General features: G+C 31.1%; 2 protein-coding genes across 2 annotated transcripts; both read left to right on the top strand.

Annotated features, from left to right (window-relative positions):
* The first annotated feature begins 73977 nt into the window (after nt 1-73977).
* LOC129294941 (tyrosine-sulfated glycopeptide receptor 1-like) lies at nt 73978-74481 on the top strand. The gene has a single exon (XM_054933410.1). The coding sequence runs from the start codon at nt 73978-73980 to the stop codon at nt 74479-74481; it is 504 nt and encodes a 167-aa protein (XP_054789385.1).
* LOC129294940 (receptor kinase-like protein Xa21) lies at nt 74023-127588 on the top strand (the record flags this gene model as incomplete). Its single annotated transcript, XM_054933408.1, has 10 exons — nt 74023-74718; nt 82520-82663; nt 85925-85996; nt 95055-95126; nt 97774-98064; nt 104560-104703; nt 105097-105240; nt 125656-125727; nt 126433-126705; nt 127031-127588. Coding segments are annotated over exons 1-10 (1798 nt in total), but the record flags the coding sequence as incomplete, so codon positions are not given.
* Nucleotides 127589-144179: the final 16591 nt, after the last annotated feature.

Below are 144179 nucleotides of genomic sequence, written 5' to 3'. Positions count from 1 at the left end.
GTAATAATTACTAAGGTTAGTATGTGCATGAATTTTTATTCGACCATTAGATCTTTTTGAAATTTGATACACTTGTAGTACTTTTTGAATGTGACATGTGGGATTTAGAATCACTCTGAAGATCAGAGTGACAAAATGGTGCACTTTAGAAGTTGTTCTGAAGGTGCCGTCATGACAATAAAAATGCCAAACTTGTAATATGTCCAAATTTTAATCTGACCGTTGGATCTTTTTAAAATTTAGAACACTATTAGTATTCTTTAAAAATGACAAGTGATCTTTGAAATTACTTTAATTAGAGGCTAGACGGTGAATCAAAACCTCCTTACATTTTTGAATGGAGGGCTATCATGACAACATATTAATTGCCCTTGTTTGCCTAATTTACTTACATGCACTATATAGTAATCCTTCAAAATTTTCTAAGAGGTTTTAAATGTTTTTTTGCTATTGTATAGATTGTTTGGCAATTTAAATGGTTTGTTTCCTAAGTTGGTTTTAGGATCAACTCCTTAACCACACTTAGAATATTTGGTTGTGGTGTGTTTTTGTTAACACTCAGGACAAGTGTTACATTTGGTATCAGTTTTAGTTTTACAATTCCTCTTTCCTAGTTGACACCCTAAATACATTACTTTTAGGCTTTTTCTCTTATGCCACTAACCTAGATTGACATTGTTTTTTCTTTCTCTAGCTTGTTCCTTTAGGAGGGGAGAAAGGTCTATATGCGTGTGGCCATACACCTTTCAATTTTGATATAGCTCGAAGAGGAAGAAGTAGATCAAGGAATGAGGAACAATTACTACTTCCACTACTACATCGCAGGGAAGGATGCAGTTATGGCTAGGCTGCTTGAAGTGATAGTGGATATGCCATAAAATCTCAGAGGTTATGCTTTTCTAAATTAGTATGTTGACTTAAGTGCTAGGCAGGGAGTTTCTAGTGCTGTGGGAGCTCATGGACCAGTTGTTGATAATTGAGAGGATGACATATCTAGACCTTGGAAGGAATTCTCTTGCTCCAATCCGACCACATATGATGGTAGTATGCTTAGTGGGAAAGCTAAGGAGTGGTCGGATTGGATGTAGTAACTATTTTCTATAGTGAGGTATACATCTGAACAGAGGGTTATCTTGGCTATAATGCAACTTGTTATTGAAGCCAAGCATTGGTAGGATTTTGTTAAGCCCACGGATGGTAAATCTATGACTTGGGCCAAATTCAAGGAAAGATTTTATGATTTTTACTTTCCACCAGCTTTTAGAGACAAGAAAAAGGCAGAGTTTCATACATTTCAGTAGGGGACTTAGATGAGGAGACTTTTATGAGAAAATTCAATAAGCTATCTAAGTTTTCAACATATCTAAATGCTTTTAATAATAGCAAATGGAAAGCGAAGAGGTTATTAGAAAAGATAAGGCCAGAATACTGCCAACAGTTGTCTTTGTTAGGTAAGGCAACATATGATGAGATGTGAAATCATTTATGGATTACTGCTCACCGAGGTTGAGACATAGAGAGTAGCTAGAGTAGGGATACAAGAGGCCAGTTTTCTTCTAGGTTGGCTCCTATTGGTGGTGTATCCAAGAGAGTGGGTTTTAGACCTAGTTCTTCTTCTGGTGGCTCTTTTAGAGCTGAGTCTTCTTTTGCTTTTAGTAATAAGAATTTTAATAAGGGTTTAAGATCTTAGGGTAATCAAGGTGGTAATATGAGGTTTGGGGGTTCTTGTTTCTCTGGGAATGCTCTAACACTTTCTTCATAAGCCAATCAGGCTTCAAATCTAAGTATAACAAGGTCACATTGTGATAAATGTGGTAGGGTTCATTTTGGTCGCTATTTTGCTTGCTTGAAATGTGGAAAGTTAGGCCATTTGATCTGTGATTGCCCTGATTTACATGAGAGCTCGAATTGGGGGAATGTAATTCTTGATAAGTGTATATGATATCTTAGGAGGAGGCTAGGAAGTCATCAAATTTGATCACTGGTATAGTTTCAATCTGTATGGCCTTGATTTGGAAGCTTTGTTTGATTGTGGTATGACACATTCTTTAATTTTTGTGGAATTTTTAGATAGAATAGGTATGCTTGTTGACTAATTGCCCTATGATATAGAAGTTTCCTCTACTTTTAACTTGGTTGGTCGATCTAGCATGGTGTGTAGGACTAAGATGACTTTTAATGGGCGATCGATTTAGGTGAATGTGATCAAATTGCTTATGTAAGGGATTTATTTAATTCTCAGTATGGACTAGCTAACAGCTTATGGTGCTGTCTTGGATTGTATGGCTAAGACTGTGACTTTAGTAAAAGTGCCAAAGGTGATTGAGGAATACCCTGATCATTCTTGTTTTCTTTCTTTATTCTTGAATAGCCGTTAGATAAGGGATTTATTAGGCCTAGTGTTTCTCCTTAGGGATCCCATATCTTATTTGTGAATAAGAAGGATGTTAGTTTGAGATTGTGTATTGATCACAGGCAGTTGAATAAGGTTATGGTGAAGAATAAGTACCCACTGCCTCGCATAAGGATAATTATTTGGTGCATGATCTCAAGTTGGCTGTGGTGGTCTTTGCATTGAAGATCTGGCATCATTATCTTTATAGAATAGAGTTTAAGGTCTTAAGTGACCATAAAAATCTCAAGTACCTAGTCGATAAAAAAGAGTTGAACATGAGACAGAGATGATGAATGGAGTCTCTCATGGATTATAATTTTGAATTTAAGTATCATCCAAGAAAAGCAAATGTGGTTCGAGAGCATAGATTGATAAAGTCTTTGGTTGAGACTTCTCTGGGTATAACTGAGTTCTCCTTAAATGGTCTTAAGACTATGGTTATTTCCAATGAATTTTGGAAAGAGATATAGGATGCTCAGCTTCAAGATTTGCTTTTATTAAAAATAAGTCAAGACATTGAGAATGGTGAGATAATGGACTATTGGTTTAATGATGATAGGTATGTAGTTTTTAAGGATAGGGTGTATGTTCCTAATAATGAGTCTATTCAAAAGCAATTGTTGCATGAGGCATATCGTAATAGCTACACCCTTCATCCCTATGCTACTAAGATGTATCATGACATGCAGTGCCATTAGTAGTGGCCAGGCATGAAAAAGGATGTCATAAAGTATGTTAGTAAGTGTTTGACCTATCAAAAGGTCAAGATAGAGCATCAGAAGCCATTGGGGTTGTTACAGCCTTTAGAGATTCCCAAATAGAAATAGAACAGTATTTTAATAGATTTTGTATCTAGTCTGTCGAGAATCCAAGTTAGTTTTGACTCTATCTGAGTGATTATAGATCATTTGACTAAATTGGCATACGTCTTACCAGTCAAGACCACCTATATGGTTAAAAATTATGCCAAGATCTATATCAAGGAGATTATGTGACTACACAGGGTATTAAGGGATATTGTTTCAAATCGTGATCCTTGGTTTACAATGAATTTATGGTAGGCTGTACAAAAGGCTATGGGCATAGATCTGAAGTTCAATATGTCTTAGCATCCACAGACAAATGGATAAATTAAGCAAATGATCTAGACATTTGAGGACATATTTAGATAATGTACCTTAGAGCTTTAGGGAAGCTGGGATAAGCATTTGCCTTTAGTAAAATTTGCTTACAATAATAGTTATCACACCAGTACTTAGATGGCTCTATATGAGGCACTGTATGGTAGACAGTGCATATCACCTTTTTGTTGGTATGAGTTGAGTGAGAGGACACAGATAGGGCCAAATGTGGTAAATGAGACTATAGAGAAAATCAAATTTATCCAATAAAAGCTTCTTACGGTGCATAGTAGATAGAAAAGTTATGTAGATAATCATCGTAAGGACAACTATATTAGACTGACTAAAGACAAAAAAAGGATTTTAAAGGAGACAGACAAGAAAGGGGGTAGAGACCGCTCAATAAATGAAATAAAATACCTAACTAAAGGTTTTGTTTTCCTTTGAGTTATTTGAGAGTTATCCAACTTGAGTTATGAGGTTGCGAATACGAGTGCTATCTTTTGAGGTTGGAGATCATTTGTTTCTCAAGGTTTCCCTGTTGATGGGTATTGGACATTTAATTTGGGCTGGAAAGTTATCTCCTCAATATATGGGTCCTCTTGAGATTTTGAAGAAAGTCAAGTCAGTGGCTTATCAGTTAGTATTACTACCTCAATTAGCGAGTCTACGCAATGTGTTTCATGTGTCACAGCTAAAGAAATACTAGCCAAACCCGTTGCATGTGATAGAACATGAGGAGGTTGAAATTCAGGAGAATTTAACCTATCGGACTAAACCAAATCATACTATGGATGCTAAAGATAAGCAACTTAGGAATAAGACAATCCAGTTGGTAAAAGTGATCTGAAAAGGGATGACTTTAGGAAACACAACCTGGGAGACTGAGGATCAAATGAGGAAGGCGTATTGATTTAGTTGTTTCCCTAGGTATGTTTCTCTCTTTAGTTTTGTATTGATTTAGATTTTGGGGACAAAATTCTTTTTAAATGAGGGAAGAATGTAATACCCCAAAAATTTTAAAACTTGAATTTAACTTAAAATAAAATATCTATAATTAAATTAAAATGAAGAATAATTTGATAGAGGTTCAGAGTTTAAAATTGTTACTAAGAAAAAGTTTAGTCTTATTTTATTTTTAACTATGAAAAATTATCAAAGTTCACCCAGGCTTTTGTGCTATAATAAAAAATGTTGGGCTCTTCCTTGTAATTTTTCCTAAATTGCTAAGTTTAGTTTTTTTAAGGAGGAAAATATACCCAAAAATGAAAACAAGGAAAAGAAACAAAACACAAGAGACGAACGAGAGAGTGAGAGGAAGAAGAGAGGAGGAAGAGAGGGAGTTAGGTTAGGATCTGGGAGACTTTATGGCTATTATGAGCACAGCTACATGATAGGTGAACTCCCTACTTCAATCATTTTTCTTCCTCCTTGGTTTTCTTGAGTTTTTGGAAAAAGTAAATTTTAAATGTTTATCCCTAAGGCTTTATTCTTGTAAGCTTTGGTTTCCTTGGGTCTTAGGGAGGTTGTTTTATATTTTTATATGGTACTCTAATATTTTAAGTGGACAATTAGATGAAAAAGAGAGTTTTAGGGCAAAAATTAAACCATAAGGTATTGGATTTTGCTCTTTAATGGTTTAATCCGATTGATTTAGTTATAATTGTGCTATATGAATCCACTAAAATTTAAATTAAGCTTTAGTTTTCATTATAAGGGCTAATTATGAAAGTTAGTAACATTAAGTGAGGGTTTTTGGTTGGTTAAAAATTATGTAGTTTGGAAATTAGCCTAGTGGTAGCTAATAAATGGTTTTGGTGGTTAAGTGATACTATGTGAATGGTTAGTTTAATATATAGACCATTGAAATAGATTATAGCTCATTGATCCAAGTTGTGTAGTATGAGTTATAGTCTTCTTTTATGCTATTTTTCATGATAAGTAATGTGGATCACTTATATGTTATAGGGATTATTAGTGGAATTTGTTTGGAGTCTTATTCTTGGTATAAGGGGAAACTCTTTTGGCATAAAAGATTGAGGTAACAGGGAAATTTATATTTTTTATTACTTTGCTTAGCTATTTTTGAATAAATATTACTAGCTATCATGAATTACATGTTTTAAATGATTAAATGCAATTAATTGTGTTTTATAAGGACCTATGGGGTATTACTTGGATAATAGTGCGTATATATTTTCTATTTGTTTAACAATAATGTTTTTATGGAAACGAGGTTGTCTACATGCATTGTAATTATAGAGAATAAAAGTTGCACTTAAGGAAGTGTAATTAGGTTAGGTACCTTAGATAGGCTAAGGAACCGCTTAAGGGAGGAGTGATATTTGTTATACTACCTTAGAGTGTTGAAATAGTTAACACTCAGGAAAGGTAGATAAGAGTAAAAGGTTATGATCTCGATAGGAATTCACTAATTGGAAGGTGTGGACTTGTGATATTCTATGGCACACTGCCAGTACTTAGTGTTGCCTTTCGTATTGTGGGCTTAGTGCATAAAAGTGGCTAGTGGATTAAGTGTTTAACACCTCTCAATGGGGGAGGAAATTCGACATATAAAGTGTGAGGTTGAGTGCATAAGCTAAGGTAGCCCTTACATAGAGAGTAAGTCAAGCTGGCTCTGGGAGGGAGTTAGCTTCGACTGATCCAGATTCATGTTGAAGGAGCACAGGTGGTTAGGTGGATTCGATCATGCCTTAAATTATGTTTTGTGCCTGTGGATGCACAAGTGGGTATAAGGTTTACTTACGAGCTAAAGAGTACTAAGGGGTATTTTGTCAGTCAGGAAAGGTCATACTAGCTTATGTCATGCATTCATACATTTTAAATGACTAAATTATATGTTATGTTTAATCTATTATTCATTTATTCAACTATGGCTTGTAGATTTCTCTGTTACTAGGACTATGGTTGTCTCACCCTTTTCTTTTCAATATTTTCAAGTCCAGCCAAATGATCCAATGGTAGACGAGGAAAGGAACAGAGTTAGGAGTTGTTTGTGGATTGTAAAGAACTACAACCCCTTTCTTTTAAGCAAATCTATTGCAATGTATTTAGGATTAGGGTGCCAATAGGATGTGTTTATATATATATATCTGTGTGGGCAAATATGTGTGGAATATGTGCTTGTATATGAATTTTTATTGCTTGTAGACTTGTGGATCAGAAACTTGGTTATGGTGTGTGGTTTTGATGGATTCATTTACTAGACCAAGTTTCTACTACAAGCAAATGTTTATGTTGATATGTATATGAATATATGTGATTTTACAAGCAAATGCAAAGTGGTTGCATTGTGAATTTTGTACTATGACAAACATACACCTTGGATAAAGAGAGTAGGTGCATGGGCCCTATGGGGATTGATCTACTTCATATTTTACATGTTATACACTTGGTTTTTAGCACCAAATAGTGCATATTAGGGTTTATTTCCTAATTTTTGGCTGTGTTTCACATATTGACTTCATAGACCCTAATAATGCTATTTGATGGTTATTTCGAGACTTGAAGGTGCTTAATTGGATATTTGGGCTTAAATTCTCATTTCCTTCCTTTCTATCTCTGTTTTTTTAGAATTTATTTAGTCTTGTGTTTTTTTTTTAGATTTTTAAGAGGGCAATTTTGGAATCAAAGATCAAAGGCTAGTCAACATGCTTGGAGAAATTCAAGAGATAGCAAATAAATAAAGATGAAGAATTTAGGGGCTATTGGGCATAAATTCTAAAATTGTTTGAGGGATGATATGGGACCATTATTCAAAATTAATTAAGGAGAATTAATTAAATAAAAAAATTCAAAGGAGCATGGGAAGCATTGAGGGACACATCATCAAGTGAAGAAGAGGCATGGGAGGTGTGACATGATCAGATCTAATAGGAGGACATGTAGCAACTGATTGGGAGCCTAAGGAGGAGTCACATTTCCCACACATGTTCACATGTCCCTTGCCACATTTTCAACCTCATTTTTATTCCTATTTTATCTTATTTTCGTCCATTTTTCCAACTCATTTCAGATCTGGACCTTCCTTATTTTTATCACCATCCACTTTAGTCTTATCACTACTCACATTTTCCACACATACTTAATCCTTCATTTTTCATTTGAGCTTCATTATTCTTCACCTTCACTTATTAGATTTTTCTAGATTTTTCTCTCTTCTTCTTCATTCATTTTAGTCCAGCACTATTCATTCATTTTTGAGATTTCATTTCTTCATCTTCCATCATCAACACTTCATCTAGATCATCATTCCTTCTCTACTCAGATTTTTGTCCACTTTCTTCTCTATTCCAGCTTACATTTTCATCCATCTCTTGTCCAAAATTCCAGATTGCAACTTCTTCATCTTCATTCATCCATGGAAGCTTCTCAAGCTCAAGAACTCAACCAAGTGATGGAGAGGAGCATGAGTGCATGATCATTTAGAGCTCCAAAAAAGATGAACTTGTGATTTGAGATTTTCATGTTTGTTTTCCTCACTTGTATTTTCAATTCTACAATTTCTTCTACTCTTATGGATTTGAATTTCAATAGCTGTTATGTTAGTGATTTTTTATTCCATTTCCTTTTTAGATTGAAGTTGTGGCTAGTGAATTGAGATTTAATATTGTGTTTCAGTTCTAGAATTTATGAATTCATTTGAATGTTCTTGATATGTTCAGATTTCTTTATTTCAAGCTAGATCCATGTATGTTTATATGAATTTGGTTTGAGAGGTTTTTCCACTACTTGATTTAGTCTGAATTTAATGGCTATGAACAAGGCTGAATTACATTATTAATTGCACTCCACTTGGCTTAGATTCATAGTCATCATTAGATGCAATGTTTCACAACACTTTAAAGGTTTTAGAGTGTTCTTCATTAAGCTAATTGTCATTACATATGTGGTTGCAATTCTGGAATTCAAGGATTATCACAAGGGATTCTAACTTGAGTTCATCATCTCATTCATTTACATCAACACATTTAAATCAGAAAGTACAAACATTTAATTCTTGCATTTTAGACATAGCTGAAACATATCACCATTCCTTTAATTTGTAGGCAATTGAACCATAGTTTGTGTGCATTGCTCTCTTAGGAGATGACCTAGAATGCTCATACCTACATTCTAGTTTTATTTGATGGCCTAAAGCGACTTAGGTCCCACCAGGGATCTCTAAGCAAGTGAAAATGTTTAGAATGTATATTTATATAAGTATATGGTGTTTGGATTAGTTTTGACCACTCTTATATATGTGATTTGTGTATTTTAGGGGCTTAAGGTCCATTTTAGAAAATGGCACCTGGGTGGTCAAATTTTAGTATAAGGGGTTTTTCTATCATTTGAATTTTCTATTTGGTACTCCTAGTCCTATTTGATGTGTCCAAAGTGTTCCCACAAGTTTGTGACCCTTATGATGAGATTTGAACAATTTTGAAAATGGTTTTTACTAAAAAGCTACACTTTTGCATTTGGGTGTCCAAATTTCAATCCGACCATTGGATTTTCCTGAAATTTGGTTTACAAGTAAAAATTTTTATAATCTTCAAGTGGGTTTTAGAATCACTTTGATCAAAGTTCAAATGGAGAAACATCACACTCTAGAAGTTGGTCCAAAGATGATGTCATGATAGTAATATAATGCTTTCATAACATCAACAATTGCTGAGGTTAGGACCATTAGGTCTTTTTAAAATGTTGTAAACTTGTCTTACTCTTTAAATATGACATGTGGGCTCTAGAATTGCTCTGATCAGAGGTTGAATGACAAAATGGTGCACTCCAAAAATTGGTCCAAAGGTGTTGTCATGACAGTAAAAATGCCAAATATAACATCTCCAAATTTTAATCCGACCGTTGGATCTTTTGAAAATTTGAAACACTATTAGTACTCTTGAAAAGTGATATGAGAGCTTTGAAATCACTTTAATTAGAGCTAGATGGTGAATCAGCACCCTTGAAATTTTGCCTCAAAGGGCTGTTATGACAGCATATTAATTACCCCTGTTTGCCTAATTTGCTTTTGTGTACTATATAGTAATCCTTCAAACTTTTTTAAGAGATTTTAAATGTTTGTTTTGCTATTGTATAGTTTGTTTGGCAATTTACATGGTTTGTTTCTTAAGTTAGTTTTAGGATCAACTCCTTAACCACACTTAGATGATTTAGCCATGGTGTGTTTTTGTTAACACTCGGGGCAAGTGTTACACAGTACATCTAAAAATATATCAATTTAATTATAATAGTAAGTTTCTATCATTTGGGTCTCTTGGTTTGTTTTCTAATAGAGAACTACAACTTGAGCCTACTTTGGGCTTCACAACATAGGGTATATCTAGTTCAATTAGTGGGCATTCTAGTTGATCAAATCTTCAATTTGAACTTATATGCATATCAACATTTACAAATCATGAGGATCAAATGGAAAATATTTATTTATTGGAAGCTTTGCAACCAAACCAAACATAAACTTAAAATGAAATTCCTAGTAGTGTCGCTTGAGCATACTTTTAGAGCTAAACACTATGATGGACTCAAACCTTATCAAAGATTGCCCAAAAACCTCCGCGTAAAGCTTAGGCACATTTTTTTATATTCTATTCTCATGGGTATTAGCACTCTTAAGGTGTTATCCAAATAAGATTGTAATTAATCTCATTATTAATTGCAAATTAAAAGCTATTAAACCATTTGATATGGATTATTGATGGGCCTTGAGAGAGAGATAGCTCTGTGTGATACTTATATATATATATATATCCCTAGTGTAAGTGTTCAATAATTGGTACAATAGTATAGATTCTTTTGTTTTTTTTTTGTTAGATTTTGAATATGCTATAAATTCTCCGACAATTATTATAAATTCCATTTTATAATTAGATTAAAATTAAGTGTTGTTTTACTTAAAAATTAGTCAAAGTTAAATTAAGAATGACCAATTATTTATTTTTAGGCACAAGGAAATATCTATAGAAAATGACTTGGAAAAAAAAGGACAAATATATTAAAATCTAGACCAATCATTAAATCATTAAATCAATTGAGCCATATTATTTTACAATCTAGTGGTCAAATAATAATCAAACTATACTAGTAAATTTTATATTCTTAATTTTTTTATACATTAACACTACTACAAAACTTTTAATATAGGACTCCTTATATAAGATGGTTGAATACAAAACTGTCCTATATAAGCAAGTAATGGCAAGGCACGTGGTATGTTGACTGGCATATAGGAGGGTTGTTAATAAAATTGTCCTATATAATTTAATAATATAGGATGGTTCATCCTAAAACTGCCCTATATTTGTTTTTTAATTAAAAAATTGATTTTTTTCAAAATGTGAACAAATAAAGGGCGGTTTTTCGTAAGGAACCGTCCTCTATATCATCACATTATACGAACTGTCCTATATTACTTTTTATCCTTAAAACCCATTAGTTTTTGAATAGAATCAGAGCCAAAATAGAAATGAAATCTTAAAACCTCTCACACGCTCATCTTTTTAAACCCAGAACCTCATCTTATTCTATGAAATCCCAAAACACAAAACCCAAATCTTATTTCTTTATTTTTTGATGAAATTCCAAACCCAAAACCTACTTGCGAACGCTGTTATTGCTTCTTCAACTTCACAACAGCATTGGGCATTTAGAGTTGTTCACAGTTGTAAGCTTCTTTCTATGTCTCTTGTTTGATGTTTCCTTGTATTTGTGCATTTTCTATGTCTCTATGTGTTCAAATTAAAGGAGATGAGATTTAGAGGAGATTAGAGTTTAGATTTATTGTTTCAACATTATGCACATGAGATGTTCAATAAAATGTTTGAAAGGAGAGAAGGATTAGGAAATAGAAAATTTAATAATTAAAAGTATATGGATGAGCTTATTTTGATGCTGACCTAAACATTCATACAATTAGACAAGTTGTTTAATAACTTTGGATTTTAGATTGTTTAATAGCAAAGTTGTATTTTACTAATATCACTACAATCATATATATATATATATATTTTGTTCCGTACTCTAGTTTTATTGCATTTCCATATAGTGTAGCACCTTATATACATCTACTTCCTGTCACAAAACATTAGTACTTAGTTTATAACTAGTTTGTCACTTGCGATGAGATTTGTTATGTTCGATGGTTTGTTTATGCTACAGAAATATGCATAAATTCTTTGACATATTTCAAGACATTTCTCATTTTTATATATGGATATTACAATTGAGTGAAATTCACAATCTAAAAATTTATCCTTTAGATTGACAACTTGTATAGCAATTCGAGAATTAGGTTTATACATCCCTTCAAGTTTAGTTTTGAACTAGACTCTCTTGAAGTTGATAAAACCTAACTCAACCCTTTTAGATTTATGAAAATTAAACTAAACACCTCTCATATTTTAAGTTTTCATATCTCTGTATTATGCTCACTTATCACATAATGAGCTTGTAATATATACTATATTTCCTCTTAGTTATAATATTAACCTCTAAGGAACCAAGAATTTTTAATACATTCGCTTTTGACCTATGGTTGGTTTTCCCAATTTAATCTTCTCAAACTACTCATCTTAATATTCTTTTATTCATATAGTGTCATTTACTATCGATCTTTTACTGGTTAACATAACCAACTCTTTAATGATTCTGTAAGCTATTAGCTTAAATGAGCTTTAATTTAATTAAAATTAATTTTAAAAATTTTAAAAATAATTAATTTCATTAGTGTTAACTAATTTTTATAATATATGCACAAGATTTTCATTCTCTTCCATTCATATCATGCATTAACAATCAAAGTAGAAAATATTCTCATCAACATATATATGACATCATATATTTACATTAAAACATGATCGGTCACTTAGATTCATATAACATGGTTATTGTTGTTGTTATTAGTGATTGAGTTGGGTTAAAATTAGATTGTATAGAGATGAATTTAAGTATGAAGAGAGGGCTGCGTACCTAGGAAAGTTTCAATTTTAAGCTGTTATAGTGCTGAATTTTTATTTAAGAGTGCTAACAACTAGTTAGTACTCTAAAATGAAAATTGTGACTTATTAGACAACTAAAAGAACTTCAAGTCAAAATATAATTAAATTTATTTTTAATAGTAGGGATTTTTTAATTAAGGATCCCCAGTATTTTTAATCAAGTGGCTTATGAGTAATGCATTGATGAGTTAATAGTTAATTAGTTTATTATCTTGCACTTACAATGATTAAGCCACTCATCACATTTCCCTTAACATTTTTTGATAGATGTGAGATTATGGATAAAGAATGGATGTCTACAGATAGACAATCGAGGGAATATATTGCGGGGTGAGCCACTATATTAAAGTTGGTGTTGAATATAAGGGAAACACTAAGAGCATTATGTGCCCTTATCTAAGATGTATTTGTTGCCCACATTCTTTGACATAATGATTCACTTGACTGTTCACTTAGTTAGGGAGGTTGAAAAGTATGGCCCGGCTTATTTAAGGTAGATTTACCCTATTGAGCATATATGAAGGTTTTAAAGGATATGTGAAAAATTAAAGTTGACATGAGGGTTGTATTATTGAAAGGCACATAAGTAAAAAGGCAATTGAATTTTGTTAAGAGTAGTTAAAAGATGAAAAAAATGTTAGGCTTCTAGTGGATAGGCATGTGGGAAAGGAAGATGGGGAAGGGATAAGTAGAAAGCAATTAATCACTATATCACAAAACCATTAGGAGAAAACATACCTCTTTGTATTGCATAACTCGAATGGCATTCTCGAGTATGTTGACAAGCACAATGCTAGACTTAGGAAGGACAATCTTGAAAGAAATGACACTGTAATTGTAAAACTTCATAACAAGCATTTCGAACATTGGTTGAAGGTGCGCATTGCTGCTAAGTATAATGATGACAAAAATTCAATACCAAAAAGGGTTAAATGCTTTTCTAGGGGTCCAAACATATAAGTCCTTTCTTATACTAGTTATGTAATCAATAGGCTTACATTTTACACTAAAGAACAGGATGAAAGAAGCACAATGCAAAATAGTAGTGTAATTGTGATTGGTGAAGCAATGTGTGTATCTAGTACTAAAGACAAAAATCCCATGTATGCATGAATATCATACTCTAAAGTTATTGAGCACATAGAGGAGTTGGACTATAGCAAGTTTAAGATTTTGATTTTTAATTGTAAGTGGATTGATAATGAGAGTGGCTTTCACATGGACGATAATTCAGGGTTCATATAGGTGAATTTAAATATGCTGGGCTACAAGACCGAGCCTTTTATTTTTGCATCACAAGCTAGGCAAGTGTTTTATGTCATTGATCTTGTTTTACTGGGTTGGTCGATTGTGTTATTATCAAATAAAGAATTTAGAGAGGCCATGAATTCATTAGATACTACAATTGAGGATGAACTATTTAAAAGGATGGTACTTGAATGTAATGTCATCAAACATGGCACCAACTATGTTAGAAGTGATAGCAAAGATGGTATTTGGATTTCAAAAAGGGGAAAAAGAATAAAAGACAAGATTGCAAAATTAAACCAAGATGCCAAGTTGAAAAAGGTTTAGAAGGCGACAAGGAAAAAAAAAAGACTAACTTAAATATGTGTTAGTTATTTATGCTATTTATGTTTCAATCAATTAATTTTGTTTGTGACTTAGTTTGTGTGCTTTAGTTATCTATTTGTGTTTCAATCAATTAATTTTGTTTGTGACTTAGCTTGTATGCTTTAATTATTTATGCTATTTGTGTTTCAATCAATTAATTTTGTTTTTGACTTAGCTTGTATGCTTTAGTTATTTATGCTATTTGTGTTTCAATCAATTAATTTTGTTTCTTACTTGTATGATAGGTAAATGGCTTTGAAAAATAGCTCTAAAGAGATGTAAAGTCACTTCTGTTACCACAACTCTTGTAGACCCTACTCTTGCTATCACTACTCTAGTTGACATAGCTTTTACTGCCACTACTCTAGTTGACACTGTAACATCTCAAATTTTTAATCGTGCATTAATGATTGAATAAGAATGAATTAGTGATTTAATGTGGGATTAGGGTTCTGAGTGGTGAAGTGTTATATTGACTCATTAGCATGTTATGTGAACAGATATGAGTAGAAAAACAGAGCATGTGAGCATAGTAAGGATTTTCCTCATTGTGCCACGTGCCGTGGTGCGGGATAGATGCATTGCAGCACGTGGAGTAGAAATTAGATTAATAGGGATGTGTCTGCTTGTTGAAACAAAAAGGGAGAGCATGAGAGAAGAGGTTTGGCATGGAGAAGAGTGGGAGATGTGCTAGGGAAAGCATAATCTGGAGCAAGGACGATGTTTCTGACCTGTTACTTATCAAGTAAGTCACATACAATCTTAACCTTTGATTCTACCCTATTTTCTCTTAGTTTTAGCTAGTAAGAAATTGAATTCAGGAGTTTTAAGCAGTTGATTTCTCACCCTCTAGTAATAGAAGAGGTTTTTTAGAACTAAATTAATGCTTTATGACTAGTTTGAGTTGAAACGATAAAGCTTTGAAACTATAGGCAAGATTTACCCTAATTTAGAGAGAGAATAGTGAGAGAAAATTGGCAAAAAGATGTTAAAGCTTAAGATGAGGGGTAATTAGTGGTAATATGTGTAATTGAGTATGAAATGTAGATTTAATAGCAATTAGGTGTGTTATTGTGATAATTGGCACTTTTTGTCAATAGTGAAATTGACTCGGAATGCCAATTCTATATAGGTTCTAGTATGTGATACATGAATTATGAGAAAGGAGCTTGAATAAGGTTGTTAGAACACGGGTAACCCTTTCTATTAAATAGAAGGGTTGAGGTAGCCAGATAGTTTATTATGTTTATTAATTATTACAATTGTGTAAAAGTAAATACAAAATGAGAAATAGTTGTTTATGAGTTTTTATGCATGATTTGTGTTGAAAATGGTTTTAACATGAACATTGGTTTGTGAAATGGTATTTGAAAGTTTATTGATTTCAATTGAAATATATCTATATGATATGATGATATATGTTGTAGAAATGCGAAGAAAGTAGTGGAAATTATGAAAGAGCATGATCATAGGGGGTAGAAGTTTACCCAAGATATGTGGGGATGTGTGTGTGTGGAGATATCTAAGTGAAAAATCTATATGGTTAGGTTGGCACCATGAGACATCCAGTACAGCATTATACGGGCTGGTACCATGGGTAATCCGATATAGCATATTATGAGACTATTACTATAGGACATCCAGGCTGTCTGGCAACTCCTTAATAGCCGATAGGGTACGGTTAGGAGTCAGTGACACCTCTATCACAAGTGTATGAAGAGGGAAACCATAGTCTATAGGTGGGTTAAATTACCTTTAGCCTGGTGTTTCTACCACCGAAAGTGTGCTCAAGTTGACAACTGGTTGATCTAGGAGAGCCTATGGTTTCATGTCGAGGAGCATTGAAGGTTCGGTGGCTAGATGATCATGCTAATGTGTATTTGTGTGGAATTCCTTTGAAATAATGTTATGTTTTCATACTTATATGTGTGTGTGTGTGTGTGTGTGTGTGGTATTACCTTAGTTTTAATACTTTGGCATAGTTATATTGTAGTAATAGGCATTAAATGAGCTATATCAATTATTGAGATTTTTATCGCACTCGTGGTTATTTATATTTTTTAGGTTCTAGCACTAATGGTTCAAAGGGAAAGGATATACACTGAGTTAGTATCTCTCGCCTAAGCCTTTATAAGAATTGGTGTAATGTATTTGTTGCAAGTAGTTGTAAATATGTATAAATTGCCTCAAGACTAGAGCATGTGCATATTATGGTATTTGATGATTTTGAGCTCCCTAGCCCTTATATATGTATAAATGATGAAATGATTGGATGGGCTAGCGGAGGAATATATATATGTGTGAATTTGAGATGTGTGAAGAATGTTTGAGATGATTTGGCCATTTATGAGATAAAGAAGTGAAATGGTGATTTTAGCCCAAAGCATGAGATGGGAAGTTTACAAGCCAATTGTGTGTATGTGTAATATATTGTGCATGCGTATGGTCAATTAAGTGTGTATTGTCCATTTAGATATGGTCAAGGTCTAAAAAGTGGCTAATGACAATAGGTTTCGAATTGAGACACTTGAGTGGCAAGATTTTGGTAGAAAATGGTCAAAATACACTTTGGTGTCTAATTTTTGATAGAAATATCAAATTAAGTTGAAAATATCATTAGTTAGATTTTGAAACAAGCTTTATGTGGACACTTGAACCACTCCAATCGAACATCATATGTGGAAATGGTGAGCATCTGAATTTTATATCATAAACTACCATTTGACAGCAAATTTAAGCGTGTGCGTGGCATACGGGTATGACACGATACAAAGTGAGCGATTGTAGCCTTTTTGCCACATGTTGTGGCACATGTGGCAGGAGTTGAGATGCACGGTGCAAGAATTCACTTGTCTTCCTATTTTGCACATGTTTTCCTGATCCTTGATGCACATTGTACTGCTGCTTTCACTATGCATAACATTTTATGATTTAAGTGATTTATAAAATGATTTCTGGAAATCTTTTCTTGGGATCCAAAGGCTTTCAATGTTTTCAAACTAAATAAATTTGAAGTGATTAGATTAATTGTAGTGGAGCATATGTTAATGTCGGTAAAGGGCATTACATTATTAGTTGGTATCAGTTTCTCGAGTTTAGAGATTTAGTCTTTCTACTTGTCTGTGCATTCAATATAGAATTTGGCAACTCATATATCATTCATTGTACCTATTCTTTCCCTTTTGCTTAACCTTTATGTTCCTTTCATTATTAGGCAGGGAGAAAATGAGAAGAAGAAGTACTCGAGCTACATGTAGCACTCGAGTGTCTAGGCATCTGGTTGAGGATGAACCTGTGCCTGAGGTTCAATCGGATATGCCTCAACAAGCTAATAGAAGAGATGGCTTATTAGAAGAGTTGAGAGATATGATAATCGATATCCAGCAAACCGTGAGAGATCATGATGTAAACAAAAGAGAGAGAAGCTTAAGAGAGGCCAGTATTAGAAGAAGCTCATGGTAGACCTAAGCCACCTCAAGCTACGAGTAGTAGACAGACTGTAGGATTTGCTATAGATTTGTCTATTGACCAAGCTTGGAAGACATATATGAGGTTTAGTCCTCCCATATTTGATGGTAGTATGAGAGAAAGAGAAGCCAAGCAATGGATGGAACGACTCGAGACAATATTTGAGGTGGTGACCTATACTTTAGAGCAGAGAGTGACCTTAACTACGGTTCAGTTAGTCGAAGTAGCTAAGAGATGGTGGGATTCAATAAGGCCATCTGGTGGTGTGAGGTACTCTTAGGAAGAATACAAGAAGTTATTCTTTGAGTACTACTTCCCAACATCTTTTCATACTGAGAAAGAGCAAGAATTCTACGCATTTAGGCAAGGGGACTTAGATGAAGAGGAATTTGTAAAGCATGAGGTGGCGATTGGTCCTCAGGAATCACCACCTTTGTCTTTATTTTTTAAAAAAATATATTACATTTATTCTACCTCTTTATTCGTGCACGTAATGTTCACCGTGTTTTCTCCTTCATTATAAAAATCTCCTGGCTTCATCTATTACTTCTAAACCAACTCTCAGCTCATGTACCCAGCTCACAGCTCGTGGTTCCTCTTAGCTTGCCATACATTTAAACCCTCAGCTCGTTTAAGCTACCCACTCAAGTTGTGGTTGCAGCTCATTGAAGCTCTGAGCTCGTTGAAGCTCTTCTTCCAGCTCGTCAACTCTGAGTAACTCTTATCCCTACTAATATTTACTCTTGCTTTCTCTTGAAGGTCCCCACCATTATCACTTTCAGATATAATCCCTATAACTCTCTTTTAAAAAATTCCTCATTTTTGTGGTCCCTCATTTCAGCTCGTGTTCCCCATTTTCACTTCATGATCTTTAGCTCGTGCGTGGTCACAACATTATTGTTTCCTTAATATGGACAAATTGTGCTTCATAATGTTTCTTCAACTCCAGATACATTTTGAATTTTTAATATCATATTTTTTTATTTTAAGTTTATTATCAGTTATGAGTTTAAATCTAACATTAATTTTAGAAAATTATATTTTCCATCTTGAAATTTTTTTGATTTGTCCTGAATGATATATAAGAAAAAAATATTTTTTGGTGAAAGGGGGAAAAATAATTAATTAATTAACGTTGATTTATTTTAGAATTATGTTTACATTTTTTGATTTAATTACTATAAATTATTAATTTTTTATTGGTTAGAATATGTTGAATTAATTATTTTAGTTATCTATAAGTGTTGAATAGAGGGTTTAATACTCGAGAAACTTTTATTTTAAGCTATTATTCTACTAAAATTTTTGAAAATATTGAATTAATATATAAATGTTGAATAGAGGGTTTGAGACCCAAAAAATTTTCATTTTTGACAAAATATGTGAACAAATCATACCTGACACTTTCCTCTAGTTGCTCAAATGAGAATAATCTTTTCCCACTTATCAGTTCTAGCATCAAAACTCCAAAACTATAAATATCTATTTTTATTGACATGTGATTGTCTTTTAGATATTCTGGAGCCATATATCCCTTGTACATGATTCACAAGTTCTAGTATCAAAACCATGCACATTGAAATTCAAGTAGATGTATTCTCTTTCAAGGATAGTAAAAGCAAAAATGATGAGAAATAGAGATAAAATCAAATGATATGCCGTTTACTTTTCTCTCAAAATTTAAAAACATACGGAGTGCTAGCTATTGTAGTAGTATGGACAAAGGTTTGATCTCCCTCAAATATGTGGCTAATGCTAAAGTCAGAAATCTTGGGCACCCATTTATGATCAAGCAAGATATTTCTGGCTTTACGTCATGATGGATGATGAAGTTTTGGGGGTTAATGTGAAGATAGCTCATACCCCTTGCAATAACTATGATTATGTTAAAGGTTAGACTCTAATCAAGCTCTTGGTCTCTCCTATTAGGACCTACAGAGTGCATTACTTCTAGTTTAAAAAATGACATGAGATTGGTTACTATGTGAAGACGAGGCAGGTAAGCACTTACGGAGTAAAAGGTTGAGACTCCTGTTGGGAATGTACTCATAAACAAGTAAGAATTTTTTCTTATTAGCACAATAACCAAACAATTTCACCATATTAGGGTGCTTCAAGCTATTCAACAACTATATCTCCTTTATCAGTTGTTCCTCATATTGTTGTGACATATTTAATGGCATCTTCATTGCAATCTCTCTCCCATCATCCAACTTCCCCTATTATATAGCATAAAAACCAAAGGTTTAATTTAAGTCTTTTTTAAAATACAACATTTGTGAGATGTTTTTAAAGTTTTAAAAAATAAAGTTTGGCATCACAAACAAATACAATAAATTTAGAAATTAATTTCCACCATTATGTGATGTTCCCGCTAGCTTTTGTCTTTCTTCATTGACATTTTAAATCAACATGTGCGTGCTTTAATTACTTTCTAATTTGAGTTGAAAAATTGAAATTCCCATAAAAATTAGAAAATTGCTTAAAGATCTTACCTTGTAGACAAGTCCAGATCTTCCTTGGTCGGGCTTATTTTGAGAGGCAAATCTATTGGTAGCTTGATGTAAGGTTTTATAGGAAAACCTCTAACAATTCTGGGCATCTATTTTTTCTTTAGAGCTTCATCTATTGGTCCTTCTGAAAAAAAAAATTCAATGATAGGGTAGAAGACAAAGAATTTATTAGAGTCAAACTATCTCAAAACTAGAGAATAAATTTATAAAAAGAAGGAATGGTAAAAGCAAGTTCGGCTTGCCATGCCCATCTTGGGCAAGAACACTAATTGTATTACTATAGGAGATAGTCTTCTTCTATTATCTAATTGAATTTAAAGAACTACGTGCTATAAGGTGCAAAAAATAGGACTAAGACTAGTCATTAAACTAGTCCAAGCATTCAAGGATCATTGGTTCAATTGGAGTCACCCGGAGCCATCGATCATGATTAAAATAACTTAAATTAATTAAAATGGAAAAAATATTCATTTTTACCATGAAAAATGTAATATTTAAACAAAAACCATTAATTTTAGCATGAATAGTCCAACAATATTCAAAGAATAACTCAGCATAATGCAAATATTAAAACCACCAAGAGACACGTAATTCTCAACTAAGTAGTTCAAATACTCTTAAAAGAATCAAACAACTCAATCTAGATACTTTAATAATGAGATACTGTATTCAATGAAGAACACAAAAAAGAAAAAGAATTAATAAAGACATAAAAAAAATTCTTTGGTTCATAAGGGCCATTACAAATAAAAGTAGCAACAAGCATTTTTTTATGAAACACTTCCCATAATAACACAAATTACTAAATATGAAATATATAGAAAAAATAATTCTAAAAATTTCACTCAACCAAAGGGGTTCCTCATAGCATAGCTTGTCTTGGACACCAGCTGGAAAATTCAGCTCATGCTTGTAATATCCCAAATTTTTAATCCTGCGTTAATGACTAATTACAAAACGAATTAGTAACTTAATGTGAGATTAGCATTTTAGGTGGTGAAGTATTATATTGACTCCTTGGGATGTTATATGAACATATATGGGAGGAAGAATGAGGTCTCATGGAAAAGTGTGTGAGTGTAGTGAGGATTTCCCTCACTGTGCCACACGTCGTGGTGGAGAGCATCCCAGCAAAAAATGGATGCGCCGTGAAATGGTGTAGAATTCCAATTAATAGGAACATGGAACAACTCGTGAAATATAGGAAGGATAGAGTTAGATGGGTCAGACATGGAGAAGGAACCATTCTCTGCTAAGGCAAGTGATTCCGGGAGAATGGATGGCATTTTCGATCTATTACTTATCAGATAAGTCTTGTATTGCTTTAATCTTTGATTCTACCTTATTTTCTCTTAATTTTAACTATTGAAAAATTGAATTTGAAAGTTTAAGGAGATGATTTCTTACACTATAATAATAGAAAGATCCTCTAAGACTAAACTATTACTTTGTGATTGGTTTGAGTCAAAATGATAAAGTTTCGAAGCTATAGACATAATTTGCCCTAATTTAGGGAGAGAGTAATGAGAGAAATTTTAATTGTGGGGAAGTTAACACATGATGTGAGTGGTAATTGGTCATAGTACGTGTCAACAAGTGTGAATTGTGGAAGTGATGACTATTAGTTGTTTAATTGTGTTATAACTGGCACTTTTGTCAACAATAAGATTGACTTTGGTTTGCCAATTTTGTATAGCTTCTAGCATGTGACATGTAAATAACAAAAAGGAGCTTGAATAAGGTTGTTGGAAGATGAGTAACCCATTCTAGTAAATAGAACAACAACATAGTTTATTATGTTTATTAACTATTATAACTGCGTAGTAGAAAATATGAAAAATAAATTTATTGTTTTATGAGTTTTATGTATGATTGATACTGTAAATGGTTTTATTGATTTTGATTGATATATATATATATATATGTTTTGTATAAAAATGTATGATGTAGAAATGTGATAGAAAGCATGATCATAGGGGGTATGAGTTCACCCAGGATGTGTGGGGATGTGTGGGTGTGGAGTTGTGATTGAAAAATCCATATGGTCAGGCTGGCACCATGGGATATCTAGTGCAGCATTATATGGGCTATTACCATAGGTAATTCAGTACAGCATATTATGGGACTATTACCATGAAATATTCTAGTAGTCTGGCAACTCCCTAATGCCCCTTAGGGTACAGTTAGAAGTTAACGATGCCTCTATTACCAGTGTGTGAAATGAGGGAAACCATAGTCTATAGGTGGGTTAGATTACATTTGGTAGTTCTACATAGAAAGTATGCTCAGGTTAATAAGTGATTGATCCAATGGGGCCTTTGGTTTTATGTCAGAGAGCTTTGGAGGATCATTGGATAGATGATCATTCTAATATGTAGAAGTGTGTGAAAATGATTTATATGTAAAAGTGATGATTTAAATGATTTTATGATACATATATATACTATACATTAGTTTTTATTACTTTGACAAGGTTGTTTTGTTAATAGACATTAAATGAACTATATTGGTTACTAAGATTTTTATCTCACCTGTGGTTATTTATATTTTTTAAGTTCTATAGTAGTAGTGCAAAGGCAAAAGATATAAGCTAAGTTGACATCTCTCCTAAAGTCTTTTTGTAAGAATTGGTATAATGAATTTGAATATTATTAGTTATGAACTTATATATAAGTATATGTGCATAAGGTTGTGAATATTGTGTTTTATTGGATTTGCTTCCCTAGCTCAGTGTATATGTGTTGATAATGAAATGTTGTTATGGGCTAGTGGATATGTTCGTGGATATGTTTTTGCGTGTATTATAAAGTTTGGCCTTATATAGAAATGAATGTAAAGAAAATGAGCTTTTGCCCAAATGTGTGATATGGGCAATTTACAGGCCAAATATGTGTATGTGTATTATATTTTTGATATGATTGGTCAATCAGGTATGGATTGTCCTATTGGACACGGTCAATGCCTTAAAAGTGGCTAATGACATATGGTTTCATTTGGACATGCTAAAGTGGTAAATTTTGACTTAAAATGGTTAAAATGCACTTGGGTGTCCAATTTTCAAATAAAATATCCAATTTAAATGAAACCAGTGTTATTGGTTAGATTTTAAAAAAGCTTCGTGTGGGTGCTTAAACGACCCTAATAGGACACGAGATGCGAAGATGGCGCACATATGAATTTTGCACTAGAAATTTCTATATGACAACAGAATCAGTTGTGTGCGCCATGATGCATGCATCCACATGTGGTGGCGTATAGCACAGAGGGTCACACTAGGGTCTCTGTGCCACATGTTGTGGCACATGTGGCAAATTTCATGGTGCATTGTCCCAGTTTTGACTTGATTGAGTTAAATTACGCATCTTTTCTTGTGAATTTGGAGATGCTTCTACTTTATACTATTTTCCAACTTGAATATATTATTATTAAATAATTTTGGAAATTCCTTTCTTTAGGATCCCAAAACTTTCAAATTAAATGATTTAATTTTATTAGTAATATACGTGGAGGGTTGTATAATAATATTTGTGAAGGCATTACATATAGTTGGTATCAATTTCTCAAATGTTGAGATCTGGCCCTTTTTCTTCTTTATTACATTCATTTTCATCCGTTGCAACTTATATCTCTTGTTCATTACACTATTCTTTCCCTTTTGCTTACCTTTGTTTTCCTTTAAACCTTAAGAGGGGAGAAAATGAGAGGAAGAGGTACTTGAGCTTCGTATAGTACTTGAGTGTCAAGGCATTCAATTGAAGATGAGCCTGTGCTTGAGGTTCAACAAGATGTGCCCCAACGAGCTGATAGAACAGATGGCTTGTTAGAAGAGCTGAGAGATATGATGATTAATATTTAAAAATAGTGAGAGATCATGATGTATTGTTGAGGGGCAGAGATTAGGCTGGTGAAAGAGATGCTTAGGATAGACCAGTGTAAGAGAAGGCTCACAACAAACCTAAGCCGCCTCAAGTTTCAAGTTGTATGAAAACTATGGGGTTGTTACTAATCCATCTATTGACCGAGCCTGAAAAAAATTTTATGAGGTTTAATCTGCCTATATTTGATGGCAGTATGAAAGAAGGAGAAGCCAAATAGTAAATTGAATGTATAGAGACCATATTCAAGGTATTGACCAGTACTTCAGAACATAAGGTGACTTTGGCTATGGTTTAGTTGGTAGGAGGGGCTAAGAGATGGTGGGACTCAGTTAGACCATCTAGTGGTGTAAGGTATTCCTGGGAGGAATTCAAGAGGGTGTACTTTGATTACTACTTCCTAACATCCTTTCGTACCGAGAAAGTAGGAGTTTTACTTGTTTAAGCAAGGGGACTTGGATGAAGTAGAGTTTATCAAGAGGTTCAATGACTTGTTAGCCTATTCCACATACCTACAGCACCACAATGACATGAAGTGAAAGGCAGAGCGGTTATTGGAGAAGATGTATCTAGAGCACCGGCAATAAATTCTCTGTTTGACATTACTACTTATGAAGACATATGTCATAAGTTGACAACAGTTGCTAGAAGAGGCAGGTAAGCTGAGGCTGAGAAGAAGAGAGATAGTATGGGAAGATTTACTCCTTCTTTGGGTCCATCAGGTGGCATTTTGAAGAAGTCCATTTATAGCTAGAGCAGTTTTAGAGCTTCTAGAAAGAGGAGCTTTACTAGAGGCTCTCAAACTCAGACTATTCAGAGAGGTTCAGTACAAAGGAGTACTAAGGTTAGAATTAGGCCTTCGCAATCTTCAAGAGAAGCTTTAAATGCACCAGCTCCTACCTTTAGCACTGAAAGGTAACCTCAATGTAGTATATACGGTAGATTTCATGCAAGTAAGTTGGTCCTGCTTTAAGTACGAGAGGCCAGGCCATATCGCCAAATACTGTCTAAGGGAGGAATTGAGGTGACAGAGCAGTGGTTAACTGTTCCGAGATGACTATTTGTTGTGACACAAGAAGAGGCTAGAGCATCTCCGAATCTAATTAACGATATAATTTCTATGTGTGGTAATAGAATAGAAGCATTGTTTGACTCTAGAGCAACACACTCTTTAATCTTAAAGAATGTGTAGATAAGGTAAAATTAGAGCTGAAAGGGTTACTGTGTTGATTAAGTCACAACGCCTTTAGGGTCCTCGAGTATTACTAGTAAAGCATGTTAGAAAGTTGAAATTTTATTTGAAGATTGGGTATCTGTGATTGATTTGATTTGCATTCCCATGAAATAGATTGATGTAATAGTTGGTATGGATTGGTTAGCAGCTAATAATGCTACGCTAGACTGTGCTAGAAAGTTAGTGTCTTTGCTAGTGTTGATGGCAGGAACCAGTTCTAATGAGCAGGCCAAATTCCTGTCAGTTGTGTAAGCCAAGAAATTGATTAGATAAGAGTGTTGTGCTTACATAGTGATTTATGCAACAAGTAGTGTGTTTGATAAGGGTATTGAGAAGAATGGAGTGGTAAACAAATTTCTTGAGGTATTTTCAAAAGAGATGTCTGGATTACCTCCGGAAAGGAAAGTTGAATTTTCAATAGATTTGGTTTGTAGAATTGAACCAAATTTTAAAGCCCCATATTGAATGTCACCCTCAGAGTTGAAAGAGTTGAAGAAGCAAATTGAAGATTTACTTAACAAGGGTTTAATCAGATTGAGCGTATCACCTTAAGGATCGCTAGTATGGTTTGTGAGAAAGAAGGATGGCAGTTTGCGACTGTGCATTGATTACCAACCGTTGAATAAAGTGACAGTAAAGAATAAGTACCCTTTACCCAAAATCGATGATCTGTTAGATCATTGGCTAGAGCCTTGATCTTTTCCAAGATTGATTTAAGGTCAGGATATCATCAATTGAGAGTTTGTGAGAAGGATGTACCCAAGATGGCCTTTCATATGTGTTATGGGCAGTACAAGTTCCTTATTATGTTGTTTGATCTGACTAATGCACTTGCGATTTTCATGGATTACGTGAACTGTATTTTAAACCATATTTAACTAAGTTGTTGTGGTTTTTCATTGATGACATTTTGGTATATTTAGAAGATGATGAACAATATGCCAAGCATCTCAAGATTATCCTTTAGATTCTAAAAGAGAACAAGTTATATGCCAAGCTTTGAAAGTATGAGTTTTGACTGAGAAAAGTCAGATTTCTAGGCTGTGGTATCAATAAATGGGATTTCTGTCAATCCTCATAAAGTTGATGCTATATTGAAATGGGAGCGATCTAACTCATTTACGAAGATCAAAATTTTTCTAAGATTAGTTGGATATTACTAAAGGTTTATCTAATGTTTCTCTTAGATTGCTTCTCTGTTGATGAAGTTGACCTAAAAATCAACCTTTTGTCTAGGATGATAAATGTGAGACTGTATTTTAGAAGTTGAAGGAGAAATTGACTACTGTGCCTATATTGATAATTCCCAATCCACGGCTACCTTATGAGGTATACACAGATACTTCTCTAAGAGGTTTAAGTTGTGTGCTAATGCAAGACGGATGAGTAGTAGCCTATGCATCAAGATAGTTGAGGCCACATGAAGAGAATTATACAACTCATGATTTAGAACTTGTAGCAGTGGCTTTTGTACTGAAAATTTAGCATAATTAGTGTTTAGCATGTTCAATGACCACAAGAGCTTAAAGTATTTGATAAATTAGAAAGAGTTGAACATGAGACAAAGAAGGTAGATGAAATTGCTTAAGGATTATAACTTTGAGTTAAAATACCATCTATGAAAAGCTAATGTGGTAGCTGATATACTGAGTAGGAAGATGCTACATATAGCTAGTCTGATAGTCCAAGGCACCATTTAATGGAATTTTTTATCGATCTTCAACAAGATGCACTATTGAAATCCTTAGTTGGTACCTATACTACTGTGATTAGTAGTGATTTATGAAAAGTGTTGAGAATGATGCAACTGGAAGATTAGTATCTTCTTAGGATTCGAGAAGAAGTTGAATTGAATCTGTCAAGAGACTTCAGTTTTTATGATAATGGATTCATGATATACCGAGATAGAATTTATGTGCCCAATGATACCAACCTGAGAAAGGTGATTCTGAGTGAAGCACATTGCAGTAAGTACATTATTCACTTAGGACATACGAAAATGTACCAAGATGTGAAGCATTATTAGTAGGGGCCATGAATGAAAAGAGATGTGACAAAGTTTGTAGGAAGGAGTTTAACCTGTCAAAAGGTAAATATCGAACATTAAAAGCTGGCTGGAACATTACAACTATTAGAGATACTAAGTAAAAATGAGATAGCATTTTCGTGGATTTCATCTCTAAATTGCCCAAAACTCAATTAGGGCCCGATGTTATCTGGGTGATTGTTGATTGATTGATAAAGTCATCTTACTTCTTAGCCATTAGGATTAGTGATTTTCTAGAGAAGTTGGTAGAGATTTATATCCATAAAGTTGTGTGATTATATGGAGTGCTAAAGGATATAATCTTTAATCAAGATCCAAGATTCACATCCAAGTTCTAGGAAGCATTACGGAAGGCTATAGGTACTACTTTAAAGTTTATTATTCCTTACCGTCCTCAAACCGATAGGCAGACTGAGCAAACCATTCAAACTTTAAAGGATATGCTATGATCTTGTATGTTGGAGCTGCGTGGTAGCTATAACAACTATCTACCATTAGCTGAGTTTATGTATAATAACAATTACCATTCCAGCATTCAAATGGCACTATGTAAATCTTTGTATGGAAGGAAATGTATATCACCATTATATTAGACCGAGCTAAGTGAAAGAAGTATTGTGGCTATTGATATTGTAGATTAGACTACACAAAAGATTGAGTTGATATGGCAAAAGCTATTCATAGCTCAAAGCAGACAAAAGAGTTATACCAATTGATGAAAGAAGCCGTTAAAGTTTCTAATAGGAAATCATGTGTTTTTGAAAGTTACGCTCGTAATGGGAATCAGGAGATTGATTAGAGATAAGAAATTGACTTTAGATTCATGAAGAAAATTAGGCCAGTTACCTATTAGATTACCTTACCTTTCACATGTCTCAACTCAAAAAGTACTAACCGGATCCTTCTCATGTGATTGAGCCTGGAGAGGTAGAGTTATAAGAGAATATGACCTATCAAGAAGAACCAAAACGAATACTAGATGTGAAGGATAAGAAGTTAAGAAATAATATTATTCGACTAGTAAAAGTGCTCTGGAAGGGTATGACTCATAGTGATGCGATCTGGGAGATAGAAGCTAAAGTGAGGTAGCAGTACCCACAATTGTTCCCTTAGGTATGCATGTGAGTGTAGTTATTTCAATTTTGGGGATAAAATTCTTAAAAGGAGTGGAGAACTGTAATATCCTAAATTTCTAATCCTACGTTAATGACTAATTATAGAATGAATTAGTAACTTAATGTGAGATTAGTATTCTAAGTAGTGAAGTATTATATTGACTCCTTGAGATGTTATATGAATAGATATAAGGGGAGGAATGAGGTCTCATGGCAGAGCGTGTGAGTGCAGTGAGGATTTCCCTTACTATGTCACATGCCGTGGCAAAAAATGGATACACCGTGGTGCATGGTGTAGATTTTGATTAATTAGAATGTGGAGCAACTCATGAAATAAAAGGAGAGGTAGAGTTAGAGGGACAGATGTGGAGAAGGAACCATTCTCTGCTAGGGCAAGTGATTCCAGGAGAAACAATGACTTTTTCGACCTATTACTTATTGGGTAAGTCTCGTAATGCTTTAACCTCTGATTTTACCTTGTTTTCTCTTAGTTTTAACTACTAAAAAATTGAATTTGGAAGTTTTAAGGAGATGATTTCTTACCCTATAGTAATAGAAAGATTCTCTGGGACTAAACTAGTACTTTGTGACTAGTTTGAGTCAGAATGATAAAGCTTTAAAGCTATAGGCACAATTTGCCCTAATTTAAAGAGAGTAGTGAGAGAAAGTTTAATTGTGAGGAAGTTAAAGCATGAAATGAGTAGTAATTGGTCATAGTACGCGTCATCAAGTATGAATTATGGAAGTGATAGTGATTAGATGTTTAATTGTGGTAATTGGCACTTTTGCCAATAGTAAGATTGACTTTGGTTTACCAATTTTGTGTACTTTCTAGCGTGTGACGCATAAATAATGAAAAGGATCTTAAATAAGGTTGTTAGAGATGGGTAACTCGTTTTACTAAACAGAAAGGTTGAGATAACCATATAGTTTACTGTGTTTATTAACTATTATAATGGCGTAGTAGTAAATATAAATTGGTAAATTTGTTGCTTTATAAGTTTTATGTATGATTTGACACTGTAAATAGTTTTATTGGTTTTGATTGATATGTGTGTGTGTGTTTTGTATAAAAATTTATGATGTGGAAATGTGAAAGAAAGCATGATCATATGGGGTAGGAGTTCACCAGGATATGTGGGGATGTGTGGGTGTGAAGTTGTGATTGAAAAATTCATATGGTCAGGCTAGCACTATGGGACATCTGGTGCAGTATTATATGGGCTGTTACTATGGAACACTCTAGCAGTCTGGCAACTCCTTAGTGCCCATTAGGGTGCAATTAAGAGTCAACGATGCCTCTATCACAAGTCTGTGAAATGAGGGAAACCATAGTTCGTAGGTGGGTTAGATTACATTTGGCTGAGTGTTTCTACAACTAAAAGTGTGCTTAGGTTAATAAGTGATTGGTCTAATAGAGCCTTTAGCTTTATGATAGGGAGCTGTGGACAATTATTGGATAGATGATCATGCTAATATGTAGAAGTGTGTGAAAATGATTTACATGTGAAAGTGATGATTTAAGCCATGTTTTGATACATATATATACTATACTTTAGTTTTTATTACTTTGACAAGGTTGTTTGTGTTAATAGACATTAAACGAACTATATTGGTTATTGAGATTTTTATCTCACCTGTGGTTATTTATATTTTTTAGGTTCTATAGTGGTGGTGTAAAGGGAATAGATATAGGCTGAGTTGATATCTCTCGCTAAAGCCTTTTTGTAAGAATTAGTGTAATAAATTTGAATATTATTAATTATGAATTTGTGTATAAGTTGCCATAAGAATTAATTGCATGCGCATAAGGTTGTGAATATTGTGTTTTAGTGGATTTAGTTCCTTAACCCTATGTATATGTGTAGATGATGAAATGTTGTTATGGGCTAGTAGATATGTTTGTGGATATGTTTATACATGTATTGTGAAGTTTGGCCTTGTATAGAAATGAATGTGAAGAAAATGTACTTTTGCACAAATGTGTGATATAGGCAATTTACAGGCCAAATATGTGTATGTGTGTTATATTATTGATATGATTGGTCAATCAGGTATGGATTGTCCTTTTAGACGTGGGCAATGCCTTAAAAGTGGCTAATGGTAAATAGTTTCATTTGGAGATGCTCAAGTGGTAAATTTTGACTTAAGATGGTCAAAATGCACTTGGGTGTCTAATTTTCAAATAAAATATTGGATTTAAATGAAACTAGTGTCATTGGTTAGATCTTAAAACAAGCTTCATGTGGGTGCTTAAACCAGCCCAAGCATGTGGCATGAGCCGTAGAGCACTGTCTTAGTTTTAACTTGATTAGGTTAAACTGCACATGTTTTCTTATAAATCTAGAGATGCTTCTACCATGTACTATTTTCCAACTTGAATATATTATTAAATGATTTTGGAAATGTCTTTCTTTAGGATCCTAAAACTTTCAAATTAAATTATTTGATTTCATTAGTAATCTGAGCAGAAGGTTGTATGATAATGTCAGTGAGAGCATTACAATGACCAGCCTTGCCTATGCAAAAACTATCTAGGCTAATACGTACAGGTTAAAATAGGATAGGCTAGCCAATCCATTTTTTGTAGTGTAGTACAAAATCAGTAATAAACAAATATTACACTTTCATAGCTGCTATTTGAATATAAATCACACATAATACCAACAATAAATACTGATAACAAACTATTAAAAAGTTTAAACTTCACCTAATTATAAACCTATATCTACAATGATCCATAAAGTAATACATATCAAGTGCTTAATAGTAAGGATAAAAAGTTCTTTCAAAACTAGTGTCTTATAATAAGAACGGAGAAAGTATTGGGATAAAGGAAGGAGTGAAAGGACACACCTAAAAAGATCATTCACAACTGCTTTGGTGAACAGTCTCGACAGGGTCCATCGTCATTGCACATAGAGAAGAAGAGGAGGTTCAGCAGCTTCAGTCTTTAGACTCGATTCCTTTGGTCTTCCAGAACTGGAAGAACTCTGTTTTTCCTTTGGTGTAAGAATTGATAGGAGAGACCGTGTTGAATTATAATGACGATGGTCTTTTTAGCTTGACTTGGTAAAAACAACGTGATCAAGTCAACTTTATCAGCTGTTTTTTCTTTTGTTTTTTTTTGTCCTAAAAAGTCAACTTTGATAACTGATCTAACTTGCAATTTAAATTGGATCGAAAGCTCTTTGCAATGTCCTTACTAGTCAATGTTTAATTGCAATGATGTAATCACTTTTGTGTATTTCATGCAATTACATTAATTAAATACGTTGATTAGATTTCTTGAATTAAATTTTATTGATGAAAAATATATATTTTGAAGTTATAAATGTTGAAAAGTCATGCACTAAATTCTTGCAAGATTTTCTACAAAATAAAACTAAGCCCAACAGAATAATATTCAGGATAAATTTGACTACTGCTTTATTTCTAAAGTGGAACTAGTATGTATACATAATGACAGATGCTAATATAACAAAATCAGCGTCTAATATTAAATGACTCTCAATATCAAAATATTAAAATATTTACTGCATATCAAAATAGAGTGAAAACACACCTCACTAACTTTATTCTTTGATGCACTAGTGTCATTTACAACATATAAATGTTTGATAATAGAAAGAGGTGCATGCCTTAATCTATGATGCCAAAACATTTCATTGTCAGAAGTATTAGTCAGACTACTATTCATTGCAATGTTTACATCTTGTTGGTGATTATCTAAAGATAGAATGTATAACCCATCAATGAGTCTACCAATCGCTTTCATCCTACAACCTTATGGGTCTTGCAGGAGATAAAAATTAGGAAAAAAGCAGCCATGCAATGTTGCTCTTTAGAGGCATAGAAATCAAGTTAAAACAAATATGAGGAGCATAAAGAACATCTCTAAGAATAAGACCTTTAACAAGTTTAACATCTCCTATGTGAGTGATGGAAACATGTTGACCATCAGGAATTCTAATGTTCTTAATAGGTCAATTGCATTCCTTATAATTGTCTAAATATCTCAAATCACTAACCATATGAGTAGTAGCTCCTAAATCTAAGATCCAATGAGCTTTAAAAAAATGAATAAAATTAATCAAACCTATGCCAGTCAAGGCACAAACTGTAGGTTTTGTATCCCTTTCAAGAAGTTTCAAAATTTATTGATATTGCTCCTGTGTGAATGTGGGTACAACATTACTTCCAGCCTCATCTTGCATTGGTGAAGAATCATTCCTAATCTAATTGGCATGTTGTTCTAGAGGCTTCTTACCTTTTCCTTTCTAATTTAAGGGATATCCCACTATCTCAAAACAATTGTCCTTCACATGGCCCTTCTTGTTGCAATGAGTGAATTCCAGATTAGGATTGCCCCTTCCTCAGCCTCTTCCATGACCTTACCTCCGGCCTTCTCCTCTGCCCAATGCCATTGCATTCCCTTCAAGAAGAGACAATTTATGTCCCATTATTATGAATCTTTAGGCTTCATCTTTAGCTATCATGTTATAGGCTTAGTTCACCGTAGGTAGGGGACTTGTCAAGAGTATTTGGCTTCTAGTAGGTCTATAGGATTCATTGACCTAAGAAGAAACTGAAGTAATTTTTGTTATTGAATCAAATCAGCATATACTTTGAAAGTGTCACATTATGAGATGGAGTCACAACCAGTATAGCTTGCTCTTCCTATAATTCCTTTAATTTTATGTAATAACTTGACACAGACAGTGAATCTTAGGTCAAGAAACTTATCTCATGATGTAATGTGAAGATCCGTGAACTCGTTGCCTTATCAAATTTCTCTTTCAAGTCATTCCATACCTAGTAGGCACTATGAGAAAAGGTCATTCCATAGGATAACTCCATCGAGATTGAACTGAGTAGCCATGATAGAACCACTGCATTACATCTCTCCCACTGCCTATAGAGAGCCAAAATTTGTGACTCCTTAGTGCGTGATCTATTAACAAATCCTAGTTTATACTTAACGAGAAGTGCGATATGCATAACACGGCTCCATATGTTATAATTTTCACTTCTAGTCAATAGATGTGGTAAAAGGCTATTGCTTGGGTATCGGATGGGTGGAGATATAACGGGTGAGTGAAGTCAATGATTGCCGCTGGTGAGTTTATAGCCTTCTTGTCGTTTTCTATCGGCAATAAAATTCTTGCATGGATAGGAGGAGTGTTCTTGGACTAGGGTTTACTATTACAAGAAGAAGCCATCGATTTTCTTAAAAGCCATTTGAGAGAGGTGCTTTGGTTCAATAATTGAGATCTAAATTCTTTATTAGACTAACTCCTAAAAATGCATCGTTTTGTGCTTCTTGAGATGAGATATGAAATTTTCATCAAATGAAACCTTAAAAATGCACTGTCTTGTGCTTGCTCATATGCTTGATTCTTGATTTTCAAGCCTTGTTTATGTGAGCATCCTTGTAAAGGAGGCCCAAAACCAAGTAGGCTCTAGATACCATGTTGAAAAGTCTTGCACTAAATTCTTGCAGGATTTTCTACAAAAGAAAGCTAAGCCCAACAGAATAATATTCAGGATAAATTTACTACTACTTTATTGCTAAAGTGGAACCAGTATTTATACACAATGACAGATGCCAATATAACAATATCGGCGTCCAATATTAAATGACTCTTAATATCAAAATATTAAAATATTAACTACATATCCTATTTATATCCTATTTTTCTACAATAAAGTTATATAATTGCATGATCACGGATTTATAAACCCATTTGCCCAAATAGCTCGAACAAATTAAATCATGCTCTTGTGTTTTTCATAACCTTGCTCATCTTTAAAGTTGAAACCCACAATAAGCAGTCAATTCTCAATTTTCTTATAATGAAGGCCGAAGCCTATTGAGCAAAATATGTATAATCATTAAAACCTCAAGCATGAAATAAATTATAATATGTATATAACTAATACACCATAAAAGGAAGTGTGTTTGTTGATGTCCTAGTTTAGAGTGCTCGTCCACATGACTGAGGACAACAGGTTATTATTACACTCTTCATTATTTCATTTCTTCTCTTTTTGTTAATTTTACTCTTGTTTGTGCTTTGATCGCTTTATAAATAATGTAGCATCATATAAATTTTATATTTTATGTTGAAAAGATTTTGTTAAATAATCATTACATGATTTTTTTTAATCCAATCCCTATTAAAGTAATTTTAATTGAATTGAGATGGTCATAAAACTATAACATTGTTGACTAGCTATCTTACAATATTTTTCTCCATACCTTCATGACCACATGAAGCCCATCAAAATACATATCTGTGTATGTGTGTGTGTCTCTCAACACAGTCAGAAAACATTCTCTATAATAGGATATTTTAAAGTGGTTATTATAAATTTTTTTAAATAAACTGGATTTTAGTTTGGTCATTGTTGACCAACTTTGTGTTTTTTTTTTTTTGTTAGTTCTAGTGAGCTAGGTGGAACTGCTGAAGTTACATTTAAAATATGTTTTAATATGGCATTTGTTGCTTTGCCTACTTAGCCACTAGCAAATAATGGTACTATTTAAAACTTGTGTGTGGGTATCTTCATCTCCTAATCCATACCTAATCTTTGACCATTTTGTCAAATTCACCCTTACCGAGTTGTCAAATTCGTCTTTAATTGACACCATACATGAACATTATATAATTGAATCACAACAACCTAATATAAATTGCTATTGACATACAAAAACGTAGAGGATATTCAATGTCTCGAGTAAGTTCATGAGCTATTCCCTCCATTTTTTATTATTAGAGAAACTACTACTTTTTACTTCCATTTTTTATAAGCAAATTTACTTATTCCAATAATCATTTTAAAAGTGAGGAAAACAAGTCGAGCCTATGGGCTAGCCTATTTAACTCACCAATTTCAATGGGTTGGGTTGAAGGAATTAGCCTACTTTTTAAAATGGGCTGGGCTAGCTCAACCTACAAAATTGGCGAGTTAAACGGGTTAGCCTAGGGGCGAGCTGGCCCATAGGCTAGCCTATTTTATTAACAAATTAATTTATTTTTCAATTGTAATATATCTTTTTATAAATTTATAGCAATGATAATATTTTTTAAAACTACAATTGATGACTCTCAAATATGTTCTTTACATTTAAAAGATAACGTTAATCTTTCTTAGAATTTACAAATGAATTTTTTTTAGTTTGTAAATTGATAATTTATTAGTTTTTATATAAATGTTTTGAATATGTATTATTTGTTAATCTCATAAGATCTATTAATTGAAATCACAAATAACAATTCATTGAAAAACTAATATGAGTTTATATTCAAATTTTCTTTCTCAATGAAATAGATAATACACCTAGGTGAGAAGATGATTAATAGTAAAAATCCAATAATTTTTTTTATATTTTGGCTTATAATTCTATTTAATTCTTAATCCATAAAAAGCAAATATAACTAATATCAAAATTACATTTCAAATTTTTGTGGTACAAAAATATTTTTAATTCTAGTTATTTTTCTTTTATCAGTTTCATATTCATTTCTATTATTCAAACTTACTTTTAATGGGACATCTAAGTAAAAATATGGTTTGGATTCTAATTTTTTTTAAGTACTTTGATTTTTCAAGAATTCACAATAGACCATTTAGATTTAGATAGGTATTGGAAAAAAATAAAGCTTATCATGTGGAGTTTATCTAATAAGATTTAGATAGGGGTGATTTGATTGTTATATATATAATACGTTGATTATAAATTTTAAATTATTTTAAAAAAATAATGTTGCATTTTGTGGGCTGGCTAGCCTGCCAGTATGTGGGTTGGATTAGGTTTTTCCAATCCATTTGTCTTGGTAGGTCGGCTCAACCCAACTTGCTAAAACTCTAACCGTGCAGGCTGATCCGCAACCCATTTGCATAGTTCTTTATGTACGGTTATGTTGATTAACACAGGGCATTTTAGTTCATTTTTTATTTTTATAAATAATTATTACACTTAATCGACTTTCTTAAACTTTGTGATATAATTTTTTTCTCTTATATATAAAAATGGAGGGAGTACATGTCTAATACAGCTAAATTACATAGTGTTTTATTAATTAAATTTAAATTTGAATTATTCAATTTTCTAAACCAATCCTATCTGTCTATTTTTTAAAATTTTGATTTCCTCTTCATACATAATACATAATGAAAATGCAGCTTCTTTCTCATACAAAAAGTCTCATTTTTCACTACAAGCTTAATTTAATAGGTCCACGTTTAATAAAACATTAATTTTTTGTTACATAGAGACTTGCATTTTTTTTATGTAAATATAAACTTGAATTAAACACTTAGATAGCTGAGCATCATAAATGAAACTGTCCCTAAAATATATCTCCTTTCAAATTAAAGTAATAGAAGATATAATGGGGATATTGAAAAAAATTTAAATATATATATATATATATATACTGGGGAACAGAATTATATATTCGCTCAAGATAGTAACTTGAATAATGGCTACTTAATGGCATCAGAGGTGTGCATTTCAGGTTTCTTTTTTAAAAAAAAATTGTAGAAGTTTTTGCTATAAAAAATTATAATAAATGTCGCGACTTTCACTCATGATCAATTTTAGGGAACTAAAGAGGATAAAAATCATGACTTTGGGGTCAATTTTTTCAAAAAACAAAAAATAAAGAAATTTTCTTTTTTTTTTTTTCCTTGCCTCAAATTTTACCCAGTGTGAATCCTAATCTTACTCGATCACTTTAATCTAAACCTTTATGCCCACTGTGTCTTCCAAGTTCTTTACCCCGCTGCCATCCATAACTCTAGCCACCAAAGCTTTGCCCACATGTCTTTCCTTGGCATGAATCACACTTGCCATTCATCATCCTCTCTACAACAAAGTTCTCTTAAGATCACTTGAATTAGCTTGTCTTAATTTTAATGTCATGGTTGTTTTGTTATGCTTCTACACCTCTCATGCAACCTTTTTATTGCTGTTTGGTTATATAGTTGTAGGAAAGAGGGCTCTCAATTTTTCCTTTTGATAAACTTCACACCCTAAATTTCAAATCAAGCTTTCCTCCTCTCTCCCTTTCCCTTGTGATGCTAAAATCCACTACTGTCGTCCATCTTAGCTCATTGCCATACCTCTATTAATCTTCAAAGATGCATCATTGCTTTAAATTCCTTAATGATCTAGTTCTGCAACATGAGTCCGACGTGAATTCTGTGAGATCTAGAACACTAGCTCAACACCACATAGATTCCATGTCATCCAACCATCATCCATGTCTTCTTTCCTTTGCATTTGCTACTATGTTGAAAATTTGTGCCACCATCTACTACTTGACGTATCTAGTCTTCCCCAGACTCTACCTTCCATGATTGAATACTATTGTAGGAAAGACTTTTAACAACGGTTATTTTAAACTTTTTATGTCAGTTATTAGAGGGAAGTAAAAAATTATCTTTTCACACCGATTATTTAACCTATGTGGAAAAGACTTTCCATGTCAATTTTTTGCATAATCGACGTGAAATGTCTCTAAATAAAAATATTTTTTTAAAAAATAAACTTTTAACAACAGTTATTTAGAAAACCATTATGAAAAAACTTTTCACATAGTTATCTACAAATAACCATTGTGAAGAGTAACTCCGCAACGGTTATTTGCAAATAACCCTTATTAAAAGTACTTTTTAGAAAAGATTTATTTTTTTCTATGCATCCAGAATTTAAAACCTTTAAATATACATAATTAATACAACATTAATGGCAATGTTAACTAAGCATTTAAACAATTTAAATACCCAAATTCATTTGTACAAATACCCAACTATCATAAAATATAAATTTGAAAATTAAAATAAAGATTTGGAGGCACAAATTCATCTATTGAAATACCTAACTATACAAATATTCAATTAAATCAACCATCTATAATACTAATATATAATAAAAATTGACAAAAATAAATAAAAATAAAGACTTATGGTGGAGTTTGCAATGACTATCTAATGAAAGAGGAAGATGAAAGAAGATGAGAATCACCTACACTTGTAAGTTGAAATGGCAAGGTGAGGAGAAAGGTGGAAGCCTTAAGTGAGAAAGAAAGAATAGAGAAGAGAAGAGTTCACTCACAGATCTGAAAACGTTGATAAAAAATGTATCTAAAGAGACATCCAACCAAATAATAGAGGAGGAGGAAGATGGAAAAACCTAAACAGAAAATGTATTAGAAGAAGATCATCAACAATGGAAGAAGGAAGGAAAGAAAATGTAGAAAAGGACCTCCATAACGAAACCCACTAACCTCTAAAATACTCAAAACAATGAACAATAGTGAACAAAGAATAGTGGATGGTGGACGGTGGCAAATTGACAAAGAATGGTATGAGCCAACGGCAACAATGGTGAAAGGTTGGATCTTTTCAATAGTGTATGGGTATAAGAGAGCTGTTTTCTGAGAAAAGATAAGAGTAAAAGAGGTTGAAACCTAAAATAAGGTGTTAAATCAGTTAAAAAGATATAAAAAAGAAACAATGTCAATTATTAAAACAACCGATGTTGTTTGAACTTTTTACATTGGTTTTTATAAAAAACTAATGTAAAAAATTATAATTTTTTATTTTATTTATTTTATTTTTTTTTGAAAATTTTTTTCATGTTAGTTATCCAATGAACTGACGTGAAAAGGTCAATTTTTTTTTAACATTGGTTATTAAAACAACCGATGTTTTTTAACTTTTTATGTCGGTTTTTATAGAAAACTGATGTAAGAAGTTATAATTTTTTTTTTGAAAAATATTTTCATGTCGATTATCCAAAGAACAGACATGAAAAGTTTAAATTTTTTTATTTTATGAAGTTTTCTTTGTTTTTAAAAGTTTTCTAGATCAGTTTTCTATATAACCAATGTGAAATTTTTTTTTACATCGGTTCTTTATCTAATCGATGTTAAAACTCTTGTAGATAATTACATTTATACCACCACCTTTTTTTACAATAGTTTTTTATAAAACTGACATTAATTTGTATAATCCAACTTTGTCATTTAATTATTTCTTTGTTAAAAAAATTGTAATGCATTTTTAATCCAACGAATCTCGTTCCCAATAAATTAGTTAACTATCTTCTAATAAACACCATCTTTCTATATTTACCCTTATTGAAAAGAGTGTTTTACTTAAAAATAAATATAAATTTTTTTATTAAAAATGATGATTTATTTATTAAGGACATTTTTGAAAAAAAAATCAATTACACCTTAAAATACTAAAAATGCCTTATATTTTTAAATATTTAACCCTTTAAAAAATGTCTAACAGATAGATTACTTCGCATTAGGTATTTCTTTATTACCTTTCTTATTCCTCTTACGCATGAAATTAATTAGCTTTCTTGAACTAGGTGAATCTTCTTATCACAACTTGTAGGAAAGTTTAGGTTCTAAAACTTGGATTAATGAGACACAGCTTTAAAGAAATTAATCTCAAAAAATAGACAAAGAAGTGAGATAAAGATGATAAGGAATGTTCACTGATAAGGGAAAAAATAAAAGTTTAAAGATGATGGTGGAAAATGGCTGTTGGATATATGAATGGATTAAAAGAATATATATATATATATGGAATATTTTTATATATTAATATGCCTCTTTTTGTGGGACAATTTCTCTTGTTTAATTATTTTTAGCATATTTTATTCCTCTCTTATTGGCTGTAGATGGCTCTCGTATCTCGCAGTGACCACATGTTAGTTCAATGTATTATTATTTTCAATACTTATCATTGATATATATCACTACTACACAGAAGGCAATATTCAACGGTTATGAACTGTTGAGTAAGTAGGTGCTGAATATTTTTTAAGCCTTTATTTAACGGTTAAAAACCATTAAATTTCATCATTTATTCAATGGTTTTTTAATAAAATCATTGCATATATGCTTGTCTGGTAAGACATATTCAATGGTTTTTATGTAATAACTATTGAATATGAATGATAGATACAACAATTGTATGAAACAACCATTGAATATATCATACATATTCAATAGTTATTGAATTATAACCATTGAATATGTGATGTTTCTGGTGCAAAATTAGGGAGAGAAGATGGAAAATATTCAACAATTTTTGAAATTAAACCATTGAATATTGATCATTTATTCAACGGTTATGTTAATAACCATTGAATATATTGAGGATTTTTTTCTTTCCACCTCCTACATTTCTAAGTTACCAGCTACATTAAACATTTATAAATACAATATCTAGTACACCCAGAATAGAATTTCAATAGCCAATAATATAGTATTATCTTATACATGAAATTTACGTTATGCATTACTACACAAGCTATATACAATTTGAACTAGCTTAAACTAAACCAATAAGTGGCCAAAATAAAGCTCCAAATCTCAAAAAATTGGCCAAGTAAGTTTAGCTATATGTATCTCAGCTTTAAATATATACCAATATCATCTATGTCTTTATTGTTGCTAGTTGTTATAGCTAAACCACGTTTGGAAAATGCTACATGCCAACTCTTTAAGGAGTTCTTCCATTTGAGCCTTAGTAAATACATCACAGTATGCGTCCATATAGTACTAATTGTAAAAACAACAAATTAAAGTCATGTTAATTGATAAAAATATTATATAATGATGAGAAGGTAGACAACATATATACATTATCTGGAAGAGTCTCGATAGGAGCATGTTGAATTATATCTTTCATGTATTTCATGACAGCGTACCCCCAATCCCTAGCTTTGTCGTGTTGTTCCAGGCACTATGATCACACATTAGATAAAAAATCAAATTAGTTAATGACATAGTATGACTTATATTTAGATTTTAAACACAATTAATGATAAATACATAAACCTTGATAACTGTCCATAATGTTACTTTATCAAGGCGACTGCTACCCATTGTTAGTTGTCAAGATTATTGATTGACCTTAGTGTGGTACATGACAATGGCTCTAACATGCAACAAAAAAGTTGATATGAGAAATATTCATACAGAAAGAATGAATTACATACATATATGCACAAACTTATTGAACTTACTGATTAATCATCTCTACTATATGTGGCCTATTGGTGGGATTGCCACCACTAATAAGGTCGAGATACCATACTCTCCCTATAGTTGGATTGATCACAAGTATCATCCAATGCCCCCTATGATAATGATTACAATTAGAAAGTGTCACAATTTAATTTTGAAGTGAAGTATCGTAAAGCGATTTACCCTTCACAATAAGGTGCTATAAATATTTTGTTCTTATTGGCACCACATTGCTCAAAGTATTTAGAAAGCTTCTGAGCTATTTCTAATCCTTTCTTAGGACTCATTGTCTCATGGCCATAAAGAGAGACTAAATAGGGACTGACGAGTATAATCATTTCCACTACATCTCTTCCGGCAAGCATGGTAGTTTACAAGTTTCTTAAATGTCAAAGTAAGTTAAATAATAAATGATTAAAATATAGACAGAAAAATATTTAATGTAAGGTTTTAGAAACATACCTCATATATAAGTTACACAAGGTAGTAGTAGCCTGTGCATGGTTGAACAAGTCAATCAACACCTTATCACTGACTTGGTCGACAGACTCTGGATCTCCATACATTGATGCAGGGAAAGGGAGCATCACTCCTTCTTGCATCTCTGCATAAGTCCTAAGCAACTTTTAGTGTTTGTCAGGTGTGACTAGTTGATGCAAAGGTGTTGATTAAGAGGCTTTAGGCATATAGGCTTGAGGGAGAGCCTTCGATGCATTTTTAGGAAACGTGATGGACTCCTTGGATTTGTTGACAAAGTTCTTATCATTTCCCCTCTTTTGCTTTTTATTTGCCAACGCTTTCATAGCCTCAAGTGCTTTCTTAGCCTCTGATGCCTTGTTTCCCACAGGCTTATGAACAGGCTAGTTTTTCACATATATGTGGTTAGAGATCAACTATAAATAAATGCAGGAGGAAAGTTAAATATCAATTATGAGTTTAACTGCTATACCTTTAGAGACGGTGTTGAAATACGTATGAGATGAACCAGCCATGCTACAAAGCTTCCAATTGCATCTACTACTATCCTTATATCTTTAGTAGGGTAAGGTAGATTATAGTTAGGTTTCTTAATTGTCTTTAAAGAAACCTTGACTGTCCCATCAAGCATGATTTGGCTAGCAATGTTGTACAAACATCCCAAAGCAACCAAACTGCCATCTTCTCCCAAATAATCAATATCGGCCTCACCCTTAAAAAAGAGAAAATCATTATATAATATGAATAATATTAAAATGAATAAGGCTAGGAAAATGAATAATATTATCTTAGGTAGGAGCTGAGATAGGACTGTGCAACTATCATTCACACTAAGGCTAGCATCGCTGAGTAGAAGACCTAACTTGTGCCAATTCAGTAGCATGCCAATGAGTCTAGACTATTCTTGTATCTTCTATCATTGTGTCTATGTTTGTTGCTTCTGTTCTGCTAACTCTTGCCTCAGTTCTTGAACCTTAGTAGAAGAAGCAGTCTTTTTACTATGCTTATACCCCTATCCTAAGTATTCTTTTTTTATGATGCCGAAGCCGACACCCTGAACATAACCAGGATGGTTAATATTCCTTAACTTCTTCTCCAAGGTATCCTCATCAATAGTAAGAGTGCTTGCTGATGCCTTTTGATTCAAGCTCTCCTGTGACGCAATAAAAATAAAGTAAATAACTAAAACTAAAAAAATAATAACATTATGTTATTAACACTTACTACTGTGTCAACAATCGTCTTTGTTTTTGGATTGTCAATATTGCCATCTTTGTTCTTTCGAGCCTCGACCCAAATCTTTCCACGAGATATAAAACCCTTCGACACCTACTCTTTTTCAATTAAGGCCTTTTCAATGCCCGCATACCCCTTGCACCCAGCCTTATAAGTATATTCATTCTTCTTTGCCAACTCTTTGTTTTTGGCACTTAATGCCTTTAAGAAAACAAACCATAACAAATAAGTTGAAATAAATGCCATCAAAAGCAATAATATTTCAATAGAATAACAAAAATAATACCTTGAATTCTGGACTACGACATGAATCAACAAAAGCCACTAGTGTAAAAATCCTTATCTAAACCGATTAAAATTAGTCATTTAAATTGATTGTGATAAGTGATGGATATCTAAACCGGTTACACAACTGGTTTAGAAATTGCTCATTCTAAACCAGTTTAGATAAAATGTAAATAAAAATATTTCAATTTTTTTTATATTTAAAAAAACACTTCTAAATCAGTTATGACGTCATACCCACTTTAGATATCACAATATCTAAAGCAGGTATGATGTCATAACCAGTTTAGATCTTATTGATATCTAAACCAATTGTAACACTAACTGGTTTAGATATCAATAATATCTAAACTGGTTGTTATCCTAATCGATTTAGATATTGTGATATCTAAACTGGGTATGACAATAACCAGTTCAAATACATTCTTTTGTAAAAAAGATCATTTGATTTTTTTACTTAACCATGATAGGATGCAAACCTATAAATTAAAAGCAATATAACATCCAGCCAGCCAAAATACAATCCAATTCAATTAAATTAATGTAAAAATATTTACAATTTCATTTAATATTCAATATTTACATAAGTTCAATAATTTTTCCTAATTCAACTACATATATCCTAAACTTACTCATTCAGTGGATTGTTGCTGTGAAGCTCTAACATAATAATCCCTAATGTCTTCTAATTTCTTAGATCTCTGATTGTGAAAATGGAGATGAATCATTGAACATCTGAGAAAATTAAGGATAATGAATTTAAGTTAGCAATTCTAAGTAAACAAAAGATATATTAGACCTCTAAAATTAGATTTACCTCTTCAATAAACTCTGTTAAGCTGGCCGTGATGATGTTGTACACATATCTCAACACATAAAAGCCATACAAGTTAGTAGGGGGTTGACGGCGGCTCTGTAAAATAACACAGCATTGTCAAAATTAAATTCAAAGAAAGCTCAATGTAAGATCTTTGACATCACGTGGGGCCTTGCCCAATCGAACTTGCTAGCCAATCCTCTTAGCCCTATCATCAACATCACATAGTTAGTAAGTTAATCACATAAAATAATGTATTACAGAAACACACTTACATAGTTCACAAGACTTTTTCATTTCTAGATTGAGTTTACAATGTAAAGAACATAAAAAGAGGATAGAATTGCTCTTCATTGAAAACACTGTCAATTGCTAATGTGTACTACAAAAAATAAAGTGATTTAAGCAAATACTCAATATTATTACAAATAAATTCAAACATGATTACTTACAGATGAAGAAACAAGGAAAAGTAATACTCCTTGCTGCCTTCACTGAGCCTCTAATTCATGTATTCCTCCTTTGTCTCTTTAATGGTCTCCTTATCATTAGTGTAATATGAGCAAAGAAATCTGTATTCTTTATAGTTGGCTAACTTCCTATCTAATAGGTAGGAGGGAAGCCAACTATATATTCTTTGGCCCTTCTATATAGAGAAATGGGCTAAATAATAAGTTTTAAAAAATTTCAGCAGGGTCTTCCCTAAAAGTTGGACTTCCCAATAATTTTACAATTGAAAATACACTAGCACAGTTTAACAGATCATATTCTAGCCAACAACAATGCTTAACCTAAGTTAACAATCCAAATAGAAACTTCTACTACTATAAAAAAACACTTTTTACAAAGTAGCTTTAATATTTGATCTTGACAAATCAAAATAATTAAGTAACCAAACACAGCCTTTGAATCACCAACAATAATATCTTTAAAAAAAATCTCTAATCTCAACTCGTTCATTATAGGAAATAAGTGTCTTCCATAATTATAAACTACTCAACATAAACTTCCAAAATTTCAACCAATCATAAAATAGCTTTAAAATCAAGTCCCTTGCAATTCTCAAGTTAAAATTTCACTAAATAGCATTCCAATCAACCATGCTTCTTACCATAATTAATAAAATTTCAAAAAAAATTCATAATCAAGTAGAACTCTCCTAAAGAGAATTTCATCAAACACCTAATGGCCATTAACCTTTAAACTAAAACTAACTCCTTCTTCAACAATTCTATTTCCCAAAATTTTACAATATAACTATTTGTATGAATTAGCCTTTAAATATACTCTCTAGCAGGAAAATCAATCTCTAACATAAAGAAAACTCAATTTTTATCTCCATAATAGTAAACAAGGAAAGGGAAAAAATCACACAGCATCTAACAAAAAATTATCTCAACCATTAAACACATATGCACGCACGCACAGAACCACAAGAGGAAGCACACTTGAAACTCCTACCTCAGATCACCATTAATGCAGAAGAAGAGAAGAAAAAGGGCTCATGGCACAGAAGTATTGCAGAGGAAAATCTGAACCACTTGAAGCAAAGATTGATAGGAGATGAAACTGGCAAGGGAAGGAGGGAGAACTTTGATGTTCTTAGCACTCACAATCAGACAAGAAAAGAGCTTTACAAGAGATGAAACTTCAGCCAAACATAGCATAGGGGAAAAATAAAAGAAACAGCAGTAAAGGGATTGATGAAGACGCAGAGGTTATGGTTTGAAGCTCTCTCTCACCCTCTCTTTGCTCTGGATTTTCCAAAGCCACCTAATAGAGAAGAAAGGAGAAGGGGGAAAAACTTATGCGTGCGTGCGTGCCTTATGTCTGAAAACAAGTTTAAAAATTATAAATACATATCTAAACGGGCTATATGTCCTAACCAATTTAGATATCAATTATTAAAAAAATTTAAAATGTAAAATGCATATCTAAACTAGTTCTATGTTAAAACCAGTTTTGATGTCGTCTATTAAAAAAAATTTAAAATGTAAAACACATATCTAAACTAGTTCTATGTTATAACTGGTTTAGATATCAATTATTAAAAGAAAAATTTAAAATGTGATCCATATATGTAAATCGGTTCTACGTTATAACCAGTTTAGATATTTATTTCTAAACCAGTTCCTTTCTTAATCAGTTTAGAAATTATCCTAACATCTTTCTTATTTATGAGAATGCCACTACCCCCTATTTCTAAATTGTTGGCACATTAACTAGTTTAAATATGTGGGTTTAAAATTCATATTTTGCTATAGTGAGCTTTCTATTCATCTAAATTTACAATTGACCTAATAAGGGGAGGAATTATATCTTCGATACCCTCTACGTCAGGGTTTTGCAAGAATTTATGAGAGATGAAGCTTTTAAAAGATCATAAGGCTGCCCTAACCTTTTACAAGACATACTTCTTGTGCCTCTCCTTGATTTCAAATCCTAACTGCAAAACAAACAAGTCAACTTATGAGAAGAACATATATCACAAATAAGTTTAAAGTAATGATCAAAGTGATAATATCTTACTATTATAGTATTCCATACTACATCCCTCATTGCGAGAGTTATATTCCTCCATGATTTTAAATTGATAGGCATATAGGACTTCGCCGCCACCCCAATATAACTACTGAAGTTATTATTGTCAATAACTTGATTTTTGTTATTCCACTTAACAATAAACTTCTTGCCTTCATTTCTTGCTTTTGTAATCTGCTCTATCACAACTAATCCCTCCTTTAATTGTTCTTCCTCCTTATTAGTCACATTTTGTCTGTTAGGACTACTGATTTAGAGCTAGTATTTGGATTATCAACTTCAGTAGCCAATCAAGATTAAATAAAACAATAATAATTCAAACAAGAGAAATATCATAATAAGATTAAATAAAAAATATCAAAATAAAACCAAAAGGCAATAATGAAACAAGGGTTTTGTGAAGCTATTTACTTATTCATTTCATTCCTTTCCTTTTTCTTATTCTAACTACTTTTTTTAACTAATTTTTTCTTAACTTTAACAGTTTTCTTCTTCAATTGAATTGATTTCCCCCTCTTAGAAATCCAAATCCCCTCATTGTGATCATATCTTATATAGAAAGCATCATCTTCAATGCTATCTAAACCATCATCATTTTCAAATGATGTCCTATGAAATGGATCAACCTCAACTTCATCATTTCTTATATTTTGCTCATTTTCATCACTTTTTATAGCTTCCATCTTTTCAACTTCCTTGTTACTCCACAAAACAATAGATGATTCCTTATCAGCAGGATCATGGACATAAAAAACATATTTGGATTAAGATGGATAAATGAAAGGATCTTCTTTAGACCCTTCCTTCTTCAAATTTACTCTAATCAATGTAAAGTCATCGACATCTAACCCATTCTTATTTTCAACCTACTTATAACTAAAGACTGAAACTCAAAAACTAATATATTCTAACTCCTAAATGTGCTTAATTAGCCTAACGTAACACATTTTTATGTAGATTGGTTTTCTATCTTTCGCACTAGAAATATGCATGCCATCAAATATGGTGGATACACTACTATTTTGCATTGTGCTTTGGTTATCATGTTCCTTCATATAGAACTTGTACCCATTAATGATATAGCTCGTGTAAGAGAGGACATATTTGTTTGATCCTAGTGACAGCCATCTCAATCTTTTAGGAATTGAATTAGGATTGCCATTATACTTCCCTTCGATGTGCTTTTTCAACTAGTGTATAAATTGTTTATTGTGTAATTTTAAGGGTTCTACCGCTAAAGCTTTGTTTAGTGAATCTTTGCATATTTATCAATGTCTAGAGACTTGTATAGCATAAAAAGATGTACTTTTTCCCATTGGCCACCTGAAATAGTAACAACTTTTCTTCATGTTGTCTTTTTTGTAATTCTTCACCAACAACCCTTAAATTCGTTAAGTATTGACTTCAGAAGTGAATAGCTTCTTCACTAATATACCATTCAATAATGCAACCTTCTAGTTGACTCCATCGTTTAACATAACTTTTCAATACTTTCATGTGATGCTCAAATTGATACATCAACCTCAAATAAGTAGAATCACATAATTGTACCTTTCTAATCAAATGAATTGTTAGGTAGACCATTATATTAAAGAATGTAGGAGGGAAAAACATCTCCATTTCACACAAAGTTTGCACAATTTGATTTTACAACCTCAGTAACTTGTCAGGGTTAATTACTTTACTAAGAGACATTTAAAGAAGTAGCATAGCTTTGTGATTATAGCTCTGATATTATCAAGTAAAATACCACATATAGCCACTGAAATAAAATTCTCTATCAAAACATGATAATCATGAGTCTTTAAACCTTCAGCTTTAGATCCTTCATTGAAATAAGATTCCTAACATTTGAAAAGTATCCATCTGGAACCTTGACTGTAGAAGAAACTCAAAAACTTTTCTTTTCCTTTCTAGATAGTGTGTGAGCTACAGCATGAAGAACTGTACAAGTTCTCTTCTCCTATGGTGCCAATTATTCTCTTATCCCCATCACAACTGTAACATCCTAAAAATTTTAAGACTCAAATTTTATTAAAAAAATAAAATATCTATAATTAAATTAAAATTAAGAATAATTTAATAAAGATCCAGAGTTCAAATTTTACAAAGTAATTTTTTTTTATTTTTTTAATATGAGAAAAATTACCAAAGCTAACCCAAGCATTTGTACTATAATAAAAAAAATGTTGGGCCCTTCCTTGTAATTTTCCCAAAGTGTTTGGATCAAGAAAATGAGAGAGAGAGAGAGAGAGGAAGAAGAGAGAAGGAAGATAGGGAGTTAGACTTGGATCTAGGAGGCTTTGTGACCATTGCGAACTCGGCTACATAATAGGTAAACTCCCTATTTCAATCCTCTTCCTTCCCTCTTAGTTTTCTTGAGTTTTCGGAAGAGGAAAATTCTTGGTTTTGATCCCAAAGGCTTTGTTCTTGTAAGCTTTGATTTCCTTGGGTCCTACAGAAGTTGTTTTGAGTTTCTTTATGGTGCTTTAATATTTTGAGTAGGCAATTAGATGAAAAGAGGTGTTTTGGGCATAAATTCAAACCTTAAGAGATTGGATTTCACTCCTCAATGGTTTAAGCCTATTGATTTAGTTATAATTGTGCTATTTGAATTCAATAAGATTTAAATTAAACCTTGATTTTCATTATAAGGGCTAATGGTGAAAGTTGGCGATACCAAGTAAAGGTTTTTAATTGATTAAAAATTATATGAATTGAAAATTTGCCTAGTGGTGGCTAATAAATGGTTTTGGTGGTTAAATGATTGAAATGATTTGTTTCCTAACTTAGTTTTAGGATCAACTCCTTAACCACACTTAGTTTATTGAATTGTGTGATTTTTAGATAACACTTGGGGCAAGTGTTACAACAACCATATCAAACCTCATATTGATACTATCCTTAGTCTTTCCTGAAATATTAAGCAAAGTTCTAACAAGACTATTGCATACATTTTTCTCAATATGCATCAAATCAAGGAAGTGTCTCACATTTAATGTCTTCTAATATGACAACTCAAAGAATATTGACATTTTCTTCCACCCGTTTGTTCCAACATACTTCGCAAACAGTTTACTAACTTCAATATCAATGTCTTTTACCTTTCAAATAGTTCCTCACTAGTTAACAGCTTTACTAGCCTTCTTTCTTTTGATTTTCCATTAAATGACTTTTTCTAATGACAGTACTAATTCTTATCACCTAATCATCTGTGATGCCCAAGGTACACATTTTTCATACCATGTTGCAACCTCACCGAATGTGTGCCTTCTTCACAAATAAGACATCTAAGTTGTCCCTTAATATTATATCTTAACAAATTACCATACGGTAAAAAGTCATTAATTGTACCAAAAAGCATGGCTCTCAAATTGAATATCTCTTCTCTGTAGGCATCATATACCTCAACACCTGTCTCCTACAATAGTTTCAAGTCTTTAATCAATGGTTCCAAATAAACATCTATGTCATTACCAGGTTGCTTAAGCCCCAAGAAATAAGGACAACATAATATACTTTCGCTTCATGCAAAGCCAAGGAGGTATGGTATAAATGACCATCATCACAGGTATGTACTGTGGGTACTACTTTGCATTCCATGTGAGTTTATCCCATCGATAGATAATGTGAAGCGTAGATTCCTATCTTCTTTTCCAAACTTAAGGTACTTCCGGTCAAACCTTATCAATTCAGAAGAATCAACTGGATACCAAACCTTGTCATCTTTAATTCTCCCACGTGCATGCCATGTTAGATTCCTTGCCTCTTGATGTATGCTATACATGCGTCTGAATCTTGGAATAATAGGAAAATACCATATAGCCTTCTCTGGACTCTTCCCATTCTGCTTATAGCATGACGTGTCACACTTAAGATAGTGAGTTAGCTCTCTATATTCACACTTATAAGTCAAGCCAACTATGCATAACACCTTTATATCATACGGCCAATCTGAGAGCATGTTATTCTTTAGTAGCATTAGTCTGATCAAAGAAAGCAAGCTTGAAAAGCTTGTATCACTCTACCCACCTATAGCTTTCAAATTGTACAATTCCAACATAGCGGATAATAGATTGAACTTAGTACAACCCTCGTACAAAGGTGTCTCTGCATCAGTTTTCAACTTCTCCAACTTCTCTAGAAAATTCTTGAGTTCCCTTTCCATCTCACTGGCTAATTCTTCAAAACAACAGTCAGCTTCATATGCACTTGTGTCAAAATTCAGTGATGATGAACAACTTTCTATATGCCCCCAACTACTATTATTTACATCTCTAGGTATCTCTCCATGCTTTACCCAATACTTATAACTTTGATCAATTCCATACTTAAACAAGTGGAGTTTGCATGTTTCAAGAGAAACTGACTTCACATTACCACAGCTTAAATAAGGGAAAACAATTCGCTCACTATCTTTTGCATTATTTATTGCAAACTTAACGAAGTTTGCCACCCCATCCCAATATTCTTTGGATAGACGGTTTGCAGACATCCACTCCTTATCCATAATTAATATCCTTGTTTAAGCAAGATAATAATAAAGATAGAAAAGTATTCAGTGAGTACAAGTTGATTATTTTATAAATTTAGACAAATTCAGCAACATAACAGCTTAAATTTGATAGTCTTCGAGCCTTATTCTCTATTTATACTAATTTAATCAAACAAAATGCTAAACTACTTCAAAGAAAGCTCAAACTTGTTCTACATAATTGCAAAATAAAAATTTAAAAAAATTTCGATAGCATAACGGCATGAAATTGAGTACTTCCCTAGCTTAATGCCATCTTTTCACAAATCCAATGTTAAAATAAAAATCATTTCAAACCAACATACATATAGATCAATCTCACAACAAACTACTACTACAACTAAAAGGTTAAGGAACCATGTAACACAATAACCATAGTCTATAAAGAAACAAGTTCAGTTTGAGGCTTGATAGGAAGAAAAAAAGGAATCAAACAACTAGGGATTAAATAAAAACAATATTTAAGAACAAGGGTTGCTTGCAATTATGCATGATTTTTTCCATGATTAACTTAGTTTCATGATTGGGTAGAAGTGACAACAAACATGTTTACTAAGTTAAGATATATATATATATATATATATTTTATTGTTAATAAAAAATTAGTTTATCTTAATAAACTAAATAATCACAAGTTAGCATATATTGAACTGAATATGAATAATCACAAGCTAACCACATTTTGAAAAAAAAAACTTTATCTTAAAAACATGTTTACTAAATTTTATCCAAAACTGAATATTGTAAAAAGTTAGTTTATCTTAATAAAAAACATGTTTACTAAATTTTATTCAAGGTTGCCCCACCACATATTAAACCGAATCTAAATATTCACAAGCTAACCAAACACTCAGAAACACACTAATAGTATCATAATTAAATCTTAATACAACCCAACAAATTATCACAAACTCAAACCAATCCAGTCCTAACAGTTTAATCTGAATTTTAACTTCAAAATCAACATTATCAACCTCAGCAACTTCCTCTACACAATAAAATAGAGAAATACGTCAAAAACACAGAGTAATGATGAAAGATGAGAGGAAGCAAGGCTTAAAAGATCAGTAAGAGAGGATGAGAGCTTTAGGGGTGGCTAAAGGTGAGAGTGAGAACTAAAATCTCTAAGCTACTAAACATCTCTAAGACAAGAGCTTCATAACAATTGAATGCTGAGCTCACCCCAGATTAATGGCTTTATAAATTAAGTCACCAATTAAATAAATGAAGACTATCATTCAGCTTATAACACTAGGTTCATTCACAACCCATCAAATCATTAAACAACAACAACAACAATAAAAGGAAACTTGAAGCACAAGGCTTAAGGTTTCATCATTCTTCTCTAAGTTGTCTATATTTCATCCAGATCCTAACCTGCCTCTGGAAATTAAATTTTGTGAGAGAGTAAATAGAACCTTTTTTCCTCATGTCAAAGAAAGCCGAATGTGCGAGTTGTCAAACATCCCATTCCTAATCAGTACATTCTGGAGATTGCTTCCTTAATCTGCAGTTTATTTTTGCAGCTACATACATTGCAGTGAACTAAACAAGATCTAGTAACATAACACAGCATAGTAAGATAAAGGCAAGGCTACTGTAGTAACTCTAAAATTATAAGTAAAAGAAAAAAAATATAATAATAATGAAAAATAAATAATAATAAAAATAAGGATAAATTAAATATAATAATTTGTTCTGAGTGTATTTTATTAATGGTTGCGAGTAATTATAATAAGGAGGAATATTAGTGTAGTGGAAGTGCACAGATGGTTTATCCTTTAGGTCCATTTAATTCTGACTAAAGCAAAAGTGAGAGTTTAATTTTAATATAGTCTTGTGAAGTTACTTGATTACCCTTGCCTCCCTTAGATTTTTCTCTTTTCTTTTTCTCCCTCCCTCATCAACTTAATACTCTGCTTCACTAGAAGAACCCAGATCCTCTCCTCTCTCTCATCGTCCTCCTTCTCCGTCTCTGCTTCTCTTCCATCACAGCGACACAGTACAAGCTAACGCATGCTCGACAGAGTTGCTACATTTCTCCCCCATTCTTCCTTGCTCGGGCGACAGCTTCTCCTCCTTCACAAGTGCAGAGTTGTTGCTACGTCTATGGGTGCGAGTGCGTCTGGTCTTGGAATCCCGTTCGTCCGTCTGTGCATCACCGAAGAGAGGGCATGGTGTATGTGTGTGAGAAAGAGAGAGAGAGAGAGAGAGTGATCAGACCATCCTCTACTGTTCATCGTTGCTGCCATCATCAGTCTGGCTATGTGATTATGGGTCTTCAAATCTTCTTCCCTTTCCCTTTGTTATTGTCCGTCCGCTGCTGGTTACCGTGATAGTGCCATTGATTCTTCCTCTTCTCTGAACGTGTAGCAGTGTTAAGTTTCCCCTATTCTGCATTGCATCTCCTCTTCCTTCCTTCTTCATGCTGTCTCCAACGTTAATGATCTAAGGTGAGAAATTTCTTTTCTCCCCTGCGTCGATTTCTTATATGCGTGGATTGTGATTTCTTGTATGTACTGATTTTGTGATTTCTTGTATCTCATAAACAGGGTCTGATTTTTTTCAATATGTATATATATATATATATGTAATAATAGTTATGTTGAAGGGGTGATACTAAGAGGCTGAGTTAATTTATAGACTAATATTGAAGAATTTATGAGAAATGGTAAGAGAATTTGATTGGAAAATATGATGAGTTGATGTTGTAGAATGGTTGGATATTTGTTGGAATGAAAATTAAAGAGAAGAGCTTAGTATTAATATTTAAATATTATAATGCTTGTGAAAGGTTTGATTGATAAAATAGTGTTTGGAGAGTTTGCTTAATTTTGTATTTTTAAAATTCTGTTGATTATGATAAGAAGTATGACTAATTTGAGGGTGTTATTTAATGGTAGTTAACTTGGAAATTGTAAAGGAAATTGATTATGAAATCATTTTGCCACAAATCGAATGTTGGGAATTTTATTGTTGATGATTTATAAACCATGATGTTGTTTTATGACTTGTTAAGGGATGTACCTAAGGTGTTCAATAAAAAAAAATGGGTGATATATTTTTGGATTTGTGAGATGTATAAAGGAAATAACGATGATATCACTTGGGTGTTAGGGAATTAAGAAGCAAACAATATTATAAAAGCAACAGGTTAGGAGTAATTTATGTACTTGGGAATATCTCAAGTAAGTGGATAACGTCCCAATCAATTTATATATTTAAAAATTTCCTTTTATCAACTATTATTTTCAATAATCTACAATCATGAATATATGTCACTCTAGCAATGATTAATGTTGTTGATTAAATTTCTTTAACTCTTGAAGTTATCATGATTTATACTTATAAGATTGGCAGAAATGTTTTTATAAATGCTAGTACTCTTTTATTCAATAAAGACAATTATGGAAATTGGTGAAGAAGTTTATGGAACTTTAGTTGTGAATTTCATATTTTAAAAGGTTGATATTTTAAACAGTTCATGCGAGTTTGACATTGAGAAGAGAAAAGTTTGACTTGAAGGTGATGATTTCCTCACATGTTTGAAAATGAATTTCAAGGAAACTTTATACAGAACACTGGTTGCTAACGGCAGTTCCGTTAGCCCTTGGCATGCCATAGTACACCTAGCTAGCAGGGTGTTTATAGGAGGTGCTAGTCCCGTGTGATGACCAACGCACGTGGAATGGAGGGATGGTTATTCGTGAGCATTGTACTCACATTTGTTTCATGGCTTCAAGCCGCGTTTGATTAGCATTACCCTCGTGGACTTTGTCCATGTTTGTTTCGTGGCTTCGACTGCGTTTAGTTATTTACCCTTGTCGACTGTGTGTCCACATTTGTATTCGTGGCATAAGCCGCATTCGGTTATTTACCCTCATGGACTGTGTGTCCACGTTTGTTTATTGTTCTAATAAGTCCCTAAAAATTGTGAATTTGATTATTTGGTGATTTTATTTTCCATTGGTTTTTATCTAGTAAATTATTTACAATCATTTATTTCATTTATGTGCTTTTTGAAAATCAAGTGATAAAAACATTTGTTATGATAGTTCAATGGTTCAAGAATTTTTTTAAAATTTTATAGAGTCATTTTATTTTGAAGTTTATTAAATTTTTATGGAAATTATTGTCTATTTGACTTACATAATCATTTCAAACTTTCCTTTTTAATCATGTTCAATTATTTATTGTTGGGACGTTATTCATGGAAAATATTTTATTTGGTCTTAGATACCAAAGCTAATTTTGTACTCCCTGCTGATCTCTGATGGGCTCATTATTGAATTGACTAGAAGATTATTTTTGAGAATATCATCTTATTCATGTAAAACTCGAAAACCTATATAGTATCTTTTGAAAGTCCGATTTAGAGAGCTCCACATAAGTTATAGTTAGGGTCCTTATTTTGTTAAATATTCTGTCTGATAGCTAGAAAGAGCTGAGTTCTTAGTTGTTATGATATTTGTTCAAATATTTGTGTCGTAAAATTTTAGAAGGTCCTATATACAGAGGAGATTCTGTCAGAATCTTCACAAAGGTATTAATGAGTCATTTTTAAAGAAAAGTAATTTTTAAAAATGAAAAATTTCTTGAAGCAGGTAAGGGATGTGTGATCAAGTGTAAATCCTATGTCAATCATGTCTATATTTTCGGGCGTGACAGCTACAATCCAAGAGAGATTTAAAAAATTGTTGAACAAACTCACCTCATTTCGAGTTGGAATGTTTTCAAAAGCCCAAGCTTTTGTTGAATCAAACATCCTAATGTTAATCATGGCACGTCAAATGAACAACAGTGATGGAAACCAACTATTTTCAAATTACTACAATTTCACCATTAAAGTATATTTTAATGAGCATGAAATATATATCCACACTCAAAATTAAGAATTGATGAGAATCATAAAAAAGAAAATTTCCCAACAAAAAATTTCAGTTTTTTATGTGATAATTATATCTTCTAATAGCACACCTATTTAATTTAGAATACAAAAAAAAAAATTGAAGAAGTATTTTAATAGATGATGAGCACATTCTTTGAAATCATTCCTATACCATAATTCTTTAAAAATGGCAGCAAGCAAAATCTTTTCTATCCTATGCAACAAGCTAGAGGAAGAGGAAGAGGAATACCAAGATGAAGAGGGACGACAAAGAGGAGCTGGGGTTTGGCCAAAAATGGGTCTCAGATGAAAAGGAAAAGGGAGGAAATGGCTAAGAGCCATCGATGGATTGTGGGTATTTCTCTTTGACCCTCTCTACCACTATCTGTGACCGATAAAGATCACGAGCTGCAAAAAAAGAGCAAGCAAAAAATGGAATCAAGGAAAAAAGAGCAAGTGGCACAGAAACCGAATGAACAACAAGCAATTCTTATTCTTTCAAGTCTGCCTCTTTCACAGCCACAAGGTCCTATTTATAGTCCTAGAATTCGTGAAACTGAACCATACAAATTTAAAGGGGGGTTACAGAAATTAAGGGGCGGTTACAAAGAGTTTATGATGCTCTATTATGTGTGTCTCCCGTTTTCTGCTTCATTATGTGTGTGCCTTCCGTTTCAGCTCATTTCTGCTCTTTCCGTTTCAGCAAGCAAACAAGGTGAATACAAAAGGAAGAAAATGGAATCATAGCACTAAACCAAGGAGTAAAGAGCTCATGAACAGCCCTACCAGTTCTGGTGACCTGATCCTTACACACACTAGCAACCCACACTTGAACAATGAGAATAGAGCTACCACAGAGAAGACAAACAGGGAAATGGACGCATGATAGAGAACTTGGAAGAAATCACACTTTCTCGTCTCTCGCTCAGCTCTTCTGTTAGAAGAATGGCTCACTCTCTCGCATCGTCTCTCGGTCAGCTCGTGTTCTCTGGTCTTGCATTGCTTTTCAGATCGTGTTCTCTCTAGTCTTGCATTCTAGAAAAGTAATAGCTCATGTTCTCTCTAGTCTTGCGTTGCAAAAAAGTAAGGAAGGAAGGTTTAAAATGTTATATTCAACAGTTACTCTACAATAATCGTTGAATATAAGCCAAAATTTTAATACCTTACGGTTATTGTTAAATAACCATTGAGTATTAGAACCGTAAATAACCATTGAGTATTATCTAAATACTCAATGGTTATTTAACAATAACCGTTGAGTAATTATTTCAAAAAAAAATTAATAAAAAATAATTATTCAAGTCATATATATGCAACGTTTAAACCTAGAGAATTGTTGAGTATTAAGATATTAAAAGATAAAAATTAATTTACTCAAATAATATATATATATATATATTCAACAGTTTGATTTGAGTAACTTTTTAGTATTTAAATGAAGTACTCAACAATTTTTAAATATTAAACATTGAGTAAGTGGTAAAGTCTAATTTATTAATATACTCAACAGTTAATTTATTAAACCGTTGAGTATTATTATAAAATATTAAAAAGTTTTTTAAATAACCATTTAATATGTATTTTTAACTTTCCCACCTCCTAATATAAAAACATTTTTAATAATAACCATTGAATAAATGCCGTTATATATAACTATTTTTGTAGTAGTGTGTATATATATACGTGCATGCAGCGGTTGCCTGTATGGCTAGCTAGCTATGATATATATAGCCTTTGCAAGTTAGAATAAAATTAGTTCATTATAATGACTGAACAAAATGCAATCAAGTAATAATAGATTGAAAATATAAATTCTTGCTCTTATAGATCCTTTAGAGTAATTTCTCCATCATATTTCTAATTTCCTTTTATGATTCATGATTTGTATGTTAAATTGATGGTTCTTTAGGAAGGGTTTGCTGCGGACTCCCCTAAGTTTATTGCCTAGGTAACCCCTTCTTAAACATATCTAACATTGAGGGGTGAAGATAAAAAATGCGTTCACAGTGGATTTTTGTATTACAATATCAGGCAAGTAACTTTTAAATCAAGCACAAGAACTCGGGATATTAAATAATCTGAGATACGGTGCTGTATATTTGTGCTATTCTGGAGTAGAAGAAGAGGTAAGGGTTGCATATCATGAAAAATAAAAGTTAATGTAGGTATTGTTGAATCCCATTCCGAGATTCAACATATGTAGTTTAATACTACTGCTTATTCAGTTATATGTGAAGTGAAGGCACGTGAATGTTCTTATAAAAGAGGCCATTCATTTATATTTAATACTACCGCTTATTAATTTCTCACACACACACACAAACATATTGTCCAGTTATACAATCATATTTAGTTTTTTTTTTTTTTATGTCCAGAGATAATACAGTCATTATATTGTTGACAATTGCTTTTGCTGTTTAGCTTAGACACTAAGTTTTTTTTTTTTTTGCAAAAATGTGACTGATATTACCCACGAAAATGAAATTATTCCAGGTCGATTTCTAAATTACTTGCTTTTATTTTTTTTTTTGTACATGTTTTTATATTATTTTTGTTGTTTTCCAATTTTCTAAGAGGTGCATACATAAAAGAGGAGTCTGTGGAAACCTTGAAGTCCTTTAATTTCAAAGTCGCTATCAACTGTAATTGTAGGAGCAAACCTTTTTCGTTTTAGAAGATTAGATTAAAAATCTTTTCATTCATCTTGTGGTTAGAGTAGTTGTTTGAGATTGCATACCGAACTCAATCATAATTATACTCTCATACTTTTTTATATAGTAGTAATACTAGTTCGTTGACTTCACGCAACTGAATATTCGCTACTTGCGATCTACTGATGTGCTGGTATAACTCTAAAATTTACAAATCTATCAAGTTTGATTGGCATGGACAAAGTTCGAATATCAGGAAAGCTCAGAGAACAAATGAAACTCAATCATAATTATACTACTTTACTGTGAAAATACATATGGTGTTGGATTTTCTCTCTTTCTAGGATTTGAAATTTACAATTATGGAAAAATAAAGTTGGATTTTTAAATTATTCAACATTGCATACAAATTTTAATTTCGTTTAGATTCTATTGCTGGATTATTGCTACTGGGAATACTGTCCGTTTTGTAATTGCAGGGGCTGCCTTTTTTTTTTTTTAATAAGACTGAATTATATAGTGATTATTTTTAAAGAACCGCTGCTGCATAATTTGCAAAGCAACTTGTATAATCAAATGAGCAAAACTGGGCTTATTTAGATCTCAACTATATAGCAGTTAAAAATTGCTATATATATTTGCTTGGGAAATATATAATGCCAAAATATATAATGGTTAAGAATGATTATATATTGACAAAAATAACTATTATGTATAGCATTTTTTGTAATAGTGAAGGTGATACATGTCACAGCTCCTTAGTTGGTGTTCAATTTTGGAGTAATAAAATAAACAGTTATATATAAGATTATATATTGGCTTGATAGCCAAACATTTTCATATGAAAAACTGTATCTAAAAACCCACTTAGGGCCCAAATGACATTTCCCAAGTAATAAATTTCACAACACAAACCAAAGCTAACATTTACATTCCTACAAAATTAGGAATAAATAACAGTTATTTTTTCCTATAAATTAGGGTTAATAACTATCATTTATGTGTCTAACATTTAAAGTACTCCCAATAATATAACCATCATTTAAAATATACCTTTTAGTGTGGAAAACAGTTAGGGGAAAGAATATATGATGGGTAAATCATTTACCTGTCATTTATCGTCTAATAAATGATAGATATATAAATATCATCATTTATATTATGGCTTTTTTTAAATACAAAGACTATTATTTATACCAGCCCCCTACAAAAAGAACTCAAAATATTAATAGACAACCATTCCAACATTTACAGATATGAATATGAATATAATTGTAATGTAGTCAATTGCAAAATGAATCAAACACATCTCTTATTATATTCTTAACAGTAAAAAAATTTAATTTTATAAAGTAAACTAATTTCTAATGTAAACAAACTAGTAAAACCATGAACGCTAATCCTAGCTACAATTCCTCTAGGTCTATTGATTGTTTTTATGTGAGGTTCCCACTTAGAACATACATTGGCACCATTGCAACTTTGGAAAATCAAAGATAATGAAAGTCATGACACCAATTGCAAAGTCTGACTTTTGATCAATTTTTTCACCAGAAGAAAATAAAGAAATTTGCTTTTCTTTTCTTTTTCTTTTCCTTGCCTCAAATTTTAGCTGTTGTGAACCCTAATCTTCATCGATCACTTCAATCCAAACCTTTGTTCCCTATGAGATTTCATATTTTGGATATCAATCAAGATTAAATGTACAAAAGGTATTCCCAAATTGTCTTTGTGAAAAATTAATCTCTTCTGGTTGACAGGGACCTTTGTGCAAATAATATACTCTAATTTCATCTCTATCATTTCGATGATAACAAAACATTTTTAGTCTCAAACTAAGATCACTAGGAACCTTTCTAAATCAAATTCCAAAAATCTTGGATCTCATGTTCTATCCCTACATTCACCATGTGCTTGAGAAGATTGTTGGTCTAATGACATTGCTTTTCTTTTGAAAATTTTTTCCATTGTAAGAAGCCTAAAAAAAATCCAAATTTCGTTTCAAAATCTAAATAAATTATTATAATAACAATATGACATAAACAAATAAATACTCTCTCCATTCAAAAATGTAAGATATTTTTAGTCTTTTGAGATGTAACTATTGCCTTTTTCTAAAAGTATCCTTATTGATAAATGACTTTATATTTATTGTAGGGTGTTTAATAGGGGTAAATAAAAAGATAAGATTAGTTTGAAAGTAGGTAACAACCTTATTGGGGGGTGAGATTCGGTTAAAAATATCTTACATTTTTAAATGGAGGGAGTATCAAATAAAAATAAAATAAAATAAATGAATGAATAATGTCATTATTGAATAAAAAATAAAAAGTTGTCGTCCCAACTCCCAAAAGAAGGCTCTGTGACAAATTCACTCACAGGTGCACCACGCACAAAGCCACAACACAACTTCCATGCCCCATTTGACCATTTCTAATTCTTTATTCATCATTATTCATTCATCAAAAATGCCAAAACCATATCATCCGAATTCATTCATCAGCGATTAAATCATTTTGGGATTTTTGTTTTGTCTGAAGCTAAAGACTAAAGCTAAAGCAGGGAAGAAAGATAAAAAATGGGGGGAAGGAGCCCATTTTAGTTAGGAAAAAAAAAGTCCAAAATAAAACAATGAGTGTGTATAATTGTAAAATTTTTATTTATACACTACTTATGTTAAATAAAGAAAAGTAAAAAGTAATAACAAGAATAAAAACAAATAGTAAATTTTAAAAATAATAAAATGAATGAAGATGAGTTGAGACAATAATCGATAAACACATTTATATTTGGTTATATGAAACTGTATGTTGATGACCTTGGTGCTCCAATTAAATCATGAATGTTATTACTACTACTTGTTTCATAACAAAAATGAAAGTGGATACAATTTCTATAGATACTAGATTTCATTTTGCATTAGTTAGTCTATATAAAAGGTCACTTGTCACTATATTGATTGAGGTTTTTGCCCCACCTCATGTATCATCATGATTGGCGTTCTTATGCGTATCATCTTTATATTATCTAAAGAATTTTTATATGATCATCATGACCATGATTTAATTGAATATATTAATCTGTTTTTGTACTTCGTTTCTATTCCATTCTGATTCTTTGCATCTATTTAATTAAGAACGTATTTCAATGTAGTTACATTATCTTTATATTAAAACCAGAGAAGCAAGAATCACGCTTAGAGGCCAACCCATATTCTCCTTTCAGTGTAGCCAATTATCTTTATTATCTTCAAATTCATCATGGAGAACCCACGCTTCTATAAAACGGAAGGGCCTCTTCCCATGCAAGCAATTCATATTAGGAGCAATACGGTGTAAAATTGGCCTCTCCCCATGCAACCAACTCATTTCTAACATGTTCTAGACCGGTTTCCAGTATCACCGATCTAGAAAGTCATTTGAATTTTAAAAAATAAACATTTTCTAAACTAGACGTTAGCTTAACCAGTCTATATATCTTATAAAAATTTCATTAAGAAATAAAAGAACTTTCCAAACCAGTTATTTAGTTTGCTAGTTTAGAAAGTACAAAAAAAATTGAACTTTTGAATTTTTTTTTTTAAGTTATAGACTGGTTTGTGTTGGCAACCAGTCTATAATAGATTTTTAAAACTAGTTTGTCGTGTAACTGGTCTAGAAAGTTTTAACGAGATGCCATATAATTATGATACTACCACCGCCTATCTTTCTAAATGGCTTACGCTAACAACTAGTCTAGAAAGCCAGTTTAAATAACTATTTTTCCATTAGCTAGAAGATTAGAAAGAGTGGCATCTTTGAATTTTTGCAACCATTGGATTTTGGGGGGCAAAAAACCAATCAAGACAAGCTTCAGTGCCTCCCCTTTTTCAAGTAAACGCAAGCCCTATGAAGCCCAAATCTATGATATCCATATCCTCATTCCATTTTTCAAAAGCTTTATCACATGGAGTCTTCAAAACAGTTGCCGAAGTTTGTTCACAATCAAGGAAGGGTGCATTGAAATCATCTCCAGTGACCCAAGCACCTTAGGTACTTACCCTTAACCGTCTTAGCTCATCCCAACAGCAATGTCAGTTTGCATAATTTGCAGTGGCATAGATGATAGTTAGGAACCAGCTCTCATTGTTGAAAGTTTTGATACTAAGATGCATGAATTGGCGATGTTTTTGCAGTGCCTCAACTTTGTTTATACTAGCTAAAATCGCACAAGCACCATATTTTTGTCCAATATATTAAATTTTATATTTTATACTTTTATTATCAAATATACCAAATTTTATGTTATTTAAAATTTTATTAACTAATAAATGTTTTTCCAATTGGTTAAACTTTTTGAATAAAAAATTTATCATGTATATTCTTTTGAATCATATTAATTTTCTATATTAATGTATGTTAAACTAATTGTTATATGATTTTTTCAATATATCAAGCTTTATATTTATTTTATTTTTATTATTTAGCCATATCAAATTTTATGTTATCTAAAAATTTCTCACTTTTTTTAAATATTTCAATTACATTGCATTTGTATAATAAAATTACCAATCATCATAAATTAATGTCTTTTTTTGGTAATTATATATGAAAAAGCACATTTCACTATCATAATCCAAACAACTTTCAATTTACCAAAGTAACTTTAAAAAAATATATCTCTAAATACAAATTTATTATAATGACTGACTTTTAAATAAACTAACTTTTGTCAAATGAACTATTGACAAATTAACTTGTGACTAATGAAAAATCAAACATGAAGATAATTCATGAGGAAACTATATTAACACGGAGTGTTTTCCCTTCAAAGAAGAATTGGTTTCTCTATCCCTAAGTGTATCACAACGCACACTTTTTGTTCTTGTAAGTTAACACCACCGTTATGCAAGTCCATACCCATTTGATGCATTTTCAATGTCCATACCACCATCACAGTGACTTGGGCCTTCTTAGGTATTTGATTATTTGATGGTCCAGAAAATGTGAGACCTCTGAGTTCAGAACCAAAAGGATTTTTTTTCACATGGGCCGACCAGTAGAGCCCATAACCTCTTCTTAATTATTCTTTTTTGGTCTAAAATAAAGATTTTCTTTCCCCCTTGGCCTTATACTTAGATCATCTTTGCATTTTGATGTCACTAGGGCCCATTCATTCTTCCCTTTTTAATAATTTTATTTTCTATTCATTCCTTCCTTTAATCAACTCCCTCCCAAACATTTGTTGTTTAGAAGCCCTCTTTCCATAATCACTCCCTTCCACACCTTTTTGAAAAATTCTTGCAAGGACCCAATGCACCACATCATTCACATTCTATCTAATAAAAACATGCCATGTTGTCACCAATTTAATTCAAATAAAATCTTATGTGTGATTATTTTTAATAACTTTAATTTTAGATTTTCTTTTCTTTTCTTTTCTCTCTCTATCATGCATTTGTATAATAAAAATTACCAATCATCATAAATTAATGTCTTTTTTTTGGTAATTATCTATGAAAAGCACATTTCACTATCATAATCCAAACAACTTTCATTTACCAAAGTAACTTTTAAAAAAATATCTAAATACAAACTTTATTATAATGACTGACTTTTAATAACTAACTTTTGTCAAATGAACTATTGACAAATTAACTTGTGACTAATGAAAAATCAAACATGAAGAAATTCATGAGGAACATATTAACAACGGAGTGTTTTCCCTTCAAAGAAGAATTGGTTTCTCTATCCCTAAGTGTATCACAACGCACACTTTTTGGTTCTTGTAAGTTAACACCACCGTTATGCAAGTCCATACCCATTGATGATGCATTTCAATGTCCATACCACCATCACAGTGACTTGGGCCTTCTTAGGTATTTGATTATTTGATGGTCCAGAAAATGTGAGACCTCTGAGTTCAGAACCAAAAGGATTTTTTTTCACATGGGCCGACCAGTAGAGCCCATAACCTCTTCTTATTATTCTTTTTTGGTCTAAAATAAAGATTTTCTTTCCCCCTTGGCCTTATACTTAGATCATCTTGCATTTTGATGTCACTAGGGCCCATTCATTCTTCCTTTTTTTTAATAATTTTATTTTCTATTCATTCCTTCCTTTAATCAACTCCCTCCCAAACATTTGTTGTTTAGAAGCCCTCTTTCCATAATCACTCCCTTCCACACCTTTTTGAAAAATTCTTGCAAGGACCCACCACATCACCACATCATTCCACATTCTATCTAATAAAAACATGCCATGTTGTCACCAATTTAATCAAATAAAATCTTATGTGTGATTATTTTTAATAACTTTAATTTTAGATTTTCTTTTTTTTTCTTTTCTCTCTCTATCATCATCAATGATAGAATAAATTTATATTTATAGCCATATGATATAGCATATTTTTATTGGACAAACCATAGATAAATGATATGGTATATCGAGTTCATACAAGAATTTCTCTAAACTTTTCCATAATGTCACATGTTTTCTCTAGCTAATTTCTTTCCCATTAAAGTCCTGCTGATTTCTTGGTTTAATATCTTTTTTAGATCACTTCACAAATCCTCCTTATTAAATCACTTTGAATCTGCCTTATTAAAATGCTTGTGAAAATCCCGGTGGACCAAATTAGCTGGTCCCAAAAATCAAAATTCCTCTCATAGCCTTCTCTCCATCATCATCACCCAAGCCACCAATGCCACCATCGATTGTGGTGGCAGTTCAACCTTCCCCCCAAATTATCTTTATTATCTTTTTATTAAGTTGTTTTCATTACTATAAATGATTTGTTACCTAAAAACATTTTTCTCAAATCACATAATTATTTAATTTTTTATTTTGGTTAACTTTTCTGTGAAATAATTGATGTTAATTTTATCACAGTAATAAAATACAATCATAAATATTATTTAAAAATGACAAGGACTATTTTATTTTTTAGAAAGACTCTATATTATATATTGTGCCCCTTCCTCCCATGTCATGAGATATATGAATTGACTTAACTTGAAAACATATGAATGTGAGTAGAAAAGATGAGATGAGATTGTTTTTCCTTAGTCTCATCATGTAAAATGTCAAGGGAATTTCCTCAATTATATGACCTCAATAGTGTAATTTTTGTTACCATACAATCATATAGAATGATACTAAGTAATACTTATTCTGTTTATTATGATAGCAGTTCTTTGATAAAATTTCTGGAGAATATTATAGTTTTTTAGAATTTCAAAAAAATTTCACAACATTTTCTATTTTATCTCATTTAATTCAAAATTTAACTAATTTATTTAATATAACTAAAACCTTTAAATGAGGGAAAAAATTAATAAAGTATGTCTTGTAATTTCTTCACTTATTATTGTAGTCATGGAGGATAAATATGTCATGGAAGGGGACAATTCATCTTTCACTCTAGTTCATGTTTTTATTAGTCAAGTGTCAACTCAATATTTATGCTACGATAAAAGACAGGATAATTTGATAACTAATAAATATAAAAGTCTCATTAATTCAAATATTCATTAGGAACATTTTTTAAAAAATATTGTTAATTACTTTTACAAATACCAAAATATCTTATATTCTTCAATATGATATCTCTTAAAAATGCCTTATATGATTTTTTTTGAAAAAAAAAACTTATATAATGTCGTCTTGTCTTCTCATTACGTAGTCATGGTTTCACGGAGAGAAAAATAAGTCATGGATGGCGACATATCATCTTTTAACTTTTGTCCATGTTTTTATTATTAATCAAGTGTAGACTCAAATTTTATGCTACAAAAAAAAATGACACAGTGAAGTATATTCTTTATTTGGAAAAGAAAAAATTGCCATGTCTTTCTTTTTCATATGAACAACACTCACGAATTATTGATGGGGCGAAAAGAAAAAAAGAATTTGATATCATTTTATTTATACTTTTTTTATTTCCAAGTCAAAGTCAACTTATTATATCCATGACGTGAAGAGAATGCAGCATGATAATTAATAATAGAGTCTTCGCTATGTCCATATTATATTTTTAAGTATTTTCATTTATGATTGTATTTTATTATAAGAAAAAAATAAATATTAGTCCACATATAAATTAATAAAAAATAAATTAAAAATCATTACTGAAGCATCTACAATATCTTTTTTAAAAAAATTAAGTAAATTAGATTATAAGAGTTCATCTAGTTTAGAACATGTTTTAGGGTTCAAAAGAATATTTACAAATGATAGTTACAATTTTTTACAGCTTACTTACAAAATTCTGATACTTTCGAATGCTACTGTATTTGAATTTATATTCTCATAGAAAATGGACTAACTCTTTATTAGCTAGATCACCTTAATTTGTTGACGTCTACATGACCATTTGATTTATAATAATTAAAACAGTTGAGATTATGTTATATGGACTATGTCATTATTGAAGCCGAAGAGAAAAATAAGTCACATGCATTGTGAAAATAAGTCAATTGTCATCACTAGTATTGAAATAAATGTTATAATAATTTATAACTGTTATCAAATATAATAATAAAAGAAAGAAATTCATTGATATGTTTCCATAATTAACATTGTTTAATATTATAATATAATAATTAACAATTATTTCAACAGAGTGATGACCAATAAAATAATAACTTTAAAATAAATAAAAAACTTCTTAAGTTGGTCAATTTCCAATTAATTACGGAAATTGAAATTGTCTAAGATTCTATTAGAGGTTAAATGATCTAGATTTAAAAATAATTTGTTCAAGATATAAATGATGAGAGCCAACATGTTATTTTCCTAAAATTTTATGTTATAACCACAAACCATCAAGCCACATGTCACTCTTCAATTCTTTTACTACAATTGCTGTCTCTCATTAGTAATCAAAATATGCATTTATTTTTGCACAGTTTATCTGTGGCCTTGTATTCACAAAAAAAAAATGCATTTATTTTGATGATGATGATGATGATGATAAAATAATTTATGAATATCTTTATTAAAAAAAAATTCTGTCATTTTATGCAATTTGATAATTCGAGGAAAAATCTTTATTAAAAAATTCATATAAGGGCTTGTCATTTTTTCTCCCCTCATGCATATTCATATAAGTTTGGAAAGAAAAATAAGTCATGAATAGTGAAAGAAAAATAAGTCATGAATATTCAGTCCATTTGTTTTCTATTCATAATCTAGTGAAAACTCAAATACTTATTCTATGAAAAAATGGCACAATCAAGGAGATTGTTTGTTTTGAAAAAGAAAAAAATTTCCCCGTCTTTGTTTAGAAAAGAATCTTGCCAATTTCCCTCATATCATATCCTCATAGTCCGCTTATAGATCCATGACGTAAATAGAGTAGCATAATGTTAACAATTAGAGGAAGATAACGAGTCATCATATGATTTTTCAGGTTAAAGTGTAAATTCAGACGATTATTTCATCTTTTTTTTTCCTTCCCTTATAATCAAAATCACATTTTATTTCTGAAAAAGACATAAATAAGATAAGGGTAGTATAGTTTTAAGAACTTGTGTTTCGGAATGGGCATTTGCATATTTATTTGTTATCGTCTCTATAATTTTGGCTCTTGCTAATGAAACTATATAGTTTCCCACAAAAGAAAAACATACCCGGGGCAATTAGGTAATTCTAAAGATCCATGTAAGTGGAGCACGTAAATGCAACAAGCTGTCATCGTGATTTGTCATCACATCTTTGCAGAGAGGACATCTCTTGCCAACGTCCTTCATACGAACATGGGACACGGCCTTCATTAGAGACACATTATATGACAACAAATCCATCAATTAATAAATTATTCGCAGAGGTGAAAGGAAACAAGTGCTTTCTTTCTTTACTTTACTTTACTTTTCTTTTCTTTACTTTTTCGCCAACAAGACTGATGCTTTCTTTCTTGACCCTGTCAAAAGAAAACTCAGACGTAAAGAATTACAATTTATGTATGTTTTAATTTCTTGTTTGGAATAAAGAAATTTCTTTGAGATAAGAATAAGAAATGGCATTGTGTTTGGTTGGCAACAATTTGATAACCTTAGTGTAATTAGTTTATTATTTCACAAAAATAATTAGATTTTTAATCGACGATGCGTATATAGATATACTATTTTGTCATTTTTCTTTATATCAAAATATATTCAGTTCTATAATTGATGAAATTTCCTAGACATTTTCCATATCATTGACGTAGACCTAGAAAAGGAATTTCCTCTTATTTTTCTATACTAACACTTCAAATCAAGCCAACTTGAGTATCTTTTGCATTGGGAAAGGGGCACAATAACTCCAATCTCACTTAAAAATATATTTTTAATTTATTATTCATTTTATACCTTATCTTTTTATATTTAATTGCAGGATTAAATAGGTGAATTTTATAAGAAAATTTCCTATTTAATCCAGGAATTAAATATGAAAGATATGGTATAAAATCAATCGAATGTATATATATAATATCAATTACAATCTCAAAATCAAAACCGTTTCTCCATTTATATGTAAATAATAAAAGGTTTTAAAAATATTACAGGTTTTCACAATAAAGATATTTGAGAATTAATCTTTCTAGGGAGCCTTGGGTGCGAAGATTTCTCATGGTTAGCATGCTTCGAGCAATCTCATTGGTATATTATTGTTCATATAAAACGGGATGGCATGGCTAAGATTAGATCTATTCTTTTATGATTTTAAGATCTCTTTGATGAAGCCACTATCTCATTTTCAATTAACGGAGGGAGTAACCATTATTGTTGAAATTTTGTGTATCTAGTTGTTGCCACGTCTTTTCACAAATTATTGATATAGTGGAAGAGACAATGGATTTATGAATGGGCATTCGTATATTTATTTTTTATCAACTCTATAATTTTTGGCTTTTGCTAATGAAACTATATATTTTCCCACAAAAGAAAAACATACCCGGGGGCAATTAGGTAATTCTAAAGATCCATGTATGTGGAGCAAGTAAATGCAATAAGCTGTCATAGTGATTTGTCATCACATCATTGCAGAGAGGACATGTCTTGCCAACCTCCTTCATACGAACATGTGACATGGCCATCATTAGAGACACATTATATGACAACAAATCCATCAATAAATTATTCGCAGAGGTGACATGAAACAAGTGCTTTCTTTGCTTTACTTTACTTATCTTTTCTTTTTTTTGCCAACAAGACTGATGCTTTCTTTCTTGACCCTGTCAAATGAAAATTAAGACGTAAAGAATTACAATTTATGTATGTTTTAATTTCTTGTTTGGAATAAAGAAATTTCTTGGAGATAAGAATAGGAAATGGCATTGTGTGTTTAGTTGGCAACAATTTGACAGAGTTAACTTAATTGGTTTATTATTTCACTAAAATAATTAGATTTTTAATCGACGATGCGTATATAGATACACTATTTTGTCATTTTTCTTTATATCAAAATATATTGAGTTCTATATTTGATGAAATTTCCTAGACATTTTCCATATCATTGACTTTGCCCTAGAAAAGGAATTTCCTCTTATTTTTCTATACTAACCCTTTAAATCAAGTCAACTTGAGTATATTTAGCATTGGGAAAGGGGCACAATAACTCCAATCTTCCTTAAAAATATATATGTAATCTACTATTCATTTTATTCCTTAACTTTTTATATTTAATTTCTGGATTAAATTGGTGAATTTTATAATAAAATTTCTATTTAATCCAGCAATTAAATATGAAGAGATATGGTATAAAATCAATCGAATGTTTATATATAATATCAATTACAATCTCAAAAACGCAACCGTTTCACCATTTGTATGTAAATAATAAAAGGTTTTAAAAATATTACAGGTTTTCACAATAAAGATATTTGAGAATTAATCTTTCTACGGAGCCCTGGGTAGGAAGAAATCTCATGGTTAGCATGCTTGGAGCAATCTCATCTATGTATTATGTTTTGTATAAAATGGGATGGCATGGCTAAGATTAGATCTATACTTTTATGATTTTAAGATCTCTTTGATAAAGCCACTATCTCATTTTTCATTAACAGAGGGAGTAACCATCATTCTTGAAATTTTGTGTGTCTAGTTGTTGCCACGTCATTTCACAATTTATTGATATAGTAGAAGAGACAAAGGATTTACGAATGGGCATTCGTATAATTATTTTTTATCGTCTCCATAAATTTTGGCTTTTCCTAATGAAACCATATATCTTCCCACAAAAGAAAAAGATACCCGGGGCAATTAGGTAATTCTAATGATCCATCTATCTGGAGCCAGTAAATGCAATAAGCTGTCATAGTGATTTGTCATCACATCTTTGCAGAGAGGACATGTCTTGCCAACGTCTTTCATACGAACATGCGACATGGCCTTCATTAGAGACACATTATATGACAATAAATCCATCAATAAATTATTGGCAGAGGTGAAATCAAACAAGTGCTTTCTTTTCTTTTCTTTACTTTACTTTACTTTTCTTTTCTTTTCTGTTTTGCCAACAAGGCTAATGCTTTCTTTCTTGACCCTGTCAAAAGAAAATTAAGACATAAAGAATTACAATTTATGCATCTTTTAATTTATTGTTTGGTATAAAGGAAATTCTTTGAGATAAGAATAAGAAATGGCATTGTGTGTTTGGTTGGCAACAATTTGATAACGTTAATGTATTTAGTTTATTATTTTGCAAAAATAATTAGATTTTTAATCGACGATGCGTATGTAGATATACTATTTCATCATTTTTCTTTATATCAAAATATATTGAGTTCTATAGTTGATGAAATTTCCTAGACATTTTCCATATCATTGATGTTGCCCTGGAAAAGGAATTTCCTCTTATTTTTCTATACTAACGCTTTAAATCAAGTCAACTTGAGTATCTTTAGCGTTGGGAAAAGGGCACTAAAACTCCAATCTTACTTAAAAATATATCTGTAATTTACTATTCATTTTTTACCTTATCTTTTTATATTTAATTGCAGGATTAAATTGGTGAATTTTATAATAAAATTTCCTATTTAATCCAGCAATTAAATATGAAGAGATATGGTATAAAATCAATCGAATGTTTATATATGTAATATCGATTACAATCTCAAAAACACAACCGTTTCACCATTTGTATGTAAATAATAGAAGGTTTTAAAAATATTACAGGTTTTCACAATAAAGATATTTGGGAATTAATCTTTCTACGGAGCCCTGGGTAGGAAGAAATCTCATGGTTAGCATGCTTGGAGCAATCTCATCTATGTATTATGTTTTGTATAAAATGGGATGGCATGGCTAAGATTAGATCTATACTTTTATGATTTTAAGATCTCTTTGATAAAGCCACTATCTCATTTTTCATTGACAGAGGGAGTAACCATCATTCTTGAAATTTTGTGTGTCTAGTTGTTGCCACGTCTTTTCACAATTTATTGATATAGTAGAAGAGACAAAGGATTTACGAATGGGCACTCGTATATTTATTTTTTATCGTCTCCATAAATTTTGGCTTTTCCTAATGAAACCATATATCTTCCCACAAAAGAAAAAGATACCCGGGGCAATTAGGTAATTCTAATGATCCATCTATCTGGAGCCAGTAAATGGAATAAGCTGTCATAGTGATTTGTCATCACATCTTTGCAGAGAGGACATGTCTTGCCAACCTCCTTCATACGAACATGGGATATGCCCTTCATTAGAGACAGATTATATGACAACAAATCCATCAATAAATTATTGGCAGAGGTGAAATGAAACAAGTGCTTTCTTTTCCTTACTTTTCTTTTCTTTTCTTTTCTCTTCTGCCAACAAGACTAATGCTTTCTTTCTTGACCCTGTCAAAAGAAAATTAAGACATAAAGAATTACAATTTATGTATGTTTTTATTTCTTGTTTGGAATAAAGAAATTTCTGAGATAAGAATAAGAAATGGCATTGTGTGTTTGGCTGGCAACAATTTGATAACCTTAGTGTAATTAGTTTATTATTTCACAAAAATAATTAGATTTTTAATCGACGATTCGTATATAGATATACTATTCTGTCATTTTTCTTTATATTAAAATATATTGAGTTCTATAGTTGATGAAATTTGCTAGACATTTTCCATATCATTGACGTAGCCCTAGAAAATGAATTTCCTCTTATTTTTCTATTCTAACGCTTTAAATCAAGTCAACTTGAGTATCTTTAGCGTTGGGAAAGGGGCACAATAACTCCAATCTTACTTAAAAATATATCTGTAATTTACTATTCATTTTATACCTTTTCTTTTTATATGTAATTGCAGTATTAAGTTGGTGAATTTTATAATAAAATTTCCTATTTAATCCAGCAATTAAATATGAAAAGATATGGTATAAAATCAATCGAATGTGTATATATATATATAATATCAATTGCAATCTCAGAATCACAACCGTTTCTCCATTTGTATGTAAATGACAAAAGGTTTTACAAATATTACAGGTTTTTACAATAAAGGTATTTGAGAATTAATCTTTCTATGGAGCCTTGGGTGCGAAGAAATCTCATAGTTAGCATGCTTAGCGCAATCTCATCTGTGTATTATTGTTCATATAAAATGGGATGGCATGGCTATGATTAGATCTATACTTTTATGATTTTAAGATCTCTTTGATGAAGTCACTGTCTCATTTTTCTGGTTCTTTGGTAGATTAAATGGTTAGTCCTTTATTGATCATAGTGGTCATTGTTTCTAAGGGATTCTCATAATCCATTTGCCAATTAAACTAAATATTAAATCAGCTGTGACTTTTCATTATCACAAGGGCTCCATGATTTTATGTTAACCATGTTTAGTTTAGATTACTTGTTTTAATGAGAAAAATTTATTGGCTCCCTTCTTTTTTGCTATAATTATATTTATATGGAAGTACTTTCATTTCATGAACAGGATCTTTCTTAGTATTTCTTTTTTTTTTAACTGTACTCTCTACTAAAAAATGATTACATTTAATTCTTGGACTGAATTTGAGTAGTCCACTTCTTTTCCCGCCATAAATATGAATACTTTTATTAGATTCACAATTTATTCCACTTTTATTATTATTGTTGAAGACCAGTGCTTATCAATGTGTGTGTATATATGGCATGACGTTCTTCACTATCCACTTCAATATTAGAGGCCTTGAACCAATTCATGATGGCGAACCTTTGGTTTCATTTTTCCTTCTTCATGTTCTCACTGCTTTGCTATCTCATGGTCTGTCCAATTTATGCCACAAAAATTTCACCAAAAATGATGAATTGGCACTTCTTGCTCTCAAAATTTCTGTGAGAGACCCATTCAATCACTTGGCTAATTGGTCTAGCTCTTTCTCCATTTGCAATTGGGTTGGGGTTACTTGTGATTCTAAAGGTGAGAGAGTAAGTGTATTGAATCTTGCTCATATGAGTCTCATGGGCACCTTACCCTCACAAGTGGGGAATTTGTCCTCCCTTGTTGAACTTGCCCTTCATAGTAACAACTTTCATGGTGAGTTACCGAAGGAGTTGTTGCAGTTACATAAGTTGAGAATTCTCAACCTTAGCTATAATGAATTTGATGGGAAAATTCCTGCGGGACTGGAAGTTTATTTGCTCTTCAATGCCTGAGCTTTCGAGATAATAGTTTTCACGGTGTTATTCCTCCAAGCATATCAAATTTGTCAAAATTCTCCTTGGATTGGAGTCACAATTTCATCCATGGATCTATTCCACTTGAGATCGGAAGGCTTCAACATTTAAAGATTTTACGTATAGCAGGGAACAATCTTTCAAGAAATATACCTCCAACTATTTCTGGCTTATCCTCACTTGAGCTGATGTCTTTGTCATCAAACTCCTTAAAAGGTATGCCTTTCATAATATCAGATAAATTTATATTTGCTCCAGGTCATTTCAAGCAATTTTGTGTTGATGTTAGTGCATCTTAGGATAAGCTATTAATTACAATCTCTCGTTCAACCTTCATTTGCCCATTTTTGTTCATTATCAATCACAATCAATTTTGTTTATTGTTCATATATATATATAGATATATGTAGCAAATAGATGATAGGAGTGAAGGGAAGCTCTACTAAAGAATTATGATAATGATTGGATTGATGGATTTGAATTTAAATTTTAGATTTGAAATCTTGCATTTCAAATCTCACATTTAAAATTCATGTACTTAAAATCCTTGGTTTGAGTAGTATAAAAAAATCAAATGAAAGACAAGAATGAGAGATAAAAAAAAAAAAAAAGATACAAGAGTCATAGAGACATCAATAGTGAAAACAAAGAAAAAAAAACAATATGTTTGAAGTGGTTGAAATTTCAAATGATTAGCATGTAAAGGAAATTTGAAATTAGAAAGGAAATATAATAAGAAATATATTTGGATCCGTAAATTTTTTTATATCTAAATGAAGAATTTGATCCAAATCCTTGTTAATCTAAACACAACATAAAATAAGAGTTCTATAAAAAGTCAGCAGAAGCAAAGAAACGTGTATTGAGTGTAAATTTTTACATGAATTCTGTGTTTTTTATTTTCCTTATTGGCTATAAACATCATTATAATTTCAACTGAGATGCATAAAAAGGTGTAAGGCACAGAATTACCAACTTCTGATTGAAGGGGGATTGATGTCTAAGAGGAACATGCTTTGGATCATATAATTAAATATTGTTGTAGGTTTGTGAGCTATATAGATTGATTAGTATGTGGCAGTAAATCAAATATGATCGCAATGGTATAAATTAATTAAAATTAAACATTCATTATGGGCTTCCAAGGTTGTTTTTTACTGTTCCTTGAGTTAAAATTTACCATCTATTCCCCAATAGTCCTTATCATTCTAACTGTATCCAATCAACAACTCTTCACACAAGAATTTTATTGATAGGGTGGGAAAAAAAAAACATTTTCAAAAGTAACTACATTTCAAGCCATCTTCATTTGAACCAGCGCAGTAGAATCAAAGATGGGTGGGAGATCTTTTTAATATATAAATATATACATCAACTATGGTATTTGAATTTTCATTTTAATTTTTATTGGCCGATATATCAAACATGATTGCCTTCAATAGGAAGAGACCCGTGAGTAATAAAAAAACTATATGAAGAATATAAAAAAATTAACATTTTAAGGATTTAGGAATGGTAAAGATACAAATTCAACAAAGTTAATATTTTATTCATATCTTTGTATAATATATATATATATATATATATATACAATACACTATTTTCACCCGTTTTTTATATTATAGTTATTGTTAGCAATTCAAAATTTGTTCATATATGTTTTGTGAGTTTTGATATATATTGTTAAAAACTTGTCATATTATTTATCATTTATTTTTAGAGTAAAATATATTCAGCCACAAGGATTTGGCTTTTTGGTTAGTGTACTGGATTCTGTATATCTAACCAAAAAGTTGGAGGTTCGCATTGGCATGAAAGAGAACAATAAAATATATTCATTTATCTTTAATTTTCTTAATATTAATGAAGCCAACCTATACCTTTCAAAATATACACTTTAGTTTCTTTTGTGTTTTTTTTTTAACTCTGTTGAAAGTAATTTATCAAAGATTCTCCAAGGTGAATCATGGCAATTTAAACTTACTAGTATACCCTTCGCCCAAACCATTAATTCTATTCCTAACCATATCACTCTCCCTTGCCTTTGCACAAAACAACGCATGTAACACACGACATAATGATGCACTTTTTTATTTTATTCAATCAATTATGCACCATAATAAATAAGTACAGTTCCAGCATACCCGAAAAGAAGTACACTTCCAAAATTTATCTATTTATGCTAATGAAATTTGGTCCAAAAATATTGGGTTGAAAATTAATTAAAAAAGAGCTCAAATTAGCAGCTACGCGTAAAGTAATTTGCTTGGTTTAAGAGCTTTGTCATTTTCCTATTTTCTAAATACAAAGTCAGGACTTATAATATTTTGATCAAAATAAGCTTAAAAGAATGCGTTCATAAAATTATTATTGTTACTTATTTTTCTTTTTTATCATAATCATTTTGTACATGAGAACTCATAATAATGTGGTTTTCTCATTATCATAATGTAAGAGATATTCCAAAAACAATTGGTGCTCTCACAAACATGAAAATTATATACCTAGAGATTAACAAGTTGTCTGGCCAAATACCAAGAAGCATTGAAAACTTGACTGTGCTTCAGGAATTATATCTTGATGATAATATCTTAGAAGATATGCTTTCAACATCATAATGTATAACTTTTTATTAATTTTGTGTTATTTTTGCATGTTATCATTGGTCATGTGGTCCATCCGTCAACCATATTTGTCTAATATTGTTTAGAAATATTACTCTGTTTACCACTATTTTTTTTTTTGTTAAAAATAGAGATGAGCATATAATATTGTTATTGATTTTGTGAAGATTTGCATTTTCAATTCCATGTTCTCCTATATGGGTATTCGAATGATCAAAGTTAGCGCACTTTATTCAAATTTACTTCCCCTGGGAAGATTAATGTTTGATAATCCCTAGACTACTGTTACTTTTCAAGGATATATACAAAGATGCTTTGGAAATTTGATTTTGCTTTAAAAATTTGATCTTGGTCACAATAATTTACAAGGTATACTATTAGTTAATTGTAATTTGGTATCATCAATTTTTTGTTTCCTTTGTGTTGTTATTTTGTCTTTTGAAACTTAATAATTATAAACTTAAATTCTAATGGCTTTCTAGTCAAAATACCATTAATTATATGTAATATTAGAGTTGAAATATATTCATTTGAGTGATAATGATAATATGGAGTACATCAATATTAAAATATAAAGTCTTCACTTCAGTTGTTTCTCTTAAATTGTAAAGAAGAAGAAAAAAATTGAAAACAAATATAAAACTTTAATCCCCATAGTTTTACCAAATTCTAAGAATCAGTCCCTAGGGAAAATAATGAATTATGATTCTATTTATCTCTATTTTAAGAGATAAAAACAGAGGTAAACATATACCACTATACACAGTGCCAAATTCTATTTATTTATATTTAAGGCGTTGGGCAAAGGTGAAAGAAAGAGAAGGAGACTTTGAAATTTGGTTATTGATCTTGTTTTGTTTTTCTTAGTAATGCTTAATAGCTAACCACATCATCTATCATATAAGAATTCATTTACAATATTATCACTTGCTTGGTATTTCATCGGTTCTATCAGTAGGGCCGTGTGTAACACTAATGCATTAAGGCTGTTGTCTTAGGCCTAAAAAATACTCCCTCCATCCTAAATTATAAGACACTTTTGGATAAAATCTCACATAATAATAAAACTCATCAAATATACTTTATTACCTTACTTTTTCAGGACAAAAATATAAACTTTCAAAAATGCCTTTCATTTAATACTCTATTGATGAAAGAATATTGAAAAGACAGAATATATGAGAAGGGTAATATTAAAAAAATATCATTAATAAAACCTTATTTTCATCAAAGTGTCTTATATTTTGAGATATTGAATCTTCCTTAAAAGTGTCTTATAATTTGGGACGGAGGGAGTATTCACTTATATCCTATACAATCGGTCATTCTTTTGTTCAGTAAACATTAATGTTAATTATATATTCTCATCAAGAATTTATTACTTACTTTTATCTTAGATAACCAATAATTAATTTTTTACTAAGCATTAATGTTAATTATACTTCATTAAAAATTTATGGCTGCCTATACTCTGCTACAACCACTTTGCCATTTCATCTCTTCTTTTCTCACAACCAAATCATTTTTTTCTCTACCATTATTTTCTTATTAAAAAAATAGCTCTTGATTAGCCATTTCCATGGGCACGGCTTGATTGATAACTTGATTTTCCATTTGTCACTATGAAGTCCACAAGTCCTTTTATTTGTTCATGGGAGTTTTGCATTTCTATTAAAAGAATTAAGAAATCCAATTGTAGATGGCCATATATATTCGGTGTGTTTGTTCCTCTTTTACCCTGTATTTATTATTGTTCTAATTTTTTATAGAATTTGAATTGGTAAAATAATAATACAATAGGCCTCTAAAATAGTGTCACCTTAGGCCCTAAAACTTCTTTAGATATCCCTATCTTTGAGTTTTCGGTTTTTAAGGTTGTAGAGGACTGAACCAAGAGCCAGTTCCTAATACAATAGGTGGCATTGGATGGCCCCATTTGTTTAGAAAACCATGACTTCTTTTGATTATGTCATCATTAGTTTCAATTGTCCCCAAATGTGTCAAAATTAGAGACCTTGGCTTGGAATTTTAGTTCTATCCACGGATCTATTCCACTTGAGATTGGAAGGCTTCAATGTTTAAGGATTTTATATTTAGCAATGAATAATATTTCAAGAAAAATACCTCCAGCTATTTCTAACTTATCCTCACTTGAATTGATGTCATACAACCACTACTACAGAATATATCTTTAGGAGCGGGTATTTAGGAGCGCTTCTTTAAAAAGCGCTCTAAAATGTAAATGCGGAATTTACCAGAGCGCTTTTTTAGAAAAGCGCTCCTGTATGTCAGGGCTTTTCAATAAGATAATGCTCCTAATTAATATAAATAAAATATTATAAAAAATTTAAAAAGACCTTCGGGAGCGCTCGTAGTTAAGCGCTCCGGAAGACTATCTTCCGGAGCGCTCTTCAAAGAGCGCTCCGGAAGATCAACTCTTTCGGAGCACTCTTGGAATGAGCGCTCCGAAAGAGCTCATCTTTCGAAGCGCTCTTTTAATAAGCGCTCCGAAAGAGTTGTTCTTCCGGAGCGCTCATCAAAGAGCGCTCCGAAAGAGAGATCTTCCGGAGCGCTCTTTGAAGAGCGCTCCGGAAGACCACCTCTTCTGGAGCGCTCATTCATGAGCGCTCCGGAAGAGGTGGTCTTTTATATCTCTGCCTCCCGTCAGTTTTCTTTTCCCTATTTATGAGTTTCTTTCAAACCTCTCTCTCATTTGCTGAGGTTGTGCGTTCCCAACGAGTTCTAGATCATCGCTGTATCAGTCTATCTTCCATCGCTGTTCACTGTTCCAGATCGTCGTCCGCCGCTGTTCGCTGTTCCAGATCGTCGTTCGCCACTGTTCGCTGTTCCAAATCATCGTCTGCTGCTGCTCGTTGTTCCAGATTAGTGTTCATCACTGTTTGTTCATTTTTGTGTCATGTTGCGCCATCTGTCTCTGTTTTTGCGCTGCCGTCGCCGTCACCGCCATCTCCTGCATCACTATTCTAGATCTACATTGCTGTTCCAGATTTGTGCGGCTGCTGTACACCGGAGGAAGTGACACCATGAAGACCTCCGTTGTAGCTGTGTGTCATTGCTGTACAGCCGAGGAAGCAACGCTGCAAAGACCTCCGCTACTGCCGTGAAGACTTCCGTTTTCTGCCGTGAAGACTACACTGTGAAGGTATTTTTTTAATAATTAATTTATAATGTAATATATTGATATATTTATATATATTTGAGAATAAATTTCATATATATATTTTTTTAATAATCAATATTATAGATAATATATGAATTGGAGTTATTTATATTAGAATTATGGAGTATTTGTAGTTGATAATTAGATTAAAGTTGAGAAAACTACTTGAACATTTTTATTTTATTTATGAAATATACTTTTAAGGGAGATTATTGTTATTAATTAAATTACAATTGATTGACAGAATTTAGATGCATTATGCTACTAAATTTTTATTTGGATGAATTAATTTTTTGAGTTTAAATGTATTGTGTTGTGGAATTTGATTGTTTGATCATTTGGGAGGTTCTTCTTTTAAGGAAGATGTTGTTGAATTTTTTTTATAGAAATCTAAGTCTTTTGTTTATTGAATTTTGATAATCATATTAGTGATATGGATCATAAGTGGATGTCGGCTAATCAACTATCTAGAGAATATTGGGATGGTGTGGATGAATTCATTGAATTTGCATTTTGTTGTGATCAAGACCCCCTTGGAGTCATATGTCCTTGTTTGAAATGTTGCTATGGAAAAAGAGTAAAGCCAATAAAATTGAAAGATCATTTAATCTGTAATGGGATTGATCCAACTTATACTTGTTGAACCATGCATGGGGAGACAAGGAATGATGCAAATGATTGGAGGGATAGTGCGAGCTACTCAACATTTGATCGTGATAATGGGACATATGATGTTGACCGTCTTGATGAAATGATTCATATATATAACTTTATCGCTGAAGTATTTTAAATTAAGTTAGAATTTATTTTCACCATATTTTGATAATGACATCTTTTATTGTTTTATAGGTACCTACACAATTACAAGGTTGGGAGTGTGGATACTATGTTATGAAGTTTATGAGAGAAGTAATCACACAACAAGAGTTGATCATTCCTGAAAATGTAAGTCAAAAACTTTAAAATTAAGTTGATATAATGTTAATTCCTTATATATTGCTTTCATATCTTGTGTAGTATTTTGTTGGAGTAAGATGTTCGTATTTTACTATGGAGCAAATAGAAGATTTAGTTGAAGAGTTGTTAGAATATATTATTGGTTGTTTGTGATAGGAAGTTAGATTTCAATGTTAGAAAAATAACAATAGTTTCATTTGTTAGGCTTGTTAGAAATTAAACTAGGTTAGTTAGGAAATTAAAATTTTTGTATCAGTTTCAAATTCTTTTCTTGTATATAAATTTTTATGTTAATATTATTTTTAAATTAGTTTTTGATATTATGATTTGTCATTATTAAAGAGACGTAAAAGGAGAAATTTCAAAAAATCTAATTTAAAAAAAATTAAAGTAATATACGGGAGCGCTCATTTGAAAAGCGCTCCTGTAAAGTAACATACAGGAGCGCTCTTCCAAAGAGCGCTCCTATATGGTTCATACTGGAGCGCTCTTTATAAAAGCGCTCCGGTATGGTTGCATACGGGAGCGCTCTTGTAGAGAGCGCTCCCGTATGTAGCTCCCTTACAGGAGCGCTTTTCGAAAAGCGCTCCCGTATAGCGTATATACAGGAGCGCTTTTTTTAAGCGCTCCTATACATTTCGGAGCGCTCGATATGAGAGCGCTTCAAAAGCGCTCCCTAAAGTAAAAAAAAAGCGCTCCTGTAAACTTATTTTGTAGTAGTGAACTCCTTAGTAGGCGTGTCTTTAATAATATTGGATAAATTCATATATTTTCTCTAAATCATTTCAAAAAATTTAATACGTGCTAGAATGTCTTAGAATAAGCTATTTACACTATCTTATTCAACATTGATTTTGTTGGAGAGGGGAATGGGGTATATATATATATTGATTATGTTGAGTAGGGGGCAATAAATGAATCTACAAATTATATATAATTTGAATTTATTGTGATATTGGTAACTCTGTCATTATGCTTTCAACACAATATAGTGTATTAACATCATTTAGTATTCTCTGCACTGCCAGGAACAAATATTTTGCATGCTCTTATTAATTTTTGTCCTTTTCATTTGGGTTCATGGAGCCATAATGCAAGAGATACTTCTTAATGTTTTTTAAATTTATATGATTTTTTATACAACATATGTTGTCCGTGATCATCTCCATAAAGTTATATTGTATTTCTATGATTTTCTATAATATATACAAAAGCACTAATATCAGTGTTTTTATTTGTTATTGCGATAACGCAGGAGATATTCCAAATGAAATTGCCAATCTTTCAAATCTTAAAATTATGTCTTTGGCTCAAAATCAACTCATTGGCTACATACCTAGAAGCATTGGAAGTTTGGTTTCGCTTCAGGAATTAGATCTTGGTTTCAATAATTTACAAGGTATAAGTTTTATGCAAATTATAATTCACTATAGATTATTTCTTTTTTCTTACTTCTTGTCTCTTGCAACTTGAAATTATGAACTTAGATGCTAATCTTTTTCGTCAAAATGCTATTAATTATATACCCCAAAATGTAAAAGTCTAGAATATTTCGCAAAACAAAAATTGGATTATATTTTTATACATAATTTGTAATATTTTATAATGTCATTGAGAACACAACCTGTTACAAAGATTTCAAATATAAAAGGGGATAATCTCGGTTAGGTCTCTTGCAAGGAAACTTTCTTTAAATTTCAAAGGTCTTTTTCTTTTTCCAACTGCTGATATATTCCTAAGGCAAATAAACCAGTACAGTACAACTGAAACCGCAAACGACAACAGAGCAACAAAACAAGGAAAGCAGCAAAGAAAAATCAGAATCAACAACAACATAAGATAGATCAGCCAACTAATTTTAACTAGTAGACATCCATCCTATTAGAACCAAAAACAATATGCTTGATTTTTAATTTCAAAGGACTTTAATGAAATTAAAAATCAAGAATATTTACTAAATCCAATTTTAATAAAGGAAGGGCATTTTATTAAAAAAGATGAGTATTTTTGTAAATTTTAATTTTTAATTTTATAAAAATTTCTTGGGACTTAAATGCAAATTTTCTAATTTAAATTTAATGTAAAAATTAAATACAAATAATTTTAACTAAATATTGGCACGCGTCTCTTTTTTAACTTTCCCACTTAATATCTCTTCAAATACAAACAAAAATGACACTGCACATGAGGTAATAGAAGCACAAAATCTATCATTCATAGGTGCAGCTTTTAAACATATATATCAACACTTGTAGTATTGTAGTTTTTATTTTGTTATATTGATACACATACATAATTATATAAAAAGTTGGTTTATAACTTTTGAAATTTTCTTGATAATTCTATCACCACAATTGTAGTCTTACCTTTTCTTAAAAGGTTCTATTTATATAATTACCATAAATCTCAATGAAATAATATATTTAGTTTGAATATTTTAAAGTATATCATATTTTATAATTAAATTTTTGATATATTTAGATTAAATATTTTAAAGTATATCATATTTTATAATTAAATTTTTGGTTAAATATATAGATTAAATATTTTAAAGTATATCACATTTTTACTTTTCCAAAATATTTACTCTTTTTCATTTTTTTCACTTAGTTAATTATAAGAATTTTAAGGGATAAAAGGCCCCGTTTGTTTCAGCTTATTTTGTGAAGAAATTTATTTTTTTGAAAAGAATTATTTTATGATTTTAATGATGTTTGTTTAAATTTTTGAAAATAATTAGAACAGAAAAGAAATTTTTTTGATTATTTTAAGAAACTACTTTGAGAAAGAATGTTTTAAAAATGTGAGATGCAAGAAGATATACTAAGATTTTAAAATAATTAAATAATAAATTATTTTTAAAAAATAAATAAAGATATTATAAAATTTAAAAATAACTAATCAATGATTACTTTTTTATTATTGTAACGAAACATAAAGTAATGTATGTTTTTTATAAAATTTTTACAAAATAATTCTTTTATAAAATCCCTAAGTTATCTAATAATGATGTATTTTTTAATCTTTAACAAATGGACCTGAAAGAATACATAATGTTATGTTAATATATAAATAGAAAGTAAAGTTTGGATGGATCCAACGTCTAATTCAACGTTGTTTTAGCCAATTTTGTTACTTATCAATCACAGTCAATTTTGCTCTTATTGGCTATAAACAGCATTAGAATTTTAATAAGAGGAATAAGCGGGTGAGAAATCAAATTCTAATTGGGTTTTAAAAAATGATTAGAGTGGCAGCATGGCATATATTGGGCTTTATTTAAACAAAAATTAATCTTTAGCATGAAATGCCAAAAAAACAAGTTCAAGCTATATCATATATGGATCCGCCACTAAAATAAATCAAACATATGATGACTGGTCATAAAATATGTAATCAATTTATCCAACGGATAGCTTTTCACACGTCAGAATTTTATAGATGGCATGAAAAAAAAAACAATTTGTAAAGACAACCAAATTATTAAGCTATCTCCATTATTTTGAATTGGGGCTGAAATGAGAATCAAAGGTGGGTGGGAGATTTTTTTTAAAAAAAATATATAAATATATACATAAACTGTGGTATATATTTGAATTTTCCATTTAAGTTCTAGTATTGATATTTTTAAAAGTGATTTACTAATTTTATGATTTGAGAGAAATGTTATTACATAATTGATGGTGTATAATAATATAAAACTTATAAACACCTTGTTGGTGGACGATCTATAAGTACATTTGTAAGTAATTTTTGAGGAAGGCTTCTCTCAGCCTGGTGAGCCCCCAAACCCACCTCGCCTAGATATTCTAAAAGCAAATATAAAACTTATAAATATAAATGTATAAAAATAAAAACATATTAACAACATATTAACTTGAAAAAATGGCAATAAAATCCCATTGAAGTATAAAAATAACACTTAGGTTCCTCTAAATACCATAATTCCTCTAAAGTCTTAGTGATTTCTGTTTAGCAATGAAAAATTTATAAACTTTATATGATATAAATTTTGGTGGTGATGAAATCTATTTAGCTATTTAAAAAATAAAAGAAAATAATTTACTCTTTTTATGGGTAAGTCTATTGCATATAAATCCAAAACACATTTTTTCTGTGTTATTGATTTTTTTTTTTTAAGATTTGCCTTTCCAACTTCTTGCCCTCCTCTACGGGTATTCAAATTATTAAAGTTAGCTTATTTTGTGCATTGATGAAAACAGCTTTGCAAAAGTTTGCTTCCTTGTTCAAATTAATTTCCCCTGAGAAAATTAATGTTTGGTAGTTCTGTAACTGTTATTTTTCAATGCCATAGTGATGATAATAATTTTTTAAATTGGTTCGGATAAAATAATCCAATGTTCTTTGTAATCCACTTTTAGCTAGACAATTTGTCACTTTAGATGTTTTAGAATTTCTTCTGTAGTTACGTTAAAACCATGTAAAATTTTTCAAACAATTATTGCACAATATGTTGCCTATAATTTGCATGTGTTGTTAGACTTGGTAAAAAAGATTCATCATATATAGACACTCATAGGATTAATATGCCTTCTTTTTTGTGTCTTTATCACATGCATGGGAAATATTCTCAATAGATATACCTGTGACCAATTTAAATTCAATACCTTTCAGCGTTAACTTTTTTTTGCTTTTGTAGGTGATATACCAAATGGTATTGGAAAATTGGATATGCTTCAAGTGCTAGGTCTTGAACATAATAATTTACAAGGTAAATTTTTCATCAAATTATGATATTCTGGCTACGATAGGTTTTTTCCTCTCTTTAATTGTTTTCTCATTATTACTATGAAGAGCCATGCATTTTTTTTCCTACTTTACCTTTTTTTAATAAATGTGTATGGGCGAAATTTTCTTTTTTAACAATTCTTTAAAAAAAATTTCTTTTCCATAAAATATTAGTTCCGGTTGGCCAAAAACAATTTATTTTCCAATAAATATAGAAATGCGGTTTAGGATGTCGTGTGGAGCATTTTGTTTGATTGGAACAAACGAAGCTCCGTTCATAGCGAGGAAAATGGATGTGCCTTTATTGATTCGCACATTAATTCATAAAATTAATATTTTGTTGAGCTTCCTAGACATTTTTTTAAATTCTTCAATATTTTCTGTTATCTTTTAGTAATGTTCTGACACAAAACAAGCACCATTTCCCTTTTTTAAAAATAGTTATCAATATAACTACATATATTTCCAATATGATATCCATGCATTATGTGAATTAAAATTACATAATTGTGAAGAACCTATGTGGACCATCACCGTTCAATATTAATATTTTTGAATCTATGTGAAGCTCAATAAAATATATTTTGAAACATTAAAGACTATATAAACCCAAAAAACTGTTCTTTCCTTTTCTTCAAATAATTACACGTTGACATAAATAAGTATAATATTAAAGAAATTATTTTAGTATTCAACTTGCATGTTATATAGAAAAAATAACTATTTTTTATGATCTAATCTTTTTTTTCCTGGCTACATGTAGCTTGTGATATTATATTAAGAGTGTAACGTTGAATGCATATAGACACAAAAAAGGGGAGAAAAAAATTGCATGCAATTGGCACTGTAGGAGGGCATCCACTTCCATGTGTCACGGGTTATATTTTTATTTTGAAAATTGGGACAGTAATCATCAAACTATAAGTATATGATTATTTTTTCCTTTTCACGTTTTTTGTGAATAATAATTATAAACATATTTTTGTAAGCACATTCTATGAAATATTTTATAAGAATTGGATGATTCTTGAAATTAAATAAAAAAAATTATAAACTTGAAAGACGATGCCTAGCTGAGCATTGGCCTTAATCATCTCATAAAGTTATATTGTATCATTTTAACACATTGCATGAAACTTTAAAATTACAAAATCTATCTCTCCTTACGAAGGCATCTCATATGCCTGAATTTAAATTAAATTTCTTAATTAAAAACTTGATTTTACAAAGACATCTTAATTAATTTTCTTTGTCATAATTATTGTTAGTAATTCTAATTTTTTTATATATGTAAGTCTTTATGATCAAAGTGTTTTGTGAATTTTGATCTATTGTTAGAAAATTTTCATATTATTTATGATTCATTTTGAGAGTGAACTATATTCATTTATATTTAATTTTATTAATATTACATGAGCCATCACATAATTTTAAAAAATACACAATTAAATTTAATTTTTAACTCTTTTAAAAAATACTATATCAAAGATTCTAAAATACATTTTTATTTATTAAAAAGTGCATCTTAGCAATTTGAACTTACTTGTTTACTCTTGTTAAATGCCATTGATTCCATTCCTAATCTACACCACTTTCCCTCCCCCGCCTTTGCACAAAACAATGCGAGTACGCAACAATGCACTTTTTTGTATTTATCTAATTATTTATGCAACAATTTCTACCTTCCTATGCTGCGACAAGAAGGGCATTATTTACATTTATATCTTCACCATCATTGGTCAATGTACTTTAGAGCCCTCAGTTACACATTTAGATTTGCTGCTTACATGCACATAATTGTGTTGTGAAATTTACAACACTTTGTTGTCCTTCAAATATGGAATTGTATTACTCTGTTTTTTGGACTACAAAATAGAGGTAAGCATCCAATACTGTTATTGATTACATGAAGATTTACCCTTCCAAATCCATGCTCTTTTCATTTAAGTCTCTCAATAGTTTCTTTTTCTTCTATTTATTTTTCAATAATCAATTCATTGAAGATTTTCCTTCTAATTCGAACTATCAGATTATGGGTTGTCTATGTCTTTAATTTATTGCTCTATCTCAACTTCTCCTTTACTGTTTTTGTTATCTTATGTTCTTTTGACTTCTCTTCTCTCAATCTCAAAAGTGGGTCTTTGTTGCTTGTTTGAAAATCTAATTTTTGAGAAAAAATATAAAAAAAAAGAGAGAGAATTGTGGAATGATGTTGAATATATAATTTTTTTTATATAAAGTTTGCCTGAAGTGAAAGTTATTATTCACATAATTATTATTTAGACCCTCGTTAGAATTTCAAATTGGAGATAATATTTAAAATGTGTTTAAATATAGATTTATATACTAATGTTGAAGTATTGTAAGTGCCCAATCATTGTCATAGTTTGTTCAATAATTGAGATAAAAGTTTTTTTGGCCAAACATAAAAACAAGAATAAGTTTACTAGTTAAGCCCGTGGCTTTTAATTTGTCAAATGAATAATACAATCTTGTAAAAAACTCCTTTTACCTCAAATCAAATATGTGATTTCACCCAAAAAAATTAAATGTGAATTTCAAGGCCAAAATAATAATAATAATAATAAAGCGAAATCTGCTACTCAAGTTGGAAAGCTTCATTCTCTCTTTTTAACATTCCTACCTAAAATACAAATAAAAATAATTTAGCGCCACTAAGATAAAATTAGAGAATCTGGATAATTCTTTATGCTTCAAAACTCATTTGCAATATGTATTGGAAATTTGATTATGCTTGAAGGCTTGGATCTTTCATCTAATAAATTACAAAGTACTGTTTCAGCAAATGATATAAGTGATCTTCATTTTTTTTCTTTAATAAAATATTTATGCATAAGCAAACATATAGCAATGTCTGTACTTATGAAAAAGTGTTTGTATGTTTTTGTTGTTATATTGCAAGATGCATTCCCAAAAATAACTTGCAGCAATTTTTTTATTCGTAGGCAATATTTGTCTACATGCATGCATGTTGAAGTGCAATATTTTAAACATATAGAAAGAAATATTAAAAAAAAAGTAAATGATTGTGAGGGACCTGTGTGAACCATCACTGCACTATGCTCTAAAATATTTTTCTAAGTTATGCGAAGCTCAATAAACATGTACTAAAAAATGAAGAATGAAAATATATATATATATATATATAACGTGTGAAGATTTGTCTGATATTGTTTAGAAATATTACTCTGTTTACCTCTATTTTTTTTTTGTTAAAAATAGATATGAGCATATAATATTGTTATTGATTTGTGAAGACTTACATTTTTCAATTCCATATTCTCCGATATGGGTGTTCAAATTATCAAAGTTAGCACAATTTGTTCAAATTAACTTCCCCTAAGAAAATTATTGACAGATAATTCTTAGACTACCGTTATTTTTCAAGTACTAAGATGCATTGAAAATTTGATTTTGCTTTAAAAATTTGATCTTGGTTACAATAACTTACAAGGTATACTATTAGTAAATTGTAATTTGGTATCATCAATTTTTTGTTTCCTTTGTGTTGTTGTTTCGTTTTTTAAACTTAATAATGATAAATTTAAATGCTAATAGCTTTCTAGAAAAAATACCATTAATTAAATGTAATATTAGAGTTGAAACATATTCATTTGAGTGATAATGTTAAAATGCAGTGCATCAGTATTAAAATATAAAGTCTCCACCTCAGTTATTTCTCTTAAATGGTAAATAAGAAGTAAAAAATTGAAAATTATAAAACTTTAATCCCTATAGTTTTACCAAATTCTAAGAATCAGTCCCTAAAGCAAATAATGAATTATGATTCTATTTATCTCTGTTTTAAGAGCCAAAAACAGAGGTAAACATATATGGCTATACACAGTGCCAGATTTTATTTATTTGTATTTAAGGTGTTGTGCAAAGGTGTAAGAAAGAGAAAGAGACTTTGAAATTTGTTATTGATTTATTTTTCTTAGTAATGCTTAATAGTTAACCACGTCATCTATCATATAAGAATTCATTTGCAATTTTATCACTTTCCTAGTATTTCATTGGTTCTATCAGTAGGGCCGTGTGCAACACCAGTCCATTAAGGCTGACGTCTTAGGCCTAAAAAATGTTCACTAATATCCTATATAATCGGTCATTCTTTTTCTTATCAAGCATTAATGTTAATTATATATTTTCATTAAGAATTTATTACTTACTTTTTTTTATCTTAGATAACCAATAATTAATTTTTTACTAAGCATTAATGTTAATTATATCTCTTCATTAAAAATTTATGGCTGCATATACTCTGCCACAACCACTTTGTCATTTCACCTCTTCTTTTCTCTCAACCAGATCATTTCTTGCTCTACCAAAATTTTATTATTAAAAAAATATAGCTCTTACTTAGTTGTTTCCATAGGCACGGCTTGATTGATAACTTAATTTTTCATTTGTCATTATGAAGTCTACAAATCCTTTTATTTGTTCATAGGAGTTTTGCACTTCTATTAAAAGAATAAAGAAATCCAATAATAGATGGCCATGTATATTAGGTGTGTTTGTTCCTCTTTTACCCTTTATTTGTGATTGTTTTAATTTTTATAGAATTTGAAGTGGCAAAATAACAACACATTAGACCTCTAAAATAATTTTGTGTTAGGACCTGAAACTCCTTTAGATGTCCCTATCTTTGAGTGTTTGGTTTCAAAGATTGTAGAGGACTAAACTAAGAGCTAGTTCCTAATATAATAGGTGGAATTGGATGGCCCAGTCTGTTTAGAAAACCATGACTTTTCTTGTGGTTATGTCATCATTAGTTGCTATTGGTATTAGACAAGTCAAAATTAGAGATCTTGGATTCAAATTTTAATTCCATCCATGGATCTATTCCACTTGAGATTGGAAGGGTTCGAGATTTAAAGATTTTACATTTAGCAAGGAATGATATTTCAGGAAAAATACCTCAAGCTATTTCTAGCTTATCCTCACTTGAATTGATGTCATGCAACTCCTTAATAGGTGTGTCTTTAATAATATAAGATAAATTCATATATTTTCTCTAAATCATTTCAAAAAATTTAGTGCATGCTAGAATGTCTTAGAATAAGCTATTTACAATATTTTATTCAACATTGATTTTGTTGGAGAAGGGAATGGGATATATATATATATATATTGATTATGTTGAGTAGGGAGCAATAAATGAATCTACAAAGTATATATAGTTTTAATTTGTTGTGATATTGGTAACTCCGTCATTAAGCTTTCAACACAACATAGTGTATTAATATCATTTAGTATTCTCTGCACTGCAAGGAAAAAAATATATTTTGGATGCTTTTATTAGTTTTGTCCTTTTCATTTGGGTTCTTGGAGCCATAATGCAAGAGATAGTTTTTTAATGGTTTTTAAATTTATATGATTTTTTTTATACAACATATGTTGTCCATGATCATCAACATAAAGTTATATTGTATTTCTATGATTTTCTACAATATATACACAAGCACTCATATCAGTGTTTTTATTTGTTATCGCGATAAACATAATTTTGTTAAACATAATTTTGATAAACATAATTCTCTGCACTCATACACAATGCAGGAGGTATTCCAAATGAAATTGCCAATCTTACGAGTCTTAAAATTATGTACTTGGGTTATAATCAACTCATTGGCTACATACCTACAAGCATTGGAAGTTTGGTTTTGCTTCAGGAATTAGATCTTGGTTCCAATAATTTATAAGGTATAATTTTTATTCAAATTATAATTCACTATAGATTATTTCTATTTTCTTACTTCTTGTCTCTTGCCATTGAAATTATGAATTTAGATGCTAATCGGTTTTGTCAAAATGCTATTTATTATACATCCCAAAATGTATAAGTCTAGTATAAATTTTTTTTTTCACAAAAAAAATGGATTATATTTTTATACATAATTCGTAATATTTTATAATGTCGTCATTGAGAACTCAACCTGTTACAATGATTTCAAATATAAAAGGGGATAATTTCAGTTAGGTCTCTTGTACGGAAACTTTCATTAAATTTCAAGGGACTTTTTTTCCCCCAACTGCTGATATATTCCTAAGGCAAATAAATCAGTACAGTACAACTGAAACTGCAAACAACAACAAAGCAACAAAACAAGGAAAGAAACAAGGCAAAAATAGAATCAGCAACAACATAAGAGAGATCAGCCAAATAATTTTACCTAGTAGATAAGGCGAAGGAAGTGATGGTGAAGACACCCATCCTATTAGAACTAGCAACAATATGCTTCATTTTTAATTTCAAAGGATTTTAATGAAATTAAAAATCAAGCATATTTACTACAATCGAATTTTAATAAAGGAAGGGTATTTTATTAAAAAAAGATGAGTATTTTTGTAAGTTTTAATTTTAAATTTTATAAAAATTTCTTGGGATTTAAATGCAAATTTTCTAATTTAAAAATTAAATAAAAAGAATTTTAAGTAAATATTGGTCCATGTCTCTTTTTTAACTTCCCCACCCTAATATGTCTTCTAATACAAGCAAAAATGACATTGTACGTTAGGCAATAGAAGCATAAGCCGATCACGAAATCTAACATTCACAATCGAGATGCAACTTTTAAACATATATATCAACTGTCATAGTTTTGTACTTTTTATTTTGTTATATTGATATACAGACAAATATATAATTATATAAAGAGTTAGTTTATAACTTTTGAAATTTGGTTGATAATTCTATCATCACAACTTTAGTCTTCTATTTTTTAAAAGGTTCTTCTTACTATAACCCCCATAAGTCTCAATGACATAATATATTTAGATTAAATATTTTAAAGTATATCTTATTTTATAATAAAATTTTTGGTTAAATATTTAGATTAAATATTTTAAGGTATATCACATTTTTACACATCCAAACTATTTACTCTTTTTGGTTGTTTTCACTTAGTTAATTATTAAGAATTTTAAGAGATAATGGCCCATTTGTTTCAGCTGTTTTTTTTTTTTGGAAAAAGATCACTTATTTTAAGACACTTCTTTGAGAGAGAATGTTTTAAAACTGTGGGATGCAGGAAGATATGCTAAGAGTTTAAAATAATTAAATAATGAATTATTTTTTATAAAATAGAAATGAAGGAAAAAATATTCGCAAGTGGTAACAAGTTGTTTGGTCAAATACCAAAAAATATTGGTAAAAATTAACATAGAAGGTATACTTTCAACTAATCATAATGTTTAACTTTTCATCAATTTTGTGTTATTTTTGTGGCTTGTTATTGGTGACGTGGTGTGTTCGTCAACTGCGTATAATATAGAACAGAAGCAATGTGGTCAAGAAGATATTTCATATTGGTGATTAATTATTAAAGAATAAATGAGCAAATCCTGAACTTTAGGTCCTTAGCACCATGGACTTTAGACTCGTTTATTGTGCAAATTATTTGCTCAACTTTTAAAAATAATACAGTCTTATCCTTGCCATTAACAAAAGTTAGTTTTGACAGTTAGCGACTAGAAAATGAAAGAAAATGACATCAAAAATTATATAAAAGAACCTAAAAATTACAAACAAGGACAAAAATTACAAAAAAGGATCAAAAAATCTTTTTGGTCATTTTTGATAATTTTTAAAATCCTTTTCTATAATATTATCGTCCACTAATGGTCAAAGTTACTTTTATTAATGGTAGGGGCTATATTACATTGTTTTCAATAGTTGAGTGAACAACTTGTACAATAAACAAGTTGAGAATATATAGTACAACTGAACCTAAAATTTAGGGGGTAATTTGCTCATTTCTCCATTATTAAATATATATTCCTCACAAATCTCATCTGAAGTCAATCTATTCCTTCAATCAAATGTGTCTTCATCAAACATTTTGAAATGAAAAATTTATAAACTTTATATGATATAAACTTTGGCGGTGGTGAAATCTATAGCTATTTAAGAAATAAAAGAAAAAATAATTTTTTTGTGAGTAAGTCTGTTGCATATATCCAAACCACATATTTTCCTTGTTATTTATTTATTTTTTTGAATATTTGCCTTTCCAACTTCGTGGCCTCCTATATGGGTATTCAAATTGTTAAAGTTAGCTCATTTTGCGCTTTGATGAAAACAGCTTTGCAAAAGTTTACTTCCTTGTTTAAATTAATTTCCCTGAGAAAATTAATGTTTCATGATTTTGTAACTATTATTTTTCAATGATATATTCTTGATAATAATTCTTTAATTTGGTTAAGATACAATAATCCAATGTTCTTTGTAATTCTCTTCTAGCTAGCTAGACAATTTGTCACTTCAGATGATTTATAGAATCTCTTTTGTAGTTGCGTTAAAACCATGTAAAATTGTTCAAACAATTACTACACAATATGTTGCTTATGATTTGCAAGCGTTGTTAGGGTTTTGACTAATTTCATCCTTATCTGGCACTTGTTGTAATTCTTCCAATATCTTACTTTCTTAATATGTGGCATTTTTGGTAATTGTTCAAAGTCTTGCACAAGCTGCCATTTTAGAGTCTTAACCTTTGTCTCATGTGTTTGCTTGTAGGTTCAAAGTATTATTTGTGTGAAATTCTGGTGTTACTTATAAATGATAATCTAAAAGTAACCATTAAATATTGTTCTTTTAAGTGATGATGGTAAGGACGTGTCTAAAGTGTAAATTTTGTTTTTCCTTACTTAATGTATAAGAGGAACCAGCAGCTTTGGATCTTATGATTGTTTTTGTTTTTCGTGGGTAGAATAGATTGATTAATGTGGCAGTATAGTCTTTGATGTAAAATACAAATGAGGAAAAGAGAATTTCATTCAGCTGCCATGTCATCATACACACACACACACACACACACATACGGCCCCGGTGACTGGAAATAAGGGACTACAGGTTAGATTTGGCAAAAATGATTCATCATATATGGACACTTGTAGGATTAATAAGCCATCTTTCTTATGTCTTTATCACATAAATTGGAAAATATTCTCTCAATAGATATATCTATGACCAATTTAAATTCTATATCTTTAAGCCTTAAATTATTTTTTTATAGGTGATATACCTGAAGGAATTGGGAAATTGGATATGCTTCAAGAGCTATATCTTGATCATAATAATTTACAAGGTATTTTTTTTCATCAAGTTATGATATTCTGCCTACTATAGTTTTTTTTTTCTCTAGTTGTTTTCTTACTATTACTATGAACAACAAAGCATTTTCTTTTCCTACTTTTCCTTTTGTTTATAAATTTGTGTATGAGTGAATTTTTCTTTTCTAACAATTTAAACATAAAAATAAGTCTTTAGTTTTTGTTGGCCAAAAAAAGTTTCCTTTTCCAATAATTTTAGAAATGCTAGCAAGGATGTCTTGTGGAGTATTTTGTTCGTTTGGAATAGACGAAGTTGTTATTGTAAACTGGTGACTTGGAGTATTGTGTAAAACTTTATTTCTTTATAATCATTTTGCATCCAATTAAATCTTTAGTCCATATTTCAGTCTATATAAAATGTATTGAAAAGCTTCAGCACATGTAAAAAAAGCATGTTTTTCTTTTCATGTGGTTCATTTTGCATCATGACAAACAGTTCTAATGACTCTAAAAATAAATTATTACACTATGAAATCATGATATACTTAATATTTGTGATAATTAAGTATTTTTAAACAAAAAGTATGTGTTTTGATTAATTCATTTCCACCTAAAACATCCCTCAAATTCCATGTAGGATGCCTATCACATGAATTGCATCCGCACGATTTATAATGCATCATCACTCTTAATGATGTGTTTTTTTATGTTGTCATGTATGCAGGAGATATTCCTGAAACAATTGGCAATCTTACAAGTATAAAAATAATGGCCCTAGATGTTAATTAATATTTTCTAGCTTTTTAAATAAATTTATCAGCGCCTTTGTTGGAAATATTTGTTTTTCCTTTCTGTCCTTTTACATTTGGGTTTTTTAATCATATCCCAAACAATAATTCTAAGGAAATGGGTGATCTTCTAAGATTAAAAATATGAACCCATTCACATAAGTGCCCATGATTTTTTTTTGTCTTGCTTTCTACCTTTTGGAGTTTTGGTGCTCTTGAAAGCAATGTGTAAGTCATTATTTACATTTATATGTTCATTATCTTTGATCGTTATACTTTAGATCCCTCAACTACACATTCATATTTGTAGTTCACATACACAAGATTTGTGTTGTCAAATTTCCAACGCTTTGGTGTCCATCAAAGAGGGAAGTGTTACTATTTTTACCTCTGTTTTTTGGGCTTGAAAACATAAGTAAATATATAAAACTATTCTTGATTCCAGGAAGATTTACTCTTCGAAGTCCATTCATGCTGTTTTCTTTTGAGTCTCTTTATAATTTTTTAATTTTCTTTTTTATTTTACACTTATTCTCATGAAGATTTTTCTTTTAATTCCCTTCATAGATAGATTAGAGCTATTGAACGAATAAATTTGTCTTTGTCCTTGTTAGCTCCCTTTTTGTTTTCCACATCAACACTTTTTTTTAATACTACTAGGATTTCTCTTTCCCTCATTGCTTGTTTAGAATGCTAAGTTTTGGGGCAATATCGTGCGGAATTTTTTTTGTTGAGAATGAATTTTTTTTTTTCAATACTACAAGCTAGGACTTCTCGTTCCCTCACTTTTTTTAACACGTTTTTTTTTTGGGTTTCCATTATTGCTTGTTTAGAATGCTTGTTTATAAATTTTCTTTAAAGTTTGTCTGAGGTGGATTTTTTTTGTTGACTTGTAGAATCTTTTTCTTCGCTACAAACATCTTTATAATTTTAGCTTGGACTCCTTAAAATGAGTCAGCCTATGCCCTACAAGTTAATTCTTCAACTTGTTTGCCAAATTTATGATTCTGATTCATTTTGTGGTAGATATGAATTTATAAAGGTAAATTTGTGGAAAGTTATGGTTTACATAATTATTATATAGACCCTCATTATAATTGCATATTGGAGATAATATTATATATTAATGTTGAAGTACTGTAAGTGTCCCATCATTAACATATATCATATTTGTTTAATTGAGATTAAAAACAATTTTTTTTGGCAACACATTAAAGCAAGTTTAAGTTCATTACTTAACCCCATAGTTTTTTGTTTGCCAAATCTAAAATTGAATATGTGATTTGACCAAAAAAAATTAAATATGTGAATTTCAATGCCTATTTTCATTGACAATGTATGATTTATATATTCCAAAATCCAATAATCAAAATCATAAATACAAGTGATATATATATTGACTATGAAATTAATTATTAGTTATTATATATAAGATGTGTTACCTTTGAATGTTACAACTTTGGTCATAATTGTGCCAATAAAATTCTTGCCTATTAGCTTCAATTGCCATTTGCACGGAACCAAAATTCTTAAGATATAATTTTATTTGAAATAACATTATAACAAATTTGCAACTACATGATTGGGGTCCAAGAGCATTATAACCTTTTATCTTCTTCAGCCATTTGTTAGTTAAAATATTAAATTCATTATGATTAGCAAATGCCAATATTGGGGGCGAACTCATTAATGAGATAGCCAAGGGTCCCAAATTGGCTTTAATACTTATTGTACACTGTCTTAATTCTAAAATTCAGAAAGAATAAGTTACCAATAGTTTCAAAAGTTATTTTGCATTTTACTTGATTCTCTTTTATTCCCAACTTCAAGATCTAGTTATATTTTGGTGGATTACACTAAATTTGATGGATCTTTTATTGATGTAACATTGTAGGAAGCATTCCCGAACAGATTGGTAATCTTAAAAGTCTAAAAATTTTATTTTTAGACACCCATATGTTTTCAAGCCAAATACCATCAACTATCTTTAATATATCTGGGTTGCAAGAGATTGATTTTAGTTGGAATAATTTGTCGGGAGGCATTCCCTCAAATATATGTCATGGCCTTCCAAATTTACAAGCTTTGGATCTTCAAGCCAACAAATTATTTGGAGCTATACCATCTGATTGGACACAATGCAAGGAACTCAAAGAGTTACAATTAGGAGACAACTTCTTCACAGGTATGTACTGCCCACTATGCCAAATCTCTAAATTCAATCTTACCAAATATATTTTGATTGCACTTTTATGCATTGGACATTGGTTTTGATCAAGACCATTAAACAAAGTGGACTTCCTTAATTTTCATCTACACAAAAATTCTCCTCAACAAATCAATTTATTTTTATATAAAAAGTCAAGAGTCCATAAATAAAGCATACTTTGGAAAGAAGCATAAAGTCAATAAAACTTAGGCATTATTTTATAATTTTTAAATTCTTCTTGTTTTTTTTCTTTTTCCAAAAGGCTTTTAACAGGCTTCGCAACCAACTGCCCCGTTTCCACGTTCCACCCTTCCTTGTGTATATATAAAAGAGAAAGTAAGACCCAATTGGATCAACTTCAACATATCAACGTTGTCCATCAAAATTTGGTATTTATATTCATTAATGTTTCTAAAATTGCAATCAAACCCAACAACAACAACAACAACAAGCCTTTATCCCACTAGGTGGGGTCGGCTACATGGATTGCAAGACGCCATTGTGCTCTATCATTTATCAAACTTTTAGGAATATTATTAATTAAGAGATCGCGTTCAACAACTTCCAAGAGTGTTCTCTTAGGCCTTCCTCTACCTCTCTTAATCGGACTCAAAATTATATGTTCCACTCTTCTCACTGGTGCCTCCCTTGGTCTTCTTTGTACATGTCCAAACCATCTCAACCGATTTTCTACCATTTTTTCCTCAATAGGTGCCACCCTCACTTTTTCACGTATGTGCTCATTTCGAATTTTATCTTTACGTGTATGTCCGCACATCCATCGTAACATTCTCATCTCTGCTACTCCAACTTTATGCTCTTGCTGTCCCGTTAGAGCCCAGCATTCACTACTATGTAACATTGCCGGTCTGATAGCAGTGCGATAAAACTTTCCTTTAAGTTTATTAGGCACCTTACGGTCACAAATAACTCCTTTAGCTTTTCTCCAATTAAACCACCCAGCTTGAATTCTATGTGAAATATCTCCACTGATTTCGCCATCATTTTGAATAATGGCTCCCAAATATCTAAACTTTACCACTTGAGGTATAATTTGATCTCCCAATTTCACTTTCAAATTATTGTCGAATATTCCTTTACCAAATTTACAATATAAATATTCCGTCTTACTTCTACTCAGACGAAAACCTTTCGATTCCAATGTCCTCCTCCATAACTCAAGTTTACAATTAACCTCTTCTCTTGTCTCTGCTATAAGAACTATATCATCCGCGAAGAGCATACATTTCGGGATTTCCTCTTGAATATGTTCCGTCAAAACATTTAAAATCAAGTTGAACAAATAAGGACTCAGAGATGATCCCTGATGTAGTCCAATCTTTATAGGAAAATCCTTTGTTTGACCACTAGGTGTTCTTATACTAGTTTTTACCCCCTCATACATATCTTGTATGGCTTTAATATAAGCAATCCGTACTCCCTTTTTTTCCAACGCTTTCCAAAGCACTTCTCTTGGTATACGGTCATAAGCTTTTTCCAAATCAATAAAAACCATGTGTAGATCTTTATCTTTACAACGATACTTTTCCATTAATCCCCTTAGTAGATAAATCGCCTCTGTAGTTGATCTACCTGGCATAAAACCAAACTGATTCTCAGAAATACTTGTCTCCAATCTCAACCTGTGCTCAATTACTTTCTCCCACAATTTCATTGTGTGGCTCATGAGTTTAATCCCTCTATAGTTAGTACAATTCTGAATATCTCCTTTATTTTTATAAATAGGAATTAATGTACTTCTCCTCCACTCATCAGGCATTTTCTTGGACCGTAAAATCACATTAAATAACTTAGTTAACCATCTCACCCCTTCTTCACCTAAACATTTCCAACATCTACAAAAATAAAGCTTAAGCATTGAGATCCCAAAATTGTAGTTCGGTGGTTGACTATGGTTCTCGTAATGGGAGGGAACATGTTACTGATTTGGTCATTGATTAGAGTTTGAAAATATCTAATCTTGTCTTCCATTTGGTGTTCAATAGAACTAAGGTCTTTGCCAATTTTTTTTTTTTTGGTGGAGGAAGTGATGGAAATTGGAAGAACTCATTATGATGCCATAAATTGTCTTGGAATGAGCTTCTTGCTATGATCTCTCTTACTCCCACCTCTTGCATTCAACACCTCATTATTTCTCTTCTTCTAGAAGTCCCATGCCCTGTCATCCCAAAAACAACATTTTGGTTTGGCAATCTACGAGGCCTTATTGTTACACAATATACATATACATAGAACAACAACAACAACAACAACAATTTTACATGGCTATCTAATTCATTCAGACTCAAACATTGTCAAGTCCAATTAGAGGTACCACTCCCAATGTTGTGAACCAAGATATGAATCTAAGTTTATACTCATATTTAGTGTCTGATTGTACTTTAAATAAGATTGTTTTCAATAAAGGATTACTTGTGCATAGTTTAATAATAATAATAATAATAATAATAATAATAATAATAAACTATAGGGTTTTAATTTTTTGATACCATATGTTAAGTCATAAGAGAATACCAAGCTGCAATAAATATAATAAAATCTCAACACAAAATAGAGAACAAGGTTTGGATAAACAAGACAGAAATAATGAGGTCAGTTTTAGGTTTTTAGCTTGTGTTTCCTATTAAAAAAAACAAAGAAATAACTAGGCCACATTAATTCCTGCACCACCGCTTAATTTGGACCCCGTTATTAATTATTAGTGCACTTTGCCAGTTTTTTTAGTAATCCTGTATTAGCTTGATATGGAAAGTTCTTCATTACACCTTTAACATTCCCACTATAATAAAAAAAATCAATATCAATAATCTTATCGAAACTCGACTTTAGTAAAACAATTAAACAATTAGTAAAAAAGTTTAGGAGAAATAAAAAAACTGAGCCATTCATTCTTTCAAAATTAGTACAACAAGTCCCATTAAAATTTTTTAATTTACTGGTTTGATGCATAAAACTAAAATTATATTAATATATTACGATCAATTCAATTACATTTATATTCTTTTATAGCTAAATTAAACAATTTTGGAAGTCCCCCAACAAATACTAATGAATTTCACATAAGTATTATATTAATTCTATCACTGATTTCGTTTTGAAAAATTAAAAAAAAAATTAGACTACATATATGTCCACTCTTAAGCGTAATTGCAAGACAACGTGAAATCATTAGTTGAAATGTGTGTGTGTGTGTGTAATATGGAAGGTATTGCAAATTGATTAAGATGGAAGGTTCCTGAGTCATATAATATCATAAGCTCAATGAGGATTATTTCTCTTAAAATAATTTTTTTGGTTCTAGAGTCATGCCTTTAATTTAAAAAGGGTAGAATTGGAACCTTATGGTTTTTAACAAGTTAACAATGTAACAATATTTTCTTAAAATATGTGAACATATTGGAAATACCCTTTGCTTGACTAATATGTGATTTATTAATGGGATTAGACAATTTGTTCTATAAATAAAGTATTCCTAATTGTGTCTATAAGTGTCAATCTTCTTTCAGGTCATTAACCAAAAAGCATTGGAAACTTGCTATAAAAATTTCTCGGGATTTAAATGAAAATTTTCTAATTTAAAATCTAAGTGAGTTTAGGTATTGTTTTTCACTTAACCCAAAACTCATTTATTTTTTCAACTTTCATTTTTATCTTATTTTTGATTCGGCTTTATTACTCCTATATAATTCAAAAAAATTAATATTTTGAATTTCAAGTATAATATTTTTGAATAATAGTTTCAAAATAATACATATTTAAATGGTTAAGTATACATTATTTTCATTTAGGATTGAAACAATTTTTATCATTTTTTAAATTAATTTTAAAATTTAAAATATTTAAAAATTAGGATTTTTATTTAAAATTATTCTAAAAGTTAAATAAGAATACATTATATCGATTATGATTTGGTAAAAGTTATGATATATTATTAGGCAAAAATACGTTAAACCTTCTTGAACTTTGAGACAATTGCAGATGAACCCCCTCACCTTTAAACTTTTAAAACTAACCCCCTAACTTTTAATTTTGCTTTTTAAAACCCCTACTGTTAATTAGCTGATTGGAAAATTCCAGCTTGCATTGGAGGTTTATTTGCTCTTCAGCACCTGATTTTTCATAGTAATAGTTTTGAGGGCATTATTCCTCCAAGTGTATCAAATTTGTCAAAATTAGAGACACTAGATTGGACTTAAATTTTATCCATGGATCTATGCAACTCGAGATTGGAAGGCTTCAACATTTAAAGATTTTACATGTAAGAGGGAACAATCTTTTAGAAAAAATACCTCCAACTATTTTTGACTCATCTTCACTTGAGCGGATGTCTTTGTCATACAACACCTTAATAGGTTTTTTTTTTTTTAATAATGTCAGGTAATTTTATATTTTCTCTAAATTATTTCAAACAATTTTGTAGGTGTTCGTGTGTCTTAAATGTTTGTGTTTTTTCATTTTGCCTATTGACATCATTAGAGTTTTAATTGAGATGCATGGAAAGAAATAAGAAGGCATGGAACTAGCTTTTGATTGAAGGGGACCTAATATTTTAGATGATGATGCGACACATACACACTCACGCTTGCACTGATTTGAAGAAAAGAGGAAAAGGTATAACAGAAACAGAGTGAGAGATCAAGAACAGGGAGGGAGAGAAAAGACAGAATACAAAGAGATGAAGAAATTAGAAAGATGAAGGCAGAGCAGTGGAGGGGAAGGAGGCAGACGAAGAGGGGAGAAAGAGAGAGCTTTCATATTCTAGTATTCATTCATCATCAAAAGGTCTAAGAACTCTCTTACATGTGCTGCATGGCAGCTTTTTATAGAAGCAACAATAAGAAGTAAGCATAAAAAAAAAAAAAAATATAAGCTTGCAGTTTCCTTCCCTATAAGGATAAATTTACTTGCAGCTCATTTAATACAGGAAGTGATAAAACAGCCCACTTGCTGAATAGAGTAGAATACATAAAGTAATAAAATATAAAATTAAGATAGATTTCCTCTCATAGCAGGTTTCTTTAAAATATATTAATTTCTGTATTTCATCAGATGAACTGGTTTTGAATCTTATAATTATTGTTGTAGGATCTAATATTAGGCTTTAAATGTTTGGTATAAAACATCAAAAGAAAAAGTTCAAGCCATATCATATAGGGGCCAGCCACTGGAATAAATAAATCAAACATATGATGGGTAGAAATTAATTAAATATTCATTACTAGCTTTCAAGCTTTTTCTGTTTGGCTTGAATTAAACTATTTAGTATTTACTATATACCCCTCAATAACCATTACCGTTTTGACTAATTTTAGAATTTGAATTACCCTATAAGTGTAATCAATCTATGAAACTAACAACTCTTCACACACAAGGATTTTATGTACGGATGGCATAAACCATACATTTTTAAAAGATAACTATATATTTAGGCAATCTTCATTTGAATTTTATTTTTTAATTTTTTATCAATATTTTAAAAATTAATTTTATGATTTGAGAGAAATGTTATATTAGAAAATAGATGAAGTACAAGAATATAAAACTTAAAAATACAAATATATAAATATTAACAACATATTGACTTTACAAATGTACTTCAATAAAAAAATTTCTAAATAATATAAAATGAATTCACATTTTAATGATTTAGAAGTGATATAATGATATAAATTCAACAAATTTAATAATTTATTAATATTATATATATATATACACACAATATACACTATTTCACCCCTTTTTATGTTATAATTATTTTTGGTTATTCTAATTTTTTTATATATGTGAGTCATTATGATCAAAGTGTTTTGCGAATTTTGATATATATTGTTAGAAAATTTTCATATTATTTATGATTTATTTGTAGAGTGAAATATATTCATTTATATTTAATTTTATTAACATTACATAAGCCGTCACAAAATTTTCAAAAGTACACAATTTAATTTTTATTTTTAACTCTTTTAAAAAAATACTATATCAAAGATTCTGAAAGGTGCATCTTAGCAGTTTAAACTTACTTGTTTACTCTTGTTAAACACCATTAATTCCGTTCGTAATCTATATCATTCTCCCTCCACCATTTCTGCACAGAACAATTCAAGCACGGAACAATGCACCTTTTTTTTTATTTATCTAATAATTTATGCACTATAATAAATGAGTACAATTTCAAAATTTGTATATTTGTGCTAATGAATTGTTTTGTCCTATCATATTTTGTTTACAATTTAGAGGTTATATACAAAACAATTTTGTTTTGTTTAAGAGCTTCATTATTTTTCCGGACTCTAGTTTCTTTTAAATACAAATTCAAGTATTATATCATAATCACAATAACTTAAAAAAAGAAGCATTCATAGAATTATGTTTGTTACTTATTTTTCTTTTATCATAATCTTATACATGAGAATTCATAATAATGTAGCTTTTTTTATTATCATATTGCAGGAAATATTCCTCAAACAATTGGTGGCCTCACAAACTTGAAAATTATATATCTACGTGCTAACAAGTTGTCTGGCCAGATACCAAGGAGTATTGAAAATTTGACAAAACTTCAAGAGCTAGACCTTAGTGGAAATAACATTGAAGGTACGCTTTCAACTAATCATAATCACATAATGTGTAACTTTTTATCATATTTGAGTTTTTGTTTTTGTATTTATCTAATCATTTATGCTCTATAATAAACAAGTACAATTTAAAAATTTGTATATTTGTGCTAATGAATTATTTTGTCCTATAATATTTTGTTGACAATTTAGAGGTTATATACAAAACAATTTTGTTTGGTTTAAGAACTTCATTATTTTTCCGGACACTAGTTTCTTTTAAATACAAATTCACGAGTTATTATATCATAATCACAATAACTTAAAAAAAAGAACATTCATAAAATTATGTTTGTTACTTATTTTTCTTTTATCATAATCTTATACATGAGAATTCATAATAATGTGGTTTTTTTTTATTATCATATTGCAGGAAATATTCCTCAAACAATTGGTGACCTATCAAACTTGAAAATTATATCTATAGGTGCTAACAAGTTGTCCGGCCAAATACCAAGGAATACTGGAAAGTTGACAAAACTTCAAGAGCTAGACCTTAGTGGAAATAACATTGAAGGTATGCTTTCAACTAATCATAATCACATAATGTGTAATTTTCTATCATATTTGAGTTATTTTTTGAGACGGGCTATATCATATAAATATATATGTCCCCTGGAAGAAAGTGTCTCCAAGTCGTTCTTTAACAAGTTTATAGAAAATTAAAAGGATGATCCCGAAACATTTCTTTTAAATTTTAAAAGTTAGATTTGTTAAAAATGATTTACCATGCATGAACACTTGGAGCATTAGACAAATTTTATTATATATTTATCAAATACATAGAAAATATTCTCAATATAACTGCTGTGTGACAAATTTAAATTTTTTATATATTTAAGAGTTAATTTTTTTAAGCCAATATACCAGGTAATTTTTCATCAAATTATGATGTTATAGCTAATATACTTTTTCCTGTTGGTTATACATTTGTGTGTTCTAGAATTTTTATTTTTATACATGAATGATTCTTTTTAATTACTATTTGCAAACATTGGTTAGAACTAGAGACTTGTTGAAATGCTTTAGTTTTAAAGTCAGATAAAATGAACCATATATAATATGTGGCACTACAAAAGTTTTACAGTAGGAGCAGCAATATAATTCACATTTCTATTAGATTACGTCACCACTCTATGCTAGCTACTGAGATATTTACTATAATTCCAGTTTTAACTTCCATTAATTTGTCAATTTAAATTCCTGTGTAATTATTTTTTTTATATATTACTATTGCTAGAATTCTAGGTGTGAGGCAACGTTCAAAATGTGTTGATATTTCATATCAAAGACATCAAGTGTTAATAAAATTATCATTGATTTTCTTAATTCAATTGCACTACAACATAACATTTTTCTTTCTATACATTGCATGGATCAATCTATTTGGACAAACTAAAATTTGAACAGGCATATCTTAAAATATATATATATACTCATTAAGTATATTTATTTTAGAAAGATATTAACAAAATGTACTTTAAATATTTTATACATAGTCTTTTGGATGTTATATTTTCCTGAAAAATTGTTCAACAACCTTCAGTATAGTGATAAAGTAAAATATAAGTGAAATTTAAATGACATATTATATTTTTTCTATCAAAATGTATTCATATATACTATATATTGTATAAAAAGCCAATATGATGTATTTGGCTTGTGAATTGTGTTACGATTCAAGATATTTAATTTATATTGAACAGCATGTTTTTAATTTTGAAATATAATGTTTATTTTTTCCCATTGAATTTACAAAAGGTATTTTAGTTTTTGCAAGTTTAATAGAGGCACATGTAAAAAGATTTTGCATGTTCTAGTTAACTCCCTCATTTATAGCACTATCTTCTCATGGAATACATTCCAAAAGTCAGTGGTCTTGTTTTTTTTCTTTTTTATATTATCAATCATCTCATAAAGTTATATTGCATCATTTTAACACATTTCATGAAATTTAAAATCACAAAATCTATCTCTTTGTATCAGGAAAGTTTGTTTGGCATTTGTTTAGTATATTATCCTTTATTCATTTTCACTTTTGATGACTTCATTTTTGGGTTTTAATTAATTGTTTGGCAACATAAAGATGCATTGGAAATTTGATATACTATTAATAAATGATAGTTTGGTACTATCAATCATTTTATTCCTTTTTGTTCTTCTTTTGTCAGTTGGAACATAATCACTTGTATGAAAATGTTAATATCTACATCAATATTAAAATATAAAATCTCCATGTCAATGGTTTTCCTTAAACTGTAAACAGGAATTAATAAATTGGAAAATAGCACACTTTAGTCCCTATAAACCAGAATCAACATATCTGTTTTATGGGCTAAAAAAGAGGCAAACATATTCCTCAACACATAGTGCAAGATTTGTTTATAGTTGAGGTGTAGGGCAAAGGCGTAGGAAAAGATAAAGAGACTTCAAAATTTGGCCGTTGATTTTATTTTTTTGGTAATGCATAATAATTAACCACATCGTATATTATGTAACAATTCATTTGCAACGTTATATCACTTTTTGGATCCAGTTTTGACCGTTGTACGGAAATTGGCCAAGTGCTAGTTCCGATTCAACTGATTAAAATGGCTAGTCCAGTTCAATTTTTTAAGACTATATATTTTCATGTGACCATGTCATCATTAATTGTTTTTGGTATTTGAGTTTATAGTTTTATTATTATACTAAAATCTATCATGTGTAATTTTTTTTTCCTTGCAAAATTTATTTTTAAATTATAGGTAATATTCCCAAAGCAATTGGGAGTTTGAATATGCTTCAAATGTTAGACCTCAGTGAGAATAATTTACAAGGGATACCTTCAACAAAATATAATATTTATATTTTTAAATATTTTTAGATTTTTAAATAAATATATGAGCACCACTAGAAACATTTGTTTTTCTTTTTTGTCCTTTTCATTTGAGTTCTTTAATCATATGACAAACAATAATCTAAAGGAATTTTGGGTGATCATCCAAATTTGAAAATATGAACCCATTCACATCACAACCCATCATTATCTATTTCTTGCTATCTACCTTCTCATGCTCTTGCAAGCAACAAGAAAGGCATTATTTACATTTATATCTTCACCATCAATGATCATTGTACTTTAGAGCCCTCAGTTACACATTTAGATTTGTCACTTACAAGCACATGAATTGTTTTGTGAAATTTACACCACTTTGGTGTCCTTCAAATATAGAATTGTATTGCTCTGTTTTTTGGACTTCAAAACAGAGTTAAGCATGCAATACTGGTATTGATTACATGAAGATTTACCCTTCCAAATATGTGATCTTTTCATTTAAGTCTCTCAATAGTTTCTTTTTCTTCTATTTATTTTTCAATACTCAATCCATGAAGATTTTCCTTCTAATTTGAACTATCAGATTATGGGCTATCTATGTCTTTAATATATAGCTCTATCTCAACTTCTCCTTTACTATTTTTATTATGGTCGGAAATTACAAATATACTCAACTCTTCTAAATAGGGCTCAGCCTCACCATTTGTGTCAAGTTCTCACATATACACATAAATCCACATTCAATTCTCATTCAATCCACATTCACACATGTGGAACAAGTTACAAAACAACATACATGTACCCTTCACTGGGGCACCCTCGGTGAGATGCAATATCATATACATATATATACATAAGAAAGTTTTCACAACACAATTCATATTTTCCTTTCACATACACTTTTGTATTCAAGTTGGCAACTCAAATTCTAGATACAATTTTATACATTCATTTACACTAATGGTAGTCATATCACTATCAATCGAGCCTACTCTTTCCTCGCTTCCTTTTCCAGCCTTTTCGTACTCTCTTTATCTATGTACAAAGGTAACAGAGTAAGACATATGTCCTAGTAACTTGGATATAACCTCAATTATCAGTTAGTAAGAAAAATCATATGCATATACAAGAGATAAAGTAGCATGTGTTTTTGTAAAAACAATGTCATGTGCATATATAGGAATTCATTCTTATCAATCTCATCATGCTCATGCTAATGCATTCCTGGTTCCACCTAGCGAAGCAATCTCTATGTTGGACCAGGACTTCCAGTCACATAGAACAGGGCCCACCATACCTTTGTTCAGACCAGGTAATCCTCTTCATATATGGGTGGTCTCATAGGTCCATCATGGTAGAGTCAAGCTCTATGCTTAGGATCTTCAAGACTTCTTAGCCTTATGCAAAGTAGGACCATAACCCCTTATCCTAGTCAAGGGTATACTTGTGGATCATTCCATATGTTAGGTCCATCGTAGTGGAGTTAAGCTCTATGCTTTGTATCATTAAGATCTCTTAGGTCTGTCCTAGCGAAGTCAAGCTCTACACTCTTAATCATAACGTCTTCCTGGACTTACTCAAAGTAAGGCCGCATCTTCCTACCATAATCTAGGGTATACTCACGGATGCAATGCACATGTCTGCATATGTCCCTTCAAATTCATTTCATATATTATTGACACATCTGCATGCATATTCTTTCACAATATTAGTACTCTATATTTCATAACACAATGCACATAGATATATAAAAATATTTGTAAATAATTTTACAAATGAACAAGTAAAAGGGTTACTCCAGTTACCTTTTACCCTTACTACTAACGGTTACCAATCACTATAGATTCCCAAGCATGTAGATTCCCATGAGCAATGTCATAGGTGCTCAATTTCAATCAATTCTCAACATTTCATATAAGCATTGATTTAGCTGAACCGAATCCCTTAACACACAAACTAGTCCAATTGACACCTTTTGAATTCATAAGTCCACTATCTATAGTCATTAGCATTATAGACTATTCAAATGACCAAAACAACCTCCTAATATATTCATTTAAGCAATTTTCACCATTTAACCTAACTTTTAGGCTAAGCTCAACCATTCAACTCTATATTAGTCACAAAACCTTAGTTTCATATTCGATAGCCCTTTTTAAACCTTTCTTTTAGATTCCAATACTTTAAAACTTCTTGGTTCAATTTCTCAACAGAAGAAATTTAATGAAAATAGGGTTGAAATGAAGCTTAGGACTATGCAATACTTACTTGATAAGTCACTAGTCGAAGTTGACTCCCAATGACTAGATAATTTAAGCCCCAGTAGAGCCAAGCTTCTCCACCTCCTTAGATGCATTTTCCTCACTTCTTCCTTCTAATTTCACAAGCTGATCATGTCATCTTGAACTAATTTCTGCACATTCTACCCTAGTATATGCAAATTCTATTGTAGTGCATGGCACAGTGAGTTCAACCTTACTTGTGCTCACGTGTTTTGTCCCATATTGTCATTCTACCATTCAGTCCTATTAACATAACAATCATTAAACATGAAATATCAACTCAATATCCCAACCATGATCAATCCACTGATTACTAATTTATCCCTAATTATCAACTAGTTTTTGGATTAAAATTCAGGATGTTACAATTCTCCCTTCCTTTAAAGGAATTTTGTCCTTAAAATTCAAACACAACTATAAACTTACCTCACGAAAACAAATGAGGGTACTGCTTCCTTATGATCTCCTCCGTCTCCCACATCGCGTTACCAATAGCCATTCCTCACCAAAACACTTTAACTAGGCAGATAGTCTTATTTCATAACCGTTTCTCTTTGATATCCATTATCCAATCCGGTTCAGTTTGGTATGTAAGATTCTCTTGAAGTTCTACTTCTTTTGGCTCGATCACATATGATGGATCTGATTGATACTTTTTCAATTGTGACTCGTGAAACATGTCATGTATCTTGAATAAAGGTGGAGATAAAGTGATCCTATATGCTATAGAACCCACTTTACTCAGAATCTAATATGGTCCCATATATTGAGGTGATAACTTCTTAGCTTGTATGGATCTCCCAATACTAGTCATTAGAGAAACTCTAAGAAATACATGATCTCCTACCTTAAACTCTAATGGCTGATGCCGTTTATCAACATAACTTTTTTGATGGCTTTGGGCAGTCAGAAGCCTCTGCCTAATAACTCTGATCTTTTATATGGTTTGATCTATAATACCTAGACTAATCACGCTTCTTTTACTCAATTCGACCTAACATAAGAGCGATTGACACTTTATCCCATATAATGCCTCGAACAGTGCTATCTGAATACTTGAGTGAAAACTATTATTGTATGTGAATTTAGCTAAAGGTAAATGGTTGTCCCAGCTACTTTTTTATTCCAAGGCATATGATCGAAGCATGTCTTCTAAATTTTGTATCATGAACTCAATCTGCCTATTAGTTTGTGGATGATAGGAGGTATTGAACCTCAATTCAGTACCTATAGCCCTCTATAGTACTCCCCAAAACCTTGAAGTAAACTGAGGTTCTCAATCTGAGACCATGTCCTTAGGTACACTGTGTAGTCTTACCACCTTTTTCACGTACACCTCTACGTACTTTTCCATATCATAAGTGGTCTTAACTAGCAAGAAGTACATTGACTTCATCAACAAATCCACAACAACCCACATTGAGTCATATTTTGACTGAGTCCTTAGTAAACCAGACAAGAAGCCTAGTAAGATACTATCCCATTCCATTAGGGAATCTTTAAGAATTGAAGCATCCCAGCTGGTCTTTGATGCTCAATCTTTACTTTTTGACATGTGAGATATCGGCTCACAAACTCGGTAACATCTCATTTCATACTCGCTACTACCAATGCTTCTTCATGTCATGATATATCTTGGTTATACTAGGATGCATCACATATCTGCTTCGATAAGCTTCTTCCAAAAGCTTTATTCTGATTTCCTCATCCACCGATATACAAATTCGATCTTTGTACAAGATGAACCTATCATCACTGAACCAAAAAAGAGTAGTATGACCCTCTTCTATATCCTTTCGTACACTTGACAAGAATTTATCTTCCAACTGTACTTCCCATATCTCTTTCCAAAATTCATTGGAAATAATCATTGAGTGAATCACATTTAAGGTGTAATCTAATGCTTCAAGCTGCACCTCTAGCAAAGACATCAACAATTGGTGTTCTTGAACCATTAACCCAGCCATATATAATAATTTCTGACTTAAAGCATCTGCTACTACATTAGCTTTCCTTAAATGGCACTTAATCTCAAGTTGTAACCTTTCAGGAATTTCATCTATCACCTCTATCTCATAATGCGCTCTTTTTAATCCATAAGATATTTTAAACTCTTGTGATCACTGTGCATATTAAACTCTACTCTATAGAGATAATGTTGCCAAATTTTAAGAGTAAATACTGTAACTGCCAACTTTAGGTCATGTGTTAGATAGCTCTCCTCATGAGGTCACAACTATTTAGATTCATATGCCACTACTTGGTCTTCTTGCATTAACACGCATCCTAAGCCCTTTAAAGAAGCATTTGTATAAACCTCATAAGGCAACCGTGGATCAAAATTAATCAACACCAGTGCTAAGGTTAGCTTTCCTTTAAGCTTCACAAAAGTGGCTTCACACCAATCATCCGAAATGAAAGGATGATCCTTCCTCATTAGTTAAGTCAAAGGAATAGCTATTTATGAAAACCCTTGAATGAATCTTCGATAATAGCTAGCCAAATCTAGAAAACTTCGCACCTCAATCACTAAGCTTAGCCGTTCCTATTGTAACACGACATCTACTTTGTGAGGATCCACTAAAATCCCCTTAGCTGACACTACATGTTCGAGAAATCTTACCTCTCATAGCCAAAATTCACATTTGCTTAGTTTGGCATACAATGATTATCCCTCATAATACTTAGCATAGTCCTTAGATGCCTCACATGATCTTCCTCATCCTTAAAATATATTAGTATGTCATCTAAGAACACAACAACAAACTAATCTAAGAAGGGACGGAATATACAGTTCATGTAGTCTATGAAAACTGCAGGCGCATTCGTCAACTTGAACGGCATCACCAAGAACTCAAAGTGACCGTATCAAGTATGAAATGCTATCTTAGGTATATCCTCTGTATTTACCCTCAATTGATGGTATCCAAATCACAAATCGATCTTAAAAAACACTGAAGCTCCCACTAGCTGATTTAGCAAGTCATCTATCCTTGGGAGTGGGCACTTGTTCTTTATTATCACCTTGTTCAGTTGCTTGTAGTCATACACAATCGCAACCTGCCCTTCTTATTTTTCACAAATAGGACTAGCGAACCCTATGGCGACACATTATAGCATATAAAGCCCTTCTCTAACAATTCCTTAAGCTACTTCTTAAGTTTCACCAATTCTAAAGGAGCCATTTTGCATGGAGCTTTCAAAATAGACTGAGTACCAGGTGCCAAATCAATGGAGAACTCTACTTCTCGCTCTGATGGCAAATGAGATATCTCATCTGCAAATACCTTAGGAAAATCATTTACAAGTTGGATTTCATCAACACTGCTACTACCACTGCCTTCCATTGCAAAGAAAATGACATAGGCCTAACAGCCTTCAGAAATAAACCTTTTACCTTGTACTATTGATAACAATCTTGGCTAATTAGTAGATGTTATGGAAGTCCCAGTAGGTATCACATGAATTAGTAGCAATACCATCTTTCTGGCACAATCTAAAATAGCATTATTCCCTATCAACTAGTCCATTCCAATAATCACGCTAATTGTTACAAAGGAATCAAGATCAGATCTATCACAGAAGTTCTACTATTAAAGCACAACTCAATTCCCTTACACACCTTACTAGTCTTATCCAGTAATCTAAATGGTATAGACACCTTAACTATGTAAGGTAATCCATGCACAAGCAACTCCAGCTTTTTCACACAATCATGTGACATAAATGAATGAGTGGCTCCAAAGTCAAATAGAGCCTAAACTCTTTTCTTGCATATAGAAATTGTACCTGTGATTAGATTTGGTGCCATTTGGGCCTCCTCCTAGGAAACTATGTACACTCAACTTAACACCATCGGTCATTACTTAGAAGCTCCCCCTCAATTATCAGGGCAATCCTTCACAAAATGGCCCATGCCACTACAGATGTAACACCTTCCAAAATGGTTATTGCCACAAATCGCACACATAGCTGAGCACATAATGCTCACACAAGATATAAGGGTGGTAGCAGTCTGACTTAATTGTTGTAGAGCTCTAGAATCTCTAGCCCTACTAAACCTCCTGCCCTGGGCAATTACTCCTAAGACTATAATCCTTTACTGAAAACTCTCTTGCCTGAGGATCCAAAACCACTAGTACTAGAATTGCCTCTCTTTAATACCCCTCCAGTTGGGCCTAATAGAGTAGAAAATTGCTTATAAGTATCTCTTCCCTTCTCAAAATCTACCTCTCGACCTCGTCTTGCAGCTATACAAAGTCGATTGCAAGTTTCCTCATAAGTAGCCTCCCCTAGTAAGGCTATCTACCTTCTATATTCAGGGCATATTTTCTCAATTAATCTCTTAGCTTTTACTTACTATCATCCCTCTCATGCAAGTAAGTCATAAACTTTGAAAGTTGGTTGAACTTTTTCATAAATGACTCTTCATCCATGTCTCCCTGTTGAAACACATAAAATTCTGCTTCCTTTTCATCTTTGAATGCCGCAAGGAAGTAGTAATCAAATAATCTCTCTCTGAATTGCTCCCAGCTGAGTCGACTACCACCAGAGGGTCTTACTAAATGCCACTAATGCTTGGCATCTTCTACCGGCTATATTGTAGCTAATATCACCTCTGCTCAAAGGAACAGGGAATAACCTCAAAACTAGTTTCTATTCTCTCTATCTAATTTTTCACATCTCCCTCTCTCATACTACCATTAAAGGTTAGCGGATTCAACTAAACACTTGCCTCGAGTGTTATCCAAAAATCACACAATTAAAATAAACCAAGTATGGTTAAGGAGTTAATCCTAAAACCAACTTAGGAAACAAATCATTTAAATTACTAAACAAATACACCATTATAAAATAAACATTGAAAACATTTAGAAAAAAATTTATAAGTTCTACTTATAGTGCACGAAAGAAAACTAGGTGAAAGCAGGGTAAAAAGTTACTGTCATAATAATATTAAATTACTGTCATGATAGCCCTTCTAGGCCAACTTCCAGGAGGCACCGTTCTATCGTCCAACCTCTGATCGAAGTAATTTTAAATCTCACACGTCAATTATAATTATTACTAGCAGTGTATAGTCAGATTAAAATTTAGACACGTTATAAGTTTGGCATTTTTGCTGTCATGACAGCACATTTGAACCAATTTCTAGAGTGCACAATTTCATTATCTGACCACCAATTAAAGAAATTCCAAAGTGTACATGTCACATTCAAATAGTACTACAATTGTACTAAATTTCAAAAGGATCCAATGGTCGGATCAAAATTCATGTGCATCCCAACATCAGCAATTGTTGTTGCCATGATAGCATTATATTGTTGTCATGAGGGCTTATCTAGACTAACTTCCAGAGCACTCTGCTTCTTTGTTCGATATCCGATCGAGGTGATTAAAAAGCCCACATAAAGAATATATAAAGTTTTACTTGTGACCCAAATTTCCAGAAAATCCAACAGTTGGATTGAAATTTGGACAATCGGATGTAAAAGTGTAGCTTTTTGGTAAAAAACCATTTTCAAAATTGTACAAATCTCATCCTAATGGTTACAAACCTGTAGGAACACTTTGGACATGTCAAATAGAATTAGGAGTACCTGATAGAATATTTTAAATGATGGAAAAACCCCTTATATCAAAATTTGACCACATAGGTGCCATTTCCCAAAATGGACCCTAAGCCCCCAAAATTTACAAATCACACAAGAATAGCTAAAAACCATTCCAAATACATATACACATATGAATACACGTGCTAAACATTTTCACTTAGCTCAGAGATCCCCATGGGGCCCATGCACTTACTCTTTCTATCCAAGGTGTATGTTTGTCCATAGCACACTATTTGCAATGCAACCACCTTACATTTGCTTATATAATCATATATATACCAAAATAAACACTTGCTTGTAGTAGAGACTTGTTCAACCAAATAAATCCAGCAAAACCACACTCTATAACCAAGTTTCCTAGTCACAAGTCTACAAACAGACAAAAAATTCATATAAAGCTATACAATCCACACATATTCACACACATATATATCATCACATTCTACTAGCACCCTAATCCTAAATACATTACAATAGATTTTCTCAAAAGAAAGGGGTTGCAATTCTTTACAATCCACAAACAACCCCTAGCTCTGCTCCTTTCCTCGTCTAACACTGGATCCTTCGGCTGGACCTAGAAATATTAAAAAGAAAAGGGTGAGACAACCACAATTTCAGTAACAAAGAAATCTACATTTATTATTACAAAGTAAGATATAGTTGAATAAATGAATAATATATTAAACATAACATACTTTAGTCATTTAAAATGCATGAATGCATTATATAGGCTAGTATGACCTTTCTTGACTTATAGAATGCCCCTTGGCACTCTTTAACTCATAGGTAAACCTTATACCCACTTCTACCTCCACAGGCACAAATATAATCTAAGGCATGATCAAATCCACCTAACTTCCTATGCTCCTTCAACATGAATCCTGAGCAGTCGAAGCTAACTTCCTCTTAAAGCTAGCCTGACTTACTTTTCATGTGAGGGCTACCTTGGTCTAGACACTTAACCTCACACTTTATATGTCAAATTCTCTCCCCCATTGAGAGATGTCGAACACTTAATCCAATAACTACTTTAGTGTACTGAGCCCATAATATGAAATGTAATACTGAGCACTAGTAGTGTGCCATAGAATATCACAAGTCCATACCTTCCCATGGTAAACTCCCATTGAGATTATGCCTTTCACTCTTATTTACCTTTCTTGAGTATTGACCACTTTAATACTCTAAGGTAGTATAACAAATATCACTCCTTCCTTAAGCAGTTCTTTAGCCTATCTAAAGTACCTAACTCAATTACACTTCCTTAAGTGAAACTTCCATTCTCTATATTTACAAACAAACAACCTCATTTCCATAAAAACATTATTGTTAAAAAAATAGAAAATACATGTGCACTATTATCCAAGTAGTACCTATAAGTCTTTATAAAACACAATTAATTTCATTTAATCATTTAAAACATTTAATGCATGGTAGCTAGTAATATTTATTAAAAAATAGCTAAACAACGCAACAAGAAATATAAATTCCCCTGTTACCTCAACCCTTTTATACCAAAAGCATTTCCCTTTGTACAAAATGAAACTTGGCTTGTTCCTTAACTTCTCAATAAGTTCCACCAACAATTCCCTATAACATATAAGTGATCCACATCACTTATCATAGCAAATAGCATAAAAGAAGACTATAATCCATCCCAATGGTCCATATATTAAACCAACCATTCACATAGTACCACTTAACCACCAAAGCTATGTATTAGCCATCATTAGGCCAATATTCAAACCATACAATTTTTAATCAACCAAAAACCTTCACTTGGCATTACCAACTTTCACAATTAGCCATTATAATGAAAACCAAGGCTTAGTTTAAATCTTATTGGATTCAAATAACATAATTATAACCAAATAAACAGGCTCAAACCGTTGAAGAGTGAAATCCAATCTCTTAGGGTTTGATTTTTGCCCTAAAACTCCCTTTTTCATCCAATTGCTATCAAAACATTAGAGCACTATATGGAAACTCAAAACAACCTCCTAAAGACCTAAAGAAACCAAAGATTATAAGAACAAAGCCTTTAAGATTAAGATCCAAAATTTACCTCTTCCAAAAATTCAAGAAAACTACGAGGGAAGGAAGAGGATTGAAGTAGGGAGCTCACCTACCACATAACTAAGCTCACAACGACCACAAAGCCTCCTGGATTTGAGTCCTATCTCTCTCTCTTCATTTTTCTTCTCCTCTTCTTCTCTCTTGGTATTGTGCGTTTTCTTGCTTCTTTGTTCTATGTTTTTGCATTTTTTCCCCTTTAAAAACTGAACAAAACAATTTTAGGGAAAATTAGAAGGAAGGCCCAACATTTCTTTATTATAGGATAAAAGCTCGGGTCAACTTTTGTAATTTTTCCCTTAGTTAAAAATAAAATAAAACTAAACTTTTACTTAGTAAAATTCAAACTTTGGACTTCTATCAAATTATTCTTAATTTTAATTTAATTATATATATTTTATTTTAAAATAAATCCAAGTCTTAAAATTTTTGGGATGCTACATTAATCGTAAAAAAGTCTTCCAAACCTGATCTATGGGAATCTCCTAATCTTCCCTACCGGTCACTGGCCTACTAACTGAAGCGTGGAGGTCACTAGGCCTACTCACTATCCCTTAGGTTGCTACTTAAGTTCTACTCTTACCTTAACCTCAAGCCTTGCCTCCTGCTCTAGCCTTGACTCCTCGTGATCCTTATTATGGTTCAGGGCATCATAGCTAGCTAGACTTCACTAAATATTCAGCGTTACTTCTAACATCCATGCCATAATTAGGTCATTACCTTAAGGTTGTTCCGATGGCACCTCTGAATCTTGCACATCTTGGGCATTCTGAGCCTATGTGTGCTATGAAATTCTACCACATCCCCTCATAGCTACCATTGAATAACTATAGCTTTACGTACCTTTCTCCCTCCTAAGGAGTAAAATCAAGTAAAGTTAGTAAATATGTGGTTAGAGGCTAGAAAAGAGTAATGAATGTATAAAAGTTGCTAACTAACATGATGCAAGGCACAAAGAGACCAAAACCAAAGAAAGCTAACACCAAACTGTAAAGTTCCTACTTATTCTGGACTTTACCATTTCCAATCACACAATTAACAAACACAATCACAATAATATAAGCCCTCGAATTGTTTTCAAAATCTAGGATCCTGACTTCATTAAACATAAATTCAAATATTATGGCTAACGAATGTGTATACACAATTCTATGTCTCAAAGAGCCATAACATCTCTCCTTTAGAAAAGTGCCATGCGCTGCGACTTAGACCATATGCTGCAGCATGTGGTACGAAGCCATGAATCTGTTCTTCTCTGTGCCATGCACCGTGGTGTGGCACACGATGCAACATGGTGCATCTGACAGCAAGGCAGTTCAAAAAGTGAATTTTTACAGCACGCCATTTCCACATCTAATGTCTGACCGGAGTGATTCAAGCAGCCAAACGAAGCTTACAATGCAATCTATGTAATGAGATGAGTTTGGACTTGATCCAACGGTCCAATCTAAAATTTGACACCCGAAGGAAAAAGTTACTTTTTCTTTCAAAACTCACACCCTAAGTGCTCAAATCTCATTCCTAATCTCATTAGACTACTCTGGGTCTTGAATCAAGTCCAAAAAGACTATATACACCTTATTAACACATTACATCGCATATATCACATCATTCACTCAAATTGACCTCTTAATGCCACATTACACACTTGTAGACTTATATAAGGCACAATCTATATAATATATACACATAGACATGTTACACCTTTAACCATCTAACTCTTACATATGGGGCTCCACCTCACCATATGGTTAGGAATTACAAATATAATCGACTCTTTCAAATAGGACTTAGCCTTACCATTTATGTCAAATTCTCACATATACACATAAATTCACACTCAATTCACATTCACACAAGTAGAACAAATTACAAAACAACATACACTTGCTTGAATGATATCTAGACCTACCCACGTGCCCTTCACTAGGGCACCCTCAACAAGATACAATATCATATATATATATATAAGCAAGTTTTCACAACACAATTCGTATTAACCTTTCACATATACTTATGCATCCTAGTTGGTAACTTGAATTCTAAATATAAATTTATACATTCATTTACAGTAATGGTGATCATACCATTACCAATCAAGACCACTCTTTCCTCGCTTCCTTTCCCATCCTTCTTGTGCTCTCTTCACATATGTACAATAGTAACAGAGTGAGATATACATCCCAGTAACTTAGATATAACCCCAATTACTAGTTAGTAAGCAAAATCATAAACAAGAGATAAGTAACATGTGTTTCAAGAAAAGCAATATCATATGCATATATAGGAATTAATTCTCATCAATCTCAGCATGCTCATACTAATTCGTTCCTAGTTCCACCTAGCAGAGCATTCTCTATACTTAGATCAAGACTTCCAGTTACATAGAATAGGGCCCACCATACCTCTATTCAGACCAGGTAATCCTCTTTGTATGGGTGGTCTCTTAGGTTCGTAGTGGTAGAGTCAAGCTCCACGCTCAGGATCTTCAGGACTTTCTAGCCTTACATAGAGTAGACCACGACCCCCTACCCTAGTTTAGGGTATACTCATAGATCATTCTATATCCTAGGTTTGTTGTGGTGGAGTCAAGCTCTACGCTTTAGATCATCAGGATTTCCTAGGTTCATCCTAATGGAGTCAATCTCTATGATCTAGATTATTATGATTTCTTGGACTTATTTAGAGTGGGGCTGCATGCCCCTACCATAATCCATGGTATACTCATAAATACAATGCACATGTCTGCATATGTCTCTTTAAATTCATTTCTTACATTACTCATACACCCGCATGCATACTCTTTCATAATGTTGCTGCTCTATCAGTTTATAACACAATGCACATAGTTATACAAAAATACTTGTAAACGATTTCACAAACAAACAAGTAAAAGGGTTACTCTAGTTACTATTAAGAGTTGCCAATCACTATGGATTCCTAAGCATGTAAATTCTCACGAGCAATGTCACAAGTGCTCAATCTACATAATGTAGTGTCCCTCAGTCAATTCTTAACATTTCACATAAGTATTAATTCAACTAAACCAAATCCGTTAACACACAAACTAGTCCAATTAACAACTTTTGAATTCATAAGTCTACTATTTACAGTTATTGGCCTTATAGGCTATTCAAATGACCATGACAACCTCCTAACACATTTATTCAATAATTTTCACCATTTAACCTAATTTTTAAGCTATTTTAAGCCTAAATCCTCAAAGCTCAACCATTTAACTCCATACTAGTCACAAAACCTTAGTTTCATATTCAATAGCTCTTTTTAAACATTTCTTTTAGATTCCAGTACTTTAAAACTTCTTGGTTCAATTTCTCAATTGATGAAATTCAATGAAAATAGGGTAGAAATGAAGCTTAGGTCAATATTTACCCGACAAATCACTAGTCGAAGCCAACTCCCAATCACTAGATAATGCAAGCCCTAGTAGAGCCAAGCTTCTCCACCTCCTCATATGTGTTTTCCTTACTTCTCTCTTCTGATTTCACAAGCTGATCACGTCACTTTAAGTGATTTTTGCACATTGTGCCGTGGCGCATGTAAATTCTGCCACGGCATGTGGCAGAGTGAGTTCAATCTAACTTGTTCTTATGCGTTTTGTACTAGGATTTTCATTCTACCATTCAATCTTATTAACACAACAACCAATCAACACGAAATATCAACTCAACATTCCAACCATGATCAATCCACTATTTACTAATTTACCCTTGATTAGCAGCTAATTCCTTGGATTGAAATTCAGGATGTTACACCATTATTGTACGTATGCTCTAAAAATATTTTTTTAAGTTATGTGAAGCTCAACAAGTATGTATTAAAAACTGAAGAATAAAAGAAAAAATATATATAATCCAAAAAAGCCATACTTATTTTTTGGCTATATTTAAATGTTTTAAGAATGAACTGTAATATTTTAAAATTTTTTAACTTAGTGTCTAACCTCTACATCATGTATAAAATGTATTTAATTTTTTTGCAATCTAGCTAGTTATGTTCCTTTTTTCTTCATGCGTCTATCTAGCAAATTGTTGGAATTAAAAAAAATTACAAGACTATGTTCTAATTTTTATATTCAAATTTCCTATACTTTAATCTACCTTGTCATATTATATATTATTTGTGATATGTTTCTTGCTTAGATAAAATGGGAAACCTTTATCTAATTTTTATTGAATTAAAGCTCTTCTTTAACAAAATATGAGAGTGCTACTCATTTTTGTTTTTATGATATCTTATCATGCATCAATATTAAAATGAGCTCTGTCTTTGTTTTGTTTTTCAATTACTATGCACATTTCAAGGAAAAATCTTTGTGCAAGAATAATGCCTTGACAATCATTCGATTCACTCATGCTAATTAGAACATGCCTCAAGAAGGTTTTTACATGTTTGGATAATAGTCCAGTAAAGATGTGTCAATAAAATTTCTCTCATATTTTTAGTTTAAATTCATTTCTACCTTTTTTTTTTGCTTCACACATAATTATGATTTTAATGCCTAGAAAGGTATGCATGAATATTTTTCTTATTTTGATTCAATTAATACTCTGCAAACTTATATTTTTTTCATTTACATCTTCACTATCTTTGATCATTATACTTTAGATCCCTCAACTACATATTTAGATTCATGGCTCCACATGCACAAGAATTGTGTTGTGAAATTTGCAACACTTTGGTGTCCAACAAATGTAGAAATTTCTCAAGGCTGAATTCCAAAAAACAAAATTCCTTTTCTTTCACAATAAGAATTTGAACACAGAACCTGATGATAGGTTGCAAATAGAGTTTCCATTGAACCACCAATTTTCTTGATAGATTTGTCTCAATTTTTATAAAAATACTCTTAAAATACCTTACCATAAAGTTTAGTTCTTACTAAAATTCTTGGGTTATTAAATTTGTGTATGTGTGATTGGTGTTAGTAGCTTACCCTCAAAATTAAATTAGAGCTAACCCTAATGCAATATAGGGCCCAACCTTAGGTCATCTTCCAAGAAATGGTTCTAGCTTAATCAAAGATTATCTAGTGAAGTAAATAATCTATTTGTGGAAATTTGATTGCCTAGTTACCTAACTAATTATCTAGTGAATTTAACTAGCAAACTAAACCTAATTGTGAATGGAATAGACTTCCCTTTTAAAGTAACCCTAGAGTGTTGCTAATGGAAGAATCCTAACCTCTAGTTAATTATGGCAGTTCTCTCAACTTCTCTTCCTTGGCTAAAAAATGTGTTTACTTAAGACAACTATCTTAAGTAACCTAACATCACTAATTCAATTCCCTAAGTGCTATTGCAAGCCCTTTAGGTAGCTTCGCTAGCTTAGCTCAATAATTAACTAAGTGTTTAATTAAAATTCATTCCTAATTGCCACTGCCCAAATCTATACTTACAATCAAAACTATGAAAACTCAAGCAACTCATCAAGTATTCACCACACAATTACATGCTAGGTTAATACAAGACATTCACTAAATGAAATCACATATTACAATGCAAAATCACTAAGTGGCCAAAATTCCAGCAACAAGAAGAACATGAAATTTGACTCAACAATTTTGTTTCAACATTAACAATTACAAGCAACCATGAAACTATAGTCAAATTGAACTATAACCAACAATAGTCATAGTATTCTAATGAAATTGAAACAAGATGAAGAAATTGTTGAGCTTAGCAAAGTGAAGACTTCAAATCTCCTCTTCTATCAACTCTTCCTTAGGATTCCATGGAAAATTTAGCTAGAAAACATCAAGAACATCTTGCTCCTCCAAGAACTCCAAGAGGCCATAAGGTTGAAGGTGTTCATTGATGGATTGAGCTTCAAATCTCCTTGCAATTGGTTGGGTTATAGTTGGCCAAGGGAGAGAAGAAGAATGGTGGAAGAATTTTTGAAGTTTGATGGGTGGATGAAGATTTATGGGTGCTAGAAAAAATGGAGAAAGTAAAGAGAAGGTGGAGAAAATGAAGAATTAGAAGAATTAGAGAGAGAGAATGGAAAAGATGAAGAAATTTGTGTCTTAATCTGAATTCAAGAGGTAAGAGGTGTGAATAATTAGTTTCCCTTAGCTGAAGCATCAATTAAAAAATAGGAAAAGAAAATAAAAAGGAAGCGGGAGCCTTGTCACACTTGCAAGGTGGCATTCTCTTATTGGCTTGTAAATGATTTCAATGTGTGTCTAATTTACCATGTGACATCCACATTTCAAGCTGATTTAATCCTCCAAAATGCCAGAAATCATGTCCTAAATGCTCAGCTTTGACCTTAAGGAGTGTTGACTTCAATTGCCTAATTGATGCACAATTCACATGCCACCACCTATGTCACATAAATCACATAATTCAATTAAATAACATGTGACATAATAAAATTTAATTAATGTTTAGAATTAAATTTATAATTAGAAGGAAGAATTTATTAAAATAATCAAGTTCCAGACTGTAAAAAATTATATAAAATTTTCACACAAAGGGAAACTGAAAACTAGGTCAAACTAAGACACTTTAAAAAGTGTTGACTTTTTATCTAATTACTTCAAAACTAAAATGAATCTCAAAAATGTAATTTGACCACTCATCAACTGAACATGAAATGCACTTTGTTAATTTTTCTTGCACATTTTTTTTTAAAGTTCATTTTTTAGACCAAAATATCCTAGTGCATTGAACCTAGACACTTTGGCAAAATTCTAAATCTAATGCACTGTGTCCACTTTCAGGTGATAAAAAATTAATAAAAGAGTTCTAATTAAATGTGTAACAAATGTGTTCTATCAACGCATAAAATATCCTACGTCTATAATTCTTTATGCATAAAAATACCTTAGTTTTGGTTAGCTAAAAAGAGACTTAGTTATTGTTAATTTTAGTGATATTGGTTAGGATGTCTTCTCTTCTGCAGCCTTTAAGTTCTTTTTCTTCATGTTATGTTCTTATTTGCAACATTTTTACATTATTTTCTAAGAATCACTATGAACAAGATGCATTTTATTTTTCTTTTTCACCTTTTGTTTTATTATAAGGTATCAATAAGTTTGTGCATCTGTGAAATTTCTTGTTGTAATAATTATTTATGCATAAAAATTCTTTGGTTATTTTTAATTTTTGGGATGCTAGCTTGGGAAGCCAATTTTTTGAAAGAACAGAGATATGATGTTGTGTGCAATACAATTTTTCAGTCATTTCTATTTTTGTTGTTGTAATAATTTTGACTTAACTAGCATTGAAAACTTAACTATACCCCCAACAGCTTATGATGCATTACTGTCAAAATTTTCAACTTAACTATACATTCAGATTAGTAGTTCACATACACAAGAATTCTTTACTTTGTTTAGCTCTGTTTTCTGGGCTAAAAAGTATAGGTAATTATGTAATACTGTTCTTGATGATTCTATGAAGATTTTCCCTTCTAAGCCCATGCTTCTTTTCTTTGGAATCTCTCAATTTTTCTTTTTCTTCTATCTATTTTTCACACATCAAAGTGATGAAGACTTTCCTTTTAATTCTCTACATGGAGAAATGCATGAGAGATAGATATTGAACTATTAGATTATGGGTTATCTTTGTCTTTATAGCTCTATCTCAACTTCTCCTCCTTTATTGTTTTCATTATCTTGTCTTCTTTTGACTTCGCTTTTCCTAATTTAAAAATTGGTGAAGAATACGTTATTAATAGTTTTAAAAAATTATCTAACGTTTTTCTTTCCTCTTTTATTTTCAACTTCAAGAGTTATATTTTGATCGATTACAACAACTTTGATGAATCGTTTTTATATAACATTGCAGGAGATATTCCCAAAGAGATTGGTAATCTTAAAAGTCTGGAAATTTTATATTTACACAGGAAATTTTATTTCTCTAAAAAATTATTTAATTCATTTGTTCTAGAACAATTCCTTCATTTAAAAAAGGTAAAACTACAGTATCAAAAAACAAGTAAAACTATAATCTTTGGATTTTTAACAAAGTTAACAATGTAATAGTATTCTTAAAATGAACGAAAATATTGGAAATACCTTATGCCCAGCTAATTTGTGACTTCTAAATGGCATTAGACAATTTGTGCTTTAACTAATGTACTGTCCCTTATGCTTTTAAGTGTCAATCTTCTTTCAGGTCATATACCCAAAAGTATTGGAAACTTGACCATGCTTCAAGATTTAAATGTGAATTCCAATAGCTTGGAAGGTATTCGTTCAAAAAAATCATAGCATTGTTATCTATGTTTACTTTATCTGTTGCTAAATTACAAGAAATATTCCTAATGAAATTGGTCATCTTAAAAACCAAAACATTGTGGACACGTTTTAACAGTTTAAAAAATTATATATAATTGCCACAATAATTTTTCCAAGTCCCTTTTTAATTTTGTGCAAAATCAAAAACATTAATTTTTATTTATTTATTTTTGTTACCCCATTACAAAGATATTTTGTAAGACATTGCGATATTTGAAATTGAAAATTTAATCTTAAATCTTAATAAGTTTTCTCATTTTTAACCATTAAATGTTGGAGAGGAGGCACGTTTAAGTCATAAAAAACAAGAGTATAATTTAATTTTTATATTTAGATTACAATGCTCGACTATGGTACAAATATATAAAAAGTCTTTATCTTTTATTTATTTTAACAGAATTCTTTTTTAATTATTTATAAGTTGAATTATATTTATAAAAATAATTTAAAGAATCTATGTAAAAGATAAGTGTCCATCTTGTCAGTGTGTGCGTGCGTGTGGAGAGCAAGGTAAACTCTTGATGTAGAACTTGACTGACCTAATATGCAAAGGAGTATGGACAATGGTACATCTCATTTGTTAGATATTTGTCTTATTTACTATTTTTATTATTCACTTTAAATAACTTCACCAAACTTAATATTTTGAATACAGGTTTAATACCTATGGAAATAGGAAATCTCCATAAGCTTGAGATCTTAGATTTGTGGAATAACAAGTTGAGGGGATCTATTCCGTCCAACATTTTTAACATTTCAACTTTGAGATACTTAAATCTTGGAAGCAATTCTATAACTGGCAATCTTCCATCAAATTTCAGGAATCTCACTAGTTGCTATGAACTATCCTTGGAAGAAAATATTTTGACAGGATCAATTCCAAAAGTAATTGGTGGCTTACAAGATCTTCAATATTTGAGTCTTGAAGGCAATGAGCTACATGGCCTAATCATTGATGAGATATGTGAAATCACAAAGCTTGCCTATTTATTATTAAGTAGAAACAAGTTTTCTGGAGGAATACCACATTGTTTAGCAAATGTTACCTCTTTACGAGAATTTTACTTGGACTCTAATAAGTTAATTTTAGAAATAGCCTCCTCCTTTTGGAATTTGAAGGATATATTGAAAGTAAACTTATCTTCCAATATTTTAGTTGGAAATGTATCATCAAATATTGGAAACTTAAATGCTCTTATATCATAGACGATCGAATTTAAGAGAACCAATTGAGAGCAGTTTATTCATTTTAGGATGGCCAAGGAGGATATCTTATTTTGAAATTCTAGAAGCAACTAATGGATTTGATGAGAGTAACTTTCTTGGAAAGGGGAGTTATGGTGATGTGTTCAAAGGAAAGCTTTTGAATGGGATGATGGTTGCAATTAAAGTATTTAATTTTGATTTTGAAAAAATGTCTAGGAGCTTTGAAGTGGAATGCAACACAATGCGTAATGTGCGCCATTATAATTTGGTGAAGATCATAAGTAGTTGTTCCAATGTTGATTTCAAGTGTTTGATCATGGAGTTCATGCCTAAAGGGAGCCTTGAAAAATGGTTATATTCTCATAATTATTGTTTGGATTTTCTACAAAGGCTGAATGTAATGATAAATGTAGCATCTACTTTGGAGTATCTCCATCATGACTTGTCAACACCGATAGTTCATTGTGATTTAAAGCCAAGTAACATTTTGTTAGATGATGATATGGTTGCTCATGTGAGTGACTTTGGGATTTCCAAACTTTTAGATGAAGGACAATCAAAAACACATACAGAGATGATACCTACAATTGGATATGTTTCACCTGGTAATTATTCTAAACCGAGCTTCATGATGTTCTTTTTGCACCAATATTTTGAGAATGCTTTTTTTCTTAATTTCTTTAGATTACATTGGAGTCACCTTATTAAATTATACATATGAAATCTTTCATACTTTATCACATATTATTTAAATTAATATCTTAGAAAATCAATATACAAAATATTCATTACTTTCTATTAGCAAACTGCAATTGTGTCCACAAAGCATTAGATCTTCTGTATTTTCCATTCATTGAGCTTGGTTGCTTTAATTATTTTTATGTGTATGTACATGATATGAGAGGGGGGATGTAAATCACTACAACATGTATTTTTGTTGGATCTAAAGACAATTCTCTCAAGGATTACTTTCTTGTATTGGTTTATAAAATGTAATAGTGTAATGATTACACAAGAATTACCAATGCAAATGATCAGTTTTGAACCATTTATCTTATTTAAATGTATATTTTTAATTTATTCTGGTTTGTAAATTATGATTATGAGAAATAAATTGATTTTTTTTTGCTTGAATCCAATTCTATGCAGAATATGGATCAACTGGAGTTGTTTCAACAAAAGTAGATGTGTATAGCTATGGAATTATATTAATGGAAGTGTTCACAAGAAAAAAACCAATAGAAGACATGTTTATCTCAGAATTGAATTTGAAGAGTTAGGTAAGTGACTCAATGCCACATAAAATAATTAATGTCATAGACTCCAATTTATTGCAGGGAGATGTTCAATATACTGGTGATATATTGACTTCTACATCCAGTATTTTTGAATTGGTATTAAATTGTTGCATTGATTTTCCTGAAATGCGAAGTAGCATGACGGATGTTGTTGCGTCATTAAACAAGATCAAGAACATGATTATGCAAAAGCATCATCGTTGACATCTTTAAACAAGAAATACTCTATTTTCAATTTATATTGTATATTTCCTTTCAAAAACATGCTTGGCACATTACTTGTATGATGTATGCATGTTTTTTTACCAAACATGGAAGAAAATAACAGTAGTTGTAATGATTGTTATATCATATATGACATGGTTGATGAGATTTGCCAGCAACAAAAGAGTACATATGCATACATATATATATTTTGCAGGTTAGAATGGAGAGAATGAAATAATAAACTCATTGGAAAAATTACAAAACAAGACTCAAAGCTTGTTGGGGAAAATTTCAAAAGGAGACCTCACCAGATTTTTATTATTTTTCTTATAATATTTTTATAATAAGAAACAAGGGCACTTTAGTAATTTTCCATATAAGAAAATAAAACTAAGCTTTGGCTAAAGTAAGATTCAAACTTTATAACTCCATATAAATAACTAGTATAAATTTCCCTAGGCCACTACTCCTCATTTATCATAAGATTTAAATAAATAAATAAAATATAAATTGAAAGAAGATTTATTTAATTTAAAATTTAGGGTCATTACTGTGAACTAATACAACATAATTTAATTTGGAAGGAATGGAAAGGAGTGATTATTCTTTTTAATATTTTTAAAGCAAAAAATACGTTGAAGAAGATTCTACAAACTATATTTTCAATCTAAAAATGCATGGATGAGTGACTAAAATTATCGCTACCCTAGCAAAATAATACTAAGCAACACTAATGTAGTACTAGTGTGAACATAGGTTGATCTCTGTGAGAAAGCTTAGTTGAAAATTTAGGTTTGAAGTGTGTTACAAGTGAAAAGGTGTTTGGGATAGATTTAAACTCAGTACCATAAAAAAAGAAATAAATGATGGTTCTTTTAGTCCATAAATGATGGTTAATACGCGTTATTTATGTGGTTGACATTTAAAGTTTATTAATGAATGACAGTTATAAAACTTTCATTTAAAATAAAATTTTTATAGAAGCACAAGCGAAATGAGAATATAAATGACGGGTAAATATGTTACCCGTCATTTAAAGTCTAGATAAATGACGAATAATTTATTTACACATCATTTAAAGTATACTTTAAATGACGGGTATTTTACCATACTTTAAATGACGGGTAAATAAGTTACCTATCATTTAAAGTCCAGATAAATGATGGGTAACTTATTTACCCGTCATTTATTGTAATATAAATTACGGTTATTTATATAACCGTCATTCATTATATGTTTTTTTTAATACAGGAGCTATTTTTATACCAGCCCCTCTACAAAAAGAAATCAAAATAACAGTAGCTAGCCATTTCAGATTTGAATATCAATGAAATTTATTGTATTCAATTTCAAAATTAATCAATAAACAAATGTAATTACATAAAGTGAACTATTTCCGTAAATAAACTACCTATTAACAATATTAACTTCCTAGCCACTTTTTCAAGGTAGTTCTATTCATCTTCTTTGTATGAGGTCCACACTTGGAAAATGTATTGACACTATTCTTCAATTATCTCATTTATTTCTGCATCCTGAAATTCTTTAATATAAGAATTGTCATAGTACTGCAATATATAAATGATCCACCATATATTAATTTTAATACATTAAATATTTTTGTAATTTAGAAGTTAATATTGTTGACATACTATCTCGAGAATTATGCTCTCGTTATAGATAATTATGTCTTTCATAAACCTCATGATGCAATAGCCATAATCCAAGCTATTTTTCTTTTGTCTTGGACACTAAAAATTAAAGAATCGATGAATATGTATTAATGCATTCAATTTCAATTTAATAAATGATTCCAATTATCTTAATTATATTCTAAGTGTAATACGCATCAAAATTTGTAAAGGACCTTGGAATTGATTGTTTTGTGTTACTGCGGTATAACACAATTGCCCTAATAAAACCGTAAAAAATATGTTAGTATGAAATTTAAATAATTAAATAAACATGTAAAATACTTTATGCACTTATGTATTAATCAACTCTAATAAAATTTGTCTCTTCCCTGGTTCCCCTTTAAGAAAATTGAGATAATATATCTTTGGAGTGTTGCTAAATGGTTCAACGGCAATCAACATCTAATGGTCCCTAATAGTATTAACAAGTGTTGGAGAATTATAATTAATCCATTAAATTAAAAATAAAAAAATTATTAACATAAGTGAGAACTACGTTACCCTTGACAGTATGGTATTATGAATAACATTCCCTTTTAAGCCCTTGCTTTGAAATTTTTGCTTAATGCCTTTGCTTGTTCTAAAATTTTATCACTTTTAATTGAGGTATGTGCACCCACTTCGTAAGGACTAATGAAGATGAACTACGTTTGTAGATTGAAAGGGACAACAAATTTGTCAAACAAGCACACATTATAGGTACAAGAAATGGATTAGTTTATATTTAAAATATTAACTATTCATATATGAAAAAAAGAATTACGGTATGTAGAAGCTGAGAACAATAAGGCTGGACATATCATGTTGAAGCACTTCATCAATAACATCAAGCGAAAGCATATCATATCAGTCTTCGCCATATATACCAGCCTCGAATGGGATTTGCAGGACTGGAGGATTAGACCTATGAATCATTGCAATGCCTGGAGTAAATTTCTGTGTTGGCTTGGCAATTGAGGCTCTTGTTCAAGCACAACTTTATAGGAGATTGCCTTTTTAGAGGAGAGCCTAGATCGGGGTATCATCCCTTTTTTTATTGTATATCTTTGCTAGTTTTTTTTTTTTTTGACTTGGCATCTTAACTTGACTAGCTTGCCATCCAACAAAACTGCCCATCGCCTCTCCAACAATCCCTACATCCTTAGCAGGAATAGGTAGTAGATAGTTTAAATCTTTCGGCACATCAATAGCAACATGTACATAGGACATAGGGAATGGTATATTATGTAGCATTTCTCTCAACAAATTAAACACCCGATCGATAGCAACCACATGATCATTCTGGCTATTTGCCAATAACTCATATAAGCTCTCACCCTATATTAATAAGTAATATACTATATTAAAGTTATGGAAAATAGAAATAGTAAAACATAAGTGAAATAAATTAATAATATTTTACCTCAGGGAGATTTTTAATAGGCTGCATGAAACTATAACTACCTTTTCCCCGAGGAGTAATATGAAACTCTACCTCTTGCCTCTTCTTGTCTTTTAACAAAGCTTCAATCATGTCCTGTTGCCTAGATAGCTCCTCTTTCAGGGTGGCAATCTTAGCCCTTGTACCCATATCCTCTTTTTGACCTTGCCTTCTTCTGTGACCTGCATATTTGTTTTTTCAAAACAATAAAGCCATGTCCCCTAACTTGACCAGGGTGTTCGGGATTACCCAATGCCTTGCCCAAGATATCATCATCAGGTGTGCTAGTTTTTCTTGATCTCGACCTATGCAATATATAGTAAGAAAGTTAAATTAGTTGTTTTTTATAAAAAAAATGTTAAGTTAATGTACTTACACACTTGTCGGCAAGCTCCTGAACACGGTCATCAACAATGCTTCCTTCTTTATTGGTTCGGCCTTCTATGAAGAGTCTGTGACGTGAAACTGAGCTTGCCCTTAAACCCTCTCACTTGATCTATGAATTTAAGTAAATTTGAATATGAGTATAGTACATATATATGTAAAATAAGCTAAAATTATATAGTATACTTACCATTTGTTGCTCAATTCCTACATATCCTATGTGCGCCTTTTTGTAAGGGTATAGATCTTTCTCATGCAACTCTTTCTTTATGTGGCTCAACTCCTGGGCAAAATACATAGAATCATATCAATAAAATTAAATATATCAACAACAATAAAAAAATAATTCATCTCATTGTTCTTACTTGAAATTTTCTCTTGAGACATTGAGTAACAAATTCATCCCACTGTTCTTGTGAAATAATCGCCTTATCAAGTTAGGGACCTTAGCACTAATATGTCCTCTTGATTTTTTAATGTATTTCACTCCTACAAAATATCAAAATGTCTGCCTTGCCTTGCCAGTTTGTTGGATGACAAATTTCATCCGACTAGCATCAATTGCAAATGCTGACTGTAAACTAAGACAATTAATTAGATTTTTGGTCAAGTAATTTCAATTAACTACAATGATATGAGTAAAGTATTTTACCTCTACTTGCTCCTAAATACAATTTTTTATAGCTGGACTAACATCGTTCCAATGCCTAATTGTAATTGGTACATTTGCTTTTACCGCCACCCCTATGTAGCTGATGAATTTATTTATGTTGGTCTTGATAGGTTAACATTTGAAATTCTATTCAATTTCATATTTCTATCCAGCAGCCCTTCTTCTATTCACCTCGGTCACCAATGTCAATCCTCTTGTTATTTGATTTGATTCTTGCTAAATTTGCTGGTCATTCATCTCAATGCTAGGATTAGCACTGGTAGGTCCACTAAGATTAGCACTCCTTTAAGAAGCCATTTACCTACAAAAGTATAAAAACAAAATAAATAATAAAAAATAATATAAAAAATAAAGCACATGATAAGTAATTTACAGGTTTAATGTAAACCACACATTATAAAACGGATATAACACATAATAAATGATAATAAATTTTTAAATCACACAAAACAAGTAATCTACATATTTAAATTGTTCTTATTCTTGTACGTTCCTTATCTTTGATCTCCTTCTTTTCTTGAATGCTTCTACCTCTTTTCTTTGAAATCCAAATACCTTCATTGTGATCATTTCTCATATAAAAGGCTTCATCCTCAATGAAGTAACTTTCAAATGATATCCCCATAAATGGATCATCTTCAACTGTAGAATCATTCATATCTTCATTTATTTTACTGCTTAATAAAATGATAGACCAATTCATTTTAGCCAGATAAAAAAAAAAGAACACTTATTGAGCTTCTGAAACTAAAATAAAAGGCTCATCTCTATATCCTTCTCTATTAAGATCCACCATTAAGAACCCTAAGTCATCAACTTTAAGACTATTTTTATGATCAACCCACTTACAACCAAAATTTGGAACTTGAAATTTGATGTAATATAACTCCCAAATGTGCTCAATTACCCCAAAGTATGAAATTCTTGCGTACAAGGAATTTTTCTCTTTAGTGCTAAATATATGCATTGCTTAGACTATAAGAGTTACACCACTATTTTGCGTTGTACTTCAATCATCTTGCTCTTTGGTATAAAATGTGTACCCATTAATGAGATAGCTAGTGAAGGAAAGAACTTGCTTATTTAGACCTCTTGCCAACCATTTTGATTTTTCAAAAACTGAATCAGGATCGGCAGTCAACTTTTCAAGAAGGTGTTATTTCAACCAAACTATAAAACTCTTATTATGCTTGTTTGCATACCAAATTTTCAATCTAATAGGGTTATCTTGCTTAAGCTCAGCCATATACATCTCTACATACTCCTTAACCTCTATAGAGTTGTGCAGTATATATAAATGTGCTTGTTCCCATTATAAGTTGGAGATTGTAACTACTTTATTGCCCATAATTCCTTCTCCATTAGTTCTACCATCATGCTGATAACTAGAAAGACCAATATGGTTGACATTTGATAAGTACTTAGTACAAAATTCAACTGCCTCCTCATAAATGTATCATTCAACTATACAACCTTCAGGTCAACTCCAATTTTTCACATATCCTTTTAGTATCTTCATGTAATTCTCAAATGGATGCATCCATCTCAAGAAAATTGGGCCACACATTTATATCTCTCTAACTAGATGAATAGTGAGGTACACTATTATATTGAAGAATGCAGGTGAAAAGTACATTCCAAGTTCACATAAGATTAACACAATTTGGCTTTTCAATCTTGGTGATTTTGTTAGGTCAATCATTTTACTACATATAAACTTGAAGAAGAAACACAATTTTATGATCATGGCTTGAATCGTATTGAGTAAAATAGAACGTATAGCTACTGGAATAAAATTTTCCATCAACACATGGCAATCGTGCGATTTTAAACCCTTCAACTTCAAATCCTTCAATAACACAAGGCCCTTAATATTTGAAGAGTACCCTTCTGGAACTTTAACAATAGAAAATGACTCATAAAAAGTCTTATTTTCTTTTCTAAACAGTGTATGAGCCACTGCACGAAGAAATGTGTGATTTCCCTTCTCTTGCGGAGCCAACTCTTCCCTTATCCTCATAAAAATCATATTAAGTCTTGCCTTGGTGCCATCTTTAGTCTTTCTTGAAGTATTAAGTAATGTACCAATCAAACTGTCACAGACATTTTTCTCAATGTACATGACATCAAGAAAATGTCTTACATATAAGGATTGCCAATATGGTAGGTCAATAAAAATAGACCTTTTCTTCCACCCACATGTCCCAAGATGCTTTGCAAAAGGTTCGCCAAACTCGATATTTAAATTCTTCACCTTATCAAAATGTTGCTCACCTATCAGTGGCAAAGGTGCCTCATTTTCTTCTGAATTCCTATTGAAAACTTTTTTTAGGCATCAACAATAATGATCAGGATGCAGCCATCTATGATATTTGAGAATAAAATAAATTAATGATAGATAGATGTATAAAGATAAATTAAGAATAAAATAAATTAATGATAGATAACATATTATATATATATACACATATTATCTAAAGGTTTCAACTAGATATACGTATATTATATTAATATAATTTAAAAATAAAAAACCATTAATCTCTAAGTGAAAAAATGTTTAACCTTGGAGTTTTAGAAAACCAAAACCTATAAACATTTTAACCTTCCACCTCTCATGACTAGTCTCTAAAAGGCGCCAAACCCACATCCTTAAACAAAAATCTCTTGGAGCTATGATTTAAACAAGTAAGTATCAAGCTATTCTGATGTAGAATTTTCTAGAGGTCTGTTACTGTTTCATTAAAACATTTATAGTAATTGGATCCTTTTGACTTCGATAATTTCTATGCATAATCTAGACATCATAGGATTTCGAGAAAGTTCAAAACCAAATTAATTGGAGCTCTGTAGCTTAAGTTATTAATTTTATAAGGGAAGGGTCAGAATCAGTCTTCGAAACAGAGCAACCTTAGGAAATGTATTTACTGCATCAGTTAGCTCAATTAAAGTCCTATTTCTTTTTTTTTTTCTTGTAGGGAACTTGTCAAGGTTTACAATAACCCAAGAATCATATCAAAAGCAATTTTGTAGAATGAATTATATGAATATTTAAAGTTAAGGTACAGATTCAATTCAAGAAACAGAGCAAGCATAGAAAAGTAATAAACTGTATTTTTTGGCACGAGAAAAGGTCATAACTATTTTTGTTTATAGTAAAGGACTCCAAGAGCTTTCAATAGAATTTTAGGTCATTCTCATATGAATTCTCTATATTTAGGTATGATTTTTCAAAATTAAGCAAAAATTTTGAACTTACTAAATGAGTTGTAACCTGATAATTAAATTGCAAATTTTAATCCATGGGATCCATGGTGACAATGTTAAAAGTGAGGATTTGACAGCCACAATATACTACAACAAAAAGAAGCCTTTCAAATTTTTTATTTTTACCCTTTTAGAGCATTTCCAAAACACTTTCAAAAAATATGCTCCTATATATATGAGAGCAATTCTAAAATGTTCTTGTAGGCTTATCCTACTTGAATATTTCTCCCAACAAATGTTCCCATATGGTATCTCTATCGGAGCATTTCTCATGAGAGACACACTCGTAGGTTTGTTTTCTTTAACAAAAATAAATTTATTTATTTATTTTTCTTAGGCCAGCCTGATTTATATTTAAATCTCAATGTCATAATTATTTGAATAATAATTTAAATACACAACATTTTTTAACAAATAAATCATAATAACAAAACATGATATACTGTCGAGTTGTACAAGAAATTTTATTTATACGTTTTGTATAAGTTAATAAACAATTTCAGATATCAAAAGTTAAATCAAAACAATTAAAAACACTGACAAACAAAATCTATTAAAAAATAAATGAACTTTTAAGCAAAATCACATCCCTTCAGGCAAAGAAACCTAGGAAAATAAAGACAACTCTTCTCATTTGAATTAAAAAAAATCAATTTAAAAGACACACATTTTGAACAAGAAAAATGTTATATATAAGAATATCATAGAGTTAAAAAAAAAAAGGCATAAGCAGCTATGTAACCAAGTTTTTTTGTTAATTGTGCAGCAAAATAAGCCATGAATTAAACATCCTAGATATCAAAAGTCACGATGAAATGAATGAAATTGAAAATCAACAAATCAATGGTTAATAATTAGAAAAAGAATGGCAATGTATTAATTATAATGACCTGTTGAAGATTTAGACTACTAGCGCAGAAGGTCCTAGCACCAACAAGTTCCAAATATATATATATATATATCTTTAAGGAGACTCTTCCCTATTTCAAAGTGCTTTGCAATGTCCACTGAAGTCTCCCTGTTACAGGAAAAAAAGTATCATAAATATCCATGTCCGAGATACATTATAAACCTACTATTTCTTCCATAGGGTAATACCCTGCATTTTTCCTGCATTTAATAAACCCACACATCAGTCGCTTAATTAGATTACATCATATATTAATTGTTTGATTGTATGATTATTCTAATTTGACAACCTACTTAGTTTTATATTTCAAATGAATGTTTCACTTTTCAGAAACAGTACCTAAATAGTACAAACATTATTCCACGATCTAAGAATTTTCTACTTCCAAGTAAGATGGATAAAACAAAACAAATGACAGTAAGTAAAATGAGTGCTTGCGATTTTCCAAATTTTCAGCATATCCAGAGCACCATTTGCTCTGCACTCAAGGAAGAGAAAAAGTAAGGACTAATCAAGAAGGAATCATTGGTATGGTATCAATGGCCAAACAAAAAATATATAAATAAATACTATGTAAAATGAAAGAAAAATAAGGACCTTTAATTGAAAAATCAACCAACAAGGTAAGGGTTATTCAAGCCTGTGTGAATAAGTTTTGAGGCCTAAGGCAAAATTAATTATTAGCAAGGCCCAACATGTATAATTGTTTTGTTAGTTACAAAATTATATATTAAAGTTTTGTAATCAAATAATTCTCCTAAAAAAATCAAATATGTTTGATGGAGCGAGATGAGAATTATTGCTAATAAAGTATTTTCCCTCCTTGTATGTTGGAATGATATGTGAATATTGACACTGATATGAAGTGCCAACAATTTACAACCAAAAGATGTAAATAAAATTGGTATCAATGATAAATGCAATAAAAACCAATTAATGATTATATAAACTATAAATAAGGTTTTGACAAGACCTAAGGCTCTTGCCTTGATGGCCCATAGCATATTTTAATTTTGTTCTGTCTAAAAGTTCAGCTTATTTCAGACAGATGTGACTGCTCAATCTGATTATTGATGTCTTTTAAAATAAATGGAAAATAAAAGGCTTATATCTTTGACAGGTTTAGCGCTCGAACCGACTATATGGAATTCAAAATCCCCCTACTTTTATGAGTCATGGCTGAACTTAGAACTTCTGAAACATCTCACCATCTGTGAAATTATGTGCCTAAATTATCAATGAAATACTTCATGAATCATCACGAGGAATAAGTACTAGGGAGAATGACAAAGTGTTCCCAAAAGGATCAATTCATTCAAGTTAGGTCCCACGTGCCAAATTTCAGAAATTTAAAACTCAATCTCTCAATTTTGCAACTACATTGTGATGAATTTACAAATTATTTTTCAAATTTTAACATGGTTAAAGAAAATAAATTTTATCTATTAAAATTTAGAATATAAGTTATAAATTTATCACAATAAAATTACAAAATTAAGAGATTAAGTTGCAAATTCTCAAAATTTAATATTTAGAATCTAACTTAAATTAATTAATCATTTTGGATCTCTTTGACATTCTCCCTAAGTACTATCAATTTGTGAGTATGCTGTACCTGCCTGTCTTTCTTCGATTTTGATTTATTTTTAAATAGAAAGGCTTTGATATTAATAATGACTCGTGATGTGTGTGTGTCTATAGTTCAGTCATGAATTTCGCCGTCTTCATCCTGTTTTTTCTTTTTTCTTTGGCAATGTTAATTCAATTCTAGGATTAGACCAACATATTAAAAGCTTTCTTTTATCTTTTCAAGTTCTGTTAACAAGAATTCAAAATATGCGGAAACAAATAAATTCCACGCCAAAAGGATTCCTTGAACTTGAAGGTTACAGTTGGGATTTTGGACGAAGTTGGAAATTCATGTATGTGGTATTTGGGCCTTAGATCTATATATATATATATATATATAGATTGTGATAAATCTTTAGAACTGATGAACATAACTCAACTATTTTTTTGTTTTGATAAATTGAATTGGCCTACATAGTTCTGGCAGATATTTTTTCTTTGGCCAGCTGGATTGCATAAATTACTTAATACGTAGTAATCCATAGGAAATCAACTTTTTTAAGAAATTACTTATACTTCAAATGGTCGTCTTCATAATGAACTTAGACTTATGCATAAATGAATTTTAAGTTGTTCTGGGTCATCATTGCTTTTTCCCCCTCCAAGGGCCCTCACTGCCATTCTCCCTTTTTTTTTTTTTTTGAATCACGATCTTATCAGACCTGTGTCATAGGTTCAATTAACTTGTTTCTTTTTTCCTTGGATTAATATATATGGTCCCATTACGGCATTCACCTATAAAGTATAAGCTAAGTATGCAAAATTAAGATTTGGGAAAAACTATAAGTGAATATTCTTACATACAAGAGGAGATGATAACATTGCTTTATGGTGTAAATATAAATATCTCAGGAAGGTAAGAATTCAAAGCAGATTAAAATGATCTTCTAGCAAAATAACCAATGCTAAACTAAGATCCTATCCCAATCAGGAATGAGTATCACCAGAATAACTAATCTTTGAAAAAAAAAAATGCACATGTGTGAGTTATGCATTCTTCTAGAAATTAAGGTCTTCAAACGGAAATACTACTCATCACTAGAGATATATGAAAAATAATGATATTTGAAAATGCTGAATGGGGAAGAGACATGAAATAAATAAGTGGACCCATCATAAGATTAAATAAAAAAAAAACATATGGAAGCGTTTTCATTAACAAACACTCCCATAGGTGATTAACATATGGGAATATTTATTTATTTACTTCAAGCGATTTCCTTCAAGTGAGAATATTTATTTATTTACATAGGTGATTATGGGAAGTAGCTAAGAGGGAGTGAAGAGTTGCAATCATATTAATAACATTTTTTTAAAAAAATACGGAGCAATAAAATCTGATATATAATTAATGCCCTAAACCTTAGGAAATATGGATGTATTGGATCACTGCCATGGAAATAAGAAAAGAGCAATGAGATTTAGGAACAGAACAATGAAAAGAAAGGTGTTTCCTTCTGTAATTTTGGTCATATTCACTTCACCACAATCTTATCAGTTGTTTGTTGAAGAAATAGAATCTCAACAACATCAATTAGTTCTTAGTATGCTCACTTTTTATGACAGTGTAATCTTGGATTTCATCTGAGCATTAGCATAGATAGTTTCAACGAATTAGATTTAGTAGACTGGAGAGAGAATAAAACTACAAATATATGAAGAAAGGAAGAATATTACAAATTTACAATCCTAAGACTACAAAGATAGTGAAGATACTAGCGTAGCTTGAACCAATACTTCGTTTACAGTAGTTGATAAGAAGAGTTCTTGTAATGTCATAGGTGTTACAATAGTTGCCAGAACTTAATGAATCTAATAATAATTAATTTAATATTTGATTATTCATTACTTTTTATTTTAATTTGCTATTACAGATGTGCATTAATTTAATTAAATTTGAATATTAAGTCTTGAATTATGGAAATATAATGCAAGTTTTTTTTTGGATACTATTGTAATTAACGTACCATTAAAGGTAAAAGTATATAATTAAATTAACAGTTTCAATTATATGGATCTTTTTGTTTGTTTTCTAACAAAGGGCTAAATCTTGGGCCTTCTTTGAGCTTCACAACATATGGTTTGTGGTTCGATTAGTAGGCAATCTTGCTTACGTAATCTTCAATTTGGACTTAAATGCAAATCAACATATACAAATCTCATATTACCCAAAAAAAAAAAAACAAATCTACAAATCATATGAAGACAAAATGCCAAATATTTATTTATTTAATTGAAGCTATACATACTTAAAACGAAATCAACAGGAGTGATGCTAGAGCTCTCTATTAGATTGCCTAGAAACCTTCACATAAAGCTGAACCACTTCTTTGACTAAAACTTCCAAAGATCTTTTCTTTCTCCCTTGGGGTATTCAAATAAGGTTTTAATCTCATTATTGCAAATTAAAAATTATTGAACCATTTGATATGGATATACCTTTAGGACTCTTTTCTTTACCACATCAATTAAATTGTTCTCTATCCTTCTTTTCTATTGGCATCTTTTCCCAGAAAAAAAAAAAACATATTAGATGGCCTTATGATAAATGTCTACTCTTCCCCAAACATTGAAGATCTCTTAATGATGCCAAGAATAGGTTCACATAATGCTTAAAGGTTTGAAGGTGGCAGATCATATCTAGAAGAGTTTCATGGATTCCCTCAGGAATATATATATATATATATATATTGTTAAAACAGAGAAATGAGATTTAAGAAATAGGGCAATGAGAATGAAGATGCTCCCTTCTTAAAAGAGTCTACGGTTAAATCAAAACTTGCACACATAAAGTAAATTTAAGGTTAGATATCCATCATAAACAAGAAAAAAAAACTTGGTTTGAAGAAGTTCTAAAAACTAATTTTAATAGCAACATAACCAATCCCTTTAGCATCCTCTACAACATAAAAGGACATATTGGATGGTTATTTTAGCCTATATTGGATGGTTATGAACCATCCAATATGAGGCTGCCATTTATTTGCAAAATAAATATTGGATGGTTATATGAACCTTCCAATATTAGACAGCACATATTGGACTATTTTAGCAATAATTGTCCAATATATGGTGAAATTTAGAAAAAAAGGGCATTTTTTTGGATTCGAGGTTTCTCTCCAATCCAAAAAAAAAAACTTACCCCACAACTCAGTAAGACAAAAAAAATTATAATAATATATTAACTCAAAATTTATAATAAGTAATGACATAAAGGTTCCATAAAAACTATAAAGAAACAAATAATACAACACCTATATCCATGGAAGGTATTACTAAGAGCTAAGCAGACAATGATACTGCATAAATATAAAACTAGAAGATATTATTGCATGATTGCATCAAATAATTTTTACCTAAGCAGTTGGTATATGAATGCATGTGAATGTCAAGCGTAACCCATAAACTGTCTAGAACAAAAGTCACAACCAAGGACACGATTAGCATATGCTTTTGCAATAAAATTGGCTACACGCTTGGTGGAAATGGATTCACACAGTACCCTTGAGTCTGAGAAAATAGTTAAGAAAGTCCGAACAAGATTGAAATTAAATATATGATATTTTCAATAAATTTTCACCGATATCAATGTAAGCTCACCTTTCCATACAACATTCTTAGAACTTCTAGGAGTTCTTCTGTTATACTCTAATTGCAAGAAGAAAATAACAGTCAAATCTCAAGTCTTTTAACATTTATCCCCCAAACAACTGGAAAACATTTTGTCTAATAAGAATCAAACTAATTATAAATAGCAAATACATTATGAACGTCTTAAAATGTTGAAATAAGAACACCACTATGGGATATCAAATGAATAAATGATCTTGAGCTAACTATGCTATATAGGGGAAAGAAATAGGGAGAATTACATTGAAATTCTACATAGAAAAATTAATTACTGTAAAGTCTATTGACAACTGAATTAAACTACATTGACACCTAGTTGTAATTCTCCCAAAGAAATATTCTAACACAGAAACATAGTAGTGAAAATAATACCCAAAATGTGATATGGTGTATTAGTTGTCAAACATAAAATCATCACCTCTTTGAATTTGATAATATTTGGATTCCTTGAAAGATATGTAAATAATGATCTCCCTTTGAACTTTCTCGCCAATCTAAGACTATGATTCATGATAATAGTTAACTACAATACAGATATTGTCAGGTAGGAGAATTTTGCAGTTTTAAGAAATAAAATACACAAAAGATAAATGCAAAAATCAATTACATACAAGTTATACATGCAGCGTGAAAGATGAAAATTCTATCAGGACAAAAAGGGAAAAACAATATTTCATTAGAACTACAAGTCCTTTGTACTACTTAGTTTTGCTAATTAAATTAGGCAGATCTCTTGAATTTTGTTGCGTCATCTTTCACAAGAAGGAAATATTATATATGTATGTGTCTATATATATGTGTGTGTATGATCAACAATAATAATAATTAAAGACAAAGTGGGATTCAAATAGTGTGTAATAATAATTACTTGCAGCAAGAATTTCGTATACAATTTGATTCAAAAACTGGGAAAATCCAATGATTCAAACCCATAATAAACCTGCTAAAGAAGACAAGCAAAAGGCAAAGATGCATTCACTATACCATAATAGAGAGATGTCAAACAGCACTAGCTAAGATTAATGCTGTAGTGAACAGAGGTCCTCCAAAACGCTCCTGAAACCCAATGGCTATAGCAAGAGCAGTTATAGTTGCTGAATGAGATGATGACATTCCACCAAAACCAACAAGTTGCTTAAGATCCCATCTTCTTTCCGTGTACCTTAGTATCTATGAAATCTTAAATACCTTCGGGTAGAACTAAGCAACATATGTAAATTAAAGATCAAAGAAGCTGATCATTCTATCCAGGAAGCAGCTCATCAAGCATTGGGATCCTACTGACTGGAATTGCTAGCTCAAACTATGTGTAGCAATAACGTACCTTCATAGTCTCCCAATCCCTCTCAATTCGCATATTCAAAATTCATTTGCAAGCTGGCTTTTACAAGACAATAAAATAAGACAAGTTGAGAAAGATCATATTCCAAAAAAAAACTAACAAAAATTATATAGAGAAACTTATATTTGACAAAGTACATAAGATCGTATTCAAAATTCATGTTGTTTTCATATATAGAGAAACTATATAGAATATATTTGACAAAGTAAAATAACTTTCATTGCTTCAAGTCCCATCGAAGATAACACCTGCGTGACTCAATTGGCAGTTCTTTAGCCCCTTTTATCACCATGCCAACCCTACCCTTGCTTTTCATAGCCAATTTCTGTTCTTTTTTTCCTAAGCCTCCTAATTTGCTATCACCAACTTATCTGAAAAGATAATTTAAAAAAAAAAAACTTGACCTTGCCCTGGAATTTGAAAAAGCAATAAATGATTCAGGTAAAAAAAGAAGAAGCTATACATGACTGAATAAATCATGAACCTTGAAACAAGTAAGAGTTGTGGTAGTCGAGCACCAGCAAAATTTTGGGGATCCCAAATGAAGAACTCCCACAATTTCACAAGCTCTAATTCCCCCAATTAACTTTAGATGGATTTCACGAGCTTATATGCGAACAGCAAGATAAAGGGGCTTAAGGTTAGGGTGGTTAGAGATGGGGGTTTCACCGGTGAGAAGGGCTTAAGGTGGTGGGAAAGGACTTTAGAGCTCAGCAAAGAGAATAGAAAGGAAGGAGATAATAGT

The sequence above is a fragment of the Prosopis cineraria genome, unplaced genomic scaffold, assembly GCF_029017545.1.
Source record: "Prosopis cineraria cultivar Desert tree isolate PC_DT_omini unplaced genomic scaffold, ASM2901754v1 PC23, whole genome shotgun sequence".
Classification (NCBI taxonomy): Eukaryota; Viridiplantae; Streptophyta; class Magnoliopsida; order Fabales; family Fabaceae; genus Prosopis; species Prosopis cineraria.
The sequence above is the reverse complement of the archived record's forward strand: the minus strand, read 5'-3'. Positions and strand labels throughout refer to the sequence as shown.

Bases quoted from the DNA above. Each gene is read 5' to 3' on its own strand.
- LOC129294941 (XM_054933410.1), top strand. From the start codon at position 73,978: ATGACGTTCTTCACTATCCACTTCAATATTAGAGGCCTTGAACCAATT.